Consider the following 110929-nt stretch of genomic DNA (forward strand, 5'->3'; position numbering starts at 1 on the left):
TGACCCTCTAGTCAACATATGCTAATATCTTAACTTCACAAATGACTGATATTTTGGTATTCATGACACACTTCTCATCAATAAGACTCTACTGAGGCAGTCTAATCAAAGCAATTGAAAAGACAGAGAAAGTCCAACAAAATAAAGATCATTGGGTTTAAATAGTTCAATAAAACTGATCAAGAATACAAGGTTTAATATTGTTTGGTTGGTCAGACACACTTTTGACTGTATGCAGGAAGCACATGGAAAGGGTTATATTATTAAAGTGCGAAGATTAAAGTAAATCCAAAATTGTAGTGTATTGAAGTACCATTTCAATGCATTGATATTATAACACTTTAATAATATATAGTAATAAGATTTTCATTTCTTTTGAAATAAATACTAAGGAGAGTGAATGTAGAATAATGCAATTAAAAAAGTAAGTTAATACCACATTAAGTGTTCAAAATCAGGTTAATAGAACATGTAGAATATCTTGATTAAAAGATATTGTATCTATTCAAATGTAGACATTCTTCATTTTGCATATTGCATCAAATGACAATAGAACTATGATTTCACTACCAAACGGACAAAGTGCTTAATATGTTTTTGGTTTTTTTTTAAATATGCTAGGCGAGGGGATAACAAACGCACTAATAATCATGACAATTAAATAACTTGAAGGCCCTAGCCCGGCCTAGGTATGCCAATTGTTAGTATATGTATAGTTCCAATAAGTACTTACTAGATACTACTTGTTTTCTCCTTCTCATCTGAAAAGGAATAATATCAGATATTAAGGGGATAGGCCTTGGTTCAGGGAGACAACTCTTTAAATCAGTTAAGCGTTTGTAAAAGTCAAGTTCATCAATGTATTTTAAGTCTTTTCCTGAAACAGATTGAAAATAATCTATGTAACCTAGAAGCTTAGAATATATTTAAAAAAATGGTTGACACAAACGTACTGATGATTTTAAGAGTTATCTCCCTGTAGTGTTAGGTACCACCTTAAGGGTGCAATCAACAGTTTTTTACGTGACGTCATTCTGTAACAGGGCACGTAATAGTGGACCATTCATGCAGAAGTCAGATATTCATAGTTATATAGATATCTATACATCAATGGAAAGATAATTCTATGAACTTTCTGAATAAATAAAAAAAAATCCAACATCTCTTGTTTAAACATGCAAATTGGTACAAGTTATCAGCTGGAAATTAGGCATTTTCCCCCTAAAAAACCTTAAAAACAGACCACCTTTGGACACACGGATCAGTAACCTGTGCATATATTTTAGATTTCTTATAATATGCATTTCGAAGAGCTTATCCGGCTGATTTAAGAAAATGTAGTTTCAGCCTACGTTCGCCTGCTCCATAAGGAGCTATCTTACCTGACAAATCAAAGTGCTTTTTGCAACAGGTGAAAATCAGCTGTTTATGGAGTTGCCTCCCATATAGTAGGAAGTCACAAAAACATTTTTTTTTTTAAATCTTGACAAAAGTGGCATTTTAATTGAACTTCAATATATGTTTTTCACATTGAACATAAAAAACAATTAACTTTTTTCATTTAGTGGTATATAAATAGCAGGGAATTCCATCAGTATGTAAATCTCACTGGGGAAATACCCCTAGTTTTTAGTACGAAACTGTTTATAGCACCCTTAAGCAAAACCTTGTATGCGATATAAAAAAAATTCTCAGCTTTTCTGAATCTGTACACTTTACCGATTAAAATGATGTCTTACTTTAAGGATTGCGACCACAAATAGTGAAACTACAGCTCTTTTTTTATGTCGCGCGGTAGTGGCATATTGGCCAGTGGCAAACAGTTTAACTGGCAAATCCCAAACATTTCCTGTATCACATTTTCATCAGTTTTACAAAGAAAATAAATCATAAAATAGGGTTTCTTTTAAATAAATAGAAAAAAAACTATGAAATAGGCATGAATAAAGTTACTTTAAATAGATTTTGTTCCTAGTACTATATGAACTAAGTTATAGCTGAGTTGAGAAAGTATTGAAATCGTGTTTTTCTTAGGAATGGCATGTATACCTTTTTGACTATAAAAAGTACCAAATATATATTATAATGAATAAAACTTTATGTAACACTGATCAGGAGTAAAGGTCAAAGTAGAAAAAATCTACACTTTTCATATGCAACTTTTGGTTCCAAATATATGAGAGATTGAATAAAAATATCATGATGTCGCAAAAAATTATAAAAAACTTCAATATTCGCACAGAGTCTGGTTTTCTTATATCTGGTTGCTATGTACAAATCTGTAATATTTGCATTAAATATACCAAACTGATGCTTTTAAATTAATGTATACATGCCGTACAATATTTTTCAGAATTATTATACTCCATTCGCAAACACATTTCTATGCTAAAACATCACTAATATTTTGTATTTGTCCCTTAAGGGTGCAATCAACAGTTTTTTACGTGACGTCATTCTGTAACAGGGCATGTAATAGTGGACCCATCATGCAGAAGTCAGATATTCATAGTTATATAGATATCTATACATCAATGGAAAGATAATTCTATGAACTTTCTGAATAAATAAAAAAAAATCCAACATCTCTTGTTTAAACATGCAAATTGGTACAAGTTATCAGCTGGAAATTAGGCATTTTCCCCCTAAAAAACCTTAAAAACAGACCACCTTTGGACACACGGATCAGTAACCTGTGCATATATTTGAGATTTCTTATAATATGCATTTCGAAGAGCTTATCCGGCTGATTTAAGAAAATGTAGTTTCAGCCTACGTTCGCCTGCTCCATAAGGAGCTATCTTACCTGACAAATCAAAGTGCTTTTTGCAACAGGTGAAAATCAGCTGTTTATGGAGTTGCCTCCCATATAGTAGGAAGTCACAAAAACATTTTTTTTTTTAAATCTTGACAAAAGTGGCATTTTAATTGAACTTCAATATATGTTTTTCACATTGAACATAAAAAACAATTAACTTTTTTCATTTAGTGGTATATAAATAGCAGGGAATTCCATCAGTATGTAAATCTCACTGGGGAAATACCCCTAGTTTTTAGTACGAAACTGTTTATAGCACCCTTAAGCAAAACCTTGTATGCGATATATAAAAAATTCTCAGCTTTTCTGAATCTGTACACTTTACCGATTAAAATGATGTCTTACTTTAAGGATTGCGACCACAAATAGTGAAACTACAGCTCTTTTTTTATGTCGCGCGGTAGTGGCATATTGGCCAGTGGCAAACAGTTTAACTGGCAAATCCCAAACATTTCCTGTATCACATTTTCATCAGTTTTACAAAGAAAATAAATCATAAAATAGGGTTTCTTTTAAATAAATAGAAAAAAAACTATGAAATAGGCATGAATAAAGTTACTTTAAATAGATTTTGTTCCTAGTACTATATGAACTAAGTTATAGCTGAGTTGAGAAAGTATTGAAATCGTGTTTTTCTTAGGAATGGCATGTGTACCTTTTTGACTATAAAAAGTACCAAATATATATTATAATGAATAAAACTTTATGTAACACTGATCAGGAGTAAAGGTCAAAGTAGAAAAAATCTACACTTTTCATATGCAACTTTTGGTTCCAAATATATGAGAGATTGAATAAAAATATCATGATGTCGCAAAAAATTAAAAAACTTCAATATTCGCACAGAGTCTGGTTTTCTTATATCTGGTTGCTATGTACAAATCTGTAATATTTGCATTAAATATACCAAACTGATGCTTTTAAATTAATGTATACATGCCGTACAATATTTTTCAGAATTGTTATACTCCATTCGCAAACACATTTCTATGCTAAAACATCACTAATATTTTGTATTTGTCCCTTAAGGGTGCAATCAACAGTTTTTTACGTGACGTCATTCTGTAACAGGGCATGTAATAGTGGACCCATCATGCAGAAGTCAGATATTCATAGTTATATAGATATCTATACATCAATGGAAAGATAATTCTATGAACTTTCTGAATAAATAAAAAAAAATCCAACATCTCTTGTTTAAACATGCAAATTGGTACAAGTTATCAGCTGGAAATTAGGCATTTTCCCCCTAAAAAACCTTAAAAACAGACCACCTTTGGACACACGGATCAGTAACCTGTGCATATATTTGAGATTTCTTATAATATGCATTTCGAAGAGCTTATCCGGCTGATTTAAGAAAATGTAGTTTCAGCCTACGTTCGCCTGCTCCATAAGGAGCTATCTTACCTGACAAATCAAAGTGCTTTTTGCAACAGGTGAAAATCAGCTGTTTATGGAGTTGCCTCCCATATAGCAGGAAGTCACAAAAACATTTTTTTTTTTAAATCTTGACAAAAGTGGCATTTTAATTGAACTTCAATATATGTTTTTCACATTGAACATAAAAAACAATTAACTTTTTCATTTAGTGGTATATAAATAGCAGGGAATTCCATCAGTATGTAAATCTCACTGGGGAAATACCCCTAGTTTTTAGTACGAAACTGTTTATAGCACCCTAAATAGTTGAAGTGACTGAGCATCAGAAGCTTTTGCACATGTATAAAAATGCTTATATGACAATGATGAGCAGATCAGCAAAACATAAAAGAATTTAAATAGGATACATCTGAACATTACTAGTTTCAGACATGACTAATTCTGATATCCTTTCTCCATTTCCCTATGCTTCACAAGAAATCATACTTTAAAAACAAAATTCTTAGCAAACATAAAAAAAAGTATAATGTACCAATGTTTAAAAAAGGTTTTGAAATGAATATATTGATGTATTTAGAACACCAGCCATGGATCTAAAATGTAAACTCCTAAGAATGGCTTTAACTCAAATCTTTAGAAAGTCAAATGAATAATGGACTTGATATACAAGTACCCGGCCCATTGTTGAAGTCGTACGGTTACCTGTAGTTGTTAATTTCTGTGTCATTTGCTCTCTTGTGGAGAGTTGTCTCATTGGCAATCATATCACATATTCTTTTTTTATATATTGATGCACACTGGAAATAAACCGGATAAAAGGATTTTGATGGCCTAGTGTTATATTAATCGATGAACCTATTTGAGAGATTTAGTATAATCATCTTTTATTATTTAGTCAAATGCTTTTGGAACGGACATTTCATTCACAAGAGTGCACAAACTGAAATGTCTCGCCTTCTATACTAATCATTGATATCCTGTTGATAGTCCTAAGTATAAAGCTAAGCTGTATAACAACTGTACCATAAACTTAACATTAACCAAGATAACTAAACAAAGACCAATGAATCTTGAATATGAGGTCAAGGTCAGATGAACCATGCCAGGCAGTTATGTACAGCTAACAATGCTTCTATACAACATATATAGTTGACCTATTACTCATAGTTTAAGAAAAATAGACCAAAACACAAAAACCTAACACTGTGCAATGAACCATGAAAATGAGGTCACGGTCAAATAAAACCTGCGCGACTGACATAAAGATCATAAAATATTTCCAAACACCAAATATAGTTGACCTATGGCATATAGTATTAGATAAAAAGACCAAAATTCAAAACCTTAACTTTGACCACTGAACCATGAAAATGAGGTCAAGGTCACATGACATCTGCCCGCTAGACATGTACACCTTACAATCATTCCATACAACAAATATAGTAGACCTATTGCATATAGTATGAGAACAACAGACCAAAACACAAAAATTTAACTATAACCACTGAACCATGAAAATGAGGTCAAGGTCAGATGACACCTGCCAGTTGGACATGTACACCTTACAGTCCTTACATACACCGAATATACTAGCCCTATTGCTTATAGTATCTGAGATATGGACTTGACCACCAAAACTTAACCTTGTTCACTGATCCATGAAATGAGGTCGAGGTCAAGTGAAAACTGTCTGACAGACATGAGGACCTTGCAAGGTACGCACAAATCAAATATAGTTATCTTATTACTTATAATAAGAGAGAATTCAACATTACAAAAAATTTGAACTTTTTTTTCAAGTGGTCACTGAACCATGAAAATAGGGTCAAGGACATTGGACATATGACTGACGGAAACTTCGTAACATGAGGCATCTATATACAAAGTATGAAGCATCCAGGTCTTCCACCTTCTAAAATATAAAGCTTTTAAGAAGTAAGCTAACACCGCCGCCATAGCTGCCGCCGAAAGATCACTATCCCTATGTCGAGCTTTCTGCAACAAAAGTTGCAGGCTCGACAATAAAAATTGTAAAAAAAATAAGCCTAACCATGAAAACGTTACTTTGGTCGATGAACATTGACAATGAGGTACAGTTGAACTAAACATTGTCAGACTCACGTACAATTATTCCATACACTTCTTTAGTTGACCTATTGTGAATAGCATCTTAGAAGCCAGGGATGATTCTTCTATATAGTTTAGGGCCGCTGAGCGGCCCTCAATTCCTCCAGCGGCCCCAAAAAATTGTGTGAAAATAAATTCCAAATTTAGAAAAAAAAATTAAAAAAAAAAAATCAATATTTCCGGAAATGTTTCCTTCACCGATTTAGGGAACCACTAATGACAGGACGATTGCCCGGATAGTGACAGGACGGTTGACCGGACGACATATAAATAGTCATAACTTCTTTGTTATCCGATAGATTGGTTTAATATTTATAAACCTGAAAGATATTAAACTATATTTTATGAATATAAAAAAAAAGAGGGAAAATAATTATTTTTGAGCAAAAAAAGTTGACCGGACGGTATTCACACTCGCCAATATACGCTATATATATATTCAACTGGTCGACGACAAGTGTTAATATCTCTTTTGTTTTATAATATTTGTCCATGAAACTCAGGAACCTGTGAGATTGAATAATATATTACACGAAAATATAAACTTTAAAGTAAAAAAGAAAACAAATCTGCAAAAAAAGTTGACCGGACGGTATTCACCCTCGCCGATATACGCTATATATATATATTCAACTGGTCGACGACAAGTGTTGATATCTCTTATTTTTTACAATATTTTATCATGAAATCTGAGAGATCAATAAGTACTTGATATGAAAATATAAACTTTACATCAAATATGTTAAATGTTGTTCTTCAAAAAAAAGTTGATCTGAGGGAATTAACATTCGCCGATATTATTATTTAAATATATTGAACTGATCAACACAAGTTTTAATATATCTTCATTTTTATAATATATCTGTCCATGAAATGAAATAATTTGTGAAGATTAAATAAATATTTTACAAGAAAAATAAACTTTAAAGTAAAAACAATGAGCCCAAAATGTTTATGTGAGCGAGTTCGCCAATGCATATTAGAAGTAATGATATTTAATCAAATTAATCTAATTTTGACACTTGTTGTAATCACCAATCAAGCCAAATAACATGTCATTAAAGTTTTCACACCTGAGACATCAAATACATTTAATTGAATTACCTTATAATCAGTTGGTAATTAGTATCCAATTAAAGAAGAAATTTTATGAAGTTCAGGATTTCAGATTAACATTTAACTCACCTAATAATAACTATTCAATTGTTCAGTCATTTATGCTCTGACTTTCAACCAGTTCAGATCACACAAATTATATTTCTACTATATTTTGCATTTAGCATGTCTTTTTAAAGACAATTTTCAATATATATTCATTATTGAACTATTGATATAGATAGATTGATAATAGTGTTACTATATATAGTGCTTTATTCAAAAGCATGTCTTTTTAAAGACAGTTGTCAAACATATATTTATAATACAAAAGTAAATAGATTGATATTAGTACTAGTGCTACTATATATTGCTTTATTTAAAGGCATGTCTTTTTAAAGACAGTTGTTTAGCCATCATATAAGTACAACTTATCAGTAGACAAAATATCAAAATGGACAGTGGGTCTATTGTCTATATATGCATACAGATGTATTACATCAAACAGAAATAGTAGATATTTTAACTAAACCTGAAACATCTCGTACATCGAATGTTCCCCCTTATAAGCCAAAGGCAAACGAAGTTTACTTGTTTCAAACTGGTGCAGATGATTGGAAATGTGACCAATATCTGTGGATAAATAATGGTACAAAATCAGTCACCATTGGTAATGATGTTCTTAAAAAACATTTTTACAAAATCCGATTACCAGGAACAACAGACAAAACAAACGGTAGAAAAAGACCAGTTGGTTCTTTACAGTTTAAGAAAACTGCATATAGTTTGAAAAGTAACAAAAGCTTAATACTTGTGCATTATGAAAAATAGAGCAAGACATAAGGTCAGGTGAAAAAACTGCCATGGATGTTTACAGAGAAAGCATATCAAATGGTTCAGTTTCTGGTGAACAAATATTATAAAACAAAAGAGATATTAACACTTGTCGTCGACCAGTTGAATATATATATAGCGTATATTGGCGAGTGTGAATACCGTCCGGTCAACTTTTTTGGCTCAAAAATAATTATTTTCCCTCTTTTTTTTTTATATTCATAAAATATAGTTTAATATCTTTCAGGTTTATAAATATTAAACCAATCTATCGGATAACAAAAAAGTTATGACTATTTATATGTCGTCCGGTCAACCGTCCTGTCACTATCCGGGCAATATCTAAATGCTAAGAAATACACATGCCTGAAGGTGTTACCCTTTTTTGAACCAAAACAAGATCTTTCTTTGCAATCAAGAAACCATTTATAAAAAATATCACCCGTAAAATAACAAGAACAATCAGGTAGATAAACTGACTTGAACTGTACTGGAATGAATAAAAACTGTCAATTTTTTCCATGACAACATCTGTAAATTTGTGCAATTAAGTTTATTGACAGGTTGTTGGCATTCCTATTTACATTTCCTGTATCCTTCGAGTTGCAGACTTTATACTGTGTTGTAATGAATAACAGTGTTTGGATAAACCATGGAAATATTATATTGACAGGAACTACAACGATTAATTAGTATTTATTTATAACCCGGGTAGCCCTGTAGAAAAGATATGGAAACTATCTAATTAGTACGCTGTCGTTAATTTCTTTTGTGACTATCTGCGATGCCGCGGTCATAAATTGACCAGAGATATTCTTTTCAATCACCTGGTTTTTATTGAGACAGCTTAACAATATTACCGGTCGTAAAACACCTTTACTTATTTCAATCGCGTCGGTAGACCTTTATTCGTGAACAAATTATTTAAACAAATCGACTGATGCATAAAAAATGAAAATCGGTCCAAAATTAATTATTCTTCAACGATTTGAAATAGTGAGTGACATTATTTCATAAGTTTGTGGGTAAAGTTTAAATCGCGATTAAGGTGTGTTCCGGTTACCGCCGGTTAACAATAAATATATTCAATAAATATTAAAACTGTGAAGTTTAGAGTTATATATATGGTTAAGTTACTGGATAATCCTGGAAAGTAGAAATTTCCAGTTTACAATACGAAAATTAATCGAGCAAGTACCAATCAATAAAATACAGCAGAGGAAAACAGAGATCTAAATACGTTATATAGCTATTTATATAATACATTTCTGCCCCCTAAAATATGTTATCACTATCCGACCAAACGAAACCGTCCAAATGATACTGGTAAATATTATTGAACAGTCACACAAATTTTTTTAATGTGTCACTATACAAATCCTTGAGTCGCAGTACTAAAAAAAATTCAACACATCGGGGTTCAGCTGAACATTGGTTTATACTAACCAATGATCTTACCCTAGATTTAGAGCGAAGCTTAATAATTCCTACATTTATCTAAAATCTCTTTGATCTTTTGATTTTATCAGAACGATAATTTACAATCGTCTTAAATATGCAGGAAATGTGTGCCACTCAGTGGAGAAAACATACAATCACAACTTGCGATATATATTACATATAGTCCAATTTCCAAAAATAAATCAATAAAAATGTGGCATTTATTCAATAAATTTGGTATAAATTTCCATCATCAATGTGTTTTTCTATATAATTAATGATGACTCGCATTAATCCATCAATCACGCAATCGGCACACATATGCAGATGTAGGGTAACGGAATCTGCCGAGGTTTGCCGATTGCTGTTTCCTAAGAATTTATTACAACTTTCGATTTCTTCGTTTATTTCCGTAATCCCGAAAGCAACAGAGAATGACTATATTCAGTATATTGTAGGGCACCACACGCTGGTATGTAAATAACGTGCCATGTTTCAAGCTAATTAACATGTCATTAAATTGGGCGCGGCATCACAGATGAAACGTTTGAAGTCGGGTCGTAGTAGTTCCTGTCAATATAATACTTCCATGGATAAACTCAGTAACTCTGTCTGAATTTCCTTTTTTTTTTAATTACCTATACCTTGATGACATTTTTCCACAAATCATCAAATGTCTGATTTTGCTACAAAAATTTACCTGAGGGAACTAATTTACAAATAACAATAATTGTTCCTTTTTTTTTCATTTTCATATTCAACTTTTGCATGGATATACCTATATATATATATGCAAGATGTTATTTTATTCGTACAAACATTAACATAAATATATGCATCGGTTGTGATGGTGCAAAAACAAATTCCCCCAAAACACCTATTGAATAAAAAACCAATGATTTTGAAGTGGATATTCTATTGTTTCAAAAATCACAAAATTATTGCCATGGATACAAATTTACTCTAATTGTAAATTGTGCTTCAAACTGGCATTGAAAATATAATTACATTCAGAATTATAACTTCGTACCAAATGTTTATTTTTAAACATAAGTTATACTTATCAAATAATAATGTAAATAAGTTATTTGAAAAATAAAACACAAAGAGTGAATATGACGCAATTTTCCGGAATCTTCTGGGTGAAGGTGGACGGTAAGAAAAGCAGGAGAAAAACACGTAGAAAAGGAGTAATTTATCAGTATTGTACATAGCTTACCATACATAAGGTATGTGTTGTTAACTTCATTTCGCTTAAGCCTTGGGCCAAATCTCCAAAACGTATTCCATTGTTTTCTCTCAAACCAATAAGTGTTAAAAATTTGACCATTTGTGTATTTCTTGGGTAATTCACTACCATATCATTCCATTCTGTTTCTTCCATTTCAAGATGAAGAGCTAAATCATGTATCATGAGTGTCTCACAATTAACAGACAAACGAAGCAACTCTGTGTTACTTGGGATCTGAGATAATGCATCTTCGCTCAAACCTTAAATTAATATATAACAAATATATATGACAAATCTTTACAGATACACTAAATAAACATACAGGTTTAACACCATATGACATATTAATACAATAATAATTATCATATTTCCTAAGAAAATGGTTAAACCTGTTCTTATAGTAAGAAAAACCTCCCATTTAATTTACAGTTGTTAACATCCGCATTATATTGACAAAATTTGATAAGAAACCAAAATATAGATAATTGGTAAACTTGATAATAATTTGTCATCAGTGTATCCAGCAGTCAAAGGATCTTTTCAGTATACCACTAATTTACTTATATTATTGAAAATAAAGGGCTGCGCTTTAGCGCATGATACGCCCGTTGCTCTTTTAACTTGTCTTTTATCCTTTAAATGAATTTATATGATCAACTAGAAATATATATACAAATCAAAAGGGATGTTACATTAATATATTCACCAAAGTTTCATAAAATCCCCCTTTTTTAAGTATAAAAATTCATTACTTAAGAAAAGTAAAATCTAAAATTTATGAAAATGGAAAGGGAGCTTATGTCAATAGATATAAAACAATTTATCAAAGTTGCATAAAATTTTGTGAAAGTGTTAGTTATTGTCCCAAAATTGGAAAATCCCCCCTTTTTTAAGCATAAAAATTCATAACACGGAAATGTAAAATCTGAAATTTATAAAAATTGAAAGGGAGCTTACATCAATAGATATAAACAATTCACCAAAGTTTCATGGACATTGGTGAAAGCCTTTTTGAGTTATTGTCCGAAGTGTTGAAAATCCCCCTTTTTTTATGAATAAAGCCCCATAAATCCAAAACTTAAAATCTGAAATTTATAAAAATTAAAAGGGAGCTTACATCAATAGATATACACAATTCACCAAAGTTTCATGGACATTGGTGAAAGCCTTTTTGAGCTTTTGTCCGAAGTGTTGAAAATCCCCCTTTTTTTATGAATAAAGCCCCATAAATCCAAAACTTAAAATCTGAAATTTATAAAAATTGAAAGGGAGCTTACATCAATAGATATAAACAATTCACTGAAGTTTCATGGAAATTGGTGAAAGTGTTTTTGAGTTATTGTCCGAAGTGTGGACGACGGACGGACGGATGGACGGACAGACGGACGGACAACGGTATACCATAATACGTCCCGTCTAAAAGACGACGGGCGTATAACAAGAATGTGTCCATAGTACACTGATGCCCCATCTGCACTATCATTTTCTTTGTTCAGTGGACCGTGAAATTGGAGTAAAAACTCTAATTTGGCATTAAAATTAGAAAGATCATATCATAGGAAACAAGTGTACTAAGTTTCAAGTTGATTGGACTTCAACTTCATCAAAACTACCTCGACCAAAAACTTTAAACCTGAAGCGGGACAGATGGACAGATGGACGAATGAACGGACGGACGAATGGACAGACGAATGGACGGACGAACAGACGCACAGACCAGAAAACATAATGCCAATTAAAATGAGGCATAATAAAAACTGAGTATTGATATAAAATGAAAGTAGATGAAAATATTATACTTATACTGAAAAAGCCCCCTCCACATGATATTCAATGAAACATCTCTCTGACATTCCTGGTACTATTCTTTCTTAACTAGTACAATAAGGTTAACAAATTACAAGTTTAAGTCACCAATACAAATTGGTTGATATGCATGATGTGTCTGTGATAAAAAAAAACCAAGAAAACTTGTTTTCATGGAATTACATATTAAGATACAAAATGTCTTCTGAACTGAAATTTACTGATAGCTTCTTATTTTATTGTGAAATTTTAACCATGTTAACTGAATGCACATTTGATTGGTGGATTATGTACGCACAGTAGGTAATGCTTTCTTTTTTGACATCTGGTATCGTTCCGCTTTGAGTGCCAGAGATTTTCTTATGATTTGATTTGTTCCAAAAATTCAACACCAGTTATCAGCAATTGTCTCTAAGTCTAATTTAAAGCAGATATGTAGTTCCTATATAGGACTGTTTAAACGAGAAAACAAACTTCATTCAATTTTCCACTAAAGTAAATTATGTATAAATATGTATGCATTAACTATAATGATAGTCCACACTGTCAAAATGTCACATTTGGTTAAATGACACATTTGGTGACTATTTTGGTATGTACATGTATATAATATGAAATAAATCAATGTTACAAAATTATTCTCTTTTTGTCTTTGAAAATGTTCTATGAATTATCAATCATATGACTACAATAACAGATTGGCCAGTAGGGTTGGATACGACCAATGCATATACAGACGACCGATAGTCTGTTCAAATATAAGTATTATTGATTCCTTCCCATATCTAGCCTCTGAGGGCATAGTTTCAATGTATATTTTCAGCATTTTTATGTTTTTTTCAGTGTATTTCTTTTTAAGATCATATTAGCAGTTTGATGTCATCTTCAAAGTTCTTTTTGGTTAGGATCATAGCAGGTAGATCTCACAAATTCGATTTTATATGACCAAAAACAAGAAATTTGTTACAAATATCATTCCTATTTTAGTAAAACGAAATCATTGTTTAATGAAAATATGTAGCTGACCAGTGAATTGGGATTTGAATTTGGTATGAATCAGTGTCTAATAAAATCAACAGTTAAGAATTTTAATATCAGTGGCTTAGCTAGGTCATTTTTACGTGTACGCCCGAACCTGGGTGAGGGGTCTATGGGACCACAGCAGGCCAAAGCATCTGCAGTGATAGTGGATCAATGAAGCGAAGCCCAAAAAAGGTGTCAAGTTATCGAGAATGAGATACGATTCCTGTCATTAATAAAACTCATCTATAGTTTAGAATCTATAAATGGTGTATTTGTTATGTTTAATTCATTCATTGTGCTAATTTGGAACATAGTGGTCAGAGAGAAAATGTCCAAACCCAATTACTTTGAAATACTGAAATATGTTTAAAAGAAGCCGTGGGGTAAAGCATTCAATTGACCAAAAAAAATACATCGTTAACGAACATGAAATAATTAATTTTCAGAGATGTTCAGGTGCAGTATTAAAATTCGTAAAGAGTTCTGTGGTAACCTGGGATGTTGTTCTCATGCGAAGCTATCTTAGGATTAAGACTTTTCCTAAGACCATCTTATGACACTTTGTTGTCCGAAGTCGTGTTCTCGAAGCTCTCTTTAACTTAAGATATATCGCACTTTTCGAAATTCGTCCGACCTTTATGACACCTAATAACCATCCTAACTTTAGAACACGTCTCAGATAATAATTTGTAAACACATGTTTTGTTTACTGAATACAATGCCCTTCTGTCTCTTCACTTTACTTTAAACTAATTATACATTTTCTTTAGATATTTTTTCTGGATCTGGAATATTTACGTTTGCCCAATGTTCAGGAGAACCTATGGAGGTTCATAAGTTTATCATGGAAAGAAATTCCCAGACTGTCAGTATAGAACTTAAAAACGAACCAAAAAAAATATTTTCAAAGTTGCTTAACATATACTTCATCATTATGCTCTGGATACTCTTTTGATCATAAACAGTTTCTGACCAACTTCTGTAAAATTTCAGGAAGGTTTGACAAAGTTATATATATTTTAAAAAAAAGGTATCCATATACTGAACCTTAATCTTGACGCATTTAGGAGGACTAGGTCTCGCTTTCGCGAAATAAATTACAGGCGCGACATAAATGCAAACCACATATTAGTATATCAAATCTTATCAAATATTTAATTGCTTTGAACAAAAGAAAGTTTGCAGTAAAAGTCTGCACAATACTTTCAGACTTTTACAGAAAATAAACAAAGATATGATAATAATTGATTTAAAATAGAATTTCGTCCCTTTTATTCCCAATTGAAGAAATAAGTACAAGGCTTATGCGCATTTGACCAGTTCTTTTTATTTTTAGATTGAAATAATTTTTGATTTGTCAAAATTCAAGTGTACGCCCGGGCATTTTGACGTTAACGTAGCTACGCGCCTGAATATGTTGTGTCATATACAACTAAGGTATGCATGGGGTTGACACCTTAGTGGTCTGATTAGTTGAGTCAGATAGAGATGTATCACTGATATATCAATGTTAATGCATTATCATCTTCTTTAGGTATTATTCTATCAATAACCAAACACGAAGTTAAACACAAAACACAAAACACATACCTGTACAATCTGGATCACACTGCTTTTGTTTCTATTAAAGGAAAACAATATTTAATTGTTAATTCAACATACACAATTCGCTGTTTCAGAATCTAATGCATTCTGGGTAATATTTTCAAAAGCATACACCAAAACGTTGTGATTGGTCAAAAACGTTCTAAACAATTGAAATTAAACCAATGACGTAACGTTATTTTCATTTTAGTGTACGAACAATGAGATTACCCATAGTCCTCTATTTTCTGAAAAGGCGAATAAACTGCACAGACACTTATTATAACAAAGCATATACTAAACACAACAATTTGGACTCTTAACAGTAACTATGACCAAAATATGTCTGTAAATAGCTTATTAGATAACTGCAAACCGGAGAGCTGAAACGAAATACAATTAGGTAATCCCCCTACCCGTGCAATGTAAGTTATGTCTTGAAATGTTTTGACAAATTGTACACATACTAGTATATTTAAATTGATAAAACGTTTCCTGATGTAAAAGCCAGAAATTTACAAAATGTAATAATTTGACCGTAAGAAACATGTTATTAATAAGTTAATCGCATTTTTTGTTTTACTTCATTTGTTTGCTTTCCAAAAAACAAATAATGATTTTCTTTTCTATTTGTGTCCTCGTCACATGCTATAATAAGATAATAAGAGTGTGTCCATGGTACACATATGCTTCACTTGCATTATCATTGTATGTGTTCAGTGGACCGTGAAATTTGGGTCAAAACTTTAAATTCAGATTAGAAATATCATAGGGAACTGAATTGTTTACTAAGTTTTATGTTGATTGGACTTCAACTACATCAGTGTATTGTGGTAAGGGAAATTAAGTGATTACAAAATAACATATTCAATGTTAATATACAAACCTGTTCCTGGTTCCAAACCTTCCAGTTGAGTTTAATGTTGTCACCATGGTTACAAACGCACTCATCAGTTTTTAAAGCAATCCTTTCTTCTGGAATGTAACAGATAAATCTAGAGCAGGAATACTCAGTGTGGAATGGGAGTTGACCGCTAACTTTTTCGTGGACAGTGGACTGATAAAATTCTGAAATCCTCTCCAATGTTACATGCAAACATTCTCTGATACTAGTGGCTATCTCAGGTACTATCAGGCCCTTGGAGCGCTTGTGAACTAGGTACAGCAAGATCTTATTTCCTTCTACACAGACAACGATATCATGCTCTTTATCAAATGATAACCCAACAAACCCAGAAAATATAAGTTTCCTTCCACCGTATTGCTTCAATGTCCACATACTGAGACATGCGCATATGAGACGATTCGGTAAGGCTGGAGGTATAATGGTTCCGTTAAAAACAAAAGCCAAACTAACAGTCCTCTCTGGTGTACATTCTTGTAACAAGAAATCTGTATCATTTCTTTGGGTAAGCATACAGGGTACAAAGAATTGTTCCACTGGTAGCCGACTTCCTGTTTTTGTATCATATCTACGCTGTTCAGATACGATATCAAGGTGTATCAGCATATCGAATATGTATTCTTTAAATGGTAAAATCCGACAAAATTCTTCTTGCTCCCAAATCTGATAGAGGTCTACTTTTTGAATCATTCCATTTTCAGACATCTTTTGGAAGGTTTTTCTTGTTTTAACTTCTTTTGGCCAGAATTCAACATCTATGAAAATGAAAAAAAAGATCAATCTTATGACTTGAAATCGAAGTAAAAAATATACTTGTATTTTAAAAAAGTTACTACTTATCTATGAAAGGTATATGACTCACCTAGGTTACGACCGGAAAACAAACTTATCTTAATACTTCAATAAAATGTCCTATCTAATTAGGAGTAATTAACTTTCCTTATGAAAGGTATTTGATGATCAAAATAGTATCCTTTCTCATTAGAAAGAACGTTATCCCATTAAACATATTCTATATTTAGAAACCATGAAATTATATAGTTATACCTATACCTTTATGATTATGAAAAATCTGTTTCAGTTTTAACTAAAAAATTGTGTTTTTTTTCAAAGTTTGCAATTATGTTTTTAGAAAACGTAAGTTAAAACAGCCATTTTCTCCGAAGTTTCAAAAACATAATAAAATAATTATCTATAATTTAACAAGAAGGCCGATGTGAATAAAAAAAAAGATTAATTTTGACTAATTGCTAAATAAAAGGTTCTTACAAACCAACACAAAGATAAGTGAAGGGCACCAGTTAACAGTCCCCAGTGCTCTATATGGTCATACCTGTCAACTGACCCGTATTTTGCGGGTGTGACCCGAGATTTTCACAATTCTGAGGGATCACCCGGGACACCCACCGGGTCACTGAATAACCCGGGAATTCCGAAAGTGACCCGTTTTCACCTGGATTTCTAACCCTAGAGAATGATTTTATAAGTGATTCTCTTTGAAATACCGGCAAATTCGTAATTCTTTCATCAACAGAAGTTCAGCCAACTGTGTAGACTGTCAAATTAAGTAACTCATCAAGTGCATGGCTTCACTTGACAGCTTTGGTGTCGAACACACTGTTAATTAACACCAATTACCTTAGCTATAGGTCGTAAATAAATTTCACTGTCGTCACGTTTTACAAAAAAATTTCAACTGAGTTACTTCCCCTTTTTTGTCACCATTCAAAATTGTTCCTTATATTTACGTTTTTTGGGGTAAAAAATATAAAATCTACTACAAATAGAATTTAAATACATATTGAAATATAACTTTTCATTAAATTCATACCTTAATACAATTATAAAAAAAAAGTTGAAAATTATTTTTTTCATCTATACTTCTTTTAAATGTTTAACTTTTTTTTACTATACTCTAATTATGAAAGGATAATGGGAACAGCTGATGAGCAAAGACTAAATAGCCAGTCACAACTTTCTAAAAAAATGAGGGTGAAATACTATACATATAGAAAATGTAGAAATGTCAATTACATTAACCAAAAGAAGAGGAGAAAGTGTCACAAAGTTATCAAAAGCTTTTCAAAGTGCAATGAAATAATGATTAATAAGGTGAACATGTTTTGGAAACTTTTATTTAACTTATAAAAAAAATGTCCCCTAATTACTGAAATTCAGCTCGAAAAAGTTTGTACGCGCTATGACCTGAGATTTCATTCTTCAATGCAGGTCATGACCTGCATTTTCATCGTCACAGGTTGACAGGTATGTATGGTAAACAATATTTTAGTTAGTTGTTATTTTACCAGGAATATAATTACTACTACTCAATGCAAATATATACAAACCAGTAATGAAAGATCTCATAACTTCAACCATAAGAAGGGGACTTATGATAACGTTATCCCTCAGCTGTGGGGTGTCAAAATACACAATCTTCCCTAGAGAATGCTGAAAATGTAGGAAATCGGTCAGCTGTTCAGCAGACAGGACAGACACCTCGCTGATGGCATTTAATTCTTTAATTTCAGCCAATGACATAATTTGTTTCCCTTCTGCCACCAGTTCAGCGATCTCGAGCTCCAGTGGAACACATGCGTTCGGCATCCTTTCACCCCAACATGGGTGGTTGAATGTAAGTTCTGTAATTGTATTCTTCAGAACTTCTATTTCAGGGTCAGCTTGATCTTTGGCATTGACAAATATTAAAGGCCTAAGGACCAGATGATGTTGTCCTTCATAGTCTTTAAACAACTTCTCAATTCCACTATAAAGCTCTTCACGTCGTGTCTCAACATTCTCCTGTAAACATAAAAAGTTGACAGATAAATACACTACCGGTAAATACACAGTTAAGATCCTGTATCACATACCATGATGTATAGATAAATACACCACCGGTAAATACACAGTTAAGATTCTGTATCGCATTCCATGATGTATAAGCATCTTCAATGGCGGCATATTCCAACTACAATATAATCAGATGTCTCTCAAATTTTCAAATTACATACAGCTACTCTTACAGGTCAATTTTATACTTTCAACCTAGATCTCATACTTTTAAAGAACAATACATGTCTTTTCAAAAATGTTAGAGGAAAATATATTTGAAAGTCAAAACGTAATACATATGTTAAAGAGTTGGTGAAATCAAAAAGGATATATAGCCAAATCTGGACAACAAATGCATTCAAACGATTCATACTTTATTTTAAAATAAGTTCATTTTTTTATAAGTGCAACTTAAAATTAAAAAAATATCCAGACAGGGGAGTTTGTCGAGAAGTGCAGAGTTTCTTATTGACAAAACATTTGTTAAAATGAAACTGACTTAAAAACAAACTTGAATATTTCAACTGAGCAATTGTTTTAAGTCATTAGACAATGATTGAGAGTGGCAGGGCCAATAATATCCATGGAAATGAGATGTATCAAATTGAATATGGAATATCTTTATCTATTAGTGGTTTTTCATAACTATCTTCTACTCTATTTATAGACATCGTAATCTCATCTGTTGTGTATTACCCAAAGTCAATAGGGATCTTGTTCTTTTAATCGTGTAGTTTCAAACACAATGGTTTAAGACAAATGAATAATATCATTATGTAAGCACACAAGCTCAAACAGTTTTTACACTTTTTCAAGTGTTTCAAATGGCAATAACTTACTACCGTATAGCTGATATTAGATCACTCACCCTTGGTACTTTGTCCTTGTGAGTGGCGACAAACAAGATCTTCGGAATGCCTGCATATACAACCTTGCAGTAGGTCAGGATGGAATTTACCCAATATTGCAAGAATACTGAAAAAAATCAAAATCTGTAATAAAAGAAGTTTAAAGAGGGACAAAAGCTACCAGAGGGAGAGTTAAACTCATTAAAAAATAAAATGACAATGTCATGGCTAAATAAACTAGAGGCTCTCAAGAGCATGTATTGCTCACCTGACTCTACTTGGGTTTTTGAAATCATATAAAAAAAGATAAAATTTGGCTTCAAATTAACAACACTTGACCAGCACCTGATTAGGAAAGGAGCATTCATGCTATGTTTGGTTTCATTCAATTCAGTGATTCTCTAGAAGAAGACTTTTGTATGCATTTCCCATAGGGTCCTATGTTAAACTAAGCCCCTCGCTGGTGGCCATTTTGGATAATGGATCGGCTACAAAGTAACAACACTTGGTCAGCATCTCATCAGAAACATTCATGCTATGTTTGGTTTCATTCCATTCAGTGGTTTTCTTAAAGAAGAAATTTATATGTATTTCCCGTAGGGTCCTATATATGTTAAACTAAGTCACCCCACTGACTGCCATCTTGGACGTTGGATTGGCGACAAAGTAACAACACTTGGGCAGCACCTCATAATGAGCATTCATTCTATGTTTGGTTTCATTCCATTCAGTGGTTCTCTAATAGAAGTCATTTGTATGCATTTCCCGTAGGGTATTATGTTAAACCAAGTCACCCCACTAGCGGCCATCTTGGATGTTGGATCAGCCACAAAGTAACAACACTTGGTGAGCATCTCATAAGGAACATTCATGCTATGTTTAATTTCATTCCATTCAGTGGTTCTCTAAAAGAATACATTTTAGTCCTGGTATCTATGATGAGTTTATTTACAACCACTGGGTCTATGCCACTGCTGGTGGATATCTATTTCCCCGAGGGTATCACAAGCAAAGGAGTCAGCACTGTTTGTGCTGACATGAATTTTCATTGATATGGTTATATTTATAAATTTACTGTTTACAAATTTTTGAATATTTTGAAATACTAAGGCTTTTCTACCTCAGGCATAGATTAGCTTAGCTATTTTTGGCAAAACTTTTAGGAATTTTGGTCCTCAATGCTCTTCAACTTCGTTCTTTATTTGGCCTTTTTAACTTTTTTGGTTTTCGACCGTCACTGATGAGTCTTTTGTAGACGAAACGCCAGTCTGGCGTATATACTAAATTTAGTCCTGGTATCTATGATGAGTTTATTTACAACCACTGGGTCTATGCCACTGCTGGTGGATGTTTATTTCCCCGAGGGTATCACAAGCCCAGCACTTTTTATGCTGACATGAATTGTCATTGATATGGTTATATTTACAAATTTACTGTTTAAAATTTTTGAATTTTTTGAAATACTAAGGCTTTTCTACCTCAGGCATAGATAAGCTTAGCTGTATTTGGCAAAACTTTTAGGAATTTGGTCCTCAATGCTCTTCAACTTTGTTCTTTATTTGGCCTTTTTAACTTTTTTGGATTCGAGCATCACTGATGAGTCTTTTGTAGACGAAACGCGCGTCTGGCGTATATACTAGTCCTGGTATCTATGATGGGTTTATTTATATGTATTTCTTATTGGGTCCTTTGTTAAACTAAGTCCCCGACTGGCGGCCATCTTGGATGATGGATCAGCTACAAAGTAACAACACTTGGTCAGCACCTCTAAGGAACATTAATGCCATGATTAGTTTCATTCCATTTAGTGGTTCTCTAGGTGAAGTTCAAAATGTAAAATGTTTACGCAGACGATGACGGACGACGAACGCCAAGTGATGAGAAAAGCTCACATGGCCCTTCGGGCAAGGTGAGCTAAAAAAAAGTCAAACAATAGTACACAAAATACAACATAGAAAAACAAAGACGAAGCAGCAGGAATGCCACCAAAAACGGGAGGTGATGCCAGGTGCTCCAAAAGGGTAAGCAGATCCTGATCCACATGACACATCCATCATGATGCTCATGTTAGTAATAACCCGGTAATAAGTCTAATTCGGTAGGTCACATTCATGAAAAGCAAACCGAATTGTAGCTACAACATAAGGAACATATCCCCTATCGTCTGTGATATGGATATTCGATAACGGTCAACTAACTCGTAATAGCGTCCGTAAAATGTACGAAGGAATGATTTTAACTTCACCATTTGGAACTTTTGTGTTAATAGCTTCCTTGTGAGCAGCAACTCGCTATCAAGGAAATCATGATAGGAAATACAAGCCCTCGAATATCCAATTGGGATATATAACTATGTAAGCAGGACTGTAGAAATGTTGCTATATAGAAATAGAAAGTTCACTATTTCAAAGCTGAAATCATCTCTTTTATCATAACGTTGTGTTTTTAACCGACTCTAATTTTCAATTTCTAGATGTAAGTCAGATATAAATCAGATTTAACTGTATCTGTTGCATCCTTGATTTCTTTTTCCATGGGATAGAAGCGTTCAACATAGTCAACAATTTTTAAAATTATTTAGTGAGAGGATATCATCTATAAAGCGGAAAGTAAAATTGAAGGATGTTGCTTACTTCTTTTCTATCTTCTTAAGAAGTCCCTGTATAAAATCAGAATAAAGGAATAAACATGATAAAGGAACAAGTCTGCAAGAAGAAGGAAACAGTTGTTTACAATGCGACTGTCGATAGTTTGCTGAAAACACGTCACCAAATGTAACAAAACAGTTGCCAATCAAGAAATCTAGCATGCCAGTTTCAGAGAATTTTTTGTCTGAATCAGAGAGATTCTTTCCAAAGAAGGATTTATCCCTCTCTTAAACAAGTTATTTGTATCTACGTTGGTCATTCTCAAAATGATGACAATGAAATGGAGTTTTCTTTTATCAACTCTAGTTCAGCGAAAAAGTTTGAGTATTTGTACAATTGAAGAAAAAAACTAGATGTGTCAAAGCGACACGAATGGCCCCGTCTCAAAAAGTTGAAAAATCAGCAATTTCAATAACACATGTGGACACAAACATGATGGTAGTCTCACATATAAAAAAATAGCTCAAAATCTGAAGGTGTATAGAAAAACAGTTTGTATAACTGTGATTTTCAACAATTTTCAAAGTTGTAAACCCTTAATTTTGGCAAAAATTGGCGGAGCAGAATGAAACTTCAACTTGATCGGTAACTCATCTTGGTTAACTCACATGCCAAAAATCATCCCAATATCTGAAAGAGTTTAGAAAAATAGTCTGTATAACTGTGATTTTCAAAAATTTATCAAAGTCCAAAGCCCGTAATTACAGCCAAAAATTAGCACAGCGGAACGGAACTTTAACTTGATCTGTAAATCATCATGGTTAATTCACATAGCAAAAATCAGCCCAATATAATATGAAAGATTTTATAAAAATAGTCTGTATAACTGTGATTTTCAACAATTTATCAAAGTCCAAAGCTCGTAATTTCGGCAAAAATTAGCGGAGCAGAACGAAACTTAAACTTGATATGTAACTCATCATGGTTAACTCACATATCAAAAATCAGCCCAATATCTGAAGACGTTTAAAAAAAAACGCCTTATAATGTGGTTTGTTGCGGAATGACGGAATGACTGAATTTTGGAATTACGAATCTCCAAAGCCCGTAATTTCATCAAAAATTATTGGAGCAGATCGAAACTTAAACTTGATCTGAAACTAGATGTGTCAAAGCGACACGAATGGCCCCGTCTCAAAAAGTTGAAAAATCAGCAATTTCAATAACACATGTGGACACAAACATGATGGTAGTCTCACATATAAAAAAATAGCTCAAAATCTGAAGGTGTATAGAAAAACAGTTTGTATAACTGTGATTTTCAACAATTTTCAAAGTTGTAAACCCTTAATTTTGGCAAAAATTGGCGGAGCAGAATGAAACTTCAACTTGATCGGTAACTCATCTTGGTTAACTCACATGCCAAAAATCATCCCAATATCTGAAAGAGTTTAGAAAAATAGTCTGTATAACTGTGATTTTCAAAAATTTATCAAAGTCCAAAGCCCGTAATTACAGCCAAAAATTAGCACAGCGGAACGGAACTTTAACTTGATCTGTAAATCATCATGGTTAATTCACATAGCAAAAATCAGCCCAATATAATATGAAAGATTTTATAAAAATAGTCTGTATAACTGTGATTTTCAACAATTTATCAAAGTCCAAAGCTCGTAATTTCGGCAAAAATTAGCGGAGCAGAACGAAACTTAAACTTGATATGTAACTCATCATGGTTAACTCACATATCAAAAATCAGCCCAATATCTGAAGATGTTTAAAAAAAAACGCCTTATAATGTGGTTTGTTGCGGAATGACGGAATGACTGAATTTTGGAATTACGAATCTCCAAAGCCCGTAATTTCATCAAAAATTATTGGAGCAGATCGAAACTTAAACTTGATCTGAAACTCATCATGGTTAACTGACATACAAAAATCAGACCTATATCTGAAGCCGTTTAGAAAAAAAAAACCTGTATAATGGTTTGTTGTGGAATTTTGGAATTTTGGAATTAGGGAATTTCCGAAAGACGGACAAGGGTAACTTCGTTGCCCGGCCATACAAGTTTGTAGTGAACAAAGTTCCATAACTCTAGAAAGATAATATTAACCAGATGCTCCACAGGGCACAGCTTATACGACCGCAGAGGTCGAACCCTGAACGGTTGGGGCTAGTATGGACACAACATTCAAACTTTGAATTTGGATTGTGATTAAATAGTTGACACAGCATAGGTTTCTGACACAGTATGAATGTGGTCTAATGAACTTAAAATATATTTTTTGCTTTTGAGCAATTCACTATGCTGTTGAATATTAATCCTTTAACTCCCAAAGACAATTCTTACCTTCCCTTTGTAGTATTCCAATATCCAAAATCTAAATACATGGTTAGATTCATCATATCAAAGAACCCCAAGAATTCAATTTTTGATGAAATCAAATAAAGTTCAATTTTGGACCCTTTAAACCTCAATGTGGACCAATTTGATAACCGGTCCTAAATATTAAAATTCTAAATATATGGTTAGATTCAGCATATTGAAGAACCCCATATATTGAATTTTTGTTGAAATCAAACAAAATTTAATTTTGGACTCCGATTTGGACCAACTTGAAAACTGGGCCCATAATCAAAAAACTAAGTACATGTTTAGATTCAGCATATCAAAGAACCCCAAGAATTCAATTTTTGTTAAAATCAAACTAAGTTTAATTTTGACCCCTTTGGACCTTAATGTAGACCATTTTGAAAACGGGACCAAAAATTAAGAATCGGTTAGATTCAGTATATCAATTAAAGAAACCCAATAGTTCAATTTTTGATGAAATCAAACAAAGTTTAATTTTGAACCCTTTTGGCCCCTAATTCGTTGGGACCAAAACTCCCAAAATCAATCACCAACCTTCCTTTTATGGTCATAGACCTTATGTTAAAATTTCATAGATTTCTGTTTACTTATTCTAAAGTTATTGTGCGAAAACAAAGAAAAATGCATATTTGGGCCCTTTTAGGCCACTAATTTCTTAACTGTTGGGACCAAAACAACCAAAATCAATCCTAAACTTCCTTTTATGGTCATAAACCTTGTGTTTAAATTTCATAGATTTCTATTAATTTTTACTAAAGTTAGAGTGCGAAAACCTAATGTCTTCGGACGATGACAACGACAGACGACAACGACAGACGATGACGATGATGACGACGCCAACGTGTAACCAATATACGATTAAAAATTTTCAATTTTTGCAGTCGTATAAAAATCATATATTTCAAAATGGAGCTTTATTCTTTTAATCAAAACGTGATTAAAATGAGAACGTATTAAAGTAATTTAAATTTTTGAAGGAAATGTTGATGGACTACAACATACCATATAGTAGGGTGCCCAATCAACAAATTTGATCGATTTGCCTTAACGGAATAACACACGGCTTTATTTTCTATCATTGGATAGAGAAGTACAAACTTCATCGAAATATCGTTGTCGTCGTTGTCTGCCATGGTCACGTTTTTTTTTAAATCAGGGTCAAAGGTCAAAGCAAATATTTCAGAAAAATGCACAGTCACATTTAGATAGCTTGTTTCTCCTACATATTTGCATTTGGAGCAAATTAAATCACTTATTTATAGAAAAGTATCTTTTGTATCTACATTTAGAACTTATTTAATATTTTTATCGCCAAAAATTACTTTAGATTGACTTTTTTGCATATAGGGTGCAAATTTGAAATTTTCAAACAGCTGTTAAATAACAGTGATTTTGACCTATTTCAATTTCTAAATTTAAAATTGTTGTATTCAATTCATTACAACTGAGATCTAAAGATGTTTTTTTAGATCTAAACTTTAATAATTTGTTGAAAACAAAATGTGTTTTTCACGTCTTTTGGTAGTAAGGTGTTCGTCAATTTATAGGTAAATATCAAATTTCTGTTATTGGTTGTGAAAGAGTATATATATAAATGATTTGATTTGAAATTTATGTAACATTAACGTCAAAATTGGTTGAATATAAAGCTATGTGTTTAGCTTTGCTTTACAGAAGTAAAAATTAGTGCAAACAGAGAAAAAGGGGGGTTAAAATTATAATAAACAGCTGCGCCATGAGCGCATGATACGCCCTACGTCTTGTGTGGAAGTTTTATGCAATAATCATACATAGTTTCTGAGAAAGTTTTAAGCAATAACCATATATTGTTTTTGAGACACAGCGGGACATGTGAAACCCCCAACCCTGTTTTTTTTTCTTCGAAAAACTAAATATCACTAAAATAAGATTTTGAATCAAAACCAAAAAGTATACAGATCTTTAGATTAATATAACAAAGAAGTGTGTAAAGTTTTAAGCAATAATCATAAATTATTTTTGAGATATGGCGCGACATGAAAAAAAAAACCTCCCCTGTTTAACAAAATACTCAATAACTCCAAAATAAAGTTTTGAATCATCACCAAAAAGTATACAGATATTAAGATTAATATAACTAAAAAGTGTTTAAAGTTTTAAGCCATAATCAAGAATCATTTTTGAGATACGGTGCGACATGTGAAAAAAACACACCCCTGTTTTAGTTACAAAGTGCCGTAACTCAAAAAGTTTTAATCTTATTTTCACCAAAAAGTATACCGATCATATGACCATCATAAGAAACAACTATATCTTAAGTTTCATGAAATTTGGATAAGTCGTTCTCAAGTTACGGTGCGACATGTTTACGCCGGACAGACAGACACCAGACATTTGTATACCATAATACGTCCCGTCAAAATTTTGACAATTGGCCATAATGGTTACAAGTATTCCAAAAATATAATAAGGGAGAGGGTTATGTACAGCACAGATGTATTTTACAATTAATTGTAAACAAAAAAGGCGTGAGAAACCAAAGGGACATTAAAAATTTATAAAATGAAGACAAGCTGACAACAGCATTGCAAAAACACGAAAAAAAAGAATAAATGCAAATAGAATGTATGATTGAAGCTGGTATTACCTACTACGTATCTATGGTCTCCTGTAGTTTAAGCCCACCAACCACGTCAAGGTCAGAGACCATACGGCAGGGCTTTTTGTTGATGTTTTTTTTAACATTTCTTTCCCCACTAGATAGATTATTACTATATTTCCCACGATTTCAAAATTGAGTAGATGTTATATTTATTGTTTAGAAAGGATTATGGACTGCTTAATTTTCATTCGATAGCTAACAATGGTTCATAATGTACAAACAGAAAAACGAAATCTTATACATCTACATCTTCGTCGTCTTCAATGTTTCTAACTGCAACCAGACGAGTATCTACATTTTGACAAATGTCATTTGCCTGACAAGGTAGATTTTGTTCGAAGCAAATGCAAACTAAATCTTGCAGAAGTTCATACGACATCTGACCTTCGAGATAGAAAGGAACAAGTCATTCGTCTTTTCCCATCCGAACTAAAAAGGAGAATGCAGGATAGTTTTTCTATATGGGATGACATCAAATTTATGTCTGGAGTGAAGCTCTTATTAAGTATTGTTTAAAAGTAGATTCACAGTTTGACAAGGGAGATATTTTAGATTGTAAAATTGAGAACTGAAATGGGTAATGTACCAAAGAGACAATAACCCGACCATAGAACAGACAATTTTAGCCAATGTTACGCTCAATTTGTTAGGTCACAATTATCTATTTTGAGTTTTGACTTTAGATCATTCAACGTAACAACAAGATCTCGAGCTGCATCTATAGATTCATCGATGTCACAATAAGAAAGGTTTGACAAATCGGAAAAATCATCTGGGTCCTTCAAGACTTAAAAAACAGTGCGCTTACCGATCCTCAACAGTGATGACGTTGTATCGCATCACCTTAAAACATGTGCGGCTGGTAGAATGTTATAGATGGCAAACCCGAAACTTTTACATATTTCCTGGACAGGTACAAAAATGTATATAGCGGTGCAAATCTTGTGTGCAAGTTAAAGTGCCTGTTTGAAACCATAGCTCACGCGTATGCTGCATGGAGGGGAAGTAATGAACGCATAAGATCAGAACATCTGTATCTCGTGACTTTATTATTATCCTACCCTTGATGCCTTTCACACCGAACTCTTTGTCTACATGAATAGCATGTAAAATCATGCGGGTATCTACTTCATCAGGTATACAAAATAATTCTTAAAACCTGAATACTCCTTCTGAGCAGATTAAGGGTCCTTGGAAGTGCTAGCTAGATAAATGACTTCCTCATGTATCATAGTAACTGTTGATCTACCATGATGCTGAACAATCGATTCGCCATGCAAGAAATCTAAGGTTGCTGGTCCTCATTGAATCAAAGATACTTTTTCCAGTCAGGAATTTGACGACCTTCTATATATGACCTGAAACACTTTACAGACGAAAAAGAACTTGATTCAGCTTTAAAATAGTTATGCGAGAATGCAGGATTTTGCTCTATTTATGCCAGAGCTTGTGGGGGCCTTAAGCAGCCCCCAGACCCCCTGCCGTAAGGCACCAAGCTTACAGCTTGGTGGGCGTCTGGCTTTGCCGAACACATGTTAACTAGAGGCTCTAAAGAGCCTGTGTCGCTCACCTTGGTCTATGTGCATATTAAACAAAGGACACAAATGGATTCATGACAAAATTGTATTTTGGTGATGGTGATGTGTTTGAAGTTCTTACTTTACTGAACGATTTTGCTTCTTACAATTATATCTATAATGAACTTTGCCCATTAGTAACAAAGAACTATATTTGGTAAAAATTTACATAAATTTACCAAATTAATGAAAATTGTTAAAAATTGACTATAGAGGGCAATAACTCCTTAAGGGATCAATTGACCATTTAGGTCATGTTGACTTATTTGTAGATCTTACTTTGCTGAACATTATTGCTGTTTACAGTTTACCGCTATCTATTATAGTATTCAAGATAACCAAAAACGGCAAAATTTCTTTAAAAATTACCAATTGGAGGGCAGCAACCCAACAACCAGTTGTCCAATTCATCTGAAAAATTCAGGGCAGATAGATATTGACTTGATTAACAATTTCTGTCAGATTTGCTCTAGATGCTTTGGTTTCATAGTTATAAGCCAAAAACTGCATTTTAGCCCTGTGTTCTATTTTTAGCCGTGGCGGCCATCTTGGTTGAATGGCCAGGTCATCGGACACATTTTTCAAACTAGATAACCCAAAGATGATTGTGGCCTAGTAGTTTCAGTGGAGATTTTGTAAAAGATTACTTAGATTTATGAACTAAAGGCTTTCAAGAGCCTGTGTCGCTCACCTGTTAATGTGTTTACTGATGTCGGCCATCTTCGTTGGTAGGCGGGGTCATTAGACACTTTTTTTTTAAAAGATACCCTAGTATTATGATTGTGGCCAAGTTTGGTTAAATTTGGCCAAGTAGTTTTAGAAATGATTTTTATACAAGTTACAAAAATGACGAAAAGTTGTTCAATATTGACTATAAAGGGCAATAACTCCTTAAGGGGTCCTCTAACAAATTTGATCATGCTGACTTATTTGTAGATCTTACTTTGCTGAACATTATTGCTGTTTACAGTTTATCTCTATCTATAATAGTATTCAAGATAATAACCAAAAACTGCAAAATTTCCTTAAAATCACCAATTTTAGGGCAGCAACCCAGCAACAGGTTGTCCGATTCAATTGAAAATTTGTGAGGGGATATATCTTATTCTGATGGACATTAAAATCTTGAAAGATTTGCCCTAAATGTCTTAGTTTCAAAGATATAAAGCAAAAACTGCATTTTACCACTATGTTCTAATTTTAGCCATGTCGGCCATTTTGTTTGGTAGGCTGGGTCATCAGACACATTTTATAAACTATAAACCACAATGATAATTGTGTCCAAGTTTGGTTAAATTTGGCAAAGTAGTTTCAGAGAAGAAGATTTTTAGAAAAGTAACAAAAAATGACGAAAAGTTGTTAAAAATTTACTATAAAGGGCAATAACTCCTTAAGGGGTCGCCATGGCGATGTTGGTCATATTTGTAGGTCTTACTTTGCTGAACATTATTGTTGTTTACAGTTTATCTCTATCTATAATAGTATTCAAGATAATAACCAAAAACTGTAAAATTTCCTTAAAATAGCCATTTCACAGGCAGCAACCCAACAACAGGTTGTCCGATTCGTCTGAAAATTTCAGGGCAGATAGATCTTGACCTGATCAACAATTTTGCCCCTTGTCAGATTTGCTCTAAATGCTTTGGTTTTTGAGTTATAAGCCAAAAACTGCATTTTACCCCTATGTTCTATTTTTAGCCATGGCGGCCATCTTGGTAGGTTTGACGGGTCACGCCACACATTTTTTAAACTAGATACCCCAAGGATGATTGTGGCCAAGTTTGGTAGAATTTGGCCAAGTAGTTTCAGAGGAGAAGATTTTTGTAAAAGTTTACAGACGACGGACGACGGACGCCAAGTGATGAGAAAAGCTCACTTGACCTTTCAGGTCAGGTGAGCTAAAAATGGTTAAAGATTGACTATAAAGGGCAATAACTCCTAAAGGGGTCAAATGACCATTTTGGTCATGTTGACTTATTTGTAGATCTTACTTTGCTGAACATTATTGCTGTTTACAATTTATCTCTATCTATAATAATATTCAAGATAATAACCAAAAACAGCAAAATTTCCTCAAAATTACCAATTCAGGGACAGCAACCCAACAACCGATTGACCGATTCATCTGAAAATTTCAGGGCAGATAGATCTTGACCTGATAAACATTTTTATCCCATGTCAGATTTCCTCAAAATGCTTTGGTTTTTGAGTTATAAGCCAAAAACTGCATTTTACCCCTATGTTCTATTTTTAGCGGTGGTGGCCATCTTGGTTGGTTGACCAGGTCACGCCACACATTTTTTAAACTAGATACCCCAAAGATGATTGTGGCCTAGTTTGAATTAATTTGGCCCAGTAGTTTCAGAGGAGAAGATTTTTGTAAAAGATTACTTTAATTTACGAAAAATGGTTAAAAATTGACTATAAAGGGCAATAACTCCTAAACGGGTCAACTGACCATTTTGGTCATGTTGACTTATTTGTAGATCTTACTTTGCTGAACATTATTGCTGTTTATAGTTTATCTGTATCTATAATAATATTCAAGATAATAACCAAAAACAGCAAAATTTCCTCAAAATTACCAATTCAGGGGCAGCAACCCAACAACCGATTGACCGATTCATCTGAAAATTTCAGGGCAGATAGATCTTGACCTGATAAACATTTTTATCCCATGTCAGATTTCCTCAAAATGCTTTGGTTTTTGAGTTATAAGCCAAAAACTGCATTATACTCCTATGTTCTATTTTTAGCCGTGGCGGCCATCTTGGTTGGTTGACCGGGTCACGCCACACATTTTTTAAACTAGATACCCCAATGATGATTGTGGCCAAGTTTGCTTTGATTTGGCCCAGTAGTTTTAGAGGAGAAGATTTTTGTAAAAGCTAACGCCGGACGACGATGGACGATGGACGCCGGACGCCGGACGCAAAGTGATGAGAAAAGCTCACTTGGCCCTTTGGGCCAGGTGAGCTAAAAATGTACAGCTGCCTATAATTTTCATTTAGCCTTCTACTTCAATTTCAAGGGAAAGCCCTGGTGATATAGTGGTTTGGGACAAACTATAAGTGACAAGTTAAGAAACTACGTAAATGTTTAGGTTTGTTAAGATATTTTTAAAAGGACAAATTTCTATATCTTTTAATAATTGCCTTGCTGTTACATAAATATACTAGATTTGTAAATATCATGTATTTGTATTACCCGCTGGAGTTGGTGTCATGTGCTGCCCTGGAAAACACATCACATCAGGGACCTGTTCATGTAAATCTTTGCTCCCATCAAATACTACAAGAAACAATGCCCGGAACGTCATGAAGGTCTGATGTGTTGTTAAGTAAACATATTGTCCACCGAAATCCCAGAAGATAAGACGGCCAACTTTCATCTTATACTTCCCACTTTTGAGGACTTTTTCCATTTTCCGTCTTATCTCTTCTTTTGTCATTCTGGTTCTTGTTTTCATTTCCATCTGTACCACCGTTGGAGGCACATTGGAGGATTTCCGAAGTGGTAGAGACAGTGCTGCTTTAGACTCTTCTAGGGGCAAAGAGGAAATGCTGGCAGTTGGGCTTGTACCTGAAGCCTGGTCTAACTTTTCTGTTGGTTCACTTTCCTCTTCTTCCAGAGAAGTCATCAACACCTTATTGTACACAACATCCAGAGCATTATAAGCTTCTGAAATTAAATTTAATACATCAGGCAATTCAAATCCCAAACAGCTGCAGGCTGTCAAAACTAAGTGAAGATTAAAAGAAAAATCAAAATTGAGATAAAAATCATATCTTATCAGGTGTAACATTCAGATAATGCTATTAACATATTATAAAGAGAGTCATATTTTAACTGATTGATTGAAGACATTATTGATTATAGAAAAAAAAATCATTTATTGCATAATTGAAACATTTAAATTTATTGCATAATTGAAACATTTTATTTTATTGCATAATTGAAACATTTAAATTTATTGCATTATTGAAACATTTTAAATTCAATTTCAAAATATAAAAACCTTAACATCCTCATAATTATAATAAGTACCGTACATTCTTGTTATTTGTATAGCCTATTTGTCAGACGAAATTATGCAATAAAGCGGAGTATGCTTATATCCGAAATGCCAAAAAAACGGAGTCAAATAACATCGATAGTGCAGATCAGTAAAGGAAATCCTGAAGAAAGATGAACGTCAATAATCCACTTACAACATATTGAATGAATATTTATTCTAATAAAAGTTAGTGTCATGCATTTTATTTCATTGTTTATTCTTTCATTAAAGTGTATAAACACATTTAGTTTTAGTTTATTTATGTACCGACTTTTCCTTTACCTGAGATACGAAAATTAAATTTGTTTCTAAAAATAGATTTGTTTCTATGACCTGGATGTACAAATTATATTGTTATGCTTTGATTAAAACAAACTTTTGAACAATGCTACACAGTTTATAATCATTTGATACAATAAATGTGTAATGAACTGCCTTTAATATGCAGTATTTACAGATTGCACAGTGATGTAACACTGTTACTTTAACCTCGTTAGTTTCGTATATGCAAAGCAGTTAACAGGTAATAGGGCCCTGCATGGGTTATTCGCTGGACACGAGTGTTGAAAGTGAGAAAATATAATAATTTCAAGTTAATATTCTTTTCAAAAAATATCAAAAATGAAAGATGGACGTATGAAATTCTTCAACCATATATAAATGCCCTGTAATATTTAACATAATTGTAGATCACCCCATGCCAAATTACGAGATTGCACATTGGATAATGATCGATAATTAGCAGGAGTTATTGTTTTAAAAATACACCCAAAATGTAATCTATGAACAATGTTTGAAATGATATCAATAACTAACACCTTTTAGATAGAAGATCATAGAATCGTTGTGTTTTTACAACAATCAGCTGATTGACATTTTTATGACCTCGAGGCTTCAAATATAATATGGGAAACTTTACCTGTGTACACATCGAGGCCTTTTTTATAATCATATAAACACGAAAGAAACTGTTTTAAAACTTTATTTAAATAACACAGAAGTAAATGTGAAATAATATCAAAAATTATGATGCATTCAAGAAAAATACACTTACCAAATTGCTGTTTCCGGTCAAAAATCTCGTCAGTTTTAAATAAGCATTTCTAGCTGGCGATTATTTTCTATGCAATTAACCGAAATGCCACTTGTGGGGCTATTCATATAACCGTACAATTTAACATTAGATGAATGGGAAATGGTTTTGTGCAGGAGAACAGTATGCAATTAACCGAACTATGCTATTAAGCGGTTTGCAATTAAGTGGAATCGACTGTATAATATTAATGTTACGATTTAAATACACATATGAGATGTAAGATGGAATTAATTTGGTGCCTGAATAGAAGTCACAAAACATATGGCTACAATGTGATGTGATTAAAATCAGAGCTATAGCATGTCTGCTGATAGTGAGGTCCACACAACAACATGTGGTAAGATGTTTCTACTTGTGTATTTTCTCACCTGGATCAACAAGAATCCAATCTTTCGTCTCAAGATCGAGGCCACAGCGACCTTCAATGAGAGAAATGCCGTCAGTTGGATGTCGCCCATCTGGTATGACATCTCCAGCTAACAGCTTCACAAGAGTAGACTTCCCAACGGAAAACTGGCCGGTTACCATGCATCTCATATCAAATGATTCATAGCTTCCCTTCCCTAATAAACGATTTAACATGGCAGACTGTTGCCCTTTTCCGATGGGATCTGAAAAAAAATTAAGTTTGAAAGTTTAAATTTCATCATGTTTGTGAAAAAAATGTATGCATACACACACTCAAAGATAATTTCTCCACTTTTTGTTTCTGACACTGGACAATGTTAAAGATAAATTTTCTTCATCTCGAAAAATATTTGTTTTCAACAAATTTATCTTAAATAATACTATTAGACAAGGATAGATATGTTTCTTATGATGCCGGAGATGTGTTATATACAGCAATGACTTGTGACAAATTTCCTATAAAGTCACAGTGGTCTTTAAATAACCTTAATTAGAAGTTTGCTGCCAGCGCTCTCTCTGTCATTAAAACAATGAGTATGTTGATGTTTTGATCTGTCAGAATGTAGATATGTCAATTTGTTGATTTATCAGTCTATAAATGTGTTGATGTATATATTTGTTAATGTGTTGATATGTCAGTGTGTTAATGTGTTGATGTTTGAATCTGTTAATGTGTTGATCTATCAGTGTGTTGATATGTCAATGTGTTAATGTACAAGTCTTGTAATATGTTGATGTTAGTGTGCCATTATGTACAAGTATTATAGTGTTGATCTGTCAGAGTGTCAATATATCAATGTGTTTATGTATGAGTCTGGTAATATGTGGATATATCAGTGTGTTGATGTACGAGTGTAAATGTTGATGTGTCAGTGTGTCGATATATCAATGCATTGAGTTTTGAGTCTGTTAATGTATAGATCTGTCAATGTGTCAATATATCAATGTGTTTATGTATGAGTCTGGTAATATGTGGATCTATCAGTGTGTCAATGTATTAGTATAAATGTTGATTTGTCAGTGTGTCGATATATCAATGCATTGAGTTTTGAGTCTGTGTATGTATGAATCTGTCAATGTGTCAATATTTCAATGTGGTTATGTATGAGTCTGGTAATATGTGGATATATCAGTGTGTCGATATATCAATGCATTGAGTTTTGAGTCTGTTAATTTATAGATCTGTCAATGTGTCAATATTTCAATGTGTTTATGTATGAGACTCACTATGAGTCTGGTAATATTTGAATCTATCAGTGTGTCAATGTATGAGTGTAAATGTTGACTTGTCAGTGTGTCGATGTGTCAATGTGTTGATGTTTGAGTCTGTAAATATGTCTATATGTCAATGTGTGAATGGTTGAGTCTGTTTATGTGTTGATCTGTTTGTGTGTCGATACGTCATGTGTTGAATCTGTTATTGTGTTGATCTGTCAGTGTGTTGATATGTCAACTTGTTGATGTTTGAGTCTGTTAATGTGTTGATTTGTCAGTGTGTCAATATGTTAATGTGTTGATGTAGGAGTCGGTTAATATGTTTATCTGTCAGTGTTTCAATATGTCAATAAGTTAAATCTGTCTGAGTGTCAATATGTCTATGTGTTGATATATGAGACTGTTAATGTGTTGATCTGTCAGTGTTATGACTTATAAGTCTGTTAATGTGTTGATGTGTCAGTGTTTCAATATGTCAATGTGTTGATATGTCAGTTTGCCGATATGTCTATGTGTTGATGAAATCCATCTGTTAATGTGTTGATATGTTAATGTGTTGATGTATGAGTCTGTTTATTTGTTGATCTGTCAGTGTGTCGATATGTCAATGTGTTGATGTATAAATCTGTTAATGTGTTGATATGTCAATGTGTTGATGTATGATCCTGTTCATGTGTCTATCTGTCAGTGTGTTGATATGTCAATGTGTTGATGTAAAAATCTGTTAATGTGTTGCCTTTTACAACTGATTTTTATAGTTCTTTCTTATGTTGTACCGTAACACAACTGTCCCAGGTTAGGGGGAGGTTTGGGATCCCGTTTACATATTTAACCCCACCATATTCTGTATGTATGTGCCTGTCCCAAGCCAGGATCCTGTAATTTAGTGGTTGTCGTTTGTTGATGTGTTACATATTTGTTTTTCGTTCATTTTTTTTTTACATAATTTAGGCTGTTAGTTTTCTCGTGTGAATTGAATTACATTTGTCACTTCTTGGCCTTTTATAGCTGACTTTGCGGTATGGGGTTTGATCATTGTTGAAGGCTGTACAGTGACCTATAGTTGTTAATTTCTGTGTCATTTGGTCTCTTATGAAGAGTAGTCTCATTGGCAATCATACCACATCTTGTTTTTTATATGATGTGTCAGTGTGTCAACATGGCAATGTATCAATGTATGAGTCTGCTTTTGTGTTGATGTGTCAATTTGTCGATATGTCACTGTGTAGATCTCTCAATGTGTCAATGTGTAAAAAGATTTAGAATTGTCAATGTATTAATATGTCAAAATGTCAATTTGTTAACTGATCATTGTGTCGATATGTCTATGTGTCGATATTTGAATTTGATTCTCTTTTGATTCCTCAATTTTGATATGTTGATCTGCCAATTGATTAATATGTCCATTTGTTAATAGGTCAACTTGTCATTGTGTCTATCCTTCTATAGGTCAACTGGTCAAGGTGTCTATCACTCTATGGTTCAACTGGTCAATGTGTCTATCCTTCTATAGGTCAACTGGTCAATGTGTCTATCCGTCTACATGGTCTATAGGTCAACTGGTCAATGTGTCTATCCGTTTATAGGTCAACTGGTCAAGGTGTATATCCGTCTATAGGTCAACTGGTCATTGTGTCTATCCTTCTATAGGTCAACTGGTCAATGTGTCTATCCGTCTATAGGTCAACTGGTCATTATGTCTATCCTTCTATAGGTCAACTGGTCAATGTGTCTATCCGTCTATAGGTCAATGTATTAATATGCCAAAAACTATTTATTCTGTAAAATCCAGTTGAGCCGATGGCTGGATTTGGTTGTCAACTGAGCAGGTTGAGAATGAACTTAAGTTTAATGTGATCTGTAATCAACAGGTTGAGGAAAGAATAAATCGGATGAAAATGAAAGATGTTTATTTTAAGGTTAATATGATCTGTAATCAATCAATCTTCATCAATAGCCTACTTTACTTTTCCTATTATTTTTTTTATTTTTTATTTTAACATTATATGCAGATATCAAGGTTTCCATATATTAGAAATAAGTAACTATAATCATTCCCGTTTCCATATATAAGAAATAAGAAACTATACATCATTCCAGCCAGTATAAATAACTAGAGGCTCTCAAAAGCCTGTGTCGCTCACCTGTTACTGTATTTACTGATGTTGGCCATCTTGGTTTGTAGGTGGGGTCATTAAACACTTTTTTTAAAATATATACCCTAGTAATGATTGTGGCCAAGTTTGGTTAAATTTGGCCAATAGTTTTAGAAAAGATTTTTGTACAAGTAACAAAAAAAGACGAAAAAGTTGTTAAAATTGACTATAAAGGGCAATAACTCCTTAAGGGGCTCTCTGACAATTTTGGTCATGTTGACATTTTTGTAAATCTTACATTGCTGAACATTATTTCTGTTTACAGTTTATCTCTATCTATAATAGTATTCAAGATAATAACCAAAAACTGCAAAATGTTCTTAAAATTACCAATTTTAGGGCAGCAACCCTACAACGGGTTGTAGGATTCATCTGAAAATTTGTGAGGGGATAGATCTTATTCTGATGGACATTTAAATATTGAAAGATTTGCACTAAATGTCTTAGTTTCAAAGATATAAAGCAAAAACTGCATTTTACCACTATGTTCTAATTTTAGCCATGTCGGCCATTTTATTTGGTAGGTGGGGTCATCAGACACATTTTTAAACTATATACCACAATTATGATTGTGGCCAAGTTAGTTTAAATTTGGCCCAGTAGATTTTTGTACAAGTAACAAAAAAAGACGAAAAAGTTGTTAAAATTTACTATAAAGGGCAATAACTCCTTAAGGGGTTGACTGACAATTTTGGTCATGTTGACTTATTTGTAGGTCTTATTTTGCTGAACATTATTGCTCTTTACAGTTTATCTCTATCTATAATAGTATTCAAGATAATAACCAAAAACAGCAAATTTTCCTTAAAATTACCAATTCAGGGACAGCAACCCAACAACAGGTTGTGATTCGTCTGAAAATTTTAGAGCAGATAGATTTTCACCTGATGAACAAATTTACCCCATGTCAGATTTGCTCTAAATGCTTTGGTTTTAAAGATATAAGCCAAAATATACATTTTACCCCTGTGTTCTATTTTTAGCCATGGCGGCCATCTTGGTTTGATGGCCAGGTCATCGGATATTTTTTATAAACTAGATACCCCAAGGATGATTGTGGTTAAGTTTGGTTAAATTTGGCCCAGTAGTTTCAGAGGAGAAGATTTTTGTAAAAGTTTATGGACGACGGACGACGGACGCCAAGTGATGAGAAAAGCTCACTTGACCTTTCAGGTCAGGTGAGCTAATAATTAACATTAGATGATTGCCTTGTGTGATGAACCAGTAGGAATGATAGTACCGACATTGTAAGCAGACATCAAGGTTTCAATATATTAGAAACAAGCAATTATTATTTCAGCCAGTATCTGAATAATTAACATTAGATGATTACTTTCAACTACTGGTGCTGCAGGATCCGGTGATTGGGTGTCAGGAGTAACTTCTGGGGATGTCTTTGACATGGCAGTCTACAAAAGAAAAACATGTAATAAACTATCATGCCTCATGTGAAAACTTGTCAAATAGCTTCAATGAAGGAAGAAGAGTGACCTATCCTTGTTAAATTCTGTGTAATTTGGTGATTGGGATCATCAATCTGTAATAAACTATCATGCCTCATGTGAAAACTTGTCAAATAGCTTCATTGAAGGACATAGAGATGTAGAGTGACCTATCGTTTTTAAATTCTGTGTAATTTGGCGATTTGGATCATCAATCTGTAATAAACTATCATGTCTCATGTGAAAACTTGTCAAATAGCTTCATTGAAGGCCGTAGAGTGACCTATCGTTGTTAAATTCTGTGTAATTTGGTGATTGGGATCATCAATCTGTAATAAACTGTCATGCCTCATGTGAAAACTTGTCAAATAGCTTCAATGAAGGAAGAAGAGTGACCTATCCTTGTTAAATTCTGTGTAATTTGGTGATTGGGATCATCAATCTGTAATAAACTATCTAACTCATGTGAAAACTTGTCAAATAGCTTCAATGAAGGACATAGATTGACCTATCGTTTTTAAATTATGTGTAATTTGGCGATTGGGATCATCAATCTGTATAATGAATCGAACATGTATCATCTTTCTACCTGCCAATTCTAATTCATGTTTAATGTATTGTAGTAAAAAGTAAAATCACACAAAAATACTGAACTTAGAGGAAAATCAATTCGGAAAGTCCATAATCACATGGCAAAATCAAATAACAAAACGCATCAAAAACGAATGGACAAGAACTGTCATATTCCTGACTTGGTACAGGCATTTTCAAATGTAAAAAATGGTGGTTTAAACCTGGTTTTATAGCGCTAACCCTCTCACTTTGATGACAGTCTCATAAATTTCCATTATATTTACATTGATGCGTTAACTAAACAGACACAATAAATAAAATAGTCAGAATATGGGTACATCAGTCATCATCTTATAACAATTTTTAAAGGAACAATTTAACAGAACACAAAAACATCTATCTACAAACACATTCATTGATTTGTGTCTGACGTCAGAAAATTTTATACGTCACATAGATTTTTCGTTCAATGTGCATACAAACAATTTTAAAATTTACCTAGGCAATGTTAGCATACAGGGTTAAAAAATCAAAAGTATGTAAGAATAAATTTCAGAAATAGACCGAGATTTAAACTAGTCCAAAAGTTATATATAGAATTTATAAGGATCCAAAAATAGTTAATTCCACTACGCAATTGAATGATTTTGACGTTTGTGGTTCAATGTATATTGTAATTCATAATAGAAATATATCATAATGACATAAAATAGAACAATATCATACTGACAGGATCTTTTAAAGTACAGAGTCACGTTATAAGAACCAAAGAAATACAAAAAGTCGCATATACAAAACACACCACCAAAAAAATGAAAGACAATACAAACACATTGACGAGATGTATAAATACCAAGCCACGTCAAACGAATACCACATAAAACCATTCAACAGTAAAAGTAATATTAATATTAATAATAGAACAAAGACAAATGAAAGAACTATAAAACATGTTGTTAAGATGAAAAACAACATCAGTACGTAGAATCTATACATCAAGACCATCGTGTATAATTTGTGAAGTTGATACGGAATATTTATCAACAAGGTCTTGGTACCTTCCGATGAACTTTTTTTAGAAAAAGGACGAGATGTTCTTTGACATACCCCTGGTTCATCAACTTTCTACTCAGACAATGATGACCTTTTACAAAGTCTGGGTAGGAGCTGCAAGCTCTTGAATATCGAATAAGTTGGGACATGTATATCTCATATGCAGGTGAAGTTAGTATATTGCTACTAAAGTGGGGGGAATTTATAATTTCAAAATTAAAATCGTCTCGTTTGTCATAGATTCTGGTACTGAGATGACTGTGTAAGTCAAATTCGAGATATAAGTCTAAAAATGAAGCGGAGGAAGCCGTCCGTGTCTGTTGTTTTTTTAATCTCTAGTTCTGGGGGATATATTAATGGAACCCAATCAGAAAAGTTCAGATTGTTTATGGAAAAAATACCAATGGCCAAAGGTAACTACTAAACATAGCCCCTGTTTGTTTCTGGAAATCTTAAATAAATATAGTATGGAGCGCATTAATCCTCAATCTTTAATGCAAACTCATAAGCAAGTAAATTATGTCTAAAAATGATTTAAATATATTTCTCTTTCAACAAAAGTTTTATTTCTGAAAATTGTTTGGTTAGTTTAAGTAAACAATAACAACAAGAGCACTATATACTTTTTTTAGGGAAGGACTACTTTAATATACTGTGAAAGTACTTTAATTCGTGGGTATCAATTTTTGTGGTTTCAGCAACATTTACATGTTCATGGGTTTTTTAATTCGTGGATTTTAGTTGTCTAATAATAATAAAATTGAAAAATTAAAGTAATTTGAAACGAAGGTTACAAATTGTCTAGATTGAAGGAAATTGCAAAGTAGACATTGACCGTGTAAATCGTAGTGATCACTCATTAGCCCAAGATAGAGTGATCAAAGGATTATAGACCATCAAAGGTGTTAATTAGGCCATAAACATGTCACAAAAGGAAAACAGTTACATAAACAAATTCTATAAATGTATCTTGAATTGTAAAATAGTTCTTATCAAAAGCAAGCCCAGCATGAAATTATTATTTCCCATATGTACGAGAATTGTGAGATATAAAATGAACACTTTATCATAGCATATGAATACCAGAAATCTGACTTTCATCAATCAAAAATATTTTTTTATGAGAATTAAAAGATCAAAATTTGTACAGTTTAGGTTTTTAAAGATTAAATGGGAATACTCCTGCCTGCAGTTGTAGTTCATAGTGCGTTTGCCCAGTGACTACTATTATAGATCATTATAGTATTCTCAGATTTGGCGATATTCAATATATTCTCTCGATCATATTAGTAGTTAAACCTACATGGGGATCTTTCATTGTCTCGTTTGGACAACAATTGTTTTATTTCGTTGAACACTTAAATTCGTGAATAAAGTCATCCACAAAAACCACGAAAATTGGTACCCCACGAATAAAAGTACTTTCACAGTAGAACTTTACATTCTAAATTGGAATGAATGGATTGGTGGACTGACATCTTTACCACATGTTTAATCCCCACAGTAATTGTTTTCCCTTCTATGCCATATCACATGTGAGTAAAATTTACTGCACACAGCCTATTTAATGATGATGTGATTTATTTGTTTGTGTATGTAATTTAAAAAGGTTGGGCAGGAAATTTAACGTTACTGAGTTTACTCATTTCATAGAGGTTTTATCTATGTAGGTGGCTTTGTCTACCCGCTACATACTGAAAGCTTTAACATCTATACACAGGTTGAAAGCATACTTAACATTTTGTTAAGATGTGCTTTTTGTTTTAGTATATGATTATTACATATTTGCATTAACATGTAAATCAACTTTTCCGCACAGAGATACACATTATATAGATATAGGAAGATGTGGTGTGAGTGCCAATGAGACAACTCTCCATCCAAATAACAATTTAAAAATATGTATACATAAAAGGAGATGATGTGATGTATATAACTCGGAGATAGCAAGCTGACGACACAAAAAATAAGAGACATCAAACAGAAGAGACACTGATTTCAAACATTTGTCTTTCGCATATGCCAACATCTATATTAGGCAACAAGCTTGGAATTGTCAACTTACAGGGTACATTGTTAACTGACAACAAATACTACAATGACATTGAAAACAACAGGCAACCGTTTTATTGAAGCTTCAATGTACCAAGTCTGTTGTGTCTCTAACAATCTGTCAACATATTTTTAAATATCTCTTATTAGCTAAGATAGAATATTTACCTTTAGGAAGTCCATCACTTCTTTCTTCTTCCTTTTTATCTCTTCAGAGTCATAGCTCCTAATTGTTACCATATCATAAGGAGTCTGACCCTGAAATACAATCAAAAACTCTTTTATCAATCATACAAATATACATCGTCTTTAAATAATAGGCAATTGTTGTACTAATTTTACCTATACAATACTTGACATAAAACCAGTCAACCTAACCAAACAACAAATATGAAGTGACATAATAAGACCCCACTTTATATAATTCTGTCAAGTATTTGTTATTTTTAAAAGATGTTTTACATTAGATCTGTAGAATTAACATTATCTGACTAAAGATGTTAACACAATTCTTTCTCATCAACTGATCATTAAAATTAAATGTAAACAAAATATTTTTTTGTCAGGAAACAAAATAAAACCTTTACTATCTGATTTAGTTCTGTGTAACAAATAAAATGAGACCCCACTTTATATAATTCTAACAAATATTTGTTGTCCATTAAACCTGTCTGATTAACAACATGATTTTGTGTAGATTCTGTATAAAGTGGTGTTTGGTGAGAGTAAGGTGATTATATCTATCATTACCACGGTGTTTGTAGCATCTAATTGACTGCCGTGAGTGACAAGGAATATCACCACCTCCAGGTGTCCTCCCTCAGCCGTCCACATTAATGGTGTCCTTCCCCACTGTAATATCAACATATAACAGAAATCAAAACTTGTGTCATAAACTGGACAATGTTGTGTAATAAATATAAACAAAATATATATCACATGAATCAGTGGTCAAAACTGAATAAAATGACCAGTCACACTTGTATTTATATTCTAAATAAACAACATATAAACAACATGTTTTATTGTGAGATGTCAGAACTTCCATCAGAACTGTCAGGTTAAAAAAAAACTTTTTTCAAGAAACATAAAAACAAGTTATATTTTCTGATTCAGTACGAAGAGACAAGAAAAATAAGACCCCACTTTATATAATTCTGTCAAGTATTTGTTATTTTTAAAAGATGTTTTACATTAGATCTGTAGAATTAACATTATCTGACTAAAGATGTTAACACAACTTGTTCTCATCAACTTATCATTAAAATTAAATGTAAACAAAATATTTTTTTGTCAGGAAACAAAATAAAACCTTTACTATCTGATTTAGTTCTGTTTTACGAATAAAATGAGACCCCACTTTATATAATTCTAACAAATATTTGTTGTCCATTAAACCTGTCTGATTAACAACATGATTTTGTGTAGATTCTGTATAAAGTGATGTTTGGTAAGAGTACGGTGATTATATCTATCATTACCCTGTCGGTGGCCTCTAACTGACTGCCCTGACTAACGAGGTACATCACTACCTCCAGGTGTCCTCCCTCAGCCGCCAACATTAATGGTGTCCTTCCAAACTGTAATATCAACATATAACAGACATCAAAACTTGTGTCATAAACTGGACAATGTTGTGTAATAAATATAAACAAAATATATATCACATGAATCAGTGGTCAAACCTGAATAGAATGACCAGTCACACTTGTATTTATATTCTAAATAAACAACAAATAAACAACATGTTTTATTGTGAGATGTCAGAACTTCCATCAGAACTGTCAGGTTGAAAAAAAAACTTTTTTCTAGAAACATAAACAACATTCATATCAATGGACTCAGCTGGACAAAACAATTAAAATGAGACCCCACTTTATATAATTCTAACAAGTATTTGTTGTCCATTAAATCTGTCTGATTAACAATGATTAAGTAGAATGATCAAAGTTAAAAAAAAAAAAACTTTTTGCAAGAAACATTTAAATGAGTTATATTTTCTGATTCAGTACAAAGAGACAAGAAAAATAAGACCCCACTTTATATAATTCTGTCAAATATTTGTTATTTTTAAAAGATGTTTTACATTAGATCTGTAGAATTAACATTATCTGACTAAAGATGTTAACTCAATTTTTGCTCATCAACTTCTCATTAAATTCAAATGTTAACAAAATACTTTTTCATCAGGAAACAAAATAAAACCTTTACTATCTGATTCAGTTCTGTGTTACGAATAAAATGAGACCCCACTTTATTTAATTCTAACAAATATTTGTTGTCCATTAAATCTGTCTGATTAACAACATGATTTTGTGTAGATTCTGTATAAAGTGGTGTTTTGTCAGAGTAAGGTGATTATATCTATCATTACCCCGTCTGTGGCCTCTAACCGACTGCCGTGACTGATGAGGTACATCACTACCTCCAGGTGTCCTTCCCCAGCGGCCAACATTAATGGTGTCCTTCCATACTGTAATATCAACATATAACAGACATCAAAACTTGTATCATAAACTGGACAATGTTGTGTAATAAATATAAACAAAATATATATCACATGAATCAGTGGTCAAAACTGAATAAAATGACCAGTCACACTTGTATTTATATTCTACATAAACAACAAATAAACAACATGTTTTATTGTGAGATGTAAGAACTTCCATCAAAAATGTCAGGTTAAAAAAAATAACTTTTTTTCAAGAAACGTAAACAATATTTATATCAATGGACTCAGCTGGACAAGACAATTACGATAAGACCCCACTTTATATAATTCTATTAAGTATTTGTTGTCCATTAAACCCCTCTGATTAACAATGAGTTAAAGTAGAATGATCAAAGTTAAAAAAAATACTTTTTTTCAGGAAATATAAAAACAAGTTATATATTCTGATTCAGTGCGAATAGACGAGAAAAATAAGACCCCACTTTATATAATTCTGTCAAGTATTTGTTATTATTAAAAGATGTTTTACATTAGATCTGTAGAATTAACATTATCTGACTAAAGATGTTAACACAACTTGTTCTCATCAACTTCTCATTAAAATCAAATGTTTACAAAATAATTTTTTGTCAAGAAACAAAATAAAACCTTTACTAACTGATTCAGTTCTGTGTAACAAATAAAATAAGACCCCACTTTATATAACAAATATTCTAACAAATATTTGTTGTCCATGACAACTGTCTGATTAAGGGCATACGATGCAGTTTTGATCCTGTATTCAAAGTTTGATGGAAATTTCCATATAGGCTATTTTTGGTCTGATTAAATCAAATATGTTATTAAAAATATACCTTCATGTGCTACTTTTTGAGTTAAATGAGGTCGAAATTTTGTATATTTGCTCAAAATTTAGATTTGTGGCCATATTTTCTTTCGAAAGAAAAACATAACTTTTTTGTTTTAAAGCTAAACACAAATTGTTATTTGTTAAATAATTTGTAATTTATGTATTTTATAAGTTTAATACCAAAAAATTTATGCATTTTTTATTCTGAAATAACTCATATTTATCAAATGGTCATGAATTGAGAAAAAAAAACGTAATTTGTTGCTGTATCAAAATTAAAAAAAATGTACTATTTAGTTTTATAAAATTTGGTCCTCATATTCTCCCTACAAAATAAAACAAAATGTCGTTTTAAAAAATAGGGGTCCATGCACTCGTTTTCAAATTAAATCAGTTTGAATGATAAAAATCAGTCGAAAAATGTATCTTTTCCCGATATGTCACAGTTTGACGTCGTGAAAATAACAGTTTACATTAGCAACGTCATTACCTCCCCTGTAACTGTACTGTATTCCCTTAACAGTATTTTGTCTTGATTCAGAATAATGATCAAAGCTTAAAAAGTATTCAGTGGTATTTCATGTAAAATGTTTGTATGGTGTATAACAGCTGCTTCATATCATATGTGTTGTTGTATATAAGGGTAATATAACAATGGCGTATGTATGAGTGGTGTATAACAGCTGCTTCATATCATACGTGTTGTGGTGTATAAGGGTAATATAACAATGGCGTATGTTTGAGTGGTGTATAACAGCTGCTTCATATCATACGTGTTGTTGTGTATAAGGGTAATATAACAATGGCGTATGTTTGAGTGGTGTATAACAGCTGCTTCATATCATACGTGTTATTGTGTATAAGGGTAATATAGCAATGGCGTATGTTTGTGTGGTGTATAATAGTTGCTTCATGTCATATGTGTTGTTGTGTATAAGGGTAATATAGCAATGGCGTATGTTTGTGTGGTGTATAACAGCTGCTTCATATCATACGTGTTGTTGTGTATAAGGGTAATATAGCAATGGCGTATGTTTGTGTGGTGTATAATAGTTGCTTCATATCATATGTGTTGTTGTGTATGAGGGTAATATAACAATGGCGTATGTTTGTGTGGTGTATAATAGTTGCTTCATGTCATATGTGTTGTTGTGTATGAGGGTAATATAGCAATGGCGTATGTTTGTGTGGTGTATAATAGTTGCTTCATGTCATATGTGTTGTTGTGTATAAGGGTAATATAGCAATGGCGTATGTTTGTGTGGTGTATAATAGTTGCTTCATGTCATATGTGTTGTTGTGTATAAGGGTAATATAACAATGGCGTATGTTTGTGTGGTGTATAATAGTTGCTTCATGTCATATGTGTTGTTGTGTATAAGGGTAATATAGCAATGGCGTATGTTTGTGTGGTGTAAAACAGCTGCTTCATATCATACGTGTTGTTGTGTATAAGGGTAATATAGCAATGGTGTATGTTTGTGTGGTGTATAATAGTTGCTTCATGTCATATGTGTTGTTGTGTATAAGGGTAATATAGCAATGGCGTATGTTTGTGTGGTGTAAAACAGCTGCTTCATATCATACGTGTTGTTGTGTATAAGGGTAATATAGCAATGGCTTATGTTTGTGTGGTGTATAACAGCTGCTTCATATCATATGTGTTGTTGTGTATAAGGGTAATATAGCATTATAGCATTGTAGCAATGTTTGTGAGGTGTATAACAGCTGCTTCATGTCATATGTGTTGTTGTGTATAAGGGTAATATAGCATGTTTAGCAATGGCGTATGTTTGTGTGGTGTATAATAGTTGCTTCATATCATATGAGCTGTTGTGTATAAGGGTAATATAGCAATGGTGTATGTTTGTGTTAATTATTAGTGAAGAACTGCAATAAGCCATGTTTTTACTTTTTGTTTGTGTTGCCTATAAACGAGATATGTCACTTGTTTGTGAGCAGTGTAAGAGTGTCATTGCTATGTCACATGTTGGTGTTGAGTATAAGTATGTCATTGATATGTCACATGTTGGTGCTGAGTATAATAGTGTCCTTGCTGTTGGTGTTGAGTATAAGTGTGTCATTGCTATGTCAAATGATGGTGTTGAGTATAAGTATGTCATTGCCAGGTCACATGATGGTGTTCAGTATAAGAGGGTATGGCTATGTCAAATGATGGTGTTTAGTAAAACAGTGTCAGTGCTATGTCAAATGTTGGTGCTGAGGATAAACATGTCATGGTTATGTCACATGTTGGTGTTGAGTATAACAATGTCATTGATATGTCAGGTTGGTGTTGAGTATAAGAATGTTTTTTGCAATGTCACATGTTGGTGTTGAGTATAAGAGTGTCATTGTTATGTCACATTTTAGAGTTGAGTATAACAATGTCATTGCTATGTCAGGTTGGTGTTGAGTATAAGAATGTTTTTTGCAATGTCACATGTTGGTGTAAGTATGTCATTGCTATGTCACATGTTGGTGTTGAGTATAAGTATGTCATTGCTATGTCACATGTTGGTGTTGATTATAAGAGTGTCATTGCTATGTCATATGTTGGTGTTGAGTATAAAATTGCTATTGTTATGTCACAAATTTGTGTTGAGTATCCGAGTTTTATTTCTTTGCCACATGTTGGTGTTGAGTATAATAGTATCAATACTATGTCACATGCTTGTGTTGAGTATGATAGTGTCATTCCTATGTCAGATATTGGTGTCAAGATAAGCATATGCATGCCATGGCTATGTCACATATTTGTGTTGAGTTTAAGAGTGTAACAGCTATGACACCTGTTTGTTGAGTGTCATGGCTTTGTCAAATGAATTATTTATGATCGGGTGTCCCATGTCATGTTCAGTACAGGAGTGGTAAATGCTTGTTGTATGATCAGGTGTCACATGTCATGTTTAGAAAAGTTGTGGTAAATCAGTATTAGTTTTTATTATTGAGGTGTCAAATATTTTGTGGTTAGTATGACAAAGTTGTTAGTAAAGTGTTTATATGTTAAAAACATAATTGGTATACATAAGTAATGTATAAGGAAGAACTGATATATCCCATGTCATGTGTTATGATGTTTGCCATATTTTTGAGAACCCAGTGATTTTTTTGTGTGTAGTATACAGGAAAAGTGTATGTTACGTATAATGAAATGAATTACAATATTCCCGTTGTATCTAGTTATGAAGTTATGAGACAGCAACCCAGTGACATAAAAGTGTAATGACATATTTCATGTTTGTTCTTGTTGCTTTAATTAGTGTTTAAGGGACTGTTGCTCGTCTTTTTAGTATTTCTGTTTCTGCCAAGTTATTCTCCTTCTACTTATGTTTTTTTATTGCCTCCATGGTATTTTATCCACTATGTCCTCTGGTTAATAGGTGTGGTATACATCAATGATTTGTTATTAAATTTCTAAATAATGTTCTGTGTAAAAACAGGAGTTAAGTAAATTGTATTAATTCACCATTTTCTACATAAGAAAATGGCTGTACCAAGTCAGGTATCATAGTTGTTAGCCATTCGTTTGATGTGTTATGAACTTTTGATTTTGCCATTTGATTATGGAGTTTCCGTTTTGAATTTTCAAACAAGGGTGACTTTTATATGATTCGCCTTGTTGTGTGTACTGTAAGTAAATATCTTTATATGTTTCAAATATTTCTACTTCACTTACGCTTTTATATTCCAAATTAGCTCCATTTTCTAAAGATAATTCCACATCTTTAAGATTTCCCTCCTCAGCAGCTGTACAAAGTTTCTGTAAGTAAAACAAAGTTTAAGAATTTCTCTCCTGCACATAATAATGTATTACAAATGTAATTTGTTATAGTTTGAGTTATTCTGCTGTATGATGTCCACTTTTACAGTTTGTTTTTCAAATGCAATGACAACAACTGACCAAGACAGTGAAATTGCTGTTTGTAATTTCAGAGATTTTTTAAAGAAGAAAACAACTTTGGGTGATTGTGTAATGTATCAGGTTTGCTTCTTCAAATTTTGTACATTAAAAAATCGTATAACTCTTGTCATCTTGATTTTCTACTATTTTCCCTCTATGAATACAATGAACTACACACATGTACCTTTCTTTACAGGTTGTAGACAAAAATAGGTCACAAGACAATTGAACTTTAAAAAAATCTTACCTCATCCCAATCTTCCATTATATCCTGCAAAAAGAAAAGAAAACATTTAAAATACACGAGTTTTAATTCTATGACTTATATTTTGAGCATTGATTTAGGTATGATGCCTTACTATGATTTGTTCCTTTTTCTCCACTGCATGTGTACATTTTAATATATCCATCATCTGTTAAGCAGGAAAGGGCTGACAAGGTACACAGACATAAGGACAGTATACTGAAGAAAGTTGATTTGATTATCTCCCCTTTAACATGCAAGACCACCAGACACAACATCTGTCCAGCTGTTACATTGACAAGGCACATGGTCAAAGTCAAACGGACAGTATACTGAAGAAAGTTGATTTGATTATCTCCCCTTTAACATGTTGGACCACCAGACACAACATCTGTCCAGCTGGTACACAGACAAGGCACATGGACATATAGCCAGTATACTGAAGAAAGCTGATTTGATTATCTCCCCTTTAACATGTTAGACCACCAGACACAACATTTGTCCAGCTGTTAAACTGACAAGGCACATGGACATACAGACAGTATATAGTAGTAATATTAGTTAATTTGATTATCTCCCCTTTTACATGTTAAACTACCAGAAATAACATATGTCCAGCTGCACATGGACATATAGTAGACAGTATGTAGTAGTAAGTTAATTTGATTATCTCCCCTTTATCATGATAAACATGTTATGCATTGAAAAAAGCATGTGTACTTATAGTGGGTATATATTTGGTTGTTTCTCTTTTAACATCAGTCAGAGCTCAGACATTAACAAGTACTTGTTTTTTTATTTCTGACATACAGAAGTTGAAATATGTTTTATGATTAAATGTGTTTACAATTTTGGACCTAACTTGGTAAGGTCAAGGTTTTATGTTGTAATTGGCTTTGAACTAGCTTTCAGTAACTGCAAGTACTCTTATTATGGTGCTTTTTATCTATTGTTTTAATGTTAGTTATTTTTGTGCCTCATAACGATCTTTTGAGTTAAGCCCATTGCAACTAATTTTTACAATTTGTTCTTATGTTGGGCTGTAACACCACTGTCCATGGTTAGGGGAGGGTTGAGCCCTCACCAAGATGTTTAACCCCGCAACATTCTATATGTGCCTGTCCCAAGTCAGGAACTTGTAGTTTAGTGGTTGTCGTTGGTTCGTGTCTGTCATATTTAGTTTTTGTAAATTGTTTTGTTATAATTCATTGTAAATCAGGCTGTCAGTTTTCTCAAGTAAATTGTTTCACATTGTTTATGTCAGGGACTTTTAAAGGCAACCGTACAGTATGGGTTTCTTGCATAGTTGAAGGCAGTACAGTTGCCTATAATTGCTTACATCCACTTCATTTTGAGCATTGGTGGATAGTTGTCTCATTGGCACTCATACTACATCTCCTTAATTTTATATCTAGAAGTAACGATTTGACCCATTTTTTTCCTCACATCAGAATTGTTTTCTCATTTATCAGCGGTATCAATAGTTGCATTAGAAACCAGATGCTCCGCAAGGCGCAGCTTTATACGACCACAGAGGTTGAACCCTGAATGGTTGGGGCAAGTATGGACACAACATTCAAGCTGGATTCAGCTCTAAATTTGGATTGTGACACAGCATAGGTTTCTGACACAGAATGAATGTGGTCTAATGAACTTAAAATTTTTGTTTTGCCTTTGAGCAATTCACTATGCTGTTGAATATTAATCCTCTCAAAAAAGAGTTTGAAGAAATTTTCTTTTTATTTATGAAATCTGAAATGAGAAAAATTGAACCCCCCCCCCCCCAATTTTTTTTTCACATCCCCCTTTCCCTTATTCCAAAACTGTTCTCAATTCGAATTTCTAATGGAGTTTGCATCAATAACTACTCATTTAAATACATCATAAAATATTAAAATGTAAAAACAGTGCTTGTTATCACTGAATGGTAAAGATTGTTTTAATTTATCAGTTGGTAGTAAAAGTGAATATACATTGTTTATTGTATAAAACAATGATTTTAGTTGATTCAACTACTATTCTGGACTAAGAAAGATAACTCCAATTGAAAATTTCTTGTTATTGTGCAATTAGATATTTCTTGCTATTGCGCAATACTGTGCAATTGAAAATACTTGCTATTGCACAGTACTGTGCAATTGAAGATTTCTTGCTATTGTGCAATACTGTGCAATGGAAAATTTCTTGCTATTGCACAATACTATGCAATTGAAGATTTCTTGCTATTGCTGAATACTGTGCAATTGGAAATTTCTTGCTATTGCACAATACTTAATATAATAATTTTGGATCCTGATTTGGACCAACTTGAAAACTGGGCTCATAATCAAAAATCTGAGTACATGTTTAGCAGACATGGGGTAATTGAAATATGTAATTGTAATTGACTGTAATTAATTACAATTTATCATGTAATTGAATGTAATGTGTAATTGAGCATTTTTTCAATTACATGTAATTGAATGTAATTAATTACATAGCCAAAATTGCCTGTAATTGACAATTACTTTTCAATTACAAGTCAATTACATTTGAAATTTTGGATCAAAAGATTAAATCTTGTGTTTTCTCAAAAAATTATTAAAAGCAATAATCTTAACAAATGTTGTAAGCTGACAAAGAAAAGCCTTCACAGTATACTTTCTGTATTAACACAACCATGGTAGATTCTTCATTTTGTATTGAATGATAAAAAAAATGTAGACACATGCCATAATTTTAAAAGAAACCACTAGGAAGTCACTGTCTTGACCTTAATTAGTAGATTTAGATAGATATTTTAAGACATTGATTTAACATAATTAACTTTATTCAAGGACTTAAATAACCAATAAATATAACCTCTGGCTATTTGTTTTATTACAAACTATATAATGACTGTTTTTATAACAGTTATGTTAAACAGATATAAGGCTAATTAGAGAGAGATAAATATACCCCTAGGGCCTATAGGTACATGTTTAAATTCTTGAAGGGATAATGCATATGACAAAATCTCACTTGCAAAATTTGTTCACTATATATATGAATGTTGAAAGAAAACATTTTATCAGATTTAAAAATGAGCTCCAAGAGTGTACTGGAACATTTTACTGTTCCTGATGACTTCCAAAATGGAAATACTTTCAAAGGAAAATGTATGCATTGTGGCACCCTCATTAGTGGAAGTTATAAAGTTACATCCAACTTTGTTACACATATGAAGGTAATACTATATAAGAATTTTAAAAATTAATAAATTCATAATGCTTCTTTTTCATTTCTAATCAGATTTCATTTATCTTATATCCTCTAATAGCTTACATTTAAATTTGGAAAATATTTTGTTTATTAAATTAATTAGTTGTGATTAAAACTAAAGTTTATTTTTGTTTTAAGAAGTCAGATTTCTAAATCACTTATTTAAGATAAATAATTTGAATAAGCTGGGATAAAAATGAAAATCATTTCAAAAAATAAAAAATAGTGCTCTTTTTTTGTATCATTTACAATCAAATAAATTTAAATAAATGTAAAATTTCAATAGGTAAATTAAAACAATTTAATATTTTCAAGATATTAAATAAGGCCTTTTGTAATTTTCAGAGAAAACACAGAGATTTGTACATTCTGCATTCTGAGAATAAAGAAATTCAACCAACATTGACACAATGCATAAAAAAAAGTGTAAAATATTCACCGTCTGATCCAAAACAGTTAGAAATGACAAATGCTCTTATAATGTTCATAGCTGGGGATCTTTTACCACTCTCTATTGTCGAAAGTGAAGAATTTAAAAACTTGATGGAAAAAGCTGACACTAAGTATCAAGTGCCTAGCAGAAAGCATTTATCTTCGAAACTTCTACATGAAAAATCGGTTGAAATAAAAAATAACCTTGTAAATACTCTTAAAAGAGCTGAAAGTGTGTGTTTAACCATTGATCTCTGATGTACATATCATAGAATAAATGCAAGTTTTCAATGTTTTATCTTAAATTTCCTTTCAAATGTAATTGAAGTAATTAATTACATTTGCCAAGTAATTGGAATGTAATTAATTACATTGGTAAAAAAAGTCAAATGTAATGTGTAATTTAATTGAAGATTTTGTAATTGTAATTGAATGTAATTAATTACTTTCAAATGTAATTGACCCCATGTCTGATGTTTAGATTCAGCATATCAAAGAAGTCCAAGAATTAAATTTTTGTTAAAATCAAACTTAGTTTAATTTTGGACCCTTTGGACTTTAATGTAGACCAATTTGAAAAAAGGACCAAAAATTAAGAATCTACATACAGTCCTTGGATGGTGTAAACTTCCCACTAACACCAAACACTATTACACCATACACCATTACACCATACACCTTGTACTATTATACCATACACGTTACACATTTGCACCATACACCTTACACATTACACCATGTACCATTCCCCATTCTATCTCCATGATCCAAAATTACCCATAATGCAATTAAATTTCAAATATTAAGATTATTATTATTGTTTATGTTTACAATTCAAAAAAGAAAGTAAAAAGAACTTCGTTTTCAACCAATGAAATGTCATACACCATCATTCACACCATTCCCGATCGTACATTACACAATCACACCATTCCTCAAACACCATTACACCATTCCCCTTACACCATACACCATTCATCTTACACCATTACACCATATGTCATACACCATGACACCATACACGTTTTTTTGGGGAAGTTTACACCATCCAAGGGCTGTACACAGTTAGATTTGGCATTTCAAAGAACCCCAATTATTCAATTTTTGATGAAATCAAACAAAGTTTAGTTTTGGACCCTGATTAGGACCAACTTGAAAACTGGGCCAATAATCAAAAATCTAAGCACATTTTTAGATTCAGCATATCAAAGAACCCCAAGGATTCAATTTTTGTTAAAATCAAACTGTTTAATTTTGGACCATTTGGACCTTAGGGTGCTATAAACAGTTTCGTATAAAAAACTAGGGGTTATTCCCCCCGACTAAAAATAACCATGGAGGGAAACCCCTGTTTATTTACTCAATTGGTGAAAAAGTATCATGTTTTTTGTATTTGATTGTAAAAATTAGTTAATTAGCTTTCAATTAAAACAGGTTGAATGATTGAAATAATTTTAAAAAATATATTAACTTTACATGTTTTGAGGGGAGACAACACTGTAAACATCCAGTTTTTTTGGCAGTGAAAATTGAAAACTTATTTGCAGCCACTGTAGCTCTTTTCGGAGCAGGAAACCGTACCCTGAAACAAGATTTTTTTGAAAGGCCAGGTAAAAACCTACAAATTTCATACAGTTTTGATTATGTAAAATGTGCATGGATCATGTCTTCATGGGTGTACACATGACCTGGTTTCAAGTTTTTTATGTTCAAATTAGACCTTTTTTTCCCCATGTTCATTGGATGGAATATTTTTAATATATTAAAAGTACACATTATTTTTATTTCATTATAAACTAGAGAACATTCTGATTCCAGTGATATCTAGTTTTATACAAGTATCTTTATTAATCAGTCCACCACTAAGGGTCACTTATGCATGGTCCCTCAAAATGTGACGTCATAGAAAAAAACTGTTGATTGCACCCTTAATGTAGACCAATTTGAAAACGGGACCAAAAATTAAGAATCTACATACACAGTTAGATTCGGCATATCAAAGAACCCCAATTATTCAATTTTTGATGAAATCAAACAAAGTTTAATTTTGGACCCTTTGGGCCCCTTATTACTAAACTGTGTTAAAATTTCATAGATTTCTATTTACTTATACTAAAGTTATTGTGCGAAAACCAAGAATAATGCTTATTTGGGCCCTTTTTTGGCCCCTAATTCCTAAACTGTTGGAACCAAAACTCCCAAAATCAATCCCAACCTTCCTTTTGTGGTCATAAACTTTGTGTCAAAATTTCATAGATTACTATTCACTTTTTTCATTAGTGCGAAAACTAAAAGTATTTGGACGACGACGACGCCAACGTGATACCAATATACGACCAAAAAATTTTGCGGTCGTATAAAAATGATTAGAAAGTGAATAAACATGGTCTCTGTTTTTTTAAAACTGTTATTTTTTTTTTTCAGAAGACAAAGTGTTGCCTAGCAAAGGCTAGTAATGTTGTCACAATTTCGTGTTGATGCTTGATCTTTCTTTATTTGTACATGCATGGGTCTTGAGTTGGCCAAATTTGGTAGATTATCGACAGGAAGAAGTTAATATTTGCAACATTTTGATTTTGGAACAACTTTTTTTCCTGCTTAACAATAGTTAACTTGTTATATTTCATCATTCTGTCATAGTTCTATATTATTCAAGTAACACAGCTGATTCTAAAATGTTTTTAGTTCTTGACACATGACATCAATGCTTATAACACAGAGATATTTCATGATTCTGATATGTTTTTAGTTTTACATGTTCTTAGCACATGCCATTAAAGCTAATAAGACAGAGGTTTTTCATGATTGTGCAATGTTTTTAGTTCTAAGCACATGCCATCAATGCTTATAACATAGAGAGATATTTCATGATTTTGCAATGTTTATAGTTCTAAGCACATGCCATCAATGCTTATAACACAGAGATATTTCATGATTGTGCAATGTTTTTAGTTCTTAGCACATGTCATTAAAGCTTATAACACAGAGATATTTCATGATTGTGCAATGTTTTTAGTTCTAAGCACATGTCATTAAAGCTTATAACACAGAGATATTTCATGATTGTGCAATGTTTTTAGTTCTAAACACATGTCATTAAAGCTTATACATTGTAATAAGACGGAGGTTGTTCATGATAGTGCATTGTTTTTAGTTCTATGCACATGCCATTAAAGCTTATAAGACGGAGGTTGTTCATGATAGTGCAATGTTTTTAGTGTATGCAAATGCCATTAAAGCTAATAAGACAGAGGTTTTTCATGATAGTGCAATGTTTTTAGTTCTATGCACATGTCATTAAAGCTTATAACACAGAGGTATTTCATGATTGTGCAATGTTTCTAGTTCTAAGCACATGTCATTAAGCTTATAACACAGAGATATTTCATGATTGTGCAATGTTTTTAGTTCTAAGCACATGTCATTAAAGCTTATAACACAGAGATATTTCATGATTGTGCAATGTTTTTAGTTCTAAGCACATGTCATTAAAGCTAATACTTTGTAATAAGACGGAGGTTGTTCATGATAGTGCAATTTTTTTAGTTCTATGCACATGCCATTAAAGCTTATAAGACAGAGGTTTTTCATGATTGTGCAATGTTTTTAGTTCTAAGCACATGTCATTAAAGCTTATAACACAGAGATATTTCATGATTGTGCAATGTTTTTAGTTCTAAGCACATTTCATTAAAGCTAATAAGACGGAGGTTGTTCATGATAGTGCATTGTTTTTAGTTCTATGCACATGCCATTAAAGCTAATAAGACAGAGGTTTTTCATGATAGTGCAATGTTTTTAGTTCTATGCACATGCCATTAAAGCTAATAAGACAGAGGTTTTTCATGATAGTGCAATGTTTTTAGTTCTATGCACATGCCATTAAAGCTAATAAGACAGAGGTTTTTCATGATAGTGCAATGTTTTTAGTTCTAAGCACATGTCATCAATGCTTATAACACAGAGATATTTCATGATTGTGCAATGTTTTTAGTTCTAAGCACATGTCATTAAAGCTTATAACACAGAGATATTTCATGATTGTACAATGTTTTTAGTTCTAAGCACATGTCATTAAAGCTTATAACACAGAGATATTTCATGATTGTGCAATGTTTTTAATTCTAAGCACATGTCATTAAAGCTAATAAGACGGAGGTTGTTCATGATAGTGCTATGTTTTTAGTTCTATGCACATGCCATTAAAGCTAATAAGACAGAGGTTTTTCATGATAGTGCAATGTTTTTAGTTCTATGCACATGTCATTAAAGCTTATAACACAGAGATATTTCATGATTGTGCAATGTTTTTAGTTCTAATCACATGTCATTAAAGCTTATAACACAGAGATATTTCATGATTGTGCAATGTTTTTAGTTCTAAGCACATGTCATTAAAGCTAATAAGACGGAGGTTGTTCATGATTGTGCAATGTTTTTAGTTCTAAGCACATGCCATTTAAGCTAATAAGACAGACGTTTTTCATGATTGTGCAATGTTTTTAGTTCTAAGCACATGCCATTAAAGCTAATAAGACGGAGGTTGTTCATGATTGTGCAATGTTTTTAGTTCTAAGCACATGCCATTTAAGCTAATAAGACAGACGTTTTTCATGATTGTGCAATGTTTTTAGTTCTAAGCACATGCCATCAAAGCTTATAAGACAGAGGTTTTTCATGATTGTGCAATGTTTTGAGTTCAAAGCACATGCCATTAAAGCTAATAAGACAGAGGTTTTTCATGATTGTGCAATGTTTTGAGTTCAAAGCACATGTCATTAAAGCTAATAAGACAGAGGTTTTTCATGATTGTGAAATGTTTTTAGTTCTAAGCACATGCCATTAAAGCTAATAAGACAGAGTTTTTTCATGATTGTGCAATGTTTTGAGTTCTAAGCACATGTCATTAAAGCTTATAACACAGAGATATTTCATGATTGTGCAATGTTTTTAGTTCTAAGCACATGCCATTAATGCTAATAAGACAGAGGTTTTTTCATGATTGTGCAATGTTTTTAGTTCTAAGCACATGCCATTAATGCTAATAAGACAGAGGTTTTTCATGATTGTGAAATGTTTTTAGTTCTAAGCACATGCCATTAAAGCTAATAAGACAGAGTTTTTTCATGATTGTGCAATGTTTTGAGTTCTAAGCACATGCCATTAATGCTAATAAGACAGAGGTTTTTCATGATTGTGAAATGTTTTTAGTTCTAAGCACATGCCATTAAAGCTAATAAGACAGAGGTTTTTCATGATTGTGCAATGTTTTGAGTTCTAAGCACATGCCATTAATGCTAATAAGACAGAGGTTTTTCATGATTGTGAAATGTTTTTAGTTCTAAGCACATGCCATTAAAGCTAATAAGACAGAGGTTTTTCATGATTGTGCAATGTTTTGAGTTCTAAGCACATGTCATTAAAGCTTATAACACAGAGATATTTCATGATTGTGCAATGTTTTTAGTTCTAAGCACATGCCATTAATGCTAATAAGACAGAGGTTTTTTCATGATTGTGCAATGTTTTTAGTTCTAAGCACATGCCATTAATGCTAATAAGACAGAGGTTTTTCATGATTGTGAAATGTTTTTAGTTCTAAGCACATGCCATTAATGCTAATAAGACAGGGGTTATTCATGATTGTGCAATGTTTTGAGTTCTAAGCACATGCCATTAAAGCTAATAAGACAGAGGTTTTTTCATGATTGTGCAATGTTTTTAGTTCTAAGCACATGCCATTAATGCTAATAAGACAGAGGTTTTTCATGATTGTGAAATGTTTTTAGTTCAAAGCACATGCCATTAATGCTAATAAGACAGAGGTTTTTCATGATTGTGAAATGTTTTTAGTTCAAAGCACATGCCATTTATGCTAATAAGACAGAGGTTTTTCATGATTGTGAAATGTTTTTAGTTCAAAGCACATGCCATTAAAGCTAATATGACAGAGGTTTTTCATGATTCCTCAATGTTTTATTTCTAAGCACATGCCATTAATGCTAATAAGACAGAGGTTTTTCATGATTGTGAAATGTTTTTAGTTCAAAGCACATGCCATTAAAGCTAATATGACAGAGGTTTTTCATGATTCCTCAATGTTTTATTTCTAAGCACATGCCATTAAAGCTAATAAGACAGAGTTTTTTTCACAATTCTTATAAAAAGACTTGATGTAGTTGATGTCCTAAAAGAGACACTTACAACTTTAAATCAGAATTATATAATCAATATGTTTAACAATGATACCCAAACTGAAAGCTGTTGGTTCTAGTTATAAAGCTGTTCTTCATCAAACTTCAATAGCAACTTCTTTAAACGATGTCTTCATGGCCTTAATACCAACTACCACAGGTCAATAATAATCTGCAAATAAAGTTTAACATAAAATTTAAACCATGTAAAAATAATAGATTTGAGATGAACAAGAGGTGCACGCTGAAATGTCAAAGCTGCTTTTGAAGAATTCAATTTCTTTCAAATTCAAACAAAGTTTAATTTTGGACCTTTTGGACCTCAATGTGGACCAATTAAAAAACAGGACAGCATTTTGCAGGGGAAACAAGTTTTTAATTCTTGCGGTTCTTTAATATCCTGAATCTAACCGTGTATTTAGATTTTGGTTTTTTGGCCCATATTTTTTTCTTTCTTGGTATTAAATCACAGAAATTTAAAGAATATACTGCTCATGACGTCCGCTTTAGGAGTATTCTTGTCAGTTTAGACTGAGACATATATATGGTTTAAAGTGGGTTTATGAATGAATTATAAGTCTTGCAAAGGTACAAGATATAAAGCACATTGAAAATCTGATTCATCCAGTCTCACAGCAGTGTGGGAACGGAACTGTACAGTTTTCTAATATTTTAGTCATTCGGGAGACTGTCAAGCGGGGCTCTGACCTTCGAAAAATAACAAGTTGCTTGATGGAAACTTTGATGAACTCTAATGTTACTATATAACGTTTCTGCTTCAAGTTTTGGAAGCTAAAACATTCTATATGTAAATATGAACCAATCAAATAATAAAAAAGATATATGCATCCAAGCGTTTTCCTTAGAATGATGGAGCTCCGAGTAAAACGACAAAACTGTCACATTAAACAGCGATCAAAAATGTCAAATAAACATTGAAAAACCATTGCTACCAGAATTTTCAGTTGTACCTTTTCTAATATATAGTTTTACCTGTCTGAAAGTTTCAAAGCCATTGTCCCAGTAGAAATCCAAATATATTCATTTTCTCCATGTACTGTTTTGTATTGATTGAATAAAAAACTTCCTAAATGTGAAATTATCTTTTAAATATAAATATTTTCGAATTAATTTCATAAATTACTGTTAAGATTTTTTCATAATTCATTTTTAGCTCACCTGGCCTAAAAGGCCATGTGAGCTTTTCTCATCACTTGGCGTCCGTCGTCGTCGTCGTCGTCGTCGTCGTCGTCGTCGTCTGTCGTCGTTAACAATTTTTCAAACATCTTCTCCTCTGAAACTACTGAATGGATTTGAATGAAACTTAGCATGATTGTTCCTTAGTATATCCTGCACAAAATGTGCGCTTCGATTTTTGATCCGTCAAAAAACATGGCCGCCGTTACTTAAAATAGAACATAGGGGTCTAATGCAGTTTTTGGCTTATATCTCAAAAACGAAAGCATTTAGAGCAAATCTGACATGGGGTAAAAATGTTCATTAGGTCAAGATCTATCAGCCCTGAAATATTCAGATGAATCAAACAAACCATTGTTGGGTTGCTGCCACTTAATTGGTAATTTTAAGGAAATTTTGCAGTTTTTGGTCATTATCTTGAATATTATTATAGATAAAGATAAACTGTAAACAGCAAAAATGATCAGCAAAGTAAGATCTACAAATAAGTCAATATGACCAAAATTGTCAATTGACCCCTTAAGGGGTTATTGTCCTTTAATGACAATTTTTCACAATTTGTTCATCATATTTGCTAACTTTAAAAAATCTTCTCCTCTGAAACTGCTGAATGGATTTGGATGAAACTTAGCATGATTGTTCCTTAGATTATCCTGCACAAAGTGTGTGCTTCGATTTTTGATCCGTCAAAAAACATGGCCGCCGTTACTTAAAATAGAACATAGGGGTCAAATGCAGTTTTTGGCTTATATCTCAAAAACGAAAGCATTTAGAGCAAATCTGACATGGGGTAAAAATGTTCATTAGGTCAAGATCTATCAGCCCTGAAATTTTCAGATGAATCAAACAAACCATTGTTGGGTTGCTGCCACTTAATTGGTAATTTTAAGGAAATTTTGCAGTTTTTGGTCATTATCTTGAATATTATTATAGATACAGATAAACTGTTAATAGCAAAAATGTTAAACAAAGTAAGATCTACAAATAAGTCAATTTGACCAAAATTGTCAATTGACCTCTTAAGGAGTTATTGCCCTTTAAAGACTTTTTTCACAATTTGTTCATCATGTTGACTTACTTTAAAAATCTTCTCCTTTGAAACTGCTGTATCAATTTCAGCCAAACTTAGGCTAAATGAGTTTTAGAGTTTCAGAGTATCTAGTATAAATTTTATATTTCATTTCCTTGTATGTCAAGAAACATAGCTCCTATGGCTAAAATAGAACATAGGAGAAAATGATTTTTTTTTTGCTTTTGAAGAAAATAGGACGATTCAAAGAACATTTAAATAAATTGAAAAGCCAAAATAATCATTGATGAGAGATTAAACCAAAAAAATTCAGATGAGCGATTCAGGCTCTTGAGAGCCTCTTGTTTTAAATTCTGAAGTGTTTACAATATTACAGTGGAACAATTTTCGATTACGTTCTATGCAATTAGCATAAAATTAAAATATGAAATTAAAAGAATAGTACTTTTAATCTTAAAAGTTAAATGTTTCATTTCCCAATAAATAATAATTGCACATCTGTTTAATTTACTTTACAGGAATTTTTTAACTTGTATTTAAATCTGCCAATGTTAAAATTTATTTCATTAATGGATATACATACATTATAAATCTAAGCTAATACATTGTTTTGCTTGAGGGTTTTTTTTAACAAGTTTTTTTTATATTCTATGATAATTTTGTGCAATGCTGAACAGGAAAACTGTCATTATAAAAGGCATATCTTAGTAATGTATAACTGATATTGACGATTTTAGAACAATTCTTCCCATGCAACCTTGATGTTCTTGAAACAATTTTTTACTAGTAGACTTGTAAGTTTCCTAACGTATTAGCGCCATTGAGAATGTGAGCCAGAGGTTCTTTCCAATAGACAAGACAGACAAGTTGCGTTTTGTTAGTTTGTTTGCTTGGACAGAAGAGTCCAACCACTGGTACAGATAAACAGAATCACCATACAAGCTTATGTTGTCAATACTATCAGTAAAGAGTTCCCATCGTCGGATGGGTAATAAGAAGGCCAAGAATGTGCAAGTGACATGTCTGATTCTGAAGTTAGTAATCGGCCTTAACATTATGATCTAAAGACATCGACCGCTTGTTCTTGATATTTGAAACTGCATGCATATATGAGACTTTTGTCATAACCTTGTCGGACAGATCAACCGTATGCTTGAATGATCGTCTACGGTAATCCCCGATTGATGATGGGAGTTTTAACGCACGGTCAGTAAATCCCTGATTCTTTTTGTTCTTTGGGGTTTATAGATATCACATAACTTTTTAGATCCAACATGTCGACAAGATGGCGATATGTCCAGAACTGATAGTGAATTTCAAAAATCAATTTAAGTTTGATCTCTTTACATAAAAGTTTTTTTATTTATGAACATGTGGTTTTTTATGCTTAGAGAACAAAATATTAATTTTTCATGTTTTTGCAGAGTTTCCCTTTAATATACTTATATAAGTAAATTTGTAGGATACTTATACCATGTATACTGTATTTTATTTACTTGTATAGGTAAATTATTTTTTGGCTTAGTTGTGTCCCTTAGACATTCAGATTGTTTTTATTACTTATACAAGTAAACAAGTCATCCTATCTTCTTTTCTTGAATTTCTTAGGACTTCTTCGCTCTAATAAAATTTTTAATTATCTGTCCTTTGCAGATGTCTTTACTAATCTTTTGATATTTAAGCGTAATTTCATGGACAATGAAAATCTCATTTGTCTGTTATTTTCAGAACACTGTTCATTTAGCGCAATTTGTTTTTTTCTTGAATTAATGAGATGAACATTGAGCTCTAATAAAAAATTATGAGCTAACCTGAGAAAAATAGTAAAGGCATCTTTTTACATCTGAAAACTTGAGAATTTTTCAGGATTGTGAAACAAGTTGCTTTCTTTAAAAAAAAGAAAAGCAATACATGAACCTTAGACCGCTGACTGCCGGGTTACCAAAAGATTGTTGCTGAATTTCTGTTTGCTTTTGAATTGAAATAATTGACTGTGAATAGAAGAAGCCAGTTGAAAGTGTATATTTACAGCTACTATTAGAATAGTTATTTTAAAGCTCAACTATTTTATCTATTACTTGGGAATGTACATAATTTTTTTGATTATAACCCTTTGGCAAATCCTAATTTCTACAAACCGGATGACTTATGCAAATTGCACAAACTAATCGCAATATAAATTTATGCACTCAGTTTGCTTAATAATCTGGAATTCTGGATGCGTTTATTTTATCCATCATATCTTTATATTTTGTTTCCTACATAAATGCCTTTATATTCTCAACTCATATTTGAAGCTGTCTTTACTCATGGTAGATGTTGCATGCGGTGAAACCTGTGGCATGCAATTGATTGAAACCTCTTAAGGAGACTTATTTTGGTCTCATAAAACATCTCAAATTTTAAGGATTTCCTGATTTTAAAATAATCAATCTATATAAAAAGGTATGTAGATATAAAAAGATACCAGAATTAAAATGATGTACACCAGACACGAGTTAAGTCTACAAAAAAAAAGCATCAGTGACCTCAAAGAACAAAGTTAGAAGGCTAAATAAATTACAAAGTTAAGGAATCTATTCCTTGGGTAGACAATCCTTCATTAGCTTTCCGAAAAGGTCAAAATTTATAATAGGACAGTGACTTAAACTAGAGGCTCTAAAGAGCCTGTGTCGCTCACCTTGGTCTATGTGAATATTAAACAAAGGAAGCAGATGGATTCATGACAAAATTGTGTTTTGGTGATGGTGATGTGTTTGTACATCTCACTTTACTGAACATTCTTGCTGCTTACAATTATCTCTATCTATAATGAACTTGGCCCAGTAGTTTCAGTGGAAAATGTTACTTAAAATTTACAAATTTTATGAAAATTGTTAAAAATTGACTATAAAGGACAATGACTCCTTAGGGGTCAATTGACCATTTCCATTATGATGACTTATCTGAAATCTTACTTAGCTGAACCTTATTGGTGTTTACAGTTTGCATCTCTATCTATAATAATATTCAAGATAATAACCAAAAACAGCAAAATTTCCTTAAAATTACCAATTCAGGGGCAGCAACCCAACAAAGGGTTGTCCAATTCATCTGAAAATTTCAGGGCAGATAGATCCTGATAAACAATTTTACCCCTTTTCAGATTTGCTCTAAATGCTTTGGTTTTTGAGTAATGAGCCAAAAAACTGCATTTTACACCTAAGTTCTATTTTTAGCAGTGGCGGCCATCTTGGTTCTATGGCCCGTTCAACGGACACATTTTTAAAACTAGATACCCCAAAGATGATTGTGGCCAAGCTTGGATTAATTTGGCCCAGTAGTTTCAGAGGAGAAGATTTTTGTAAAAGATTACTAAGATTTACGAAAAATGGTTAAAAATTGACTATAAAGGGCAATAACGTCTAAAAGGGGTCAACTGACCATTTCAGTCATGTTGACTTATTTGTAGATCTTACTTTGCTGAACATTATTGCAGTTTATTGTTTATCTCTATCTATAAAAATATTCAAGATAATAACCAAAAACAGCAAAATTATCTTGAAATTACCAATTCAGGGGCAGCAACCCAACAAAGGGTTGTCCAATTCATCTGAAAATTATTAGAGCAGATAGATCTTAACCTGATAAACAATTTTACCCGTTGTCAGATATTCTCTAAATGCTTTGGTTTTTGAGTTATAAGCCAAAAACTGCATTTTACACCTATGTTCTATTTTTAGCCATGGCGGCCATCTTGGTTCAATTGCCCGGTCACCGGACACATTTTTTAAACAAGATACCCAAATAATGATTATGGCCAAGTTTGGTTTAATTTGGCAAAGCAGTTTCAGAGGAGAAGATTTTTGTAAAAGATTACTAAGATTTACGAAAAATGGTTAAACATTGACTATAACGGGCAATAACGCCTAAAGGGGTCAACTGACCATTTTGGTCATGTTGACTTATTTGTAGATCTTACTTTGCTGAACATTATTGCAGTTTACTGTTTATCTCTATCTATAATAATATTCAAGATAATAACCAAAAACAGCAAAATTTCCTTAAAATTATCAATTCAGGGGCAGCAACCCAACAAAGGGTTGTCTGATTCATCCGAAAATTTCACCCCTGCATTTTACCCCTATGTTCTATTTTTAGCCATGGCGGCCATCTTGGTTGGTTTGCCAGGTCACTGGGCACATTTTTTTTAAACTAGATACCCCAATGATGATTGTGGCAAAGTTTGGTTTAATTTGGCCCAGTAGTTTCACAGAAGATTTTTGTAAAAGTTAACGATGACAGACGACAGTCGACGGACGCAAAGTGATGTGAAAAGCTCACTTGGCCCTTCGGGCCAGGTGAGCTAAAAAGAAAGGAAAGAGAAACAACTCGAGGTCAGAATACCGTTAGTAATGATGACCGTGCTTGATAGTCACACGTAAAGCTCTTTCTGCCGTGTCCTGAATTTAGATAACAAAAACGAAAATGCGCTTTCACAAATGAATTTGATATTATTGCATGCAAGCAGTATTTTAGCGCACAAAATAGTAAATAGATAGCATACGCACTGATACTCAGGAAAAGAATATGCATTTGCATCATCACATATAAATCTAATAGTTGAATTCAAATGTCAAACAGCCTACATTTAATGTTTTGACTCCGGATTCATTGACCGGAATTTTTGAGAACGCAAACCGATAGTGTACTTTTCAAATGTGATCTATAATGTGAATGAACCAAGACGTGTAGATAGTTGGTCAACACAATGAATACAATTTTCAAAACCGTACCATAGTACAAATATGTAGATGCTATAATGTTACACTATTAAAACAAACAAACAAAAATTTAATTGAAATTTTATAATAAACAAACGTTCAGGACTGTTAGTAATTTTTTTTCAAATTCTTTTAAATATATATAATATAAATAAACACGAACGTCAAGTACTTACGGATGGACATTTTATTATCAAATGAATCTATTTTTAAATTCTAACATTCCACTATGTGAATATATTATTATACAAAATATAAGCAAAGACTTCTAAATCCATACTAAAACAGTATAAAATAATCAACATTATGGTAGTAATTAAATTTTGTTGTGATTATGGTAAATTATTATTACGGTTGTTGTGAGCTGCAAGGATTTAAAAGCATGCTTTGTGAATTGAAAACACACAGTATTTTTATTCACGACCGTTTAAAATTTAAATATTTAATTAATTTATCTTACTTTCCATTTTATGAATATATTATAATACAAAACCAGATGCTCTGCAGGGCGCAGCTTTATACGACCGCAGAGCTTGAACCCTGAACAGTTGGGGCAAGTATGGACACAACATTTAAAAGCTTGATACAGCTCTGAATTTGGATTGCGATTAAATAGTTGACACAACATAGGTTTCTGACACAGAATGAATGTGGTCTAAGAACTTATACTTAAAAACTTAAAAATTTAAAATTGGACATTTACCTACATAACCTATAATGGTCCAATATTCAAAATCAAAATACATGGTTAGATTCAGCATAGCATAGAACCCCAAGAATTCAATTTTTAATGAAATCAAATAATGTTCAATTTTAGATCCTTTAGACCTCAATGTGGACCAATTTGATAACCGGGACCAAATATTTAAATACATGGTTAGATACAGCATATTGAAGAACCCAATATATTCAATTTTTATTCAAATCAAACAAAGTTGACCCTTTGGACCTTAATGTAGACCAATTTGAAAACGGGACAATTCTGTGCAATGAATATTTCTTGCACAGATTTCTATTTACTTAAACTAAAGTTATAGTGCGAAAACCAAAAGTATTCGGACGAGGACAACGACGACGATGACGATGCTGATGCCAACACGATACCAATATACGACCAAAATTTTTCCAATTTTTGCGGTCGTATTAAAATCACTTATTTAAGTAGCAAATTGGAAATTTTGTCACAAATTGTGATTTTGTAGTTTTACCAAAATTTTAAACATATAGGTTTAGATTATATCTTATTATTAGTAAAATCGGAAACCAGATGCTCAGCAGGGCGCAGCTTTATATGACCACAGAGGTATAACCCTGAACGCTTGGGGCAAGTATGGACACAACATTCAAGCTGGATTCAGCTCTGAATTTGGATTGTGATTAAATAGTTAACACAGCATAGGTATCTGACACAGAATGAATGTGGTCTAATGAACTTCAACATTTTTTTTTTGCTTTTGAGCAATTCACTTTGCTGTTGAATATTAATCCTCTCAAAAAAAATGTTTGAAGAAATTTTCTTTTTATTTCTGAAATCTGAAAAATTGAACACTCCCAAATTTTTTTTCATCTCCCCCATTCCCTTATTCCAAAAATGATCTCAATTCAAATTTCTAATGGAGTTTGCAACAATAACTACTCAATTAAATACATCATAAAATATTAAAATATAAAATGTCATGGTTAAAATTTATTTTAATTAGTAGTAACTTCTTCTAAAACAAGAGGCTCTCAAGAGCCTGAATCGCTCACCTGGTAAACAATGCCTTATTAAAAATTAATAAATTAATGTTTGTTGTAAATTATACAGAGTAACAAAGGCCACAAGTACTATCCTGGAAATACCTTTTAAAACCTCTTAGGAACCTCTAGAAAGAAATGGGCATGAGTTCGCCCTACACTTGATTAAGATACAGTCTAGGTCAATCTGATGATTCACAATACAATTGCTATTAACAGTTTATCTGTATCTATAATAATATTCAAGATAATAACCAAACACTGCAAAATGTCTTTAAAATCATCAATTCAGGGGCATTATACCTGACAAACCAGTTACCCAATCCCGCTGAAAATTTCAGGACAGGTAGACCTTGACCTAATAAATACTTTAACTTCTTGTCTTATTTGCTCTAAATGCTGGAGTTTTTGAGATATAAGCCAAAAATTGCATTTTACCCTGTGTTCTATTTTTAGCCATGACGGCCATGTTTTTTGACGAAATAAAAAATAAAACATAAACTTTATTTTATACACCCTACTGATCATTCAGTTGAAGTTTGGTTGAATTTGGATGAGTAGTTTTAAAGGAGAAGATATGTACACCTTACAATCATTCCATACAACAAATATAGTAGACCTATTGCACATAGTATGAGAAAAACAGACCAAAACACAAAAATTTAACTATAACCACTGAACCATGAAAATGAGGGCAAGGTCAGATGACACCTGCCAGTTGGACATGTACACCTTACAGTCCTTCTATACACAGAATATACTAGCCCTATTGCTTATATAGTATCTGAGATATGGACTTGACCACCAAAACTTAACCTTGTTCACTGATCCATGAAATGAGGTCGAGGTCAAGTGAAAACTGTCTGACAGACATGAGGACCTTGCAAGGTATGCACATATCAAATATAGTTATCCTATTACTTATAATAAGAGAGAATTCAACATTACAAAAAATTTGAACTTTTTTTTCAAGTGGTCACTGAACCATGAAAATGAGGTCAAGGACATTGGACATGTGACTGACGGAAACTTCGTAACATGAAGCATCTATATACAAAGTATGAAGCATCCAGGTCTTCTACCTTCTAAAATATAAAGCTTTTAAGAAGTGAGCTAACGCCGCCGCCGCCGTAGCTGCCACCGGATCACTATCCCTATGTCGAGCTTTCTGCAACAAAAGTTGCAGGCTCGACAAAAATGCTTCATCAGCAACATTTTATATTGGCTAAGGACAAGGTTCACTAATGGCACAATATTGCCTTAAATATCAACTTTATCATTAAAGGTCACGATTTGATTCGTAAATGGGTCTATTTCAAAAGACTTAATGCTAAATAAATCAGTTCTATTCAAAAAAGTACATAATATTCTCCAAAGTAGGCCCATTTTGGACATTTTGGTAAAATACGGTGATTTTGTGCAATTTTCAGACCTAAAAGCTTCCGGAAAACATTGGCCGCCACCTACGATCCAAAATGTTTTGTAGCCAAAAGATTTCAATTTTGATATAGAATTCATCAATATAAAAACTTTTCGGATCATGGATGGAGGCCAAGGTTAATTATTCCAAAAACAATTAAAATTGTGGAAAAAATTGACCAAAATTGACGTTAAATACAAATAATGTATACTTCAGGGGTCATAGCTTAAATCTTAAAAGCACAACCCTACTATTACCAACACTGTTTGAGTTCTCATTTCATTCATAATACTTGTGTTGCATACCATTGCATTTGCATAATTTTATGGGGACTACAAACCATCGCTTAAAAAGTAGTCCAACTGAATAGAGAATTTCTCCATGATTTTACTGTTTACTGGAAATAGGTTTCTAAAGTAGCAATTGCATGTAGAACAGTCGTTGCCAATCAGAGATATTTATTTAAGAATTTGAAAAATTATGTATGATTCTTTATGCATGTTTACACATGAACATGTTATAAGCTAATTATAAAACTTGCATATATGTATGAAGTTCACGTCACAAGAAGGTTTCATATTAAATACAATTTAAAAAATTGCATTTGACCCCTATGTTCTATTTTTAGCAATGGCAACCATGTTTGTTGATAGATCAAAACTTCGGATACAATTTATAAACTAGATACCCTAAGGAACATTCAGTTAAAGTTTGGAAGTATTTGGCCTAGTAGTTTCAGAGGAGAAGATTCTTGAAATAGTTTACGACGACAGACGACTGACGACGACGACGGACGCCAAGTGATGGCATAAGCTCACTTTGGCCCTTTGGGCCACGTGAGCTAAAAATAAATGGGGAATGTGTCCAAAGGGACACAGATGATGCCCCCACTAGCATATAACGTTAAAAAGGGACATAACTCAAGAACTGTAAAAGTGAAGCTGCCAAAAATTGAACTTGAACTGAGTTTAGAGGTACAATAAGAATTATAGCATTTCATTAAATTTAGTTGAGAAAAACTAAGGTTAAGAGAACAGAATCGACAAAAATCTTCCATTTTTCCACCTGTAAAGAGGCATAACCCTAGAATGGTAATCAAAATGCTTGTATAATCACTGAATGGCAAAGATTGTTTTAAATTATCAGTTGGTAGTAAAAGTGAATATTGCATTGTATATTGTATATATAGAATTGATTTAAGTTGATTCAACTACTATTCTGGACAAAGAAAGATAACTCCAATTTTCAAAGAATAATAATCATGGCTAAAAATAAACAAAAAGCTTCATCAGCAAGATTTTATATTGGCAAATTTCCAATGAAATTTATTAAACTAAAGTAATTGGCAAATTTCCAATGTACATAATTTAAAAGCAGTTTAGGTGAGATAAACAACAAGAGTGCACACGCTGAAATGTCTCGCCTTCTATACTAATCATTGATATTATGTTGATAGTCCTAGGTATAAAGCTAAGCTTTATTACAACTGTCACATAAACTTAACATTAACTTAGATAACTAAACAAAGACCAATGAACCAAATTATTCCAAAAACAATTAAAATTGTGGAAAAAATTGACCAAAATTGACGTTAAATACAAATAATGTATACTTCAGGGGTCATAGCTTAAATCTTAAAAGCACAACCCTACTATTACCAACACTGTTTGAGTTCTCATTTCATTCATAATACTTGTGTTGCATACCATTGCATTTGCATAATTTTATGGGGACTACAAACCATCGCTTAAAAAGTAGTCCAACTGAATAGAGAATTTCTCCATGATTTTACTGTTTACTGGAAATAGGTTTCTAAAGTAGCAATTGCATGTAGAACAGTCGTTGCCAATCAGAGATATTTATTTAAGAATTTGAAAAATTATGTACGATTCTTTATGCATGTTTACACATGAACATGTTATAAGCTAATTATAAAACTTGCATATATGTATGAAGTTCACGTCACAAGAAGGTTTCATATTAAATACAATTTAAAAAATTGCATTTGACCCCTATGTTCTATTTTTAGCAATGGCAACCATGTTTGTTGATAGATCAAAACTTCGGATACAATTTATAAACTAGATACCCTAAGGAACATTCAGTTAAAGTTTGGAAGTATTTGGCCTAGTAGTTTCAGAGGAGAAGATTCTTGAAATAGTTTACGACGACAGACGACTGACGACGACGACGGACGCCAAGTGATGGCATAAGCTCACTTTGGCCCTTTGGGCCACGTGAGCTAAAAATAAATGGGGAATGTGTCCAAAGGGACACAGATGATGCCCCCACTAGCATATAACGTTAAAAAGGGACATAACTCAAGAACTGTAAAAGTGAAGCTGCCAAAAATTGAACTTGAACTGAGTTTAGAGGTACAATAAGAATTATAGCATTTCATTAAATTTAGTTGAGAAAAACTAAGGTTAAGAGAACAGAATCGACAAAAATCTTCCATTTTTCCACCTGTAAAGAGGCATAACCCTAGAATGGTAATCAAAATGCTTGTATAATCACTGAATGGCAAAGATTGTTTTAAATTATCAGTTGGTAGTAAAAGTGAATATTGCATTGTATATTGTATATATAGAATTGATTTAAGTTGATTCAACTACTATTCTGGACAAAGAAAGATAACTCCAATTTTCAAAGAATAATAATCATGGCTAAAAATAAACAAAAAGCTTCATCAGCAACATTTTATATTGGCAAATTTCCAATGAAATTTATTAAACTAAAGTAATTGGCAAATTTCCAATGTACATAATTTAAAAGCAGTTTAGGTGAGATAAACAACAAGAGTGCACACGCTGAAATGTCTCGCCTTCTATACTAATCATTGATATTATGTTGATAGTCCTAGGTATAAAGCTAAGCTTTATTACAACTGTCACATAAACTTAACATTAACTTAGATAACTAAACAAAACCAATGAACCTTGAAAATGAGGTCAAGGTCAGATGAAACATGCCAAGCAGACATGTACAGCTAACAATGCTTCTATACAACATATATATTTGACCCATTACTTATAGTTTAAGAAAAATAGACCAAAACACAAAAACTTAACACTGTGCAATGAACCGTGAAAATGAGGTCAGGGTCAAATAAAACCTGCGTGACTGACATAAAGATCATAAAATATTTCCATACACCAAATATAGTTGACCTATGGCATATAGTATTAGATAAAAAGCCCAAAACTCAAAAACTTAACTTTGACCACTGAACCATGAAAATGAGGTCAGGGTCACATGACATCTGCCCGCTAGATATGTACACCTTACAATCATTCCATACAACAAATATAGTAGACCTATTGCACATAGTATGAGAAAAACAGACCAAAACACAAAAATTTAACTACATGTATAACCACTGAACCATGAAAATGAGGTCAAGGTCAGATGACACCTGCCAGTTGGACATGTACACCTTACAGTCTGTAAGTCAATACTTATAAAAAAGATTAAAAGTTAATTTTATTTTACTTAATGGATGATGTACTTTTATTTACTTGTTTAATTGTAAAATTAAACCCTTCAACCTGTCTACCTGTCGACCTTAACATTTGTCAACCTGTCAACTTGTCGACCTTAACATTTGTCAACCTGTCGACCTTAACACTTATCAAACTGTCAACCTGTCGACCGTAACACTTGTCAACCTGTCGACCTTAACACTTGTCAACCTGTCAACTTTTAAACTTGTCGACCTTTAACCCTCTTACTGCGGGAAGGACATATGTGTCCTCCCCTGGCTTACTGCGGGAAGGACATATATGTCCTCAGTGGCGGATCCAGAACTTTTGCTATGGGGGGGCCCGCTGACTGACCTAAGGGGGGGCCCGCTCCAGTCATGCTTCAATGATTCCCTATATAATCAACCAAATTTTTCCCATGAAAGGGGGGGCCCGGCCCCCCCAGGGCCCCCCCCTGGATCCGCCTATGGTCCTTTGTGTAAAAAATAAGTTTTTTTTTCCCTTTCGTAATATTTCTGAAAAAACACCTTTCCTTCAATTATTGAATACATTTTATATATTTTATTCATCATGTGGTTATTATTTTTGTTGTTGTTTTCTTTTTACCTATCTTTTTCATAAAACGTCATCATTACGTCATATATTATTTGACGTCATTCGATGTCGTAATTGATTTGACGGCATGATAGCGCTATCAAATTTTAGAATGAACAATTTGTATGCTTTTATTGATAAGATAAAAAAGAATTATAGTATGAAACAGAAGGGAAAAAAAACCAAACATCAACAAATGATCATTAAGCAATACAAACAAAACTGTTTGCTAATTGGTTTTAGTTCTTGTGCCCAACAATAAATAAATATTTAAAACAAATGTCCACAACTCTTTTAGATTGGGAGGGACACATATATTATACTAAGTCTTGAACTTGATGCTTGCCTTGGTTTTCTTACCGTGGCTTCTTTAAAAACAAATAAATTAAACAACGAAAAAATCTACGTTGGTAAATAAGTCTACAATTAATTTTTTACTGAACCGAATTGTAAAATTGGCATAAAATAGCATTCTGCATTTAAATGTTTTTTTATGCATTATTAGCTATTATAAACTTTAGTTTATGTGCAAAAATGGATAGATACTATGGAGTTATTGAAAACCCGTTAGGAGCAGGAATTAGCCAAATAATGAGAAAAGCCTTTACCGTAAAGTCATCTAAAGAAGGCCCCGACATGAAAAAAATGTAAAATTAACATGAAAACTAACAGCATAATTTATATTAACAATGTAGTTTATGAAAAACATATGTGACAGACATGATCCAACGACAACCACTGAATTACAGACTCATGACTTGGGACGTAAACAAAAGAGTGTGCTATCTTTATTTTTCCGGTATTTTTTTTTGTTTGACGAGTGTTGTTACCTTTTGAAATATTTGCTGCTGAAAACTCATGTCTAACTTTATCTATTTTGTGTTATAGTTTTTTGTATCCTGCTTTTCAACCTTTCAGAAGTGTTCTTATTATATATATAATTTTATAACGCGTGGATTGTGATGACTCGAAGTTACACCACATTGGACTGACTGTATTTATACCAATAGAAGATCAGAGTTTCACATTTTTAACGGCAAATTTTGAAATTCCTTTACATTTATTCAATGAAGTAGCACCATACGACATGTACGATGTTTAAATTTGAGACCAGTAAACATTTTTAAAACTGATATAATGATCTATCATGCTGATACTGAATACGGTGCTTTAAACAAAAATCTATATGTTTTCCTTGGGATAAAAATCGAAAGATGTAATAAAATATCTTTTCTAAATATGTGTAAATATTAGATTGAAGTACGCATATAAATTCGGAAGGGCCCTCTAATTATTTATCCTATAAACAAATGATAAATATATATACATATTTATGTTTACAAATAGTATAAATATACCATTGAACAATAGTAATCAAAGAAATTAAGCAGTTATTAACGAAAATATTAGAACCGAAGTTGAACCTAAAAAATAAGAAACAGAAAAAAAAACATGTAAAAATATAGCTAATAGCGCACACCATCCACAGATTCCAACACCTGAATAAAAAATACAGGTATGCAAAGATATAACAGTTAAGAAGGGATTTTATGGTGGTAATAAGTAAGCATGCAGGTAAAAATGTGTGTTTGATTTGGATTTGTCAATCGTCAAGCATCGATGTGATATGATAATAAATATGACAAATGAAATATGATATGAATAGATATAAGAAGATGTAGTATGAGTGCCAGTGAGACAACTCTCCATCCGAGTCGCAATTTATAAAAGTAAACCATGATAGGTCAAAGTACATGCTTCAACACGGAGCCTTGGCTGACACCGAACAACAAGCTATAAAGGACCCCAAACAATTCTAGTGTAAAAAAAACCCGGAAAAACCAACGGTCTAATCTATATAAAAAAACGAGAAACGAGAAACACTTATGAACCACACCAACAAACGACAACTACTGAACATCAGTATAACTTAGAAAAGAATAACAGTAGTAAACACAAGAAATATTTCAAGTGATGACACTAGCGTCGGTGCAACCATCATCTACACAGTAAAGGGAACAAGACGATTACAGTGTATCACTGAAGGAGAATATTTACGGAGACAGATCCATTTTACAATATACATAGCAAAACATTTCATAGCATTGACATATTTTTGGCATCTTTAAACTTTTCTATTAAAAAAAGGATATAAAGTGTGCATGTGTAAACACCATTAATCTTAAATGTGACTTTCTTAAGAAATTAAGGCTGAAAATTAATTGCGTCATAGTTAAGCCAATAAAATGGTTTTGTTTTTAGATGTGGCAATATTTATGTTGGGGCACATACATCCTTTATAACAAATAATGTTACATTATATCAACTTGAACATAGTAAACCTAATAACACAGCACTATTTAACTCAGATTGGTTTGTATAACTTGCTAATCGTTTGACTTTTAAAAAGCTTACCTATGCTTTGTTATACCAAAATATGAGAGCTTACTTCTTACGAATCAGAAATAAGTGCACAATCACTTGCTATTGAAACGGGGTGATACACAGTTTACATAAAGCACTAGCAACTGAAAGTTTCTGTAAATTTTGCGGAGATAACGCAGAATATTGTGCGCATTTCCTTTTATAATGTCCCCAATATAAAAACCTTCGGGAGAATTTATGTTTAAGTTTCCAAAAATTGGTTTAAGTTAATGTTATCAAATTAGTATCATTTTTAATTAATCAAAATAAAATGGCTGATGCCAACCAAATTTGTAAATATATGAGACAAGCATTTGAATATAAAAAAGGAGATGTCAGATGTATGATTGGCAATAAGACGACTTTCCACCAAAGTTCAAATGAAGTGGATATAAGTACATTGTAATTACAGGCAACCGTACAGTCATTAAATTAACAATGAGAAAACCACAATTTACAGTTCAAAACAATGCTTAGTGTCAGTTAGTGTACCATAAATAAATGAAGAACTATACAAAAAATAGACTTGTAGTTATAGATACAGCATATAATAAATGTTCTCTTATTTTGCATTATGTTTTATTTACATTATTTGTCATGTTGTATATGTCATGTTTGTTGAAATACACTTGGAATACGCAATGCCATCTTTTTTTTATATGTGCTTTATCCAATGAAATATTTGATTTGATATAAGATGACCAACCGAAAATAAGTAAATCTGACTTGAAATTTTGTAAAGTATAGTGCTGTTTTGCAAAAACTGAAAGTTTTCTTCAAAACACTGCAAAGTGCTTGACTAATTGAATAGCGCAAAACTTCATTAGGATGTGACGTGATCATCATTGTGACGTTACGTCATGTCATATAAATAACGTTATTTTTTGAAAAAAAATAAACATCTATACTTTATGTTTCGTAATTCTTCAATTATTTGAGTTAACATGCTGTTATACAAGACTGAATAACAATTTACCAGGGGCGGATCCAGGATTTTCGATTAGGGGGGTGCCCAAAGTTAAATTTTTTTGAGGTATAATTTATGAAATATTCTTCTAGAGAGTATGCAATGTAGATATCTTGCCAAGCTAAACGTTGCGAGAGAAAGATTTTGTGGTAAAATTAGCTAGAAATTAAAGTTTCAAGCTAAAACCACATAAATTCACCCCTGTCAATCTACAATCACCATAATTAACAAGAAATCTGTGAGCTTCTATTCATTGACTCTATTGCTCACCTGACCAATAGTTTTGATTTTGAAAACAAAAAAAATCTGCTTTTGCCAGCGATTTTTAATTGTCTTTTCATAAAAAAAAAAAATATTTTATATTTTTTTTCAGAGGTCGTGTCAAACCTTTTATATATTTTTTTTTACTGCAAACAACTAAAACCAGAATGAGATCCTTACGAAGATATCTTTATTTTCATGAGATCCTATGTAATACGGAAGTACAGGTTTCGGGCCTTGCTTCGTTTATGCATGCTTCGGCAAACTTTATAGGTTGCAAATGAGAAACATATATTGATACAGAGATATTAAATAATGATATAAATTAATTAACTAAACTTTCGCATGAACCAGTATTTTTATCTTTCATTAAGAAAGAATCTAACCTGGACCGTGTTTTTGGTCCTGCAATAATGAAATAACCAACCCAACCGCGGGTAGGGCACTTTCGCCTACTTTGTGGAAAAGTGAGGTTTTTTCAACTTCGATTATCAAAGAAATTGATAATAAAATCCGCAACTACACTGTCACGATTGTAGTATTCCAAATGCTAAAAGCCTATGTTTGTCATCCGCAAACGCAGTACCGCGTTTGCCACCTTCCTTTGAAGTATAATTATATATTTAAAGAACTTAAATAAACCGTAGGTCAGTTGATAAGTGATCACGTTGATTCGGTTAAACTTACTGTTTTATCTACTTCTTTGAATGCTAAAACAGATGCAATGCGACGACATAAATTTTCGTCGTCTGTTCAGATACTTTAATGAGCTCAGGACAACCCATGCTTTGCAAATTTTAGGGGGGGGCGCACGCCCGCCACGCCCCCGCTAAATCCGCCCCTGTTTACTGTTTTTTGTATTTTTTTACTGAAATTGACCCGTTTCTGGACAATGTTTTGAAATTTAGCTACGCACTAAGAGGGTTAAAGTGTCAACCTGTCGACCTGTCAGTCTGTCAATTTATGTTCATATAAACCGATTTACTTCTAAAGTTAAACCGATTTATTACTCTGTTCTTCCGAAGGAACTACAGTACCGTTTATCCTACTTGACCCGAAATATGTCATTATGTCCATCGACCTGTTGCTGCGTTCAAAATGTAAAAAATATCTTTTTTAAATGAGCTAAAATGAGTATGTCATTTCTTCACATGAGTCATATATAACAGACATATGTAAAACTTACCCTTTAAAGCCATTGGCATGACGTCTTCTTGGTGAAAAAGAATTGTTTGTAGTTGTCAATAGCAATCTAAATTCAGAACAGGAAGCTTGTCAAAACAGACGCTGAATAACGGGATTGGGACAAGTCGGACCAGGAAAACTCGGACCAGTTTTAAAGAAACTCTAAGAGCTTCGATCACTCTCGACAATTTTCATGTATTTTCTTTTTACTATATCGTCCATCCTCGCGTTCACACAACCTCTAGACAGTATATAAGAGGGTGTGGATGAGGTATACAGAATAGCCAGTCAAGGTCGTTAAAAACTTCCATTTGTTGTTGTATACAGAATAGAGAATAGTGGCGGGGTTTTAGGTCCGTTCGCGCCCAATATACTTTCGCACCCTACACGTTCACACCTCGCACGTTCGCACCCAAGGTCCGTTCGCACTTTACACGTTCGCGCCCAATTTTAATTCAAATTCCAGTTGAATAATTGGAAAATCATCATTGATGTTTTTAATTGCTTTCGTGTAATTACTGAATGTATTTATAGCTTGGTATGAGTAAAAGATTGAAGATTATAAATGAAAAACACAAAAGATAATTGTTTTTAACAGCTTGGTCCCTTTGATCTGAAACAATGAAACAATAAAATATAGCAATACACTATTATAACCAAAACATGATAAAATTTATTCAAGACTCAAAAAAAAAAAAAAGTAGTCAGAATCTCACTTCATTTTGAAACAAGTCAATGAAACAAAGTTATACATGTTATAGTAATACAGTAACCAAAACATGATAAAGAGTCAGTATTCAAAACAAAATAAAACGTTGACAGAATCCCACTTTATTTAGAAAGGAACATTTTTTTTTAACAATACACTATTTAAAACATGATTAAGATTTATTCAACACAAAAAAATGCTGTACACTTTATTTTGAGACAATGAAAACAATAATACTTATAAGAATACTACTTGATTACAAAGTTGAAATTGGGCGCGAACATGTAGAGTGCGAACGGACTTTGGGTGCGAACATGTAGGGTGCGAAAGTGAAAGAGGGCGAACATGAGTGGGTGCGAACGTGACTGGGCGCGAACGGACCCGGCCGATTCCACCAGGGGGGGGGGGGGGGAACAAAGAAAAGAGTAAGGCAGCAACCATTTAATTTTCGGGGGGGGGGGGGGGGGGCTATGGTGCTAAAATATGATGAATAACTGCGAAATTCAAAGAATTGGGTAAAAATATACTGATTACAGTAAAGAACAATGTCCAGGATAAAGTTATCAAGTATAATAGCAGAATAGCCAGTATTTTTAAAGAGAAAGATTAACGAGCGAAAACATTAAAGCATACAGAAACGAACCAGAACTTATACCCTATCACAGAGATATGTAACTTAACGCTGTCACAGAAATATGTAACTTATCGCTGTCCGGCACAGAAATGTGTAATTTCACGCAGTCACAGAAATAGGTACATTACACAACTTTACGCTGTCACAGAAATATGTAACTTAACGCTGTCACAGAAATGTGTAATTTTACGCTGTCACAGAAATATGTAACTTTACGATGTCACAGAAATGTGCAACTTTACGCTGCCGCAGAAATATGTTACTTTATGCTGTCACAGAACTCAAAAACCTTGTCGCAGAAATATGTAAGTGCACCATGTCACAAACATATGTAGCTACTCTGCAAAAAAATATATCACAAAAATATATATGTAACTACAAACGTTTATCATAACACAATATTACAACAATTGGTATGAAATTTGCCATGGCTGCCATGTAACAAAAATATATAACTTACCTTGATGACAACTGTCTGCACGTTAGCCACTAGTCCGATGCCCCCAGACTAGTAAAATCTTATTCAGATTAAGTATTTCAAAAAATTGTTTACACATAAGCAAAATGTCGGAATATTGGTCTGGGGACTAGTAGTTGAAAAATATTTTGGGACAGACTGTGGCCACATCACACATTTGTCACATTTTCTTTCTCATTTTTTCAATTGAAGACATTTGTCAGAATCTCGATTCTAGTGTCAAGCTTTCCAGCAATTATCATCCTGCAATTCTCTTAATAAAAAGCTATCCAGCAAATCGTCAAATATGGTTTGGAAAACTACTTGAGCGACAATTTTATTTTTTTCAAAATCTTGGTTTTTGTCTTCTTTTTTGTTCGAAAATAGTGTTATATAAAACATGAAAGATTTTTATATCCCATTAAAAAATTCTGACTTTGATTTATAGATTTCTAATAGGCCAAATTCTATAAAATACGCATTTGGGATACCCACTTTCCAACCTATTGTCTCCGCTGTTCTTTGTGGCTATGCATTAAAGAATCTGCTTTGATAATAAGCTTTTGAATAGAACTACAACGGGATAGTAATTAATAGAATTTCGTCTGAAGCATTGAACAATGCCATATTCTATAAAATACACATTTGGGTGACCTACTTTTCAAGTCATTGTCTCGGCCGTTCTTTATGGCTAGAGATTATAACTTTATATAAAAAACGCAATTGGGGTACCAACTTTCAAACTCATTGTCTCGGCCGTTCTTTATGGCTAGGGATTATAACTTTATATAAAATACGCAATTTGGGTACCAACTTTCCAACTCATTGTCTCGGCCGTTCTTTATGGCTAGGGATTATACCTTTATATAAAATACGCAATGGGGGTACCAACTTTCCAACTCATTGTCTCGGCCGTTCTTTATGGCTAGGGTTTATAACTTTATATATAATACGCATTTGGGGTACAAACTTTCCAACTCATTGTCTCGGCCGTTCTTTATGGCTAGGGTTTATAACTTTATATAAAATACGCAATTGGGGTACCAACTTTCCAACTCATTGTCTCGGCCGTTCTTTATGACTAGGGATACTTACTTTATATAAAATACGCAATGGGGGTACAAATTTTCCAACTCATTGTCTCGGCCGTTCTTTATGGCTAGGGTTTATAACTTTATATAAAATACGCAATTGGGGTACCAACTTTCCAACTCGTTGTCTCGGCCGTTCTTTATGACTAGGGATACTTACTTTATATAAAATACGCAATGGGGGTACCAGTTTTCCACCTCATTGTCTCGGCTGTTCATTATGGCTAGGGATTTTAACTTTATATAAAATACGCAATTTGGATACCTACTTTCAAACTCATTGTCTCTGCTGTTCTTTATGGCTAGGGATTATAACTTTATATAATATACGCAATTGAGGTACTAACTTTTCAACCCATTGTCTCGGCTGTTCTTTGTGGTTAGGGATTATAACTTAATATAATATACGCAATTGGGGTACCAACTTTCCAACTCATTGTCTCGGTCGTTCTTTATGGCTAGGGATTTTAACTTTATATAAAATACGCAATTGGGGTACCTACTTTCAAACTCATTGTCTCTGCTGTTCTTTATGCCTAGGGATTATAACTTTATATAATATACGTAATTGAGGTACTAACTTTTCAACTCATTGTCTCGGCTGTTCTTTGTGGTTAGGGATTATAACTTTATATAATATACGCAATTGGGGTACCAACTTTCCAACTCATTGTCTCGGCTGCTCTTTATGGCTAGGGATTATAACTTTATATAAAATACGCAATGGGGGTACCAACTTTCCAACTCATTGTCTCGGCCGTTCTTGATGGCTAGGGATTATAACTTTATATAAAATACGCAATGTGGGTACCAACTTTCCAACTCATTGTCTCGGCCGTTCTTTATGGCTAGGGATTATACCTTTATATAAAATACGCAATGGGGGTACCAACTTTCCAACTCTTTGTCTCGGCTGTTCTTTATGGCTAGGGATTATAACTTTATATAAAAAACGCAATTGGGGTACCAACTTTCAAACTCATTGTCTCGGCCGTTCTTTATGGCTAGGGATTATAACTTTATATAAAATACGCAATTTGGGTACCAACTTTCCAACTCATTGTCTCGGCCGTTCTTTATGGCTAGGGATTATACCTTTATATAAAATACGCAATGGGGGTACCAACTTTCCAACTCATTGTCTCGGCCGTTCTTTATGGCTAGGGTTTATAACTTTATATATAATACGCATTTGGGGTACAAACTTTCCAACTCATTGTCTCGGCCGTTCTTTATGGCTAGGGTTTATAACTTTATATAAAATACGCAATTGGGGTACCAACTTTCCAACTCATTGTCTCGGCCGTTCTTTATGACTAGGGATACTTACTTTATATAAAATACGCAATGGGGGTACAAATTTTCCAACTCATTGTCTCGGCCGTTCTTTATGGCTAGGGTTTATAACTTTATATAAAATACGCAATTGGGGTACCAACTTTCCAACTCGTTGTCTCGGCCGTTCTTTATGACTAGGGATACTTACTTTATATAAAATACGCAATGGGGGTACCAGTTTTCCACCTCATTGTCTCGGCTGTTCATTATGGCTAGGGATTTTAACTTTATATAAAATACGCAATTTGGATACCTACTTTCAAACTCATTGTCTCTGCTGTTCTTTATGGCTAGGGATTATAACTTTATATAATATACGCAATTGAGGTACTAACTTTTCAACTCATTGTCTCGGCTGTTCTTTGTGGTTAGGGATTATAACTTAATATAATATACGCAATTGGGGTACCAACTTTCCAACTCATTGTCTCGGTCGTTCTTTATGGCTAGGGATTTTAACTTTATATAAAATACGCAATTGGGGTACCTACTTTCAAACTCATTGTCTCTGCTGTTCTTTATGCCTAGGGATTATAACTTTATATAATATACGTAATTGAGGTACTAACTTTTCAACTCATTGTCTCGGCTGTTCTTTGTGGTTAGGGATTATAACTTTATATAATATACGCAATTGGGGTACCAACTTTCCAACTCATTGTCTCGGCTGCTCTTTATGGCTAGGGATTATAACTTTATATAAAATACGCAATGGGGGTACCAACTTTCCAACTCATTGTCTCGGCCGTTCTTGATGGCTAGGGATTATAACTTTATATAAAATACGCAATGTGGGTACCAACTTTCCAACTCATTGTCTCGGCCGTTCTTTATGGCTAGGGATTATACCTTTATATAAAATACGCAATGGGGAACCAACTTTCCAACTCATTGTCTCGGCTGTTCTTTATGGCTAGGGATTATAACTTTATATAAAATACGCATTTGGGGTACAAACTTTCCAACTCATTGTCTCGGCTGTTCTTTGTGGCTAGGGATTATAACTTTATATAATATACGCAATGGAGGTACCAACTTTCCAACTCATTGTCTCGGCCGTTCTTTATGGCTAGGGTTTATTACTTTATATAAAATACGCATTTGGGGTACACACTTTCCAACTCATTGTCTCGGCCGTTCTTTATGGCTAGGGTTTATAACTTTATATAAAATACGCAATTGGGGTACCAACTTTCTAACTCATTGTCTCGGCCGTTCTTTATGACTAGGGATACTTACTTTATATAAAATACGCAATGGGGGTACCAATTTTCCAACTCATTGTCTCGGCCGTTCTTTATGGCTAGGGTTTATAACTTTATATAAAATACGCAATTGGGGTACCAACTTTCCAATTCATTGTCTCGGCCGTTCTTTATGACTAGGGATACTTACTTTATATAAAATACGCAATGGGGGTACCAATTTTCCAACTGATTGTCTCGGCCGTTCTTTATGGCTAGGGTTTATAACTTTATATAAAATACGCAATTGGGGTACCAACTTTCCAATTCATTGTCTCGGCCGTTCTTTATGACTAGGGATACTTACTTTATATAAATTACGCAATGGGGGTACCAACTTTCCAGATCATTGTCTCGGCTGTTCATTATGGCTAGGGATTATAACTTTATATAAAATACGCAATTGGGGTACCAACTTTCCAATTCATTGTCTCGGCCGTTCTTTATGACTAGGGATACTTACTTTATATAAAATACGCTATGAGGGTACCAATTTTCCACCTCATTGTCTCGGCCGTTCTTTATGGCTAGGGATTATAACTTTATATAAAAAACACAATGGGGGTACCAACTTTCCAACTCATTGTCTCGGCCATTCTTAATTTGATGGCTAGGGATTATAACTTTATATAATATACGCAATTGGGGTACCAACTTTTCAACTCATTGTCTCGGCTGTTTTTAATGGCTAGGGATTATAACTTTATATAAAATACGCAATGGGGGTACCAACTTTCCAACTCATTTTCTTCGCCGTTCTTTATGGCTATGGATAATAACTTTATATCAAATACGCAATGGGGAACCAACTTTCCAACTCATTTTCTTGGCCGTTCTTTATGGCTAGGGATTATAACTTTATATAAAATACGCAATGCGTACCAACTTTCCAACTGATTGTCTCTGCTGTTCTTAATGGCTAGGGATTATAACTTTATATAAAATACGCAATGGGGATCCAACTTTCCAACTCATTGTCTCGGCCATTCTTTTTGGCTATGGATTATAACTTTATTTAAAATACGCAATGGGGAACCTACTTTCCAACTCATTGTCTCGGCCGTTCTTAATGGCTAGGGATTATAACTTTATATAAAATACGCAATGTGGATACCTACTTTCAAACTCATTGTCTCTGCTGTTCTTGATGGCTAGGGATTATAACTTTATATAATATACGCAATTGAGGTACTAACTTTTCAACTCATTGTCTCGGCTGTTCTTTGTGGTTAGGGATTATAACTTAATATAATATACGCAATTGGGGTACCAACTTTCCAACTCATTGTCTCGGTCGTTCTTTATGGCTAGGGATTTTAACTTTATATAAAATACGCAATTGGGGTACCTACTTTCAAACTCATTGTCTCTGCTGTTCTTTATGCCTAGGGATTATAACTTTATATAATATACGTAATTGAGGTACTAACTTTTCAACTCATTGTCTCGGCTGTTCTTTGTGGTTAGGGATTATAACTTTATATAATATACGCAATTGGGGTACCAACGTTCCAACTCATTGTCTCGGCTGCTCTTTATGGCTAGGGATTATAACTTTATATAAAATACGCAATGGGGGTACCAACTTTCCAACTCATTGTCTCGGCCGTTCTTGATGGCTAGGGATTATAACTTTATATAAAATACGCAATGTGGGTACCAACTTTCCAACTCATTGTCTCGGCCGTTCTTTATGGCTAGGGATTATACCTTTATATAAAATACGCAATGGGGAACCAACTTTCCAACTCATTGTCTCGGCTGTTCTTTATGGCTAGGGATTATAACTTTATATAAAATACGCATTTGGGGTACAAACTTTCCAACTCATTGTCTCGGCTGTTCTTTGTGGCTAGGGATTATAACTTTATATAATATACGCAATGGAGGTACCAACTTTCCAACTCATTGTCTCGGCCGTTCTTTATGGCTAGGGTTTATTACTTTATATAAAATACGCATTTGGGGTACACACTTTCCAACTCATTGTCTCGGCCGTTCTTTATGGCTAGGGTTTATAACTTTATATAAAATACGCAATTGGGGTACCAACTTTCTAACTCATTGTCTCGGCCGTTCTTTATGACTAGGGATACTTACTTTATATAAAATACGCAATGGGGGTACCAATTTTCCAACTCATTGTCTCGGCCGTTCTTTATGGCTAGGGTTTATAACTTTATATAAAATACGCAATTGGGGTACCAACTTTCCAATTCATTGTCTCGGCCGTTCTTTATGACTAGGGATACTTACTTTATATAAAATACGCAATGGGGGTACCAATTTTCCAACTGATTGTCTCGGCCGTTCTTTATGGCTAGGGTTTATAACTTTATATAAAATACGCAATTGGGGTACCAACTTTCCAATTCATTGTCTCGGCCGTTCTTTATGACTAGGGATACTTACTTTATATAAATTACGCAATGGGGGTACCAACTTTCCAGATCATTGTCTCGGCTGTTCATTATGGCTAGGGATTATAACTTTATATAAAATACGCAATTGGGGTACCAACTTTCCAATTAATTGTCTCGGCCGTTCTTTATGACTAGGGATACTTACTTTATATAAAATACGCTATGAGGGTACCAATTTTCCACCTCATTGTCTCGGCCGTTCTTTATGGCTAGGGATTATAACTTTATATAAAAAACACAATGGGGGTACCAACTTTCCAACTCATTGTCTCGGCCATTCTTAAATTGATGGCTAGGGATTATAACTTTATATAATATACGCAATTGGGGTACCAACTTTTCAACTCATTGTCTCGGCTGTTTTTTATGGCTAGGGATTATAACTTTATATAAAATACGCAATGGGGGTACCAATTTTCCAACTCATTTTCTTCGCCGTTCTTTATGGCTATGGATAATAACTTTATATCAAATACGCAATGGGGAACCAACTTTCCAACTCATTTTCTTGGCCGTTCTTTATGGCTAGGGATTATAACTTTATATAAAATACGCAATGCGTACCAACTTTCCAACTGATTGTCTCTGCTGTTCTTAATGGCTAGGGATTATAACTTTATATAAAATACGCAATGGGGATCCAACTTTCCAACTCATTGTCTCGGCCATTCTTTTTGGCTATGGATTATAACTTTATTTAAAATACGCAATGGGGTACCATATTTCCAACTCATTGTCTCTGCTGTTCTTTATGCCTAGGGATTATAACTTTATCTAAAAAACGCTATGGGAGTACCAACTTTCCAACTCATTGTCTCGGCTGTTCTTTATGGCTAGGGATTATAACTTTATATAAAATACGCAATGGGGGTACCAATTTTCCAACTCTTTGTCTTAACCGTTCTTTATGGCTAGGGATTATAACTTTATATAAAATACGCAATGGGGAACCTACTTTCCAACTCATTGTCTCGGCCGTTCTTAATGGCTAGGGATTATAACTTTATATAAAATACGCAATGTGGAACCAACTTTCCAACTCATTGTCTCGGCCGTTCTTTATGGCTACGGATTATACCTTTATATAAAATACGCATTGGGGGTACCAACTTTCCAACTCATTGTCTCGGCCGTTCTTTATGGCTAGGGATTATAACTTTATATAAAATACGCAATGGTGGTACCAACTTTCCAACTGATTGTCTTCAGCGTTCTTTATGGCTAGGGATTATACCTTTATATAAAATACGCAATGAGAGTACCAACTTTCCAACTCATTGTCTCGGCCGTTCTTTATGGCTAGGGATTATACCTTTATATAAAATACGCATTGGGGGTACCAACTTTTCAACTCATTGTCTCGGCTGCTATTTATGGCTAGGGAATATAACTTTATATATGATACGCAATAGGGTACCAACTTTCCAACTCTTTGTCTTAACCGTTCTTTATGGCTAGGGATTATAACTTTATATAAAATAAGCATTTGGGGTACCAACTTTCCAACTTATTGTCTCGGCCGTTCTTTATGGCTAGGGATTATAACTTTATCTAAAATACGCAATGGGGGTACCAACTTTCCAACTCATTGTCTCGGCCGTTCTTAATGGCTAGGGTTTATAACTTTATATAAAATACGCATTTGGGGTACACACTTTCCAACTAATTCTCTCGGTCGTTCTTTATGGCTAGGGATTATAACTTTATATAAAATACGCATTGGGGGTACCAATTTTCCACCTCATTGTCTCGGCCGTTCTTTATGGCTATGGATTATAACTTTATATAAAATACGCAATGGGGTACCAAATTCCCAACTTATTGTCTCGGCCATTCTTAAATTGATGGCTAGGGATTATAACTTTATATAATATACGCAATGGGGTACCAGCTTTCCAAATCATTGTCTCTGCTGTTCTTAATGGCTAGGTATTATAACTTTATATAAAATACGCAATAGGGAACCAACTTTCCAACTCATTGTCTCGGCCGTTCTTTTTGGCTATGGATTATAACTTTATATAAAATACGCAATGGGGTACCAAATTCCCAACTCATTGTCTCTGCTGTTCTTGATGGCTAGGGATTATAACTTTATATAAAAAACGCTATGGGGGTACCAATTTTCCACCTCATTGTCTCGGCTGTTCTTTATGGCTAAAGATTATAACTTAATATAAAATACGCAATGGGGGTACCAATTTTCCAACTTAATGTCTCGGCTGTTCTTGATGGCTAGGGATTATAACTTAATATAAAATACGCAATTGGGGTACCAACTTTCCAACTCATTGTCTTGGCCGTTCTTTATGTCTAGGGATTTAGACTTTATATAAAATACGCCAAGGGGGTTCCAACTTTGCAACTTATTGTCTCGGCCGTTCTTGATGGCTAGGGATTATAACTTTATATAATATACGCAATGGGGGTACCAACTTTCCAACTCATTGTCTCGGCTGTTCTTTATGGCTAGGGATTATAAATTTATATAAAATACGCAATGGGGGTACCAACTTTCCAACTCATTTTCATGGCCGTTCTTTATGGCTATGGATTATAACTTTATATAAAATACGCAATGGGGAACCAACTTTCCAACTCATTGTCTCGGCCGTTCTTTTTGGCTATGGATTATAACTTTATATAAAATACGCAATGGGGAACCAACTTTCCAACTCATTGTCTCGGCCGTTCTTAATGGCTAGGGATTATAACTTTATATAAAATACGCAATGGGGAACCAACTTTCCAACTCATTGTCTCGGCCGTTCTTTATGGCTAGGGATTATAACTTTATATAAAATACGCAATGGGGGTACCAACTTTCCAACTCATTGTCTCGGCCGTTCTTTATGGCTAGGGATTATAACTTTATATAAAATACGCAATGGGGAACCAACTTTCCAACTCATTGTCTCGGCCGTTCTTAATGGCTAGGGATTATAACTTTATATAAAATACGCAATGGGGAACCAACTTTCCAACTCATTGTCTCGGCCGTTCTTTATGGCTAGGGATTATAACTTTATATAAAATACGCAATGGGGGTACCAACTTTCCAACTCATTGTCTCGGCCGTTCTTTATGGCTAGGGATTATAACTTTATATAAAATACGCAATGGGGAACAAACTTTCCAACTCATTGTCTCGGCTGTTCTTTATGGCTAGGGATTATAACTTTATATAAAAAACGCTATTTGGGTACCAACGTTCCAACTCATTGTCTCGGCTGTTGTTTACGGCTAGGGATTATAACTCTATATAAAATACGCAATGGGGGTACCAACGTTCCAACTCATTGTCTCGGCTGTTCTTTGTGGCTAGGGATTACATTTTTTTTTATAAAATACGCAATGGAGTACCAACTTTCCAACTCATTGTCTCGGCTGTTCTTTGTGGCTAGGGATTATAACTTTATATAATATACGCAATGGAGGTACCAACTTTCCAACTCATTGTCTCGGCCGTTCTTTATGGCTAGGGTTTATTACTTTATATAAAATACGCATTTGGGGTACACACTTTCCAACTCATTGTCTCGGCCGTTCTTAATGGCTAGGGATTATACTTTTATAAAATACGCAATGGGGAACCAACTTACCAACTCATTGTCTCGGCCGTTCTTTATGGCGAGGGTTTATAACTCTATATAAAATACGCATTTGGGGTACCAACTTTCCAACTCATTGTCTCGGCCGTTCTTAATGGCTAGGGTTTATTACTTTATATAAAATACGCATTTGGGGTACCAACTTTCCAACTCATTGTCTCGGCCGTTCTTTATGGCTAGGGTTTATGGCTTTATTAAAAATACGCATTTGGGGTACACACTTTCCAACTCATTGTCTCGGCTGTCCTTATGGCTATGGATTACTACTTTATATAAAATACGCAATGGGGGTACCAATTTTCCACCTCATTGTCTCGGCTGTTCAATATGGCTAGGGATTATAACTTTATACAAAATACGCAATGGGGAACCAACTTTCCAACTCATTGTCTCGGCCGTTCTTAATGGCTAGGGATTATAACTTTATATAAAATACGCAATGGGGAACCAACTTTCCAACTCATTGTCTCAGCCGTTCTTTATGGCTAGGGATTATAACTTTATATAAAATACGCAATGGGGGTACCAACTTTCCAACTCATTGTCTCGGCCGTTCTTTATGGCTAGGGATTCTAACTTTATATAAAATACGCAATGCGGTACCAACTTTCCAACTGATTGTCTCTGCTGTTCTTAATGGCTGGGGATTATAACTTTATATAAAATACGCAATGGGGTACCAACTTTCCAACTCAATTTCTCGGCCGTTCTTTATGGCTAGGGATTATACTTTTATAAAATACGCAATGGGGAACCAACTTACCAACTCATTGTCTCGGCCGTTCTTTATGTCTAGGGATTATAACTTTATATAAAAAACACAATGGGGTACCAACTTTTCAACTCATTGCCTCGGTCATTCTTAAATTAATGGCTAGGGATTATAACTTTATATATAATATACGCAATGGGGGTACCAACGTTCCAAATCATTGTCTCGGCTGTTCTTTATGGCTATGGATTATAACTTGATATAAAATACGCAATGGGTACCAACTGTCCAACTCATTGTCTCGGCCGTTCATTATTGATAGGGATTATAACTTTATATAAAATACGCAATGGGGGTACCAATTTTCCAACTCATTGTCTCGGCCGTTCTTTATGTCTAGGGATTATAACTTTATATAAAAAACACAATGGGGTACCAACTTTTCAACTCATTGTCTCGGACATTCTTAAATTTATGGCTAGGGATTATAACTTTATATAATAAACGCAATTGGGGTATACCAACGTTCCAACTCATTGTCTCGGCTGTTCTTTATGGCTAGGGATTAAAACTTTATATAAAATACGCAATGGGGGTACCAACTTTCCAACTCATTGTCTCGGCCGTTCTTTATGGCTAGGGATTATAACTTTATATAAAATACGCAATGGGGAACAAACTTTCCAACTCATTGTCTCGGCTGTTCTTTATGGCTAGGGATTATAACTTTATATAAAAAACGCAATTTGGGTACCAACGTTCCAACTCATTGTCTCGGCTGTTGTTTACGGCTAGGGATTATAACTCTATATAAAATACGCAATGGGGGTACCAACGTTCCAACTCATTGTCTCGGCTGTTCTTTGTGGCTAGGGATTACATTTTTTTTTATAAAATACGCAATGGAGTACCAACTTTCTAACTCATTGTCTCGGCCGTTCTTTATGGCTAGGGTTTATAACTCTATATAAAATACGCATTTGGGGTACCAACTTTCCAACTCATTGTCTCGGCCGTTCTTAATGGCTAGGGTTTATTACTTTATATAAAATACGCATTTGGGGTACCAACTTTCCAACTCATTGTCTCGGCCGTTCTTTATGGCTAGGGTTTATGGCTTTATTAAAAATACGCATTTGGGGTACACACTTTCCAACTCATTGTCTCGGCTGTCCTTATGGCTATGGATTATTACTTTATATAAAATACGCAATGGGGGTACCAATTTTCCACCTCATTGTCTCGGCTGTTCAATATGGCTAGGGATTATAACTTTATACAAAATACGCAATGGGGAACCAACTTTCCAACTCATTGTCTCGGCCGTTCTTAATGGCTAGGGATTATAACTTTATATAAAATACGCAATGGGGAACCAACTTTCCAACTCATTGTCTCGGCCGTTCTTTATGGCTAGGGATTATAACTTTATATAAAATACGCAATGGGGGTACCAACTTTCCAACTCATTGTCTCGGCCGTTCTTTATGGCTAGGGATTATAACTTTATATAAAATACGCAATGCGGTACCAACTTTCCAACTGATTGTCTCTGCTGTTCTTAATGGCTGGGGATTATAACTTTATATAAAATACGCAATGGGGTACCAACTTTCCAACTCATTGTCTCGGCCGTTCTTAATGGCTAGGGATTATACTTTTATAAAATACGCAATGGGGAACCAACTTACCAACTCATTGTCTCGGCCGTTCTTTATGTCTAGGGATTATAACTTTATATAAAAAACACAATGGGGTACCAACTTTTCAACTCATTGCCTCGGTCATTCTTAAATTAATGGCTAGGGATTATAACTTTATATATAATATACGCAATGGGGGTACCAACGTTCCAAATCATTGTCTCGGCTGTTCTTTATGGCTATGGATTATAACTTGATATAAAATACGCAATGGGTACCAACTGTCCAACTCATTGTCTCGGCCGTTCATTATTGATAGGGATTATAACTTTATATAAAATACGCAATGGGGGTACCAATTTTCCAACTCATTGTCTCGGCCGTTCTTTATGTCTAGGGATTATAACTTTATATAAAAAACACAATGGGGTACCAACTTTTCAACTCATTGTCTCGGACATTCTTAAATTTATGGCTAGGGATTATAACTTTATATAATAAACGCAATTGGGGTATACCAACGTTCCAACTCATTGTCTCGGCTGTTCTTTATGGCTAGGGATTAAAACTTTATATAAAATACGCAATTGGGGTACCAACGTTCCAACTCATTGTCTCGCATGTTATCTATGGCTATGGATTATAGCTTGATATAAAATACGCAATGGGTACCAACTGTCCAACTCATTGTCTCGGCCGTTCATTATTGCTAGGGATTATAACTTTATATAAAATACGCAATGGGGGTACCAACTTTCCAACTAATTTTCTTGGCCGTTCTTTATGGCTAGGGATTATAACTTTATATAAAATACGCAATGGGGAACAAACTTTCCAACTCATTGTCTCTGCCGTTCTTTATGGCTAGGGATTGTAACTTTATATAAAATACGCAATGGGGGTACAAACTTTCCAACTCATTGTCTCTGCCGTTCTTAATGGCTAGGGATTGTAACTTTATATAAAATACGCAATGGGGGTACCAACTTTCCAACTCATTGTCTCGGCCGTTCTTTATGGCTAGGGATTGTGACTTTATATAAAATACGCAATGGGGGTACAAACTTTCCAACTCATTGTCTCGGCCGTTCTTTATGGCTAGGGATTATATATATAACTTTATATAAAATACGCAATGGGGGTACAAACTTTCCAACTCATTGTCTCGGCCGTTCTTTATGGCTAGGGATTATATATATAACTTTATATAAAATACGCAATGGGGGTACAAACTTTCCAACTCATTGTCTCGGCCGTTCTTAATGGCTAGGGATTATACCTTTATATAAAATACGCAATGGGGGTACCAACTTTTCAACTCATTGTCTCGGCCGTTCTTTATGGCTAGGGATTATACTTTTATATAAAATACGCATTGGGGGTACCAACTTCTCAACTCTTTGTCTCGGCTGCTCTTCATGACTAGGGATTATAACTTTATATAAGATACGCAATGGGGATACCAACTTTTCAACTCTTTGTCTTAACCGTTCCTTATGGCTAGGGATTATAACTTTACATAAAATAAGCATTTGGGGTACCAACTTTCCAACTTATTGTCTCGGCCGTTCTTTATGGCTAGGGATTATATATATAACTTTATCTAAAATACGCAATGGGAGTACCATCTTTCCAACTCATTGTCTCGGCCGTTCTTTATGGCTAGGGTTTATAACTTTATATAAAATACGCATTTGGAGTACCAACTTTCCAACTCATTGTCTCGGTCGTTCTTTATGGCTAGGGTTTATGACTTTATATAAAATACGCATTTGGGGTACCAACTTTCCAACTCATTGTCTCGGCCGTTCTTCATGGCTAGGGTTTATAACTTTATATAAAATACGCATTTGGGGTACACACTTTCCAACTCATTGTCTCGGCCGTTCTTTATGGCTAGGGATTATAACTTTATATAAATAACGCAATGGGTTACCAACTTTCCACCTCATTGTCTCGGTCATTCTTAAATTGATGGCTAGGGATTATAACTTTATATATAATATACGCAATTGGGGTACCAACTTTCAAACTCTTTGTCCCTGCTGTTCTTAATGGCTATGGATTATAACTTAATATAAAATACGTAATGGGGAACCAACTTTCCAACTCATTGTCTCTGCCGTTCTTTTTGGCTATGGATTATAACTTTATTTAAAATACGCATTTGGGGTACCAACTTTCCAACTCATTGTCTCGGCCGTTCTTTATGGCTAGGGATTATAACTTTATATAAATAACGCAATGGGGTACCAACTTTTTTATATAATAAAATTAACGGTACCAATTTTCTTGCACCAGATGCGCATTTCGACAATACATGTCTCTTCAGTGATGCTCGTGGCCAAAATATTTAAAATCCAAAGCTTATATAAAAGATGAAGAGCTATAATCCAAAAGGTCCAAAAAGTATAGACAAATCCGTGAAAGGAATACGCAATGGGGGTACCAATTTTCCAACTCATTGTCTCGGCCGTTCCGGGCTTTATGGCTAGGGATTATAACTTTATATAAAATGCACAATGGGGTACCAACTTTTCAACTCATTGTCTTGGCCATTCTTTAATTTGTGGCTATGGATTATAACTTTATATAAAATACGCATTGGGGGTAACAACTTTCCAACTCATTGTTTCGGCCGTTCTTTATGGCTAGGGATTATAACTTTATATAAAATACGCAATTGGGGTACCAACTTTCCAACTCATTGTCTCGGCCGTTCTTTATGGCTAGGGATTATAACTTAATATAAAATACGCAATGGGGGTACCAACTTTCGAACTCATTGTCTAGGCTGATCTATATGGCTAGGGATTATAACTTTATATAATAGACGCAATTATTGTACCAACTTTCCAACTCATTGTCTCGGTCATTTTAAATTTATGGCTAAGGATTATAACTTTATATAAAATACGCAATGGGGTACCAACTGTCCAACTCATTGTCTCGGCCGTTCTATATGGCTAGGAATTATAACTTTATATAAAATACACAATGGGGTACCAACTTTTCAACTCATTGTCTCGGCCATTCTTAAATTCATGGCTAGGGATTATAACTTTATATATAATATACGCAATTGGGGTACCAACTTTCAAACTCTTTGTCTCTGCCGTTCTTTATGGCCAGGGAATATAACTTTATATAAAAGAGGGACGAAAGATACCAAAGGGACAGCCAAACTCATAAATCTAAAACAAACTGACAACGCCATGGCTAAAAATGAAAAAGACAAACAGAAAAACAATAGTACACATGACACAACATAGAAAACTAAGGAATAAACAACACGAACCCCACCAAAAACTAGGGGTGATCTCAGGTGCTCCGGAAGGGTAAGCTGATCCTGCTCCACATGTGGCACCCGTCGTGTTGCTTATGTGATTACAAATCTAGAAAATAGTCTAATTCGGTAGGTCACATTCATGAAAGGGAAGGGGATTGTAGTTACGACGTAAGGAACATATCCGATATCATTTGTGAAACGGTTATTCCATAACGGTCAACCAACTCGTGATGGCGTCCGTAAAATTTACAAAGGGATGATTTCAACTTCACCATTTGGAACTCTTGGTTTAATAGCTTACTTGTGAGCAGTAACCCTCTATCAAAAAAATCATGATAGGAAATGCAAGCACGGGAATATCGTATCAATTGGGAGATATATACCCCGTATGCAGGTGCTGCTGGAATGTTGCTACTTAGAAATGGAAAGTTCACAATTGGAAAGCTGAAATCATCTCTTTTGTCGTAAAGTTTTGTTTTCAACCGACCCTCATTGTCAATTTCTAGATGTAAGTCAAGATATGAAGCCGACTTAACTGTATCTGTAGTATCCTTTATCTCCAATTCGATGGGATAGGTGCGTTCCACATAGTCACCAAATTTTGAATTGTTCAGTGAAAGAACGTCATCTATATAGCGGAAAGTAGAGTTAAAGGATATTGCTAGCTTCTTATCTTTCTTCCTAACAAGTTCCTGCATAAAATACGGGGTACCAATTTTCCAACTTATTGTCTCGGCCGTTCTTTATGGCTAGGGATTATAACTTTATATAAAATACGCAATTGGGAACCAACTTTCCAACTCATTGTCTCTGCCATTCTTTTTGGCTATGGATTATAACTTTATTTAAAATACGCATTTGGGGTACCAACTTTCCAACTCATTGTCTCGGCCGTTCTTTATGGCTAGGGATTATAACTTTATATAAATTACGCAATGGGGTACCAACTTTCCAACTCATTGTCTCTGCTGTTCTTAATGGCTAGGGAATATAACTTTATATAGAATACGCATTGGGGTACCAACTTTCCAACTCATTGTCTCGGCTGTTCTTTATGGCTAGGGATTAAAACTTAATATAAAATACGCAATTGGGGTACCAACTTTCCAACTCATTGTCTAGGCTGTTCATTATTGCTAGGGATTATAACTTTATATAAAATACGCAATGGGGGTACCAATTTTCCAACTGATTGTCTCGGCCGTTCTTTATGGCTAGGGATTATGACTTTATATAAAATGCACAATGGGGTACCAACTTTTCAACTCATTGTCTCGGCCATTCTTAAATTTATGGCTAGGGATTATAACTTTATATAATATACGCAATTGGGGTACCAACGTTCCAACTCATTGTCTCGGCTGTTCTTTATGGCTAGGGATTATAACTTTATATAAAATACGCAATGGGGTACCAACTTTCCAACTCATTGTCTCTGCCGTTTTTAATGGCTAGGGAATATAACTTTATATAAAATACGAATTGGGGTACCAACTTTCCAACTCATTTTCTCGGCCGTTCTTTATGGCTAGGGAGTATAACTTAATCTAAAATACGCAATGGGGGTACCAACTTTCCAACTCATTGTCTCTGCCGTTCTTTATGGCCAGGGAATATAACTTTATATAAAATACGCAATGGGGGTACCAACTTTCCAACTCATTGTCTCTGTGTTTTTTTATGGCTAGGGATTATAACTTTATATAAAATACGCAATGGGGTACTAAATTTCCAAGTCATTGTCTCTGCCGTTCTTTATGGCTATGGATTATAAATTTATATACAAAACGCAATGGGGGTACTAACTTTCTAACTAATTGTTTCGTCCGTTCTTTATGGCTATGGATTATAACTTTATATAAAATACGCATTGGGGGTACCAACTTTCCAACTCATTGTCTCTGTTGTTCTTTATGGCTAGGGATTATAACTTTATATAAATACGCAATAGGGTACCAACTAACCAACTCATTGTCTAGGCTGTTTATTTATGGCTAGGGATTATAACTTTATATAAAATACGCAATGAGGGTACCAACTTTCCAACTCATTGTCTCTACCGTTCTTTTTGGCTAGGGATTATAACTTTATATAAAATACGCAATGGGGGTACCAACTTTCCAACTCATTGTCTCTACTGTTCTTGATGGCTAGGGATTATAACTTTATATAAAATACGCAATGATGGTACCAACTTTCCAACTCATTGTCTCGGCTGTTCTTTATGGCTAGGGATTATAACTTTATATAAAATACGCAATGGGGGAACCAACTTTCCAACTCATTGTCTCTGCCGTTCTTTATGGCTAGGGATTATATAACTTTATATAAAATACGCAATGGGGATACCAACTTTCCAACTCATCTTCTCTGTTGTTCTTGATGGCTAGGGATTATAACTTTATATAAAATACGCAATGGGGGAACCAACTTTCCAACTCATTGTCTCTGCCGTTCTTTATGGCTAGGGATTATATAACTTTATATAAAATACGCAATGGGGATACCAACTTTCCAACTCATCTTCTCTGTTGTTCTTGATGGCTAGGGATTATAACTTTATATGAAATACGCAATGGGGGTACCAACTCTCCAACTCATTGTCTCGGTCGTTCTTTAAGGCTAGAGATTAAAACTTTATATAATATACGCAATTGGGGTACCAATTTTCCATCTCATTGTCTCTGCCGTTCTTTATGGTTAGGGATTATAACTTTATATAAAATACGCATCGGGGGGTACCAATTTTCCAACTTAATATCTCGGCTGTTCTTGATGGCTAGGGATTATGACTTTATATAAAAGACGCATTGGGGGTACCAATTTTCCAACTCATTGTCTCGGCTGTTCTTAATGGCTAGGGATTATAACTTTCTATAAAATACGCAATGGGGAACCAACTTTCCAACTCATTGTCTCGGCCGTTCTTTTTGGCTATGGATTATAACTTTATATAAAATACGCAATGGGGAACCAACTTTCCAACTCATTGTCTCGGCCGTTCTTAATGGCTAGGGATTATAACTTTATATAAAATACGCAATGGGGAACCAACTTTCCAACTCATTGTCTCGGCCGTTCTTTATGGCTAGGGATTATAACTTTATATAAAATACGCAATGGGGGTACCAACTTTCCAACTCATTGTCTCGGCCGTTCTTTATGGCTAGGGATTATAACTTTATATAAAATACGCAATGGGGAACCAACTTTCCAACTCATTGTCTCGGCCGTTCTTAATGGCTAGGGATTATAACTTTATATAAAATACGCAATGGGGAACCAACTTTCCAACTCATTGTCTCGGCCGTTCTTTATGGCTAGGGATTATAACTTTATATAAAATACGCAATGGGGGTACCAAATTTCCAACTCATTGTCTCGGCCGTTCTTTATGGCTAGGGATTATAACTTTATATAAAATACGCAATGGGGAACAAACTTTCCAACTCATTGTCTCGGCTGTTCTTTATGGCTAGGGATTATAACTTTATATAAAAAACGCAATTTGGGTACCAACGTTCCAACTCATTGTCTCGGCTGTTGTTTACGGCTAGGGATTATAACTCTATATAAAATACGCAATGGGGGTACCAACGTTCCAACTCATTGTCTCGGCTGTTCTTTGTGGCTAGGGATTACATTTTTTTTTATAAAATACGCAATGGAGTACCAACTTTCTAACTCATTGTCTCGGCCGTTCTTTATGGCTAGGGTTTATAACTCTATATAAAATACGCATTTGGGGTACCAACTTTCCAACTCATTGTCTCGGCCGTTCTTAATGGCTAGGGTTTATTACTTTATATAAAATACGCATTTGGGGTACCAACTTTCCAACTCATTGTCTCGGCCGTTCTTTATGGCTAGGGTTTATGGCTTTATTAAAAATACGCATTTGGGGTACACACTTTCCAACTCATTGTCTCGGCTGTCCTTATGGCTAAGGATTACTACTTTATATAAAATACGCAATGGGGGTACCAATTTTCCACCTCATTGTCTCGGCTGTTCAATATGGCTAGGGATTATAACTTTATACAAAATACGCAATGGGGAACCAACTTTCCAACTCATTGTCTCGGCCGTTCTTAATGGCTAGGGATTATAACTTTATATAAAATACGCAATGGGGAACCAACTTTCCAACTCATTGTCTCAGCCGTTCTTTATGGCTAGGGATTATAACTTTATATAAAATACGCAATGGGGGTACCAACTTTCCAACTCATTGTCTCGGCCGTTCTTTATGGCTAGGGATTCTAACTTTATATAAAATACGCAATGCGGTACCAACTTTCCAACTGATTGTCTCTGCTGTTCATAATGGCTGGGGATTATAACTTTATATAAAATACGCAATGGGGTACCAACTTTCCAACTCATTGTCTCGGCCGTTCTTTATGGCTAGGGATTATACTTTTATAAAATACGCAATGGGGAACCAACTTACCAACTCATTGTCTCGGCCGTTCTTTATGTCTAGGGATTATAACTTTATATAAAAAACACAATGGGGTACCAACTTTTCAACTCATTGCCTCGGTCATTCTTAAATTAATGGCTAGGGATTATAACTTTATATATAATATACGCAATGGGGGTACCAACGTTCCAAATCATTGTCTCGGCTGTTCTTTATGGCTATGGATTATAACTTGATATAAAATACGCAATGGGTACCAACTGTCCAACTCATTGTCTCGGCCGTTCATTATTGATAGGGATTATAACTTTATATAAAAAACACAATGGGGTACCAACTTTTCAACTCATTGTCTCGGACATTCTTAAATTTATGGCTAGGGATTATAACTTTATATAATAAACGCAATTGGGGTATACCAACGTTCCAACTCATTGTCTCGGCTGTTCTTTATGGCTAGGGATTAAAACTTTATATAAAATACGCAATGGGGTACCAACTTTCCAACTCATTGTCTCGGCCGTTCGGTATGGCTAGGGATTATAACTTTATATAAAATACGCAATGGGGAACAAACTTTCCAACTCATTGTCTCGGCTGTTCTTTATGGCTAGGGATTATAACTTTATATAAAAAACGCAATTTGGGTACCAACGTTCCAACTCATTGTCTCGGCTGTTGTTTACGGCTAGGGATTATAACTCTATATAAAATACGCAATGGGGGTACCAACGTTCCAACTCATTGTCTCGGCTGTTCTTTGTGGCTAGGGATTACATTTTTTTTTATAAAATACGCAATGGAGTACCAACTTTCTAACTCATTGTCTCGGCCGTTCTTTATGGCTAGGGTTTATAACTCTATATAAAATACGCAATTGGGGTACCAACTTTCCAACTCATTGTCTCGGCCGTTCTTAATGGCTAGGGTTTATTACTTTATATAAAATACGCATTTGGGGTACCAACTTTCCAACTCATTGTCTCGGCCGTTCTTTATGGCTAGGGTTTATGGCTTTATTAAAAATACGCATTTGGGGTACACACTTTCCAACTCATTGTCTCGGCTGTCCTTATGGCTATGGATTATTACTTTATATAAAATACGCAATGGGGGTACCAATTTTCCACCTCATTGTCTCGGCTGTTCAATATGGCTAGGGATTATAACTTTATACAAAATACGCAATGGGGAACCAACTTTCCAACTCATTGTCTCGGCCGTTCTTAATGGCTAGGGATTATAACTTTATATAAAATACGCAATGGGGAACCAACTTTCCAACTCATTGTCTCGGCCGTTCTTTATGGCTAGGGATTATAACTTTATATAAAATACGCAATGGGGGTACCAACTTTCCAACTCATTGTCTCGGCCGTTCTTTATGGCTAGGGATTATAACTTTATATAAAATACGCAATGCGGTACCAACTTTCCAACTGATTGTCTCTGCTGTTCTTAATGGCTGGGGATTATAACTTTATATAAAATACGCAATGGGGTACCAACTTTCCAACTCATTGTCTCGGCCGTTCTTTATGGCTAGGGATTATACTTTTATAAAATACGCAATGGGGAACCAACTTACCAACTCATTGTCTCGGCCGTTCTTTATGTCTAGGGATTATAACTTTATATAAAAAACACAATGGGGTACCAACTTTTCAACTCATTGCCTCGGTCATTCTTAAATTAATGGCTAGGGATTATAACTTTATATATAATATACGCAATGGGGGTACCAACGTTCCAAATCATTGTCTCGGCTGTTCTTTATGGCTATGGATTATAACTTGATATAAAATACGCAATGGGTACCAACTGTCCAACTCATTGTCTCGGCCGTTCATTATTGATAGGGATTATAACTTTATATAAAATACGCAATGGGGGTACCAATTTTCCAACTCATTGTCTCGGTCGTTCTTTATGTCTAGGGATTATAACTTTATATAAAAAACACAATGGGGTACCAACTTTTCAACTCATTGTCTCGGACATTCTTAAATTTATGGCTAGGGATTATAACTTTATATAATAAACGCAATTGGGGTATACCAACGTTCCAACTCATTGTCTCGGCTGTTCTTTATGGCTAGGGATTAAAACTTTATATAAAATACGCAATTGGGGTACCAACGTTCCAACTCATTGTCTCGCATGTTATCTATGGCTATGGATTATAACTTGATATAAAATACGCAATGGGTACCAACTGTCCAACTCATTGTCTCGGCCGTTCATTATTGCTAGGGATTATAACTTTATATAAAATACGCAATGGGGGTACCAACTTTCCAACTAATTTTCTTGGCCGTTCTTTATGGCTAGGGATTATAACTTTATATAAAATACGAAATGGGGAACAAACTTTCCAACTCATTGTCTCTGCCGTTCTTTATGGCTAGGGATTGTAACTTTATATAAAATACGCAATGGGGGTACAAACTTTCCAACTCATTGTCTCTGTCGTTCTTAATGGCTAGGGATTGTAACTTTATATAAAATACGCAATGGGGGTACCAACTTTCCAACTCATTGTCTCGGCCGTTCTTTATGGCTAGGGATTGTAACTTTATATAAAATACGCAATGGGGGTACAAACTTTCCAACTCATTGTCTCGGCCGTTCTTTATGGCTAGGGATTATATATATAACTTTATATAAAATACGCAATGGGGGTACAAACTTTCCAACTCATTGTCTCGGCCGTTCTTTATGGCTAGGGATTATATATATAACTTTATATAAAATACGCAATGGGGGTACAAACTTTCCAACTCATTGTCTCGGCCGTTCTTAATGGCTAGGGATTATACCTTTATATAAAATACGCAATGGGGGTACCAACTTTTCAACTCATTGTCTCGGCCGTTCTTTATGGCTAGGGATTATACTTTTATATAAAATACGCATTGGGGGTACCAACTTCTCAACTCTTTGTCTCGGCTGCTCTTCATGACTAGGGATTATAACTTTATATAAGATACGCAATGGGGATACCAACTTTTCAACTCTTTGTCTTAACCGTTCCTTATGGCTAGGGATTATAACTTTACATAAAATAAGCATTTGGGGTACCAACTTTCCAACTTATTGTCTCGGCCGTTCTTTATGGCTAGGGATTATATATATAACTTTATCTAAAATACGCAATGGGAGTACCATCTTTCCAACTCATTGTCTCGGCCGTTCTTTATGGCTAGGGTTTATAACTTTATATAAAATACGCATTTGGAGTACCAACTTTCCAACTCATTGCCTCGGTCGTTCTTTATGGCTAGGGTTTATGACTTTATATAAAATACGCATTTGGGGTACCAACTTTCCAATTCATTGTCTCGGCCGTTCTTTATGGCTAGGGTTTATAACTTTATATAAAATACGCATTTGGGGTACACACTTTCCAACTCATTGTCTCGGCCGTTCTTTATGGCTAGGGATTATAACTTTATATAAATAACGCAATGGGTTACCAACTTTCCACCTCATTGTCTCGGTCATTCTTAAATTGATGGCTAGGGATTATAACTTTATATATAATATACGCAATTGGGGTACCAACTTTCAAACTCTTTGTCCCTGCTGTTCTTAATGGCTATGGATTATAACTTAATATAAAATACGTAATGGGGAACCAACTTTCCAACTCATTGTCTCTGCCGTTCTTTTTGGCTATGGATTATAACTTTATTTAAAATACGCATTTGGGGTACCAACTTTCCAACTCATTGTCTCGGCCGTTCTTTATGGCTAGGGATTATAACTTTATATAAATAACGCAATGGGGTACCAACTTTTTTATATAATAAAATTAACGGTACCAATTTTCTTGCACCAGATGCGCATTTCGACAATACATGTCTCTTCAGTGATGCTCGTGGCCAAAATATTTAAAATCCAAAGCTTATATAAAAGATGAAGAGCTATAATCCAAAAGGTCCAAAAAGTATAGACAAATCCGTGAAAGGAATACGCAATGGGGGTACCAATTTTCCAACTCATTGTCTCGGCCGTTCCGGGCTTTATGGCTAGGGATTATAACTTTATATAAAATGCACAATGGGGTACCAACTTTTCAACTCATTGTCTTGGCCATTCTTTAATTTGTGGCTATGGATTATAACTTTATATAAAATACGCATTGGGGGTAACAACTTTCCAACTCATTGTTTCGGCCGTTCTTTATGGCTAGGGATTATAACTTTATATAAAATACGCAATTGGGGTACCAACTTTCCAACTCATTGTCTCGGCCGTTCTTTATGGCTAGGGATTATAACTTAATATAAAATACGCAATGGGGGTACCAACTTTCGAACTCATTGTCTAGGCTGATCTATATGGCTAGGGATTATAACTTTATATAATAGACGCAATTATTGTACCAACTTTCCAACTCATTGTCTCGGTCATTTTAAATTTATGGCTAAGGATTATAACTTTATATAAAATACGCAATGGGGTACCAACTGTCCAACTCATTGTCTCGGCCGTTCTATATGGCTAGGAATTATAACTTTATATAAAATACACAATGGGGTACCAACTTTTCAACTCATTGTCTCGGCCATTCTTAAATTCATGGCTAGGGATTATAACTTTATATATAATATACGCAATTGGGGTACCAACTTTCAAACTCTTTGTCTCTGCCGTTCTTTATGGCCAGGGAATATAACTTTATATAAAAGAGGGACGAAAGATACCAAAGGGACAGCCAAACTCATAAATCTAAAACAAACTGACAACGCCATGGCTAAAAATGAAAAAGACAAACAGAAAAACAATAGTACACATGACACAACATAGAAAACTAAGGAATAAACAACACGAACCCCACCAAAAACTAGGGGTGATCTCAGGTGCTCCGGAAGGGTAAGCAGATCCTGCTCCACATGTGGCACCCGTCGTGTTGCTTATGTGATTACAAATCTAGAAAATAGTCTAATTCGGTAGGTCACATTCATGAAAGGGAAGGGGATTGTAGTTACGACGTAAGGAACATATCCGATATCATTTGTGAAACGGTTATTCCATAACGGTCAACCAACTCGTGATGGCGTCCGTAAAATTTACAAAGGGATGATTTCAACTTCACCATTTGGAACTCTTGGTTTAATAGCTTACTTGTGAGCAGTAACCCTCTATCAAAAAAATCATGATAGGAAATGCAAGCACGGGAATATCGTATCAATTGGGAGATATATACCCCGTATGCAGGTGCTGCTGGAATGTTGCTACTTAGAAATGGAAAGTTCACAATTGGAAAGCTGAAATCATCTCTTTTGTCGTAAAGTTTTGTTTTCAACCGACCCTCATTGTCAATTTCTAGATGTAAGTCAAGATATGAAGCCGACTTAACTGTATCTGTAGTATCCTTTATCTCCAATTCGATGGGATAGGTGCGTTCCACATAGTCACCAAATTTTGAATTGTTCAGTGAAAGAACGTCATCTATATAGCGGAAAGTAGAGTTAAAGGATATTGCTAGCTTCTTATCTTTCTTCCTAACAAGTTCCTGCATAAAATACGGGGTACCAATTTTCCAACTTATTGTCTCGGCCGTTCTTTATGGCTAGGGATTATAACTTTATATAAAATACGCAATTGGGAACCAACTTTCCAACTCATTGTCTCTGCCATTCTTTTTGGCTATGGATTATAACTTTATTTAAAATACGCATTTGGGGTACCAACTTTCCAACTCATTGTCTCGGCCGTTCTTTATGGCTAGGGATTATAACTTTATATAAATTACGCAATGGGGTACCAACTTTCCAACTCATTGTCTCTGCTGTTCTTAATGGCTAGGGAATATAACTTTATATAAAATACGCATTGGGGTACCAACTTTCCAACTCATTGTCTCGGCTGTTCTTTATGGCTAGGGATTAAAACTTAATATAAAATACGCAATTGGGGTACCAACTTTCCAACTCATTGTCTAGGCTGTTCATTATTGCTAGGGATTATAACTTTATATAAAATACGCAATGGGGGTACCAATTTTCCAACTGATTGTCTCGGCCGTTCTTTATGGCTAGGGATTATGACTTTATATAAAATGCACAATGGGGTTCCAACTTTTCAACTCATTGTCTCGGCCATTCTTAAATTTATGGCTAGGGATTATAACTTTATATAATATACGCAATTGGGGTACCAACGTTCCAACTCATTGTCTCGGCTGTTCTTTATGGCTAGGGATTATAACTTTATATAAAATACGCAATGGGGTACCAACTTTCAAACTCATTGTCTCTGCCGTTTTTAATGGCTAGGGAATATAACTTTATATAAAATACGAATTGGGGTACCAACTTTCCAACTCATTTTCTCGGCCGTTCTTTATGGCTAGGGAGTATAACTTAATCTAAAATACGCAATGGGGGTACCAACTTTCCAACTCATTGTCTCTGCCGTTCTTTATGGCCAGGGAATATAACTTTATATAAAATACGCAATGGGGGTACCAACTTTCCAACTCATTGTCTCTGTGTTTTTTCATGGCTAGGGATTATAACTTTATATAAAATACGCAATGGGGTACTAAATTTCCAACTCATTGTCTCTGCCGTTCTTTATGGCTATGGATTATAAATTTATATACAAAACGCAATGGGGGTACTAACTTTCTAACTAATTGTTTCGTCCGTTCTTTATGGCTATGGATTATAACTTTATATAAAATACGCATTGGGGGTACCAACTTTCCAACTCATTGTCTCAGTTGTTCTTTATGGCTAGGGATTATAACTTTATATAAATACGCAATAGGGTACCAACGCACCAACTCATTGTCTAGGCTGTTTATTTATGGCTAGGGATTATAACTTTATATAAAATACGCAATGAGGGTACCAACTTTCCAACTCATTGTCTCTGCCGTTCTTTTTGGCTAGGGATTATAACTTTATATAAAATACGCAATGGGGGTACCAACTTTCCAACTCATTGTCTCTACTGTTCTTGATGGCTAGGGATTATAACTTTATATAAAATACGCAATGATGGTACCAACTTTCCAACTCATTGTCTCGGCTGTTCTTTATGGCTAGGGATTATAACTTTATATAAAATACGCAATGGGGGAACCAACTTTCCAACTCATTGTCTCTGCCGTTCTTTATGGCTAGGGATTATATAACTTTATATAAAATACGCAATGGGGATACCAACTTTCCAACTCATCTTCTCTGTTGTTCTTGATGGCTAGGGATTATAACTTTATATAAAATACGCAATGGGGGAACCAACTTTCCAACTCATTGTCTCTGCCGTTCTTTATGGCTAGGGATTATATAACTTTATATAAAATACGCAATGGGGATACCAACTTTCCAACTCATCTTCTCTGTTGTTCTTGATGGCTAGGGATTATAACTTTATATGAAATACGCAATGGGGGTACCAACTCTCCAACTCATTGTCTCGGTCGTTCTTTAAGGCTAGAGATTAAAACTTTATATAATATACGCAATTGGGGTACCAATTTTCCATCTCATTGTCTCTGCCGTTCTTTATGGTTAGGGATTATAACTTTATATAAAATACGCATCGGGGGGTACCAATTTTCCAACTTAATATCTCGGCTGTTCTTGATGGCTAGGGATTATGACTTTATATAAAAGACGCATTGGGGGTACCAATTTTCCAACTCATTGTCTCGGCTGTTCTTAATGGCTAGGGATTATAACTTTCTATAAAATACGCATTGGGGGTACCAATTTTCCAACTTAACGTCTCTGCTGTTCTTTATGCATGGCTAGGGATTATACCTTTATATAAAATACTCATTGGGGTACCAATTTTCCAACTTAATGTCCCTGTTGTTCTTTATGGCTAGGGATTATATAACTTTATAGAAAATACACTATGGGGTTCAACTTTGCAACTCATTGTCTCGGCCATTATTTAATGTTGGCTAGGGATTATAACTTTATATAAAATACTCAATGGGGATACCAAATTTCCAACTCATCTTCTCTGTTGTTCTTGATGGCTAGGGATTATAACTTTATATGAAATACGCAATGGGGGTACCAACTATCCAACTCATTGTCTCGGCCGTTCTTTATGGCTAGAGATTAAAACTTTATATAATATACGCAATTGGGGTACCAATTTCCATCTCATTGTCTCTGCCGTTCTTTATGGCTAGGGATTATAACTTTATATAAAATACGCATCGGGGGGTACCAATTTTCCAACTTAATATCTCGGCTGTTCTTGATGGCTAGGGATTATGACTTTATATAAAAGACGCATTGGGGGTACCAATTTTCCAACTCATTGTCTCGGCTGTTCTTAATGGCTAGGGATTATAACTTTATATAAAATACGCATTGGGGGTACCAATTTTCCAACTTAATGTCTCTGCTGTTCTTTATGGCTAGGGATTATACCTTTATATAAAATACTCATTGGGGTACCAATTTTCCAACTTAATGTCCCTGTTGTTCTTTATGGCTAGGGATTATATAACTTTATAGAAAATACACTATGGGGTTTCAACTTTCCAACTCATTGTCTCGGCCGTTCTTTATGGCTAGGTATTTAAACTTTATATAAAATACGCAATGGGGATACCAATTTTCCAACTTAATGTCTCGGCTGTTCTTAATGGCTAGGGATTATAACTTTATATAAAATACGCAATGGGGTACCAATTTTCCAACTTAATGTCTCGGCTGTTCTTAATGGCCAGGGATTATAACTTTATATAAACAAGAGTGCACACGCGGAAACGTCTCGCCTTCTATACTAATCATTGATATTATGTTGATAGTCCTAAGTATAAAGCTTAGTTTTATTACAACTGTCTCATAAACTTAACATTAACCAAGATAACTAAACAAAGACCAATGAACCTTGAAAATGAGGTCAAGGTCAGATGAACCATGCCAGGCAGACATGTACAGCTAACAATGCTTCTATACAACATATATAGTTGACCCATTACTTATAGTTTAAGAAAAATAGACACAAAAACTTAACACTGTGCAATGAACCGTGAAAATGAGGTCACCGTCAAATAAAACCTGCGCGACTGACATAAAGATCATAAAATATTTCCATACACCAAATATAGTTGACCTATGGCATACAGTATTAGATAAAAAGACCAAAACTCAAAAACTTAACTTTGACCACTGAACCATGAAAATGAGGTCAAGGTCAGATGACATCTGCCCGCTAGACATGAACACCTTACCATCATTCCATACAACAAATATAGTAGACCTATTGCATATAGTATGAGAAAAACAGACCAAAACACAAAAATTTAACTATAACCACTGAACCATGAAAATGAGGTCAAGGTCAGATGACACCTGCCAGTTGGACATGTACACCTTACAGTCCTTCCATACACCGAATATACTAGCCCTATTGCTTATAGTATCTGAGATATGGACTTGACCACCAAAACTTAACCTTGATCACTGATCCATGAAATGAGGTCGAGGTCAAGTGAAAACTGTCTGACAGACATGAGGACCTTGCAAGGTACGCACATACCAAATATAGTTATCCTATTACTTAAAATAAGAGAGAATTCAACATTACAAAAAATTTGAACTTTTTTTTCAAGTGGTCACTGAACCATGAAAATGAGGTCAAGGACATTGGACATGTGACTGACGGAAACTTCATAACATGAAGCATCTATATACAAAGTATGAAGCATCCAGGTCTTCCACCTTCTGAAATATAAAGCTTTTAAGAAGTGAGCTAACACCTCCGCCGCCGCTGTAGCCGCTGCCGTAGCCGCCGCCGGATCACTATCCCTATGTCAAGCTTTCTGCAAC

The 110929-nt window shown here is 33.9% G+C and overlaps 1 protein-coding gene and 1 long non-coding RNA gene across 2 annotated transcripts; both read right to left on the reverse strand.

Annotated features, from left to right (window-relative positions):
* Nucleotides 1-10895: 10895 nt before the first annotated feature.
* LOC139483449 (uncharacterized) lies at nt 10896-46473 on the reverse strand. The gene is made up of 13 exons (XM_071267474.1): nt 46468-46473; nt 45536-45634; nt 44643-44741; nt 43912-44013; nt 43330-43419; nt 39375-39450; nt 34631-34873; nt 32317-32790; nt 19949-20055; nt 18594-19047; nt 16228-17000; nt 15348-15378; nt 10896-11188 (listed from the first exon to the last, which is right to left on the reverse strand). Exons 1-13 carry the CDS (start codon nt 46471-46473, stop codon nt 10896-10898), a joined length of 2847 nt encoding a protein of 948 aa, XP_071123575.1.
* A 3670-nt stretch (nt 46474-50143) lies between these two features.
* Nucleotides 50144-79638, reverse strand: LOC139529641 (uncharacterized). Its single transcript, XR_011665848.1, has 4 exons — nt 79539-79638; nt 60533-60649; nt 50615-50638; nt 50144-50226 (listed from the first exon to the last, which is right to left on the reverse strand). It is a non-coding gene; the product is annotated as an uncharacterized lncRNA (long non-coding RNA).
* Nucleotides 79639-110929: the final 31291 nt, after the last annotated feature.

This window comes from Mytilus edulis, chromosome 7 (assembly GCF_963676685.1).
Source record: "Mytilus edulis chromosome 7, xbMytEdul2.2, whole genome shotgun sequence".
Taxonomy (NCBI): Eukaryota; Metazoa; Mollusca; class Bivalvia; order Mytilida; family Mytilidae; genus Mytilus; species Mytilus edulis.

Excerpts from the sequence above, each read along its gene's own strand:
- LOC139483449 (XM_071267474.1), bottom strand. Across the intron at positions 44,014-44,642 it reads AGTTAGAGGCCACCGACAGG|TGGGGAAGGACACCATTAAT; the intron begins GTAATGATAGAT and ends TTGATATTACAG. Across the intron at positions 20,056-32,316 it reads CATGACACCAACTCCAGCGG|TATTCTTGCAATATTGGGTA; the intron begins GTAATACAAATA and ends GATTTTTTTCAG.